A 129,216-nucleotide genomic window follows, 5' to 3' on the forward strand; every position below is an offset into this window, starting at 1 on the left:
GGGATGTCTGTATTCGATGTAGTGACCAAGTTGGTATCTAGGAGTTTGTTCACGAGTTGATATAGTTTCTTCGTGTCTTTGTAATCTGTCCCTATTTTAGTTTTATAGTATGATATTTTGGTCTGTTTTATTGTGTATATGTATTTTCTTTGTGATTGTTTCCATGTGTTGAGTGTGTGTTCATCTTTTGTTTTTTTCCATGCTCATTCGAGTTTCCTGGATTGTGTTTTTAGCTTTTTCAGTTCATCATTGAACCATGGTATTGAGCTATGCTTGCGTGAGATTCTTGTTCGTAAGGGTGCTATTTCATCTAGTATACATTTACATCTTTTATCCCATTCTAAAAGGTAGTAGTTGGAGTCTGTTTGTGCTGTCCATTCATTGTTGTATATCAGTTGCCAGAATGTTTTTGTGTCTACATGACCTCTTGTTCTGAATGATGTATGTTCTTAGATTTGGTGTACTCCCTTCTTCCGCCAGTGTAGGGATAGGTTGTTTGTAGTGATCAGTCCAGGGTGTTTCTGTCCATTTAATATCTGTTATTAAGTTCTGGTTTGTTGAAAGTTTGTGTGAGATGAGATAAAGTGTGTGCCCTTTGACGTGGGTTGCTTGCATTCGTGGCCATTTGAGATCCCATAGGTGGAGGAATTCCTTTCATTCTCGTGCATTGATGGAGTTTGAGTCTTCTAAGTGAAGGTTGATGTCTACTAGTACTAGTGCATTGGAGTTGGTTACACATGTGTTTGAAATGAAGTCCATAATTGCGTAGGGTTTTGTTGTGGATTCTGATTGAGGCAATTTCAAGCTGGGGTTTCATGGACTCAGCAGTAGTTTCTGTGGTAAAGTGGGACAATAGATTAGTGCTATACCTCCGCCTCTCTTTTCCTTTCTGGTCCAGTGTGTGATTTTGTATCATGGAGGGCACAGGTTTAGGATTATGGGGTCTTTTTGGTCGTGGATCCAGGTTTCATTGATAAAAGAGTAGGTCAAGGTCTTCTGCCATGATCCAGTCTGCTAGTATTGCTGTTTTGTTTACTGCAGATCTGGCATTGATGTAGCCCACTTGGATTGTTTGGAATGGGTCTTCTGCGTTTGGTGTTGGGTGGACTTTTATTAGTCGTCGTTTCTTTGTTGGGGTGAGTTTGTTTGGATCCTTCTTTGCATTCTGTAGTGGTTGTCCGCATGTTGGTGTTTTTCCTTTGTTTAGGTTGTTTTCAGTTTGATGAGGTGTGGAGTATCTGATCAATGTTTGATGATTGTGCAGTATGAGTATAATGTTACTGTCTGTGAGAGGTGGTAAGTGTAAAGTGGATCAGTGATAAGGAGTAGATTATTAGGCGAAGTTTGAGGGTATTCATTTTGGTTTCTATTCACTGTGGCTATTAATGACTGGATGCGTGGTAATATTTTTGTTCTTTGGAGTGAGTCTGATGTTCTGATCTTGTGTGTTATTTCAGCTTGCCTTTCTAGCTGTTGAGGTCAGTAATGGATCAGGTTTCAATGATAAGTTAATGAGCAGAGGAGATGGGAGGGAGAGGAGTCATTCAGAGTTAGGGTCCTCCTTTAATCTGTCTCTTAGCAGCTTTATGTTTCCCTCCCTCCTTGCCCAGAGAATCTTCAGGGCTCCTGAAGATTCTCTCCTGCTCAGAAACTGGCAATATTCTTCTGAGTTGTGCTGGTTCCACTTATAGATAGCTTCAATATTGAGCAGTTACAATTAGCTTTGCCTTTTTTTGAAAACTCACATATCTTTCTCCACTTTAAACCAGCCTGTCCAAAGAAAAAGGTATTTGTCTACTTCTGTTTCATAATTTTTTCTGGCCTTTTCTATAAGCTTGTATGTTTTTTTTTTTTTTTTTAATAGTAGACTGTCTATTCTCACCTATGCTCCCAGCATCATCTAGCTTAGCTTGAACATTGTGTTCTGTCTGCTCAATTACTTCACTTTCTGACACAATAGAATCTGCCATTGCTTGTACGGGTAAAAATCAACCTTTTTTGTTTTTCTTTGCTTTCTTACAACACGCTCTGTAGTGATTGTGAACCTTGACTCTGTGCTAGAATTGTTCCTTTTTTTTTGTTGCTTTGACCTGGTAGCACTCAGCTGTGACTGGGGGGAGCCAGGAATCCTTTATATGGTAATCTTTTTTTTTTCTGAATATCTTTTAAAGGCAGTGAGTGTGCCTTGTGTTTGTGATCAAATGGTCACTTTATAGCTAGAGCAAAGATGGGGGTTGTGCATTAGCTCCTTCCTCTGCTAGTATACAGTCCTTACTTAAGGGTCCTTTTATTAAGGTGTGATAATAATTAGCATGTGCCTAATAAGATGCTAATTATATTTCTATAGGCGTCTTATTTAGTGCATGCTAATTGTTAGCATCCACTAAATCTGTTAGTGCATCCTAGTAAAAGGAGCCATTAATCATTTATGTATGCAGCTTGAGCTACACACTCTGTACAGGAGCTGAACTTCTGATCCTGGAATAGCCAGGTACAGCTCTCAAGATTTCCTGCCTTGTAGGAGCTGTGGACAGCCCTGTACAACATTTGCTATTGCAGACTTCTGATTATACACAGTTCAGCCCTCACTCAACAATGTCTTAAGGCAATGCAATTGCTCCAAAACTATTCCCTGTAGTTCATTGTGATTTCTTTCACAACTGAGTTTTTCCTGAGGCAATAGAAATGCTTTTATTCTGCCTGAACTTAAACTGATGATAGCATTCCTCTGTGTCCACATATTTGATGCTCTGACTAAATGCATTGAGATTTTATTAAACTGAAATCTGTTAAAGAATCCCAAGATTTTCACCAAGACCCACAAAAATTTCACTGCAACTCAAGATTTTACTGTTCTGCCCTCACTGGATGTGATTTGGAATGTAGCTTAAACTACAGTATAGATCATCACTATGAGAAGACTCGGATCTCTTGAACCAAAATCTTTAATGCAGTAATCAAACAAGGGAAAATGACTTACAGTTCAGATGTGCTGGAAAAGAGTTTTTGCCTTGTAAACTGGGAGTCTGTTCTCCATCAGCTCTCTCTCTCTCACTCCATGTAAGAGAGATGCTAGGAGTGATTCAAAACACGCTGAGTAGAGATGTTGTTTATACTTTTACACAGATGAAATCTTGATAGCGTCACAGTAGCTTCAAGAGGGTCATACAGCCAAATACAGCATAAGCAGTTTCAGAGGAGAATGCTGCAGACTAACTCTTCAGACCTGATGGAGAGAGAAAGGGGGGGGGGGGGACTTCCCTAGCATGCACAGAGATCAAAGCAAGCCCATAGAAAGAGTCCCATAAGACACAGGGATCTGGGACATGTGCTCTGGAAGAGACTATTACAGAGAACTACAAGATTACAAGGATTTGTAGTTCAAGGGCACAGTAGCTAAATTAAAGGTAAAGGCAATATAATCTATTACAGACAATGCTTAACATATATTCATAAACAACGAACAGCCTGCCTCCATTCAACTAGGGGCAGAACAAAGAGTTTATTGTAGCTCTATATAACGTTATCTATTTACCTCATACAGAACTGTGCTCTATCTGTGTTATATGGAAGAGAAGGTATGTGGAGTTTATCATGTAGCCAGTTCTTGCGTTTCACCACTGCAGGTTCCCTTTAGCAAGTGAGATTTGAAGAGATCACTTTTTCAAACACTATTTACTCATAAACATTTATTCTTTTAGTTATTTTTACAGGAAATGGCACAGTAATCACAGGATTTTAGAGCTACTCGTCATTACAGTTCCATATTTAAAACACTTTAAACAACTTCCTAACACTTTGTACAGTACCTAGAAGCAGGAACACAATCCAACACAGCAAGTATTGGAAAAGAAAGGGGGGGAACATAAGGAAACGGGGGTAGGACGGCCAGAGCAGGACGAAAGGGTGTTCCATGAACTGCACAGCATCTGTGATGGAGGTTAGTGGCTGCATATGTGAATTTGTGCTGGAATTCTAGTCCTAAAATGGCTCAGAGCCAGACCACATGCATAAATGCTCTCTTTAGATTTAACATCTTGTCTTTAGTGCTTCCAGTAATATATGATTCAACATCCTCTGTTTCCTTCACTGAATCTGAGATTTTAGATAATGTATAATATAGAGTATTCTATACCCTTTTATATCTCAGTATCAAAAAGTTTCATCATGATATTAATTATTGTCCTATGCATCCCCTACTCCTGTTTTTATTTTTGTAAATTGTGTTGTTTTTGTTAAATCTGTTATTATATTTGATATGTAAATTGCTCTGATGTAGTGTTTGAAGGGTGGTATAACAACAACAGGCTTATTTTCGAAAGAGAAGGACGTCCATCTTCTGACCCAAATCGGGAGATGGCCGCCCTTCTCTCGCGGGCGCCCAAATCGGTATAATCGAAAGCCGATTTTGGGCGCCCCCAACTGCAGTCCGTCGCGGGGACAAACAAAGTTCCCGGGGGCGTGTCGGAAGGGTAGCGAAGGTGGGACAGGGGCGTGCCGGGGCGTGCTTAAGAGACGGGCGCCCTCGGCCGATAATGGAAAAAAGGGCGGCCCTAGCGAGAATTTGATCCGCTTTTTTTGGCGGGTGTTAAGGGACACGGCAGAAAAACAGAAGAACAGTAACCCTTGTAGACACACAAAGGCTGCCTTCAGGATTGCTTCATCTGTGTGTCTACAAGGGTTACTGTTCTTCTGTTTTTCTGCCGTGTCCCTTAACACCCGCCACTGGAAACAGATTGGCCTTCCTGTAGTTACCTCCCTCCCCCTTTCCAGTCCATTTCCGTGAAGCAGCTGAAGAAGACTGGCAGGAGACAGCTGTTAGGGCCTCCATGAGTTCCCCTAGAAGGTGATTTTATAACAGGCCATAACATTTGTGGCAAGTAATTATATCTGTTTTCAACGGGAAAGTGTGGACATACTTTTCCTTACAAAATTACCCCATGGAAGCTGTACCATACTTTGTAAGCCGCACTGAACCTGCTATTGAGCGGGAAAGAGCGGGGTATAAATGCCACAAATAAATAAATTTAAGATTCCCCTCTACTTACACTCCTGGGATTTAAGATTCCTCTCTACCTTCCATCCTGGGATTTAATATTCCTCTCTACCCTCTGTCCTGGGATTTAAGATTTCCCTCTATTCTCACTCCTGGGATTTAAGATTTACCTTGATTTCTTGTCCTGGGATTTAAGATGCCCCTCTACTCTCACTCCTGGGATTAAAGATGCCCTTGTAGTCACATGCCTGGTGTAATCCCCCATTATAATTGAGATTACTAGACCTGCTGAGAGACCCCTCCCTAGAGTCACTGAGGGGAGGGAACTGGTTGCAAAGGGAGAATAAGAAGCCCAGCCCCAAGGGAAGTGTTAATTGGAAATTGCTGAGGAAAATGTTCCTGGTTGTTGAATGAGAGTAGGAGAGAAGTTTGGAGTTAATAAAAGTTGTTGTGTAAAGCACTTGGTCTTTGGTTGCCTCTACCCCTGCCAGGACCCTTGTGTAGGGGGGGGGGGGGTGTCCTGGATGGATTTTAGGCTGAACTAAGTGGAGGTTTCTGCCAGTAACAGCATTAACTGTGAAGTGGAGGAGGGCTCCAGGTGGGGAGCAGGAACAGGGAAGGAGCCTGTTCGGAGCCAAAGGTAGTAGCTCTGAGAAGGAGCGTATGGACAGACAGGGAGGTCTGGTCCAGGGCTGTGCTTAGGGCCTCTGCCCCCCCCCCCCCCCGGACTTTTAAATTTACCTCCCTCCGACGTCTGCGCAGCATCAGTGAAAGCGCTGCCTGTCTGACATCTCTCCACCAGCCCAGCCTTCCCTTCGCTCGTTGGTTCCCTCTGTGTCCTGCCTTCTTCTGATGTCATTTCCTTGAGGGTGGGACATAGAGGGAACCAACGAGCGAAGGGAAAGCTGGGCTGGTGGAGAGATGTCAGACAGGCAGCGCTTTCACTGACGCTGCGCAGACGTCGGAGGAGGCGGAGCGAGGTAAATTTAAAGCGCCGGCGAATCGGGGATGGAGGAGAGCGGAGGAGTAAGGTTTTTTTAAAAAAAATACAAAGCGACGGCATGGCGCCCTTGAAGGCAGGCGCCCCCCTGCAGCGCTTACCGCGTAGTAGCTTACTGTGTTGGCACGGCCCTGGTCTGGTCCATAATGGAGATTGGTTGCTGCACCAGTGCTTCACTCAAAAAGGATGGGTATGAACTATAGTATGTACATACTTTAGGACTTGCAATGAACTGACACAAAGTCTTGAAACTGGCACTTAACCTCATTTCAAATAATACAAACTGATTTGTTGATACTAAAAAGAAGTGTTTGCCCTTGAAATACCTGAAGTCTGGATGACTGCTTGTTGCAGAGTCTGAGTAAAGTTTGTGTTTGGTTTATTAAAAACAAAACAAAACCTGAACTGGAGTTTTCTTTGCGCGAGTGTGAAGTTAATTTACTCCTGGACTCACAAAGAGAAAAAAAGTAAAGATTACAAAAGTCTGTCTCAACACTCTACGACCTGCGCCCAGCTGAGTAAAGAAAGGAGCTTAGAATTGCATGAGTTTGTTTTTGTGGCCTTGGTCTTGGGTGTGACCCGAGAAGAGCTAGCTGGTACCCGAACTGTGCAGGAGACCAGAGTGAATGACTCCCTTCCTCTCTGGATTGAAGATTCCCCTCTACTTTCCAGCCCCTGCTTTCTAGGTTTTATTACAGTGGAATATAGCAGAGGCTTGATACACTGCTTGATATAGCTCTTAAATAAACTGGAGGGGCTGAAGATAGGACCTGAAGTGGTGAACTGGATTAGGAACTGGTTGACGGACAGACGCCAGAGGGTGGTGGTGAATGGAATTCGCTCGGAGGAAGGAAAGGTGAGTAGTGGAGTGCCTCAGGGATCGGTGCTGGGGCCGATTCTGTTCAATATATTTGTGAGGGACATTGCCGAAGGTTTAGAAGGTAACGAAATTCAAACATGCGTGGGATAAGCATAAAGGAATCCTGTGCCGAAGGAATGGATCTTCAGGAGCTTAGTCAAGATCGGGAGACGGGGCTGGTGGTTGGGAGGTGGGGATAGTGCTGGGCAGACTTATACGGTCTGTGCCAGAGCCAGTGGTTGGGAGGAGGGGCAGGTGGTTGGGAGGTGGGGATGGTGCTGGGCAGACTTATACGGTCTGTGCCCTGAAGAGCACAGGTACAAATCAAAGTAGGGTATACACAAAAAGCAGCAAATATGAGTTATCTTGTTGGGCAGACTGGATGGACCGTGCAGGTCTTTTTCTGCCGTCATCTACTATGTTATGTTAATTGCACAATAATTACTGCTAGTGCTTTACACATTAAAAGAATAGAAAATTAGAAGCAGGAGCCAGGGAGAAAGAAGAGTTGAGATTCCCCCCCTCCCCCGGGCTTTTAGATTCCTCCTCTGTGGTTCCTTTCTCTCATTAATGTAATATTCTCTTCTTTCCGTCCGTCATACATGTCAGGTGAATGTACCTCTTCCTACTCTCTGTCCCTTTATTCCCTGTCTTTACAACGTGCCCTCCTCCCTACAGTTTCCTCTTCTCACGCTCCATGCTTGGATCACTCTGGGCCACGTTTCTCATTTTTGTAGACCTTGTGTTGCTTAAAAAGATTCTCAGGATGTTAGACACACCCTTGGTTTCAGTGAAGGTGCAGTGGAGAAACGGGAGATGGAGAAAAAGGAAGTGTATCATGTTTTGTTCTTTCACATAAATTGCAATGATAGATCCTATGAAGTTAGCTTGTAAGAGCAGGAAAAGTGTCTTCTAGCACTTTCTAAACGTGACTTCTTCTCGGTGTCTTGTGGCAAATTTTGCCCTCCTTACTAGGTTTTGCTACTGGCCTTCCTACCTGAGTGAGAATAGTTATACCACTTTTTGGTGGCTGTCCGATGTGTACAACTCACAAAACTACATATGTAAATGAAAAGTTATCTGCACACTATAACCCTCAATTATATTATGCACAAAATAGTTTAAAAATGAAATGTTCATTAAAAGTGGAGGGTAGGTCAGCCTGCTCCAGGAGTGCGACTCTGCCTCCTTCTGCACTGACCTGGAGTCCACACGACTGCAACCCTTTCCCCAGAGTTTCCTTCTGTTTAGTGAAGTTTCCCCGATGCCAGTGTGTTTGAAAATCAGAGGCAGAATGTAAGAACGGTGAGGTACCCAAACCTCCGCCTGGGGTGAGCACAGCGGTCTACAGGTGCAGGTCTTGTGTGGTCCTGAGGCCAGGAGGAGCCCCCACAGAACGGACTGGAACTCCTGCTCTAGTGGGTGGGATTCAAAGGCAGCAAAGAGCTGACAAGAAAAAAAAATAAACTACCACAATTATGAAAAAAAAAAAACCCCCAGTAAAAAGGCTACAGCCCAGAAGAGTTATAAAACCAGTTCTCCAGTCCTGGTGTGACATACAGATTTCTCTGGCAACTTGTCCAGCACATCACAAGTGCATTCTCTACTGTCAGTCGTGTCTTTCTACATGATTTCAGCATCTTGTGAAGAATTTGATTTCTCCGACTGTTCCTCCTCCACCTCCTCCTCCTCTTCTTCCTCCTCCTCCTCTTTCTGTGGCTTCCTCCTGAGCGTCTCGCTGCAAACAGTCCCCAGAACTTTGGCGCTGTGCTCCTGAGCCTTGGCCCTCAAGGAAGCAATGCTGTTTTCTCTCAATTCTTCCTTTGAGATAGGTGCCTTAGGATCTGACATCTGAACGCCTTGCTCTCCCTGGTCAGGCTTTGGCGTGGAGGGACGTTCAATGTCAGGCTTCTTCCCCGCCTCGGCTGCAGCTTCCAGAGATTTTTTATGCATCCCTAAAAAGAATTGTTGGTATTCTGGTTTAGAAAAGCGCCTGGTGATGGGAAAGCCATCTTGAACTGAAAACAGCAAAAATAAAGAGAGGCCAGAATTAAGGAAAAGTAGAGACCCTTCCTTCTAACAGCAGAATCTACACTTTAAAACACCTTTCAGATCACCTTCAAAGAGCTGTCAGGCCAAGACTTTCTTTCCAATTACCCTTAAATCGGCCAACATGCTTAAAGGATGGGCCAGTCTGAGGCATTTAATGAGCAGCTCCTGCCCCCCCCCCCCACCCCCTTCTGAAGCATTCAACAGAGTGAAACTTTCAGAAAGATCATGGCAATTAGACATGGAATTTGTGTTGTAAAATACCCGTGTAAATCTGCATTTAGGAGCTTAACTTTAGGTGCAACCACTTACTCCATGGCAGAGGCTGGTGTAAATGTGTAACTGCTGGACCCACCCACACCGGCAAGCAGATACCACCGAAAGTTATAGATTTACGACTATCTGCAAATTAGTGCCCATTTGCGCTGATTAACTCCAATTATAGCTGATTATTGGTGGTTACTTCCAATTAGTATGCAACTTATCAATTACGTTAAACAAGGTTATAGAATAACGGGAAAATATTTATGCCACTAAAAGGCCAGACAGAGGATAGGAAGTATGAGGAAGATTTTTAAAAGGTGGCGCTTACCTGTAATGCTCTTCGAAGACGGCAGGATCTAAATCCAAACTGATGTCACTAAACTGCCCCCCCACACACACACTCGAGCAGCCACCACCCCCTGCCCCCTGACCTTCCTGCATCTGCTCCTCCTTTGGTCTGTCATTCTCCTGCTCCTATGTGCCGGAACCTGGGTTATCACGTTAATGCAATCATCCGGGTACCAACACACAGGAGCAGGACAGAGACAGATCCTGACGCCAGGCCCCCTTTGGAGGCTGGACCTGGGGAATCTTGCCCCCCCCCCTCCCCTCTCAGTGGTTCTGCCAATAAGAGGGATCAAGAATTTTATTGAGTAAAGTTACTCAGATGTGTGTCTCCAACAACTCGATATTCTGTATTTCGGAAATGTGCCTATATCAGGGTCCAAAGGTTCTATCAAATATATAAAGAAATATATAAACAGGGATATTAGATATCAACAAATAAGGCCTCTTATCAAACTGCACTAGCTGTCCCCAATGTGGCCATGCTGACAAAGTCCCATTCACTTTGAACGGCCTTTGTCGGCATTGTGACAATATACATCCCTTTCAAACAAGACATTAACGAAATCTTCAACGAAATCAATCAAAGCCTACACATGATGAACACATAGGCAGATGCATTTTGTCTGAAATTAAATGCAGAAAAAACTCAATGCCTGATACTCACCTCCCAATACAACACAAAGGAATTCACCGCTATAAACACACCAAACCTAAACCTTCCAATATCAGAAACGCTCAAAATCCTTGGAGTCACTATCGACCGCCACCTAACGCTCGAAACTCATGCTAACAACACAACTAAAAAGATGTTTTACTGCATGTGGAAACTGAAAAGGATAAGAACATACTTCCCAAGATCCGTCTTTCGCAGCCTAGTGCAATCCCTCGTACTCAGCCATCTGGATTACTGCAACTCACTATACGCAGGCTGCAAAGAGCAAACACTGAGGAAACTTCAAACAGCTCAGAATATGGCAGCCAGACTCATCTTTGGAAAGCCAAAATATGAAAGTGCAAAACCATTACGAGAGAAACTGCACTGGCTTCCACTCAAGGAACGCGTCACTTTTAAAGTATGCACATTAGTCCACAAAATCATCCACGGCGAAGCCCCAGCCTACATGTCTGAGTTAATAGACTTACCAACCAGAAACTCCAAAAGATCATCCCGAACTTTCCTCAACCTCCACTTCCCCAACTGCAAGGGCTTGAAATACAAGACGCTACACGCGTCAACCTTTTCTCACATGAGCACGCAGTTTTGGAATACACTGCCGCGCAACTTAAGAACGATCCACGAGCAAGCTTCCTTTCGCAGATTATTGAAGACCCATCTTTTTGAAAAAACTTACGGAAAGAGCCAAAACACATAAAGTCCACACTTACTGTTCATTAATGCATCATACATCCACTTCTGAACTCTCATCCCCCGTAATCCCACTCACTCATACCTTTACTCACAAAAATATGTATACCATATGTCTTTATGCCTTAGTATTGCCCTTTAAGCTCCCATTGTCTCCTTCCAATGTTCAATGTTTGTGTTCCATTGTTGCACTCCTTAACGACACTTCAATTGTCTCGCATAATTCTGCACAATGTAATCCATAACCAATTTGTAACAAATTATACTTCCATCATTCATTTCTTATTGTAAGCCACACTGAACCCGCAAAAAGGTGGGAAAATGTGGGATACAAATGCAATAAATAATAATAATTGTCATGTGGCAACCGCTAGAGCGTCTTGATAATAGGTCCATAAACACATACATAATAAAAAAATTAAAACATATATCATAAATGCCAAAACAATCTGATTATCTACCACATAAAAAGGTTACGTCTATATACTTATGTCTATTTAAATATGAATCTCTCACATAGGAAAGATTAATAAAGACCAGAGTCAAGTACTGTGAACAATCTCTATATTTCTGCACACGGAGAAATAAACCCCCTCTAACAATGAAACTGAAAAAATTCTGACCAACGATGTTGCAAAGAAAAAAAAAAAAAAGATATTTGGAAATATGGTGCTGCTCAGGTATATAAAAGTGATTCCTCTCTCTGTTTTACATTCAGGATCCTGTTTACAAAGGAATGCTATCGTTTTTACCACATGTTAACCGTGTAGAAGCACATAATAGTCCAATTTATTTTTGTTACATTTGTACTCTGCGCTTTCCCACTCATGGCAGGCTCAATGTGGCTTACATGGGGCAATGGAGGGTTAAGTGACTTGCCCAGAGTCACAAGGAGCTGCCTGTGCCTGAAGTGGGAATTGAACTCAGTTCCTCAGGACCAAAGTCCACCACCCCAACCACTAGGCCACTCCTCCACTGTTGCTACTATTTGAGATTCTACATGGAATGTTGCTATTCCACTAGCAACATTCCATGTAGAAGTCGGCCCTTGCAGATCATCAATGTGGCCGCGCAGGCTTCTGCGAGTCTGGACGTCAGACTCACAGAAAGAGAAGCCTGCGCAGCCTTCTACATGGAATGTTGCTAGTGGAATAGCAACATTCCATGTAGAATCTCCAATAGTAGCAACATTCCATGTAGAATCTCCAACAGTAGCAACAGAATCTCCAATAGTAGCAACATTCCATGTAGAATCTCCAATAGTAGCAACATTCCATGTAGAATCTCCAATAGTATCTATTTTATTTTTGTTACATTTGTACCCTGCGCTTTCCCACTCATGGCAGGCTCAATGCGGCTTACATGGGGCAATGGAGGGTTAAGTGATTTGCCCAGAGTCACAAGGAGCTGCCTGTGCCTGAAGTGGGAATCAAACTCAGTTCCCCAGGACCAAAGTCCACCACCCTAACCACTAGGCCACTCCTCTACTCCTCTATTGGCGTCTACAAGGTTAGTGTGTGCTGATTTTTACCTCATGCTAAAACGTGCATATGTAAACAGGACCCTAAGTAACTGCAGGTTTTATACAGTTGTTATCAGCTTGAGTAACCAGCATTATCATCAGCAAATTTTTTCCACCGCCCAAGTATAAGACATTTTTAATATACATATTTTTGAGCATCACATTCAAGTATATTTTTTCAGTTTCACTGTTACTTGGATAAGGGGGGGGGGGGGGGGGGGGTTATTTCTACATTATCTGTTCACTTTTCTTTCTGTTTACTACTACCACTACTAATCATTTCTATAGCACTACTAGCTGTACACAGCACTGTACAGATTATATGCAGGTACTTTTCTCTGTCTTACAGGGCTCACAATCTAAGTTTCTGTGCCTGGGGCAATGGAGGGTTAAGTGACTTGCCCAAGGTCACAAGGAGCTGCAGTGGGAATTGAACCCAGGTCACCAGGATCAAAGCCTGCTGCATTAACCATTAGGCTACTCCTCTGTATGTGCACAGATGTAGGGATTACATAAGTATTGCCACACTGGGACAGATGAAAGGTCCATCAAGTCCAGTGTCCTGTTTCCAACAGTGGCCAATCTAGGCCACAAATACATTTTATGCTGCTTATCTCAGAAATAGCAGTGGATTTCCCCAAGTCATTTTAATAATTGTCTATGGCCTTTTCCTTTAGGAAGCCGTCCAGATATTTTTAAAACCCCGCTAAGCTAACTGCCTTTACTACATTCTCTGGCAATGAATTCCAGAGTTTAATTACACGTTGAGTGAAGAAACATTTTCGCCGATTCGTATTAAATTTACTACATTGTAGTTTCATTGCATGCCCCCTAGGCCTAGTATTTTTGGAAAGCGTAAACAGACCCTTCACATCTACGCGTTCCACTCCACTCATTATTTTATAGACGTCTATCATATCTGCCCTGAGCCACCTTTTCTGCAAGCTGAAGAGCCCTAGCCACTTTAGCCTTAGGAGTTGTCTCATAGTAACATAGTAAATTACGGCAGATAAAGTCCTGAACGGTGCTTATCCTAGAAATAAGCAGTGAATTTTCCCCAACTCCATTTTAATAATGGATTATGGACTTTTCTTTTAGGAAGCTATCCAAACCTTTGTTAAACTCTACTAAGCTAACTGCCTTTACTACATTCTCTGACAACGAATTCCAGAGTTTAATTACACGTTGAGTGAAGAAACATTTTCGCCGATTTGTATTAAATTTACTACTTTGTAGCTTCATTGTATGACCCCTAGTCCTAGTATTTTTGGAAAGAGTAAACAAACGATTCATATCTATCTGTTCCACTCCACAGGAGCCCTTACTGCCACGTCAGTGTGTGGCAGTAAAGGCTCCCTGTCGCATGGCCACTCGGTAAAAGTTATCCATGGGTGTCTGGGTGCATTTTACCCACTGCAGTAAAAAAGGTCCCCTGTGGCAGGGGCCCTTTTTCCCCACAGCTTTGTAAAAGGACCCCTTGACCCTTCATTGCCCCAGGTACAAAACTTAGATTGTGAGCCCTCTAGGGACAGAGAAAGTACCTGCATATAATCTGTACAGCGTTGACTACATCTAGTAGCAGTATAAAAAATGACCACGTTTGAAGATATATATTGGACAGACTACATGTCCCTTTACAACCCATAGGGGCAAGCAGAAAAGGCCACCAAGAGGGGGGCAAAATTCTTCTGGGCCCGGCCTCCAAGGGGGGCCCAATGCCGGGGTCTCTCTCTCCTGCTCCTGATGGGACCTGGGTGATCGCATCTCGACATGAGCAGTTGAGATAAAACTCTGGCCCCGGGCCCCCCCTTGGAGGATGGGGAGGAGCAGACACAGGGCTTCAGGCCGGGGCCTCTGGTTTGGCTGGTGGGGGTCTCCCGTCTTCTTCCAGCACTGTTTTTCACTCTGCCGCATTGCCTGCCAAATGGCTGCTTTTCCCTTCAGGTTTTGAAACTGAGCATGAGAAAAAAGTAGGCCGCAGGGCAGGCAATGCGGTGGAGTTAAGAACTGTGCTGAAGGAAGAGTTCTTCTGCTGGCGGGGCCTGGGGTTCCCCGCCAGTCAAGGCATTTGGAGTTGTGGCCGGGGAGGGAGGGGGGGGCAGCAGCGGTGATCATGGGGGGGGGGTGGCCATGTCTCAGGCCCAGCTCAGTCTCTGAGCAGCCCTGCACAAAAGCTGTTTAAAACAGAGTTGTATAAAGGAACCCATTGTTCAGCATTGCATTAATGAGCAACATGAATTTAATGATTTTAAACGTTTTGTGTTAGACTGTGTCCCTGACAATTTTCCTAATGCTGACAGGAAGTCTTTGCTTTTAAGATGTGAGCAGGAATGGATTTTCAATTTGACGACTGAGGAGCCAAGTGGTTTAAATGCAAAGATTGAATGGCAACACTTCTTTTGATTATTCCTTTTGTATGTGATTCAGTACAAGTAAATGTCATTGTAATTCTGTAATTTTGCGAGTACCCCATTTCTTTAGACCCGCCAAGATGATGATGTTAAAAGCGGAAATTCCGCTTCAGCCGCCATGTTTGTGGAGCAGATGTTTGCGAGCGTTCAGCCGCTGTAACAGTGAGTAGCTTTTGAATACTGCTCACGTTCTTGGGAACACATTGAACTTCACATTATGTTATTGCATTTAACCATGAAACGGCTTTCTAGCGAAACGCTGGCCACCGTTGGTGGGACCCTGTTCAATACCCTTTGCATTATAATGAATATGTTTAGGTTAATTTCATGAAGCAATTTGGACAGCTAACAAGCTTTAAGATCTGATTATTATTATACGAGGAAAAAAGGCCCGTTTCTGACACCAATGAAACGGGCGCTAGCAAGGTTTTCCTCAGAGTGTGTGTGTTTTACAGAGTGTGTGTGAGAGTGAGTGTGTGATAGAGAATGAATGTGTGAGTGTGTGTGACAGAGAGAGAGAGAGAGAGAGAGAGAGAGAGAGAGAGAGAGACTGTGTGCGAGTGTGTGTGAGAATGAGTGTGTGATAGAGAATGAATGTGTGAGTGTGTGTGACAGAGAGAGAGAGAGAGAGACTGTGTGCGAGTGTGTGTGAGAATGAATGTGTGAGTGTGTGTGACAGAGAGAGAGAGAGAGAGACTGTGTGCGAGTGTGTGTGAGAATGAGAGTGTGTGTCAGGGGCCCCCTCCCTCCCTGCCTCCCAGTTTCAGTGTCCGCCCACCCCCCCTTGCAAGATCCAAAGTCCGCCCCGCCTCCCACCCCCCCAATTCAGTTTCTGGGTCGTTGCCCCCCCGTCTCCCCTCCCTCCCAGTTTCATGGTCCGCCTGGCCCTCCTTCCAAGTTCCAGAGTCCGCCCCCCCTCCAAGTTCCAGAGTCCGCCCCCCCTCCCACCCACCCATCCAGTTCCTGGGTTGTTGCCCCCCCTCCCTCCCAGTTTCATGGTCTGCCTGGCCCCCCTTCCAAGTTCCAGGGTCCGCCCTCCCTCCCACCCACCCATCCAGTTCCTGGGTTGTTGCCCCCCCTCTCCCAGTTTCATGGTCCACCTGGCCCCCCTTCCAAGTTCCAGGTCCGCCCTCCCTCCTACCCACCCATCCAGTTCCTGTGTCATTGCCCACCCTCTCTTCCTCCCTCCCAGTTCCAGGGTAGTTGCCCCCCTGTTCCCCCCCCCTCCGTCCACCCTGCGATGTTTAATTGAAAAATTAGAGAGCTGTGATTGTGTGTGTGTGTGAGAATGAGAGTGTGTGCTAGGGTCCCCCCACCCAGTGCCAGGGTCCGCCTGGCCCCCCTCCAAGTTACAGTGTTGTGGCCCCGCCCCCACCCACCCAGTTCCAGGGTCGTTGCCCCCCCCTCTCTCCCTCCCTCCCAGTTCCAGGGTAGTTGCCCCTCCCTCTCCCCCCCCCCCTTCTATGCACCCTTTGATTTTTAATTTGTATATTTGTGAGCTGTGTAGTTTTAGAGAACGCACCTGCAACATTGTGAAGCTGACTCCGTGGCTTCATTGAAGTGAAGGGTTAGTAAGTTTCGTTACCGCCCGAAATCTGTAACTATCTCTCTCGGCCCTGCCCTCGCGCCTCTGATAGGTCTGCTGCCCTCGACGTCATAACGTGATGATGTTGCGAACGTCAAAATGAGTTGACGTTGAGGGTGGCGGACCTATCAGATTTGCGGGGGCGGGGCTGAGAGAGATGGTTACAGATTTACGGAGCTAACGAACCTTACGAACCCTTCACTTGAGTGAAGCCAAGGAGTCAGCTTCAGAACGTTGCAGGTGCTTTTTATTATAGTACAGCTCCAGCTTCCACCCTTCACATACAAAAAGATCCATTACTTACAGCCAAGCCACAAGATACCACCGTATCTGCTCGGACCCAGAGGATAGAGACAGACACCTTGAAACCCTGACTGCATCCTTCAAACAGAAAGGCTACAACCCCAAAATAATCTCCATTGCCTCCTCCCTCAAAACACCCAGGGAAAATCTGCTACAGTACAAAGGAAAAAAGAGCCACAGACAGAATTCCCCTTGTAGTGACATACAACCCAGAGCTGGAGAAACTGAGGAAAATCATAAGAGACCTACAGCTACCTCTGATCTCGGAAGCTAAGCAGGGTCAGGCCTAACCCGGAGGTAAAGAACTTCAAAAATTCATCAGGAAGATGAATTACTGAAAGAGATATTCCCATCCCCACCCAGTGCTGGCCTTCCGACAGCCACCAAATTTAAAACACAAGCTGATCAGAAGTAAACTTCCAACACAGACGGAAAAAGAAAAGGGCACGTTTCCGTGTAACACAGCCAGCTGCAAACTATGCCAAAACATTTCACAAGACCCCACAGTCATTCACAAAGGAAAAATATTCAACATAAAGGACTATTTTACATGCTCATCTTCCAATGTGGTATATATCATTCAGTGTAAGAAATGTAACGAAGGATGCTATATTGGAGAAACAGGCCAGATGCTTAAGACAAGATTCAATCTGCACAGACATCACATGAAAATAGCCGGTGCCAGTCAAGCCCCCACCCCTGTGGGCCAACACTTCACAAGACCAGAACACTGCACCAGTGATTTCACAGTAAGAATACTGAAAGGTAATTTTAAAACAATACAGGAACGTAAGACCTTTGAAATAAGAATGATTGAATATTTTGACACCCAACAAACAGGACTTAATAAGGATCTGGGTTTTCTAACTCATTATAAAACATAAAGCTGTATTTCTCTATTTATTTCTCTGTTTATTACCCTTCTCTCACCTACCAACACCCATTCTGTTAGAATATCAATGAAATGCTTTGATGTCCCTATGCATACCCCCACCCTCCCACTCTGTCAGACAGTCAAAGTAATGCTTTGATGTTTCTCTTATATATACTATCTGCTACCTCATTTGCTTATTTCCGATCTGAGGAAGAAGGCAACCTTCGAAAGCTAATCAAGAAATATATTAAGTTATGTCCAATAAAAAAGGTATCATATTTTCTTTTCCATGTTTTATTTTGTTTGATTTCTATTGATAACCTTTAAGAGTGGACTAACACGGCTACCACACCTCACCACCATATATAGAATCCAGGGGTTAATATACTTAGTTTTAAAAAGGTTTGGACAGATTCCTGAAGGAAAAGTCCATAAACCATTATTATGGTAGACCTGGGGAAAGCCACTGTTTGTCTCTGACGTTCGTAGCATGGAATTGCTACTTTTTGGGACTCTTCCAGGAATTTGTGATCTGGACTGGCCACTGTTGGAAACAGGATACTGGGCTAGATATACTCTTGGTCTGACCAGTAGGGCAACTCGTATGTTCCCCCAAAATGTCCCAGTGCGTTTCTATGGGAAAAGAAGTTCTAGTTTCTGTAGCACAGAAACTTACACACTGTTACGGTCAGCATAGTAGTTAGGGAATCTTTCCTTTCAAACTGCCCCTCCCTATTCTCTACTTTTCCAGTCAGAGACAAAAACACAGATATACCCACATACGACATGCAGATACATGCACAGATGTACACAGAAGGATACAAATGCACTCATGCTCACATACACACAGAAGACTTCCACGAGGATCCTCTCGTGCTTTCTGCAACCTGTCCAAACCCTGATTGGCAGACTCTTTGTGATTCGGATATGTGTATTAGTTTCTTTGTTGTAAATTCTACCGTGAAACCAACTGACTGAACCGTATAGCTTTCTTAATGTTTCTATGTGTATTGTTAATACCTGTTTCTGTAAGACAGTGGCACTCTGCCGTTAAATCCAACCTTTGATATCTGTTGATAGTGACACCTGAAGGTTTCATATTTTATCACACTTCCTTTCCTTTTATTATTCCTTCCAGACCAAAAGAGACAAGTGAATGGCACTGAAGGATGATTTCAACGGGGGTTTGAAACCTGACGTAACATTATGCAAGACACAGGGTATAATATTCTCAATGCAGTACAGACCTTGCAGGCACAAGTGGGATGTAGTAGCATACCAAGGGCGGAGCAGTCGGAGAGGTCCATCCCGGATGCAGGCAGCAAAGGGGTGCATGGAGCAGTCAGATAGCTGTCGGCTCTTCCACTCCCCTGCCCCTTCTGATGTTACTTCTTGTTCTGGGGCAGGGGTCCGGCAGAGCAGACAGCCATGTGACTGCTCCATGCACCCCTGTGCTAGGAGGAAGGTAGACTGACCACATGCAGTGCATCCCAGAATGCACCACCATTTTCCAAGATGGCATGATGGCGGCAGGAGTGAGTAGGCATTGCTCCTGCCTCGCCTTAAAACAGAGATTCTTATCCCAGTCCTTGGGACACACCTAGCCAGTCAGGTTTCCAGGATATCCACAATGAATATTAACAGTGGCGTAGGAAGGGGGGGCGGTGGGGCGGTCCGCCCTGGGTACACGCGCTGGGGGGGGGGGTGTCAGCTCGCTGGTTCCCTGCTCTTTCTGCCCCGGAACAGGTTACTTCCTGTTCCGGGGCAGAGAAAGCAGGGAAGCAGCAGAGCCGACGCAGCTCCCAGTGACGTGCACTGGGGGCGGATCGGCCCTCCCGCCTGCCCCCCGCTGAAAGGTAGGGTGCGTATCGGGGGGGGGGGGGGGGTGCGCAGCAGCGACCCGCCCCGGGTGTCAGGCACCCTCGCTACGGCACTGAATATTAATGAGATACATTTGCATGGATTACCTTCCTTGTATGCAAATCTGTCTCATGCATATTCATTGTGACTATCCTGAAAACCTGACTGGCTAGGTACGTCCCAAGGACTGGGTTGAGAACCCCTGTCTTAAAGGTACATTGGGGGGGGAGGAGGAGGAGTTCTAGAGGCCCTAGACACCAGCGCTTTTTGGATTTGGGATCTAGGGGGTCAGGAGGTGCCATCAGACACTAGGGCAATTTATTTATGGGGTTGGAGGGATCAGAGGTCATCTTGGAGTGTCGGGGGGATCAGATGATTGGAGAACTTTTGGGGAGGGGGGATTATTTATGGGAGTATGTGGAAGTGACCCTTTGTGCAGCAGCAGGGTTTTAAAAATCTCTCCTTTCCTGTCGGTGAATGAACCAATCACTGCTCACACACTGACAGGAAGGGGACATTGAACTGCACATTACTGCTGCAGTATGCACTGTATTTGTTTTCTGACAGTGCTCATTTTTTAATGCATTTTCATAGTAATTTCATGGTAGAAGTCGCTCACTCAGCTATCAGAGTCTGGCTTTACCACACTGCTTTCTGCATTGACCCCTCAGTGTGCAAAGTACTTGGGTGCTTTGTATCTTAACAGCTTTAGGTGCATTTTACAACACAAATTACCCAGGTGTCTTTGAAAATGACCTTTCATATGATCTATAAATACATTATTCTCTTAGTTTCCACTCCTAAGATTAAAAAAAGTGATAATTCCATAGGATTCAATCCCTTACCAAGTAGCCAGGGGGCGCATGACTCCATGATACCATCCTTGGCAGATTTCAGGATTGATTCTGGGAGTGGGATGGAATGCCGCACCATAGCACCATATAGTCCATATTCTGCCATGACACTGCTTCTGCCCCAGCATTTTTCTCGCTTCCTCCACTTGGCACGACGGTTCTGGAACCACACCTGAGAGAGTAAAAATAAAGAAGCTACTAGATCTGGACTCATATATCTGCATCCACACTCATGCCTCAGTAACATCAGTATTAACAGGAAGGTTGAAGCATCTTAACGGTGTCATTCAGCTGTGGTATAGCCTCTGCATATCATGCCCCTACAGACTGGTAACAACATTTCTCCTTCCAAAGGGAGTCCCCAGAATCATCCTCAAAATCCATTGCCCATAACTTGCTTACCTATCATTTACAAGCTCTTCAATGCAGATAGAACATATGATTACATAGGTTACAATAATTTATGGCAATACAAGTGGGGTATATGGACTCGAAGAGCAGTTGATGTTGAATAAAGTCATCATGAGCAGCTGTAACAAAAAAAAAAAAAAAAAACAGGGATTGACTTTTGATAGCATCCCCCATTCTTGGATAATAAATTGCCTTGAAATGTACTGAAGTAACTCTTCTTCTTGAACAAATATATCAAGTTCAGTATGAAAACATGAAACACTAAATGCCTCTGAATTATGAAGATGGCAAATTAGACATTCATATAACAAAAGAGAGGGAACAAAGTACAAACTAAAGTCCAAACAAAAAAAACAGCACCACGGGCCTTAAAAATGGAACACAGTTCTTTAATGAATGAGCCTTGACAAAAAGACCCGACACGGGCCGTGTTTCGGTGACTAGCACCTGCGTCAGGGGTCACAGTGATGACGTGGAAAACTTGGGGAATAACTCGAATATATTCCTCTACAATATATTATTCCTTACCCCACGCCTCATGTAGTAAAAGCTACAAAGCACCAAGGCCTTGGTGCTTTGTAGCTTTTACTACATGAGGCGTGGGGTAAGGAATAATATATTGTAGAGGAATATATTCGAGTTATTCCCCAAGTTTTCCACGTCATCACTGTGACCCCTGACGCAGGTGCTAGTCACCGAAACACGGCCCGTGTCGGGTCTTTTTGTCAAGGCTCATTCATTAAAGAACTGTGTTCCATTTTTAAAGGCCCGTGGTGCTGTTTTTTTTGTTTGGAAATTAGACATTCATAACATGAAAATCCAGTGAGGAATATTTCAGAAAGTTCCCTGTCACCACTTAAATTTTGTCTGGCACTACATCCACTGAGTACTCTTATTAACACACTGGATTATAGATTTAGCTTTAATCCCAGAGGCGTTCATTTCTTTGAAGGGGTGAACAAACATGTGGATAAAGGTGAGCTGGTTGATATTGGGTATCTGGATTTTCAGAAGGCGTTTGACAAAGTACCTCATGAAAGACTCCAGAGAAAATTGGAGAGTCATGAGATAGGAGGTAGTGTTCTATTGTGGATTAAAAACTGGTTAAAAGATAAAAAACAAGAGATTAGGGTTAAATGATCAGTATTCTCAATGGAGAAGGGTAGATAGTGGGGTTCCCCAGGGGTCTGTGCTGGGACCGCTGCTTTTTAAAATCGCAAGAGGATTGTGAAAAATTACAAGAGGACCCTACGAGACTGGGAAACTGGGCATCTAAATGGCAGATGTTGTTTAATGTAAGCAAGTGGAAAGTGATGCATATGGGAAAAAGGAAGCTGAACTATTGCTACATAATGCAAAGTTCCACACTAGGAGTCACCGACCAGGAAAGGGATCTAGGTGTCCGTTCTCTTGAGGCTAGAGTAGCAGGCTTGGTGGAGCTGAGGGAGACAGAGAGGTTCATTGAGGAGACCTACAGGGATGTTGTAGAGAAGTCCCACCTCCAGTCTGGTAGCCCCTGTGCTACCTTGGAGGAGGGAGGTCTCCTAGTAGGAGAGCATCACCATGGTGAAGTAGGAAGTACTCCTGTAGCCAGGACCTGTCCACCAGGGGATGTACTATTTTCTTGCACCGAGGATACGTCTCCAAGTGCTGCCCGGGAGGGAAAGGTTAGGACAGCTGTTGTAGTTGGTGATTCGATCATTAGGCATATAGATAGCTGGGTGGCTGGTGGACGTGAGGATCGCCTGGTGACTTGCCTGCCTGATGCGAAGGTGGCGGACCTCACGCGTCACCTAGATAGGATTTTAGATAGTGCTGGGGAGGAGTCGGCTGTCTTGGTACATGTGTGTACCAATGACATAGGAAAATGTGGGAGAGAGGTTCTGGAAGCCAAATTTAGGCTCTTAGGTAGAAAGCTCACATCCAGATCCTCTAGGGTAGCATTTTCTGAAATGCTACCCATTCCACGCACAGGGCCCAAGAGACAGGCAGAGCTCCGGAGTCTCAATGCATGGATGAGACGCTGGTGCAGGGAGGAGGGTTTTAGATTTGTTAGGAACTGGGCAACATTCTGGGGAAGGGAGAGCATATTCCGAAAGGATGGGCTCCACCTTAACCAGGGTGAGACCAGGCTGCTGGTATCGACATTTAAAAAGGAGATAGAGCAGCTTTTAAACTAGAAATGGGGGGGGGGATGGCCGACAGTCGATGAAAAGCGCATGGTTCGGGATAAGGTATCTTTCAAAGATATCAGCAAAACAGGGAAGATAGGGTATCCTGATAGTGAGGTTGCAAAAGAGACCATAGTAGATCAGACGTCCTTAAATAAAAATCAGACAAAAGACTGCAAATTAATACTGTCAAGTACTGAGCATGATGTAAATAGGAACAACAAACAGTTTGAAATGTCTATATGCGAATGCCAGGAGCCTAAGAAATAAGATGGGAGAGTTAGAATATATTACACTAAATGAAAAATTAGACATAATAGGCATCTCTGAGACCTGGTGGAAGGAGGATAACCAGTTGGACACTGTCATACCGGGGTACAAATTATATCGTAGTGATAGGGTGGATCGAATTGGTGGAGGGGTAGCATTGTATATTAACGAGAGCCTTGAATCAAATAGATTGAAAATTCTTTAGGAAACAAAACACTTCTTGGAATCACTGTGGATTGAAATTCCATGTGTAAAGGGGAAAAGGATAGTGATAGCAGTGTAGTACTGTCAGCCTGGCCAGGATGAACAGATGGATACAAAAATGTTAAAGGAAATTAGGGACACAAACAAACTGGGCAACACAATAATAATGGGTGATTTCAATTACTCCGATATTGACTGGGTAAATGTAACATCGGGACACGCTAGAGAGGTAAAATTCCTTGATGAAATCAAGGACAACTTTATGGAGCAGCTGGTACAGGAGCCAACGAGAGAAGGAAAAATTCTAGACCTAGTCCTTAGTGGAGCGCATGATCTGCTGCGAGAGGTAATGGTGCTGGGACCGCTTGATAACAGTGATCATAATATGATCGGATTTGATACTAGCTTTGGAGTACGTATACATAGGAAATCAAATACGTTAGTGTTTAACTTTAAAAAAGGAGACTATGATAAAATGATAACAGTGAAAAAAAAAAAAAAAAAAAAAACTTAGAGGAGCAGCTGCGAGGGTCAAAACTTTACATCAGGCGTGGATGCTGTTCAAAAACACCATCCTGGAAGCCCAGGCCAAATATATTCCACGTATTAAAAAAGGAGGACAGAAGACCAAACGACAGCCGGCGTGGTTAAAAAGTGAGGTGAAGTAAACTATTAGAGCTAAAAGAAAATCCTTCAGAAAATGGAAGAAGGAACCGACTGAAAATAATAAGAAACAGCATAAGGAATGTCAAGTCAAATGCAAAGCGCTGATAAGGAAGGATAAGAGGGACTTCTAAAAAAAAAAAGATTGCGTTGGAGGCAAAAACACATAGTAAACATTTTTTTTATGTATATTAAAAGCAGGAAGACGGCAAAAGAATTGGTTGGACCGCTAGATGACTGAGGAGTAAAAGGGGCGATCAGGGAAAACAAAGCTGTAGCGGAGAGATTAAATGAATTCTTTGCTTCGGTCTTCACCGAGGAAGATTTGGGTGGGACACTGGTGCCAGAAATGGTATTCGAAGCTGACGAGTCGGAGAAACTTAATGAATTCTATGTAAACCTGGAGGATGTAATAGGGCAGTTCTCCAACCTGAAGAGTGGAGGAGTGGCCTAGTGGTTAAGGTGGTGGACTTTGGTCCTGGGGAACTGAGGAACTGAGTTCAATTCCCACTTCAGGCACAGGCAGATCCTTGTGACTCTGGGCAAGTCACTTAACCCTCCATTGCCCCATGTAAGCTGCATTGAGCCTGCCATGAGTGGGAAAGCGCAGGGTACAAATGTAACAAAAAAAAAATCTCCTTGACCAGATTCATCCCAGAGTACTGATAGAACTGAAAAATGAGCTTGCAGGGTTATTGTTAGAAATATGTAATTTATCCTTAAAATCAAGCATGGTACCGGAAGATTGGAGGGTGGCCAATGTAACGCCAATTTTTAAAAAAGGTTCCAGAGGAGATCTGGGAAATTATAGACTGGTGAGTCTGACATCGGTGCCAGGCAACATGGTAGAGACTATTATAAAGAACAAAATTACACAGCATATTCAAAAGCATGGATTAATGAGTCAAAGTCAACACGGATTTAGTGAAGGGAAATCTTGCCTCACCAATCTACTACATTTCTTTGAAGGTGTGAACAAACATGTGGATAAATGATATTGTGTATCTGGATTTTCAGAAGGCATTTGACAAAGTACCTCATGAAAGACTCCAGAGGAAATTGGAGAATCAAGGGATAGGAGGTAGTGTTCTATTGTGGATTAAAAACTGGTTAAAAGATAGAAAACAGAGAGTAGGGTTAAATGATCAGTATTCTCAATGGAGAAGAGTAGTTAGTGGGGTTCCCCAGGGGTCTGTGCTGGGACCGCTGCTTTTTAACATATTTATAAATGACCTAGAGATGGGAGTAACTAGTGAGGTAATTAAATTTGCTGATGACACAAAATTATTCAAAATCATTAAATCGCGGGAGGATTGTGAAAAATTGCAAGAGGACCTTACGAGACTGGGCATCTAAATGGCAGTTGACATTTAATGTGAGCAAGTGCAAAGTGATGCATGTGGGAAAGGCTCCACGTTAGGAGTCACAGACCAAGAAAGGGATCTAGGTGTCGTCGTTGATATGTTGAAACCTTCTGCTCAGTGTGCTGCAGCGGCTAAGAAAGCAAATAGAATGTTAGATATTACGAAAGGAATGGAAAATAAAAATGAGGATGTTATAATGCCTTTGTATCTCTGCATGGTGCGACTGCACCTCGAACATGGTGTTCAATTCGCCGCATCTCAAAAAAGATATGGTGGAATTAGAAAAGGTGCAGAGAAGGGTGACGAAAATGATAAAGGGAATCGGACGACTTCCCTATTAGGAAAGGCTAAAGCGGCTAGGGCTCTTCAGCTTGGAGAAAAGGCGGCTGAGGGGAGATATGATAGAGTTCTATAAAATAATGAGTACAGTTGAATGGGTAGATGTGAAGCGTCTGTTTATGTTTTCCAAAATACTAGGACTAGGGGGCAGTTTGGATTTGCTGCCATTGCACCAAAGATCATCCTTGGGTGCCCTGAGTACCCGTTTGAGAGAACGAGAGAATGAGTGAAGAGTTGACTCCAGGCCTGTTGAGGATACTAAAAATAAAGCCCAACAATATCGTACAGCTTAACAGAGTACGTTCGGTCCTGACTGCGCCCAAGCTCATGTAGTTGAGAACTGACACCGTGAGAGTGATAAAGACAGAAAGAGAAACATTTGTGGCCTGGGTCTAGGTGGCGAGAATGAGCTGGTCAGTGGTAGACAGGGGTTACGCAATCTACTACTACTACTACTATTTAGCATTTCTATAGCGCTACAAGGATTACGCAGCGCTGCACAAACATAGAAGAAAGACAGTCCCTGCTCAAAGAGCTTACAATCTAATAGACAAAAAATAAAGTAAGCAAATCAAATCAATTAATGTGTACAGGAAGGAGGAGAGGAGGGTAGGTGGAGGCGAGTGGTTACGAGTCAAAAGCAATGTTAAATCTCTACCTTAGGAAGCAGTTGAAAGCCTAGCACTTCTCCTAAGCCTTTAATAGAAGAACATAAGTGTAGCCATACAGGGTTAGATCAACGGTCCATCAAGCCCAGTATCCCGTTTCCAAACAGTGGCCAAGCCAGAACACAAGTACCTGGCAGAAACCCAGTAGCAACATTCCATGCTACAAATCCCCAGGGCAAGCAGCTGCCTCCCCATGTCTGTCTCAACAGCAAACTATGGACTTTTCCTCCAGGAGTTTGTCAAAACCTTTTTTAAACCTACTACTACTATTTAGCATTTCTATAGCGCTACAAGGCGTACGCAGCGCTGCACAAACAGACACAAACAAACCCAGATACGATAACCACTGATACCACATCCTCTGGCAACGAGTTCCAGAGCTTAACTATTTGTTAAGTAAAAAAAAGTATTTCCTCCTATTTGTTTTAAAAGTATTTTCATGTAACTTCCTGGAGTGTCTCCTAGTCTTTGTACTACTACTACTACTACTTATTTCTATAGCGCTACTAGACGTACGCAGGTCTGTACACTTGAACATGAAGAGACAGTCTCTGCTTGACAGAGCTTACAATCTAATTAGGACAGACAAACAAGAGATAAGAGAATATTAAAGTGAGGATGATAAAATAAGGGTTCTGAACAAGTGAATAAGGGTTAGGAGTTAAAAGCAGCATCAAAAAGGTGGGCTTTTAGCTTAGATTTGAAGACGGCCAGAGATGGAGCATGACGTAGTGGCTCAGGAAGTCTATTCCAGGCATATGGTGCAGCAAGATAAAAGGAACGGAGTCTGGAGTTAGCAGTTGAGGAGAAGGGTGCAGATAAGAGAGATTTACCCAGTGAACGGAGTTCCCGGGGAGGAATGTAGGGAGAGATGAGAGTGGAGAGATACTGAGGAGCTGCAGAGTGAATGCACTTATAGGTCAATAGGAGGCATTTGAACTGTATGCGGAAACGGATAGGAAGCCAGTGAAGTGACTTGAGGAGAGGGCTAATATGAGCATAACGACACTGGTGGGATATTAGTCATGCAGCAGAATTTTGAACAGATTGAAGAGGAGAGAGATGGCTAAGTGGGAGACCTGTGAGAAGCAAGTTGCAATAGTCTAAGCAAGAGGTGATAAGAGTGTGGATGAGGGTTCTGGTAGTGTGCTCAGAAAGGGCGAATTTTGTTGATATAGAGAAAGAAACGACAGGTTTTAGCAGTCTGCTGAATATGTGCAGAGAAGGAGAGGGATGAGTCGATGATGACCCCAAGGTTACGAGCTGATGAGAAAGGAAGGATGAGAGTGTTATCCACAGAGATAGAGAATGGGGGAGGAGGAGAGGTTGGTTTAGGGGGAAAGATAAGAAGCTCAGTCTTGGTCATGTTTAGTTTCAGATGGCGCTGAGACATCCAGGCAGCAGTGGATTTCGGCTGCGATTTCTGGTGTGGAGAGGTAGATCTGGGAGTCATCAGCGTAAAGATGATACTGAAAACCATGGGATGAGATCAGAGTACCAAGGGAAGAAGTATAGATGAAGAAAAGAAGAGGTCCCAGGAAAGATCCCTGAGATACACCAACTGACAGTGGGACAGAAGTAGAGGAGGATCCACTAGAGAGTATACACTAAAGGTACGCTGGGAGAGATAAGAAGAAAACCAGGAAAGAACAGAGCCCTGAAATCCAAGTGAGGACACCGTATTAAGGAGTAGGCTGTGATCAACAGTATTAAAAGCAGCAGATAGATCGAGAAAGATAGAATAGAGACCTTTGGATCTGGCCAGGAACAGATCATTGGAGACTTTAGCAAGCGCTGTTTCAGTTGAATGAAGGGATCGAAAGCCAGACTGAAGTGGATCAAGAATAGCTTGTGATGAAAGAAAGTCAAGGCAACGGAGGTGAACAGCACGTTCAAGTATCTTGGATAGGAAAGGGAGGAGGGAGATGGGGCTATAGTTGGAAGGACAGGTAGGGTCCAATGAAGGTTTTTTAAGGTTGGTGTGACTACAGCATGTTTGAAGGCATTAGGAACAGTCGCAGTGGACAGTGAAAGATTGAGAATATGACAGATAAGGTGGGAATAGGGTCAGAGAACAGGTAGTTAGTTTCGAGGAGGAAATAAGATGTGTAGTTTCCTCTTCAGTGATTTCAGAAAAGGAAGAAAAGGAGGCAGGGGTTGGAGGGTTGAGAGAATAGACTAAGGGAAGGAGAGGTGGAGGTGACCTGGTTGAGAATTTAAGTTTAATCTTGTGAATCTTATCATGAAAGAACTCAGGCAGAGTCTGGGGGAAAGGTGAAGGGGGGGTTGAAGGTGAAGGCACTTTGAGGAGAGAGTTCAGTGTAGCAAAGTGACGTTGAGGATTTGAGCCAAGAGAATTTGTCAACTGGATGTAATAGTCCTGTTTGGCAAGTAAAAGAGCAGACTAGAAGGAGGTCAGCAAGAATTTGAAGTGTATGAAGTCAGCATGGGCATGTGATTTCAGCCAAAGGCGTTCGGCAGAGCGGGCACAGGAACATAGGTGGCGTATTCTAGAGGTCAGCCAAGGCTGGGGTTTGGTATGTTTTACAGAACGGGGAATGGGAGGAGCTAGAGTATCCAGAGCAGAGGAAAGAATAGTATTATAGGAAGAGACAGCCTCATTGACAGACTTGGATAACATAGCGGTAGAGAAGAGATTTTAAACACTGGAGGCCAGAGTAGAAGGGTCAATAGCCTGCAGATTCCTAAATGTATTGGTTCAGATTGGACGGGAATGGGGAGGAGGGTGTTTAAGTGTGAAATTTATCAGATGATGGTAGGAGAGGGGAAGAGTTGAGGCACAGAAACTGGAGAGCGAGCAGTTTGAGAAGAGGATAAGACCAAGACAGTAGCCATTCTGGTGAGTGGGGGCAGTGGAGCACAGTTGAAGATTGAAAGAGGATGTTAAAGCAAGAAACTGAGAAGCGTAAGAGTCAGAGGGATCATTAGCATGAATGTTAAAATCCCCAAGAACGAGGGAAGGAGATGAAGGTTCAAGAAAGAAGGAAAGCCAGGCATCAAAGTCAGTGAGAAAGGAAGAAAGGGAGTTATCAGGGGTTCGATAAATGACTGCTACTCAGAGAGGCAGAGGAGCAAATAGACGGATGGAGTGGACTTTGAAGGAAGGAAAACAGTGAGACTGAGGTGAAAGAAGAAGTTGAAATCTACAAGAGGGTGAAAGTAGTAGCCCGACACCACCTCCGCAGCCAACCGGGCAAGGAGTATGGGAGAAAAGATAACCTCCATGGCATAGAGCCACGACTGAAGCAGAGTCTTCAGGGTAAAGCGAAGTTTCAGTTAGGGCAAGCAGATGGAGAGTACGAGAGATAAAGAGGTCATGGATGTAGGAAAGTTTGTTACAGACAGAGCAGGCATTCCACAGAGCGCAAGAGAAAGGCAGGGAAGAAGGGGGGAGGAGAGGAACACAAATTAGATTGGAGATATCACGGCGTGACCTGCACAAATAGGATGAGAGCTGATGTGGAGGACCAGGATTGGGATTAATGTCCCCAGCGGAGAGCAGGAGAAGGAGCAAGAGAGTACGGAAAAGGGTAGGAGAGGTATGACGACAGCGACTAAGGCGAGATGTACTCAGATAGAAAGGAGATGGATGAATGGAAGAAAGGAAATGTTGATGGTTGAGAGCTGAGAAAAAGGAAGAGGAAAAAAAAGAGATGGTGAGATGATGAATACAGAGGGTGGCAAAAAAACAAAACAAAGGGCCTTTAAAAACAAAAGGGACACAATATTTATATTGAAAACCTTTTAATGATCAAATTTGATTGAAGGGAGACCCGACACGGGCCATGTTTCAGTGCTACTGCACCTGCGTCAGGGGTCACACCAATGACAGGGAGGCTTATACAGACAAATTCAGAACATCTGTTGACTTTCAAAGTTGTCTATAAATGTATTCTTCCATATGTCATAGAATATTGAGCTCACGCACACCTTAAGAGTGAATGTCAAATTGACAAAGAAGATTAAAGCATCCCTAAATAAACCTAAAGAATTAGTTCATACAGTGAATTACTTAATCGAGAGAAGGAAAGATGAGCCAACACAAAATGTTGATCCTCAGGATTATGCAATTTGGCTACATCAGAAACTACTAAAATATCAAACTCAGAATCTGATAATTTAGTTTTGCCCACATTGAGAGAAGAAGTAGTGGATCATGCTTGGAATTCAGTCTGCATGGTAAATGAAAACATTATAGAGAAATTGATGTGTGAAGAGCTTACCACCCACAAGAGCTCAGGTAGATCCCTTGTGCAAACAGGAAATGAGGGCGGGACCACAGCTAAGCGAGAGAAAAGGGCCGAGGCTGCACGCCTTTTACTGCTGCTGGCGGCCGCCATAACCCCAACAAGATAAGTCAAGGTGACTGTTAAACATTGGAGGGAGGACCCTGGAACTGGGAGGGAGGGCGGACGACGACCCTGCACACACTCTCAATCTCACACACACACACACACACACACACACACTCTCTCTCTGTCACACTGTCACAGCACACTGGGAAGAAGATTTCAGCATATTGTCTACAACATTACCTAGAACATTTTCTTGGGTGCTGACACCCAAGGTGGACCCTAGCATCAGGTAACTATGATTTGGATTATTCTTCCCAATGTGCATCACTTTGTATTTGTCCACATTAAATTTCATCTGCCATTTGGATGCCCAGTTTTCCAATTTCCTAAGGTCAAACTGCAATTTTTCACAGTCCGCATGTGTTTTAACAACGTTGACTATTTTTGTGACATTTGCAAATTTAATCACCTCACTTGTTCCCGATTTCCATATCATTATTAAATATGTTAAATAGCACCGGTCCCAGTACAGATTCCCATACCACTCCACTATTCATCTTCCTCCATTGAGAGAAATGGCCATTTAACCCTACCTTCTGTTTTCTGTCCAATAACCAATTTCTTATCCACATCAGAATATTGTCTCCTATGTAGATATAAATATCCTGAAATAAAACTGAATATCACTAAAACAGCTTCAAACATTACTGTAGCTGGTGGAAACAGCACTAATAAAGGCTGTATTTTGTGCTAATTTTTCTACACTGTTCTATACAATACAGTAATGCGTGGCCAAATTTCATTGAGGATATCCTCTTTACTGATGGCTTCATCTTTACTGTTGTTGTAATCTGAATTGGGAAGCCTGATGTTATAAAGATCAGAAGTAAAATTAAACTCTCCCTTCATTGGAGCACATGGAATCACATTTTCACCTCATCTATTTTGTACAAATGGATTATTTTGTTTTGAGCATGTTTCAGGGACAAGTGATTCTCATAAATCAAAATAAATATTTTTTCATCCAGATCTCTCATTTGTTTAAACGTAACTAAATGGGCTATAAGCCCCCACTGCAGTCCATTGGTTTTCTTATATTTTGTCCTTGTGATGACTTATATGGTGCTAAACACCTGCCTGCCACCGCTTCCAACACACTACAACCCCCCCCCCCACCGCCACAGTTGTCACCGCCGCCCCCTCCTGCATACAACCCCCCCACTACCACAGTTGCTGTCCCCCTCCCACACACTAAAGCCCTCCCCTGTCCTACCTTGAAGGGCCCTGCTGGTCTAGTGGCTTCCTTTGGGGCAGGAAGGAACCCCACTCTTTCCTACCCGCTGATGATACTGTACCCAGCACCGCTCGTGTTTTCAAAATGGCTGCCGAGACTCAGAAGCCTCAGCAGCCATTTTTAAAACACAGTAGTGGCACAGAAAAGCAGAGCAGAGACAGAGTAGCAGAAGCGGGCAGAAAAAGTGGGATTCTTTCCTGCCCCCACAGAGGCCACCACACCACCAGGGTCGGCCCTTCAAGGTAGGACTTGAGAGGACTGAAGTGTGCGGCGGCAGCGACCAGTGGAGCGCAATGGGTAAGCAAAGCATTGGCAGTTTCTGGCGTCCCTTGAATGTTGGCACACCCCCCCCTGCTGTGCATACCCTGCTTACCGCGTTCCGCCGGCCCTTTGGACACAAATCTCAGCTTTTGTTCCAGCTGGTATCAATTTGTGGAATACACTGTCTGGACAGCTTTGACAATGTAGTAGTAAAACACAATTTAGAAAGTTGTTGAAAACAACACAACTATTTGTATCTGTCTTTTTAAAACTTTTATGACAAATTGAACTAATTTGTAATTGATTATATGATGTATGTATGTAGTTTTGGGTGATTAATGTGAATGTTACCTTGTAAACTACCTAGTTCATAGGTGGTATAGAAATTTTTAAATAAATAAACAGTTGAGCTGAGGTTCCATAGTCAACGAGGAGTTCAAGAGTATTCGCAAAACTCTGGAAACTCTCCCAACATTCAGTTGAATCCCTTCTTTATTCAAAATAAACTGTAGGATGCTTGAGAAATTTAAAGTAAACCATAGTACTTTAGTTTTATCAGTGTTAAATTTAAGACTGACAAACTGACCATTCCTGAATCTTATCAATACAACTATTGAAAACAGAAGGGGTAAAATTAACTTCCGTACCAACAGCAGCATAAGACTTTCTGGGTATTTTGTTGCTAAATGACATTTTGAATTATTCTGATTCACTTTGACCTCGTTTGGATCATCACAGGTTGACAAGTTGAATTGTGGGGTCCTTTTACTAAGGTGTGCTGAAAAATGAGCTGCCCTAGTGTAGGTGCATGTTTTGGGTGCTCGCAGATCCATTTTTCAGCACGCCTGCAAAAGAGGCCTTTTTAAAATATTTGCCGAAAATGGCTGTGTGGCAAAATCAAAATTGGTGCGCGTCCATTTTGGGCCTGAGACCTTACCACCACCCATTGACTTAGCGGTAAGGTCTCACGTGTTAAGGGTGGTAATGGTCTATGTGCGTAGAATGATGATTACTGCCCGTTTTCCGCCATGCACCGGAAAATAAAAATTATTTTCTGGAGCGTGCAGCGGACACATGTAAAAAACAAAATTCCTGCCCGGGCCACACGGTAGTCTACTACTACTACTACTACTATTTAGCATTTCTATAGCGCTACAAGGCATACGCAGCGCTGCACAAACATAGAAGAAAGACAGTCCCTGCTCAAAGAGCTTACAATCTAATAGACAAAAAATAAATAAAGTAAGCAAATCAAATCAATTAATGTGAACGGGAAGGAAGAGAGGAGGGTAGGTGGAGGCGAGTGGTTACAAGTGGTTACTAGTCAAAAGCAATGTTAAAGAGGAGGGCTTTCAGTCTAGATTTAAAGGTGGCCAAGGATGGGGCAAGACGTAGGGGCTCAGGAAGTTTATTCCAGGCGTAGGGTGCAGCGAGACAGAAGGCGCGAAGTCTGGAGTTGGCAGTAGTGGAGAAGGGAACAGATAAGAAGGATTTATCCATGGAGCGGAGTGCACGGGAAGGGGTGTAGGGAAGGACGAGTGTGGAGAGATACTGGGGAGCAGCAGAGTGAATACATTTATAGGTTAGTAGAAGAAGTTTGAACAGGATGCGAAAACGGATAGGGAGCCAGTGAAGGGTCTTGAGGAGAGGGGTAGTATGAGTAAAGCGACCCTGGCGGAAGATGAGACGGGCAGCAGAGTTTTGAACCGACTGGAGAGGGGAGAGGTGACTAAGTGGGAGGCCAGCAAGAAGCAGATTGCAGTAGTCTAAACGAGAGGTGACAAGGGTGTGGATGAGGGTTTTGGTAGAGTGCTCGGGTTTTGGTAGAGTAGTCAGGTGGTAACTCAGAATTGACGTGTGTTGGATGCACATAGGCCTACGCGGCTTAGTAAAAGGGCCACTATATATCTTTCTTAAAACATCCTCCAGCCACACTTTTGTTATTAGGCAAACCAGAGGTAAAATTGATATGGAAAACTAAGGGCCCCGTTTACTAAGCCCCAATATAGGTGCACTATCGTTTTTAGTACACACTAAAAATTAGCATGCTAACACTAAAGACACCCAAAGTGCACCTTAGTAAACAGGACCCTAAAAGAGGTATGGAGTCCTAAATTGCAATGAGAAGATTCTTCACTTCCTGTTTTGTAAACAGAACCTTCAATCACTCCCATGGCATGGTCTCGAGATGACCTGGCTCCCTTCAGAAAAGAGTAAATTCGTTCTAAAGTTTAATTATTCTTGCGTGAGCATAAACAAGCCCTTCACAAGGCTGAGAGATGTTGGAGGAAAGTTTCCTCTATTTGTAACCTGGCTATCTACAAGGCATTTTTATAGATTCAAATGGCAATGAATCAACCCCAGTTCGATATCTATTCACAAAGGGGTAATTGCACAACTTGGTGCCTCCATTTAGGTACCCCAAGCATGCATGGTGAGAGCCTATTCTACAAAGGCTTACACCCTATGCTGTCTAGTCCGATATTTTAATGTGTATTTTATTGACGTTGTAGGTGACATACCGTTACTGTACCTTATCTGTCTATATGTTCCACCTTTGCTTACACCCTATGCCAGCCATTCAGGATACTGAAGTTGGGGGACCCAACCCTGAGCCAAAAGTGGGCAAGTTTCACTGAAGCCACTCAATCAATTCTAAGTATCTGAGGACCAAACCACAGATCTAATGGGGAAAATTAAAACTAGCCTGGAGTCTCTTAGCCAATAAAACAGTACATAAAACTCACTCTCTCACCCTCATATTCTCCGTTTGTTCCTTCTTCTGCCAAAATAAATCACCAAGTGTCCATTTGTTTTCTGAAAGAGAATCAACGTAGCCTTGTAGTTCTTTAGGATTTTCAAAAGTTTGATCTTATTCAGAGTATAAAGGAAAACAAAATATAAAAAATCCCAAAATAAAAACAAAAAACCCATAGTTCAAGTCAAATAATAAAATAAAATAAAAAAAGGTAAAAGGAACAAAAAGAATGATGGAGAAAATAAAATCAACTATATAAGCCTGACAGAAGACTTGAAAGTGGTCCTTCTGAGTTATCATGTACATCATTTGACAACATTGTAAAGAATTCATTAAGAGGCCCTTTTACAAAGCCGCGTTAGGGCTACTGTGGCAATGATGGGTGATAGTTCCAGTTTATGCCAAGTGCTGTTTCTGGTGCTTGAAAATTAATTTTTCTCTAGTGCCAGAGGCTTACCTGGTGGTATCAGCGCTGCCCGGTTACCTCTGGGTTAGTATGGGAGCCCCAGGAAATGTCCGCACGGCAAGTTGCATAGCCATTTCTGTTTTTAAAAAATCCTTTTACCTTCTGCAGTAAAAGGAGGCCTCAATGTACTGCAAACCCGTGCGCTGACGCCATCGCAGGGGTCCTTTTACTGCAGTTCAGTAAAAGGACCCCTTAATTTAATTTAGCTTGAACATTTATATCCCACTTTACCCAATCAGTTCATGGTGGATTACAGAAACATTACTTCACATTAATACAGTAGACCAAGCCTATTCCAATCACAAATTTAAAGTATGTAAGTAAAATATAAATCATTTTAAAAAATATAAATGAAACAGCCATACTTTAAAAACTTTTCTAAATTCTCTGTGGGAGGTTTTCTTCCTTCCTTATTTATTTATTTATTTCAGCTAACGTGATATACTGCTAGGCCTGCACGTAGGCATAAACCCCCAGATTTGCATATGCAATTTAATTAGTTAACAAGCCAATCAGTGCTGATAATTGTCAATTAAGAAGCAATTATTGAAATTTGCATTAATTAGAATTCATGCACAGGTCTAAGCATATTCTATCATGTGATGTGCATAAATTCTACATCACAAAGTTGAAAGAGGGTGTGGCCATGGGCATGGCATGGGTGTGTCTTGGGCATTTCTAAAATCTATGCGCGTCGTTATAGAATTCACCCGGTCCGCACCTAATTCAGGCATCAGTATTAATACCAAATTTTACCTGGTGTAACTGCCCACGACTAAATTTAGTCAAGCATATTCTATAAACCACACGGAAAGTTAGGTTTCTTCTATAAAGTATGTGCCTAGGTGTATTTTGTTTCGCACTCCTTTTCAGGTATGATATATAGAGTCTAGTCCAAAGTGGTTAACAATAAAAATGTAAAAAACCAAACTCCATCAAGCAATAGTAAGAAAATAGGGAAGTGAAGAGCTGGTAAAGAGTTTCACAGTGTTGGTCCACTTCCTAGTACAGTCCTTCCTTGACTTCTGTAATTTAATGAGTGGAAGAGTAGCTTAATGGTTAGAGTGACGGGCTAAGAACCAGGAAACATAGAAACATGACAGTAGATAAGGGCCAAATGGCCCATCCTCAGTAACCACCAACTCCTCCTTTTCCTAAGGGAGAACCTACTTCAAATCCCAGTGTGCCTCCTTTTGATGTTAGGCAAATCACTTAACTGCCCATTGGCTAAGGTGACCCCCCCCCCATTTAACAAAGCTTCGCTAGCGGCTGTTGCGTGGTAATGCCGACACAGCTCAATCACTTTAAATGGACTGTGTTGGCATTACCACACTGGCAGCCGCTAGTGTAACTTTATAAAGCGGGAGGAGGGGGGGGGTTAGATTGTGAGCCCTCCAGGGACAGCAAAATAACTAGTATTTCAGGTTTGCAGATGAGAAATAAGACGCACTAGGCAATGGTAAGCAAATAAGAAGAATAGGGAAGTATTGAATTAGTTGAGGAACTTTAGAAATTCTCTCAGGAAGGACAAATAAAAGATGTCCAGAAAATACAGTGGAGCAACTAGTGAGAAAATTAACAAAAAAGGTCATATATGTTTGACCTCTGTCTTCGAACCAACACAAAGGAATTGTGTCCTGATTTGGAAGGCTCTTGGTGCTTCTTTTTGTTTTTTTAGACCTCTGTCCTGCTATTTATCTTCTATCCTTCATAATAAGAGTAGCCATACTAGGTCAAGATCTATTTAGCCCAGTATCCCGTTTCCAACAGTGGTCAATCCAGGTCACAAGTACCTGGCAGAAACCCAAATCATGGCAACATTCCATGCTACAAATCCCAGGGCAAGAAGTTGCTTCCCCATGTCTATCTCAATAGTAGACTATGGATTTTTCCGCCAGGAACTTGTCCAAACCTTTTTTAAACCCAGATACACTAACTGCATCCTTCAGCAAAGAGTTCCAGAGCTTAACTATTTGTTAAGTAAAATAATATTTCCTCCTATTTGTTTTAAAATTATTTACAAGTAACTTCCTTGAGTGTCCCCCAGTCTTTGGAACGAGTAAAAAATTGATTTACTTCTACTCGTTCTACGCCACTCAGGATTTTCTACACCTCAATCATATCTTCCCTCATCTCTCTCTTTTCTTCTTATATGGGTTATTAATTTTGTTAATCAACTTTTATCAAATCTTCAAATGGGGCAAATTTTCTTGAGCCCATTATCGAAAGAACTTAAGTTAGGGTTCATCTCATACTCTAATTATTGACTGATTGTCAATTTACCAGTCCTCACTAGGCCTGTGGTGGCAATGCAACTTCAAAAGTTTCTTGAGCCAAACCAATCTGGGTTTTGACCCAGACATAGCACTGAAACATTATTGCTGGTCCTTTGAACTGGATTAAGAAGTAGCCTAGACAAAGGTAAATAAATTAAACCTATCTGCAGCATGAGATTATGATTTACAGATGAATCTGGAATTACAGACACAGTATTGGATTGGTTTACTGAATTTCTAAAAAACATAGAAAACTTCAGGTTTCTTGGGAAAGGAAACTCTTAAAGACTTGAAATATGTCTCAAGGGGTCCCGCAGGGTTCTTTCCTCTGTCCAGTCTTGTTCAATCTTTGTTTATTTTTAGCACATTGGAGAGAATTGCTGGAAATTTTTGGAATCTCCTCCTATTTTTATGTAGAACACAGTTTATTTGATATCTTTGCTTACATGAATCTAATCTTTGAGAAGATTCATCCATGGATGTTAGCAAATGGCTTGCAAATTAACCCTGATAAAACAAATTTGTTGTGGGTTGATGAGGACATGCTGAATCTGACTTTACAGTTAGCTGGAACAGAAATCTTGCTTTATTCAGACCTTAAAATCCCGGGAGTAGTAGTGGACTCTGGACTGACTAATAGAATTATTAAGAAAACTGATACCATTCTTGGACCTACCAGACTTGTAGTTAGTAATATAGGCTACAGTCATAATTCACTTGGATTACTGCAATATTGTATTGTTGGGTTTATAATCTATGTAGATAGCAAATTATACAAAATGCAGCTGCTGAATTGATTTTAGCAGGTTAAATCCACAAATCCTGCTGCCTCCCTATAAAAGCAAGAGTTGAATTTGAACACCTGACCATCGTTTTTACAATCGAGTATGAATTGGTTCCAGAATATCTCAGTACTTGAGAAATTTTATGTTTATCTCAGGAAATCCAATTGTTTGTTCCATCTAATTCTACTGGTTGGAAAACAACAACAAGAAATAAATCAATAGTGGGTAGAAGACCAGACACTTGGAACAAGTGTACAGCGCTGCGTAACCCTAGTAGCGCTCTAGAAATGTTAAGTAGTAGTAGTAGTAGTTAACATAAGCCTTGAGATCTGCAGATCTTTATCTTCTTTTTAGGCAACATTTGAAAACTAGGGCTGCAAGTTAATGGCAATTAACTCTGCAACTAGGACTAGATTCTAGATGCCGAAATTAAATTTGCCTAAGCGCATTCTATAAAGGATTACTTTATAGAATAAGCCTAAACTTACACACAGTTTATAGAACATGCTGAGCGCAAGTCTGTGTGACTAAATTTAGTCATGGGCATTAAGCTAAGTAAACCCTGCTGTAAATGCTGACGCCTAAATTAGGCAGGGACTGGGTACATTCTATAACAACGCACATAGATTTTAAAATAGCCCATGAGCCTCCCATTCCATATCCATGGCCACACCCCCCTCTTCAACTATGCGACTTAGAATTTATGCACAGCATGTTATAGAATATGCTTAGACTGTGCGTAAATTCTAATGCCAATTAGTGTCAATAATTGCTTGTTAATTGGCAATTATCAGCACTGATTAGCTTGTTAACCAGTTAGGTTATACACATTGTTATGAAAATCTCAGCACAATATATAGAATCCGGGAGATAATGCATTATTAATCCTGATTCATCTTGCTGCACCATATGCCTGGAATAGACTTCCTGAGCCAGTACGTCAAGTTCCATCTCTGGCCCTCTTCAAATCTAGGCTAAAATCCCACCTTTTTGATGATGCTTTTAACGCCTAACCCTTACTCACTTATTCAGTACCCATATTTTATCATTCCCACCTTAGTAATTCCCTTATCTCTTATTTGGCCTGTTTGTCTGTACTAATTAGATTGTAAGCTCTGTCGAGCAGGGACTGTCTCTTCATGTCCAGTGTACAGATCTGCATACATCTAGTAGCGCTATAGAAATGATAAGTAGTAGTAGATTAAAACAATGTAATCGTAATTTTAAAAATTAATCACGTTGCAGCATCTCTTATCTCCTCCAAAAATCTCTTCTGCTCTCTTCTATTCCCAACCCCTGTCCTTGGCATGATCCGGCATCTTTCCCCCCCACCTGCAATTCATCATCCCCACCCCCTTCTGAGGTTTGGCATCTGCACCCCCTCAATCCCTCCATGCCAGTCTACCTTAAAGGTGCATTGCACATAGGCTGCCTGCAGCCTGGTCCGAAGCTCTCCATCCTACCCATCCCACCCATGCAGAAACAGGAAGTGATGTCAGAGGAGGCAGGATAGGCCAAAGGGAAAGCCTCAAAGCAGGCTGCAGGCAGCATGTGTGTAACATTGCCGCTGCTGAAGACCAACAGAAGACCTCCTTTAAGGTAGACTGGTGTGGGGGGGGGGGGAATTGAGAGGTGGGCAGATGCTAAACCCTGGGAGTGGGAGGGGAGTGATCTGCAGACTGGATGAACCAATAGTGGAAGCTATGGCTGAAGCATTGAACTCCACCAGATTTGAGACACTGCTCATAGCGGTGGAGGAGAGGGGTGGAAGAGGAGCTGGACAATGGGGGAAAAGGGAAAGAGAGAGAGAGAGAGAGAGAGAGAGAGAGAGAGAGAGAGAGAGAGAGAGAGAGAGAGAGAGAGAGAGAGAGAGATTATAGACCTCAGGAAAGAAAGAGGAATAATGGACCTGGGGGAAGAGGAGAGGGAGAAAGGAAGGAGAGATCATCTTCCTCCCTCCCACCAACATCAGTCCTTCAGGGAAGGGAAGAGGGATGGGATTTGATATAACACCTTTCCGTGGTTACAATCAGGTTTGCGTATTATATACAGGTACTCATTTGTATCTAGAGGAATGGAAGGTTAAGTGACTTGTCCAAAGTCACAAGGATCTGCAGTGGGGAATAATTAAATAAATACCTTTAATTGTGCAATTAATCGTGATTATAATTTAATTGCACTATTATTAATCTTATGATGATCCCCCTAGCCAAAGCTCTATCCAGACATGGTCTTAACCCTTTCATTTATGCCGACGACGTCACCATATTTATTCCCTTCAAATCTAATCTAACAGAAATCTTCGACAAAATTTCCTTGGGCATGAACATCTTAACCTCCTGGGCCAATGCCTTTATGATGAAAATGAACAAAGAAAAAACACAATGCCTAATCCTCTCATCTCCACACTCCACGCCCCTCCCAACTAATCTTAACACATCTGACGTCACAATCCCCATATCTGACAACCTGAAAATCCTTGGGTGACACTAGACAACCATCTCTCACTTGAAATCACGCAAAATCCACTACAAAGAAAATGTTCAACATGATATGGATACTGAGACGCATAAGACCATATCTCCCCTTGAAAACTTTCCGGAACTTGGTACAATTCACGGTACTTACCCACGCCGACTACTGTAATAGTATCTTCTTAGGCTGCAAACCCATATCATGAAAAAAATGTAGACTGCCCAAAATACAACAGCAAGACTCATATTTGGCAAACCACGATTTGAATGCGCAACACCTCTTCGTAAAAAACTTCACTGTCTTCCTATCCGAGAACGTATCAACTTCTACTACTACTACTACTATTTAGCATTTCTTCAAGGTCCAAACGTTAATCCACAAGATTATCCACGGTGAATCCCCGGGCTATATGCTTAATCTGATTGACCTCCCTACCAGAAACATGTCTGAAACTTCGCGAACTTACCCCAACCTACATTACCCCAATTGCAAAGGAATCAAGTACAAAACATATTATGGATCCAACTTCTTCTTCTTAGGCAGCCAACTCTGGAATGCCCTCCCCAGACCCATCCATTCAATCAGTGAATATCTTCCCTTCCGGAAATCGCTAAAAACCCATCTGTTCAAACAAGCCTACCTAAACTAACCCTATGAACCCATCTACCAACACATATCCAAGAAACAACGATAATGACCATGATTATATCTCCCATCAATTCCCTATTCCTATCCCATACCCCATCCCCCCTCTCTTTCAGCATTCTAATATACTTATATATTCTCTCTAACAACATTATATAACCCTATTACTATGTAAGCCGCATTGAACCCGCTTTGAGTGGGAAAGCGTGGGGTACAAATGTAATAAATAAATAAACATCCAAATCTGTATACATTTCCTGAAGGTTATTCTCTATTGGAAATAGAAGAACTTTGCACAGAAATACTCTAAAAGTCCAACCAGCCCTATATTGAAAACCATTTCAGCAACCAGGAATAGCACCTGGCCAGTTAAACGGTACTTAGGTGGCTACTTCCCACTGAACATCATCGGTTAGCACCTAGCTAGTCATATCAACCGGTTATCCACCAATTTTCAGCACCAGTTTGGCTGCCATACCAGGAATATCTTTGGCCTGGTGAAGTTGGAACCAGCCAAAAACAAACGGTTGCCGGTTACAGGAAACGGCCTGGCATTGGATATCCAGGCTCAGTGCTGACCACAGGAGTTAGCCGGGCCGCGGTCTGAATATCGGGCCCCAAATGTTTAACATTCTTCCTAAAGGGTTCCGTTACAGACTGAATAAGACAGGGAAACCTTAGGCAATGATTGTTTTGCCACAATACCTGGACAGTTCTGTTCTTTAGAAAGCCTTTGAACCATGCAAGAACATCAAATCATGTACTACCAAACCAAAAACAGCTGAAAGATCTAGCTGCAGAACAAAAGGTTTTCCTCAATCTGCAATAAATCTCAATTCCGTTATCTACTTTTGTGCTGAATAAAGTTCAGAAGCCAGAATCAGATTTATCTAACAAGTCAAAGCCTAACGGACGTTGACGCAGTTGAACTGTTACTGTCCCTTCAATAACTTTGGTCAGAATTAGCAAACTGCCATCTATTATAATCATACACATGATTTTTATGTGGATGCAAATTACAAAAATCATTTAAAGGAAAAAAGTCCAACACAATGTAAGAAACCACAAAGGGAAAATGGAAAGTGAAACTAGATCAGTCCAATCCGAACCAATTTCATGAAAAATCAAAAGAGAATTTTATATACTGTACTGGTCCAAGGCATCCAGAACCTGCTATGGGGCACTTCAGGGAAATCTGTATCCTGGACTCGGACTCAAATTTTCAGCCTGCAAACAGTTTTCTAGCAAGTGAAGATACCACAGAACAATTTTTTTATTTGCATTTAGAATGTACAAAGAATAAACTGACATGAAAATCAGCAATGATATAAGAAAGCACCAACCTTTAACAGTTATCCAAGCAAAATGTACATATAGAGTCCACCAAAAGCAGGGGAAGCCAAGAACAGAAAGAAACCCACAGGAAGATGGAAATATAAGAAACAAACAATGAGAAAAGGAGTGGAGACCCCTGCTCAATTCTTCAAACAACCGGAGCATAGGCTTAATAATAAAGCAATTAAATCATAAGACAACTTCTCTCCACCCCACAATTGAGACGGCTTTCAGGAATGCAACAGGCTGTGCGTTTCTTAGTTGCTATCTTTCAATTGCAATTCCTTGTAAATGTATAATTTCATATCAAAATAATCATTACATATCTTTTGAACATCTCAAAACCACAGAACAATTCTAACGAAAATAAGGATTCATGTGATGGAAGTGAAATAAGACATTGAAAGGGAAAGAATGTTCCTTGCTGTAGGTATGATAGTGTTTTTAGTGTGCGCCAATGCTGGAGACACCAATATATTCCTTAGTAAATGGGCCCTTAGCTAGTGGATTCCAGTGCGATAATGCTGACAAAGCTCTGAATGGCCTCTGTCGGCTGCAAAGGAACAGCTAGCGCAGCTTGATAAAAGAGGTCCTCAGTGTCTTATGGATTATTTTTGGTTGATCAATTTCAATTCATAAATAAAGCCTAGAAAGCCCATATACAAAGATGAAAAGTTAGCTCATCATTCAAAAAACAACAGAGTGGTACAAACTAACACACACATTGTAAGATAACGGAAAGTCAAGCCGTTGAGATTAAGAAAAGAGAAAGAAGTAAAAAGGAAAAAAAATCTATGCCATTCAATCCAAGCTTTGAAGTTTATCCCTTTTGTTCTAAAATTGTAAAGTAATGTTAACAATTTAAATCTCTCATATCTAAATAAAGAGAAAGACATGAAAATTTTCATTACAGTGTAAAATGAAGCCGCTGCTCAACAATCAAAACATCCTATTTTTTATAGCAATTTAAATTTACAAGTAATAAAATAAAGAAAATTATTACAATCAGGTAATTCAGTTCACTCTTTCTTAGACCACAAATTGAAGAGGAGTGGGATAACAGAAGGAGATCATACTGAAAATTTTTTTTTTTTAAGAAAATGGCTTAAACCTGAATATAAGTACATAAGTATTGCCATACTGGGAAAGACTAAAGGTCCATCAAGCCCAGCATCCTGTTTCCAACAGTGGCCAATCCAGGTCACAAATACCTGGCAAGATCCCCACTAATTATTCATTTAAATCGTTAGTCCACATCGGTCCACTGGATAGGTTCTTCATATCCAAAAAGGTGCACAGTTGAATCGGTTCATAGAAAAGATATTTGTTGCCCAGGAAGTGTATCAAACCCTTGCAAGGATATGATAACAAAAAGGATTCACCTAGTTTCCTTCTATCTTGCGTAGCCTTAGTCACGTCTGGAAAAATCCATATTCTGTGACCACAAAAAGGTAATGAAGCGAACTTGAAGTATAATCTCATCACTGAGTTCAAGTCCTGCTCAAATACAAACGAAGCAATAAGCGTCCCTTGAATAGATACTTCTGACAATGAATCTTCCAGCAACGCAGACAAATCTTGATTCTCTGATCCAATTCCCATTGATTGAGGCAAATTCCCACCATTCACAGGTTCCACTGCCTTTTGAGCTGGAGTTATTAAATAATATATTTTAGTACATGGGGGAATAGCTGAAAAAGGAATTTTTAAATTTTCCGTTAAATATTTTTTGAAGAAATCAGTAGGTGTCATGCCTGAAGCTCTGGGAAAGTTCAGCAATCTTAAGGTTAAACGTCTATTATAATTCTCCATTTGTTTAAACATCCTATTGTTTTGATACATAGCCAAGTGCAACGTTCATTGATCCAGATTCTAAACTTTTGTTTTTTCCCCCCACAAAGAGAAGTTGTTGGGAGACATAAAAGAGTAAAAAAGGATGACTCGTAGTTGGTGAAATGAGAAAGAAAAGGTGTGTCGAAAAGACTAGCTGTGGGGGTGACCTTGGACTCGGACAGCCTGATATATCAGACTCACTAATCATTTGTCTGTTTTTCAGAATTTTGTTATTTTTTTTGCTCAAATAAGTGTCCTGCGGATCAACCTTTTTCATGATTTACTTTTTTGTCATCATTTGTTTTCCATAATATACAGAAAAAGAACAATAACAATTTTATTATCAGTAGTGAACAAGGGCTTTGAGATCATGTACCGTGGCTTTATCTTTCAGTGTGGTATGGTTAGAAGAGTTTTTATATTGCTGGACCAAAGCTCAGGAATTTCTTACTACTACTACTACTTGACATTTCTAAAGCGCTACTAGGGTTACGCAGCGCTGTACAATTTAACATAGGACAGTCCCTGCTCAAAGGAGCTTACAATCTAAAGGACGAAATGTCAAGTTGGGGCAGTCTAGATTTCCTGAAAGGTATAAAGGTTAGGTGCCGAAAGCAACATTGAAGAGGTGGGCTTTGAGCAAGGATTTGAAGATGGGTAGGGAGGGGTCTTGGCGTAAGGGCTCAGGAAGTTTATTCCAAGCATAGGGTGAGGCGAGGCAGAATGAGCGGACCCTGGAGTTGGCGGTGGTGCAATATGGAATTTGGAGAAGCTTAAGAAAAGAAAATTCTTTCAATAGGTTTGTAGGGCTTCTTTTACAAAGCCGCACTCGTTATTCCTGTGTGGCAAATGAGAGGAAGAGCAATTGAATGGGCTTCCTCTCAGTTGTTGCACCGAGAATCGGTAGCGTGGCTTTGAAAAAAAAAAAGAGAACCTTAGGGCCCCTTTCACTAAGCTGCGGGAAGCCCAATGTGGACTTACTGCTCACGAAACAGGAAGCAGCGCCAGACCTACTGCAGCAGCCCAACGATACTTCCCACCCCTAGTGGACTGCACATAAAAGCACCCAGATACACATCTTGTCACGTTTGTGGCCGTGACCACCCTCATACTTACCCTGTTTCTGGGAGTCAGTGGCTGTGCTGGCTTCTGCTTGTCTCTGTGTCTGTCTCTGTCTTAGTTTCTCTCTGGCTCTGTGTGCTGATTGCCCTACTGAACCTCACCTGTGTGGGCTATGCCTCTTCCAAGATGGCTGCCGCCTCTTCCTCCTTGCCAGTTTCCAAGATGGCTCCCGCTGTTCCTTCCTATGGAATGACTGCTTTGTGTGTCAAGCCTCTGTTTGGTTGCAAGGTGATTGCTGCAGCTGTGGCTCTGGTCTTGATGGGCTTTATTAGTCACCCGAAGACTACAGTCCTGGCCTTTGCATTGCCATTCCCTCCGCAGTGCTTTAGGTCCCGAGGTTAGTGTGCTGTTAGCACCGTTTGCTTTCCTTGTCTTTTGCTCTGTGGATTTTCAGCCCTTCTGTGTTTATTGTTCTGTGGGTCTCCTACCCTTCTGTGGGTTTTCAGCCCTTCTGTGTTTATCGCTTGTGGGTTTCCAGCCCTTCTGTGTTTTGCTCTGTAGGTTCCTACCCTTCTGTGGGTTTTCAGCCCTTCTGTATTTATTGCGCTGTGGGTTTTCAGCCCTTCTGTGTTTATCGCTTGTGGGTTTCCTGCCCTTCTGTGTTTCTTGCTCTGTAGGTTCCCTGCCCTTCGGTAGTTATTTGCTCTGTGGGTCTCCTACCCTTCTGTGGGTTTTCAGCCCTTCTGTATTTATTGCGCTGTGGGTTTTCAGCCCTTCTGTGTTTATCGCTTGTGGGTTTCCTGCCCTTCTGTGTTTCTTGCTCTGTAGGTTCCCTGCCCTTCGGTAGTTATTTGCTCTGTGGGTCTCCTACCCTTCTGTGGGTTTTCAGCCCTTCTGTGTTTATCGCTAGTGGGTTTCCAGCCCTTCTGTGTTTACTGCTCTGTAGGTTCCCTGCCCTTTTGTGTTTATTGCTCTGTGGGCTTCCTGCCCTTCTGTGACCATTGCTTTGAACCTACCTACTGCCAGAACCCGGACATTCCCTGTCTGTCTGCCTTGCCATCGCTTAGGTGCCAGGGGGCACCCCTGGATCTTCATTCCTGCTGCCCCTGTAAGTCCTACCGGCTGCCAGAACCTGAAGGCTCAACCCGAGGGGGTAGGCAGTCAAGTGTAGGTGAAGCCTAGGTCCAGTCCGGGTTCCAGTCCAGAGTGTTCCGGGCCGGTGTGTGTTCCAGTCTGGTGTGCTCCAGTCCAGTGTGTTCCGGTCCGGTGTGTGTTCCAGTCCGAGGGATTGCAGTCCAGTGTTCCAGTCCTGTGTCCTCCAGTCCGGGGGATTCCAGTCCAGGTGTTCCGGTTCGCTGGGCAGTGCCTGCAGTCCCTGCCGTTGTGCTTACCCAGTGTTGGTTGGTGGGTTTTGCCTGCTGCTGTCGCTCCTCGTCAGCAGCCCAAGGGCTCACGTTTGCTCCAGAGCCCGGTCCCGCGGGCTCAGAACCTGACAGAACCTGACACACCTCACCCTTACACCCTTCAAACCCCACCAAAAACTGCCCCTAATCTCTCCAGTGGTCATCTGGTCATGATTGAACTGGGCCTAGACCAAAACGTCTTAACTTTTAGCCCTGGACATTTTTGCTTTGTTCCATTACAGCAGAAAAATGTCCAAGTTCTGGGAATGCCCAAATCCCACCCCCAACATGCCCCCTTGTGATTGGGATGACCTGCATAGAAAAATGTCTTCAAATGGGTTTCAAAAATAGCAATTTGGATGTTTTGGTACAAAAGCCATCCATCTGCCACTTTGTGCTGCTTTTTGGACATTTCTCTGTTTCGAAAATTAACTCCAAATTATTTAAGTAAATAAGATTACTAATTAGAGGCCTGAAAAGGAGCAACACTGGGCCTTCAAGACTGAGACAACAGGAGTATTTTATTGATAAACTAGGAAAAAAACGGGCGCTAGCAAGGTTTTCCTCGGAGTGTGTGTGTTTTACAGAGTGTGTGTGAGAGAGAGTGTGTGACAGAGAGAGTGAGACTGGGTGCGCGAGTGTGTGTGTGAGAATGAGAGTGTGTGCCAGGGACCCCCCTCCCTCCCTCCAAGTTCCAAGGTCGTTGCCCCCCCCTCCCTCCCAGTTCCAGGGTCGTTGCCCCCCCTCTTTCCCCCCCTCCAAGTTCCAGGGTCCGCCCCCCCTTCCACCCAGTTCCAGGGTCATTGCCCCCTCCCCCTCCAGCCACCCTGCGATGTTTAACTGCAAAATTAGGGAGCTGTGTAGTGTAATAAAACGCACCTGCAACGTGGTGAAGCTGACTCCGTGGCTTCACTGAAGTGAAGGGTTGTTAAGGTTCGTCAGATTCGTCAGTCTGTCACCATCTTTCTCGGCCCCGCTCTTGCGCCTCCGATAGGTCCGCCGCCCTCGACGTCATCACGTTTTGATGCGAGAGCGGGGCCAAGAGAGATGGTGACAGACTGACGAATCTGATGAACCCTTCACTTCAGTGAAGCCAGGGAGTCAGTTTCACAACGTTGCAGGTGCGTTTTATTAGAGATGACCCGACACAAGCCGTGTTTCGTTGTTAAAGAACACCTGCCTCAGAGGTCTAGCAATAAAACATATAAAAACATATAAATTACCATAAAAAATAAACAAAATTTTAAAACATATTTTTGATCAACATTGTAATATTGTTAAAAACATTAATAAATTGGATTATAAAATATATTGAAAAATATAATAGGGAAACATCACTGAAAATTGCATATATACATGTCTATATAGTGTCGTATCTAAGCAATCCACAATAGACTGAACATTTTTGTATATAGAATTTAAAATTTAGATAATTAGAAATCATAAATTCTGTATAAAAAAGATACATATATATCAAAACATGTTCAATACTAAACATTCATATTGGATAATAATGATAATTGATAATAATGATGATAATAATGATATATGTGCTTTTAAAGCACTCACTATAAAATCAGAAGACATGTGCTTATGTATATATCTAGATTATAGATTTGTCATTTAGTGACCCTATCAAAATATTTTTTAACAATACACTGGATAGTAATTTCATGAAACTGTGACATGCGGCATATATTTGGCTGGTTATAATGTATCCGGCTAAGTCTGAATATCAACATATCTTCTAACCAACCAAACATAAACCAGGTATTCAGTGCCGGTCATTGAATATCTGGATTTAGTGGTGACCGCGGGAGTTACATGGCCTAACGCCACACTCTGAATATCAGCCCCTATGTCTTTAAGGGAGGGGGCTGCTTCCTGGAGAGTTGGGAATTATTAAGACTACATAAAACAGAGGAGTTCAATGAGTGGCTTGAAGCTTAGTGTCAAGAAGGTTTTAGATAGAGGATGGGGCAGTATGTGGAAAAATAACCGGCTGTACTGTAATGATGGGCAGGAGAAGGATCCTTGGAGATAAATTCAGACAGTATGTTTATAGATATTTAAACTAGAGGGTGGGGGTGAGAAAAGAAAGCAAAGGAATTCAGAAAGTCACCCCCAGGGAAAACATGATGGCAGTGGGGAAGGTAATGTTAATACAGAAAACCTTCTGAACTCACTTAACACATAGAAAGCAATGAGCACAAATGCTGATAGTTTAAGTAAAAAGGTTCAAGATTTGCAAACCCTGATGTTTGAGGAAGACTTGGGTATTGTTGCTATTACAGAGACATGGTTCAATGATTCCCATGAACGGGATGCGACCATACAGGGCTATAATCTTTTTAGGAAGGATAGGGAGGGCCAAAGAGGTGGAGGAGTGGCTGAACTGCAAGGAACCTGGGGAAAGGAAGAAACTATATGGTTCATCCTAGAAAGAGAAGATGGAACCTCTATCCATATGGGTGCTATCTACAGACCTCCGACACAAATGGAGAAGCTGGACAAAGATTTGATCAAAGATATCCATAAGCTTGGAATGAAAAGGGAAGCAGTGTTACTGGGAGATTTCAACTTGCCTGATGTGGCTTGGAATGTTCAATCGGCAGAATCGGAAAGAAGCAGAGAGATTGTGGATATCTGTCAAAATGCTTTGCTTAGACAAATGGTGATGGGGGAAGGGGCGATGCTGGACGTAGTGCTAACAAATGGGTTTCTGCCAGGTACTTGTGACCTGGCTTGGCCACTGTGGGTAATAGGATACTGGCCTAGCTGGACCATTGGTCTGACCCAATATGGCTACTCTTATATTGCTATCTGTTAAGTATTTCTTCTCCCTCCATGTCCACCATCATTCAGTGTCCCTATCCCTCCCCCATGTTCAGCATGTGCACTGTTTATTCCCATCACTCCTGTGTGTCCCTGTTCCTCCTCGCATCCAATTTCTCCCCCTCTCTTCCCTTTCTCCCAAGGCCAGCATCTCTCCCTCTCTCTCCCCTGCCCCCAAGTCCAGCATCTCTTTATCCCTCTCTCCATATTTAGGTCCAGAATCTCTCCCACTGTTCCCCTCTCCTATCCAGCCTCTTTCTTTTCTCTCTGCTTACACCTCACCAACAACTTGTACAAGAGCATTAATATCTCCCTTTTTCTACTGGTGATTCCTCTCTCTCTGCAGCCCAACATCCTTCTGGTTTCGGCCGCCACTTTGTCACATTGTTTTGCAGCCTTGAGATCCTCAGATACTTTCACCCCAAGGTTCTTCTTCTGGTCCATGCATAATAGCTTCTTGCCTCCCAACACATAGTTCTTTTGGAATTTTACTCTCCAAATACATCACTTTGCACTTCTTCACATTACATTTTAACTGCCCAATGTTAGACCAGTCTTCTAATGTTTGTAGATATCTTCTCATGGTTTATATTCCCTCTTGGGTGTCCACTCTGTTGTAGATCTTCATATCATCTGCAAAAAGACAATTTTCCCTCTAACCCTTCAGCAAGGTCACTTTTAAATATGGCCCCAATACGGATCCCTGAGGCACTCCACTACTCACCTTTCTTTCCTCTGAGCAAACGCCATTTGCTACCATCCTCTGTCATCTGTCAGTCAACCAACTTCTAAGGCACTTCACCACTTTGAGTCCTAACTTTAGTTTGCTAAGTTTATTGATGAGCATGAAATATTGCTACTATTTGGGATTCTGCCAGGTCACTCGGATTGGCCACTATTGGAAACAGGATACTGGGCTAGATGGACTATTGGCCTGACCAAGTATGGCTATTCTTATGTTCTTATGTCCTCTGTGGTAACATGAATGAGGGCAGGCCCTGGAACCAGAATAAACCAGAGCCCAGTGGCATTCCTAGGGTGGCTGACACCTGGGGCGGATCGCCGATGCGCCCCCCCCCCGGGTGCAGCGCAACCCCCCCACCCCCGGCGAAAGGATGGACACCTCCCCCTGGTGAAAGGATACCTCCCCCCAGGTGCATTTTTACCTGCTGGGGGGGGGGGTGCCGCACGTCTGTCGGCTTCGCTCGTTCCCTGCTCCCTCTGCCCCGAACAGGAAGTAACTTGTTCTGGGCAGAGGGAGCAGGGACCGAGCGGAGCCGACAGGCGCGCGGCACCCCCCCCAGCGGCGTGCACCAGGGGCGGACCGCCCCCACCGCCCCCCCTTGGTAAGCCACTGCCGGAGCCACACAACGGGTTTAATGTGAACAAAATAATATTTTATTGAAGGTGTCAGGTAGGGGTCCTGTTCAATTCACAGGTGGGGAAGAAGAGTGAACACAAAAACTAATCCTTTCATACAAGAGTATCCTTCTGTGGCCTGCTCCTGCAGTGGCACAGCGTGCAACATATACCACTGGGCTATGGTCTGGCTCCCCAGAATTACCAGTATAATCGTTAGCAGTTCATTGAGACTGAGGCCGACCAGCCAGGTCAAAGATACCAAATTGCAAGGTCCTGAGTCAAACGTAGCCTACCTGACTGTAGTAGTAGCAGTTCATGTTTATTAACATATTTGATATACCACAGTTTTCAGCAGGAGGACCAAAGTGGTTTACAATCAATAAAAACAACAATAAATAGAAAACGTGCCAGCATATTGATAGAAAAGTACACACAAAGAGATGGGTAGGGGGCCAAAAGCATGTTATGTTTAACTTATCTTTATTGCATTTCAACAGATAGTCGTCAGTACAAACATGGATGTCATCAAATATATAACCTCCCTATCCCCCTACCTAACACCCCCATTCCTTCCCTTCCCCCTCCTCCCAAACAGACCTACCTACTATCTCTACCCTCCCCCCTTGTCCACCCTTTCACCTACCCGCCCCCTCCTCTCCCCTTTAGGAGCATCACAGGTACTCAAGTCTTGTGATCACTTAAGTCCAATATTCACTTAATTTAGGATTCTGCTTCTTGCTGCTGGTTGCAGTGTATCCCAAAAATTCGCCCAGGTTTTTTCTAACAGTCTGCCCTCTCTGGATGAGAAATCTGCAACTCCACAGTGCTCTAGCCTCAGAAGTTCGATCATCTGTGTCCTCCATACTCCGACAGACGAAGCCGCTTTCTCACGCCAGCTCAACAATATGGTCTTTTTCCCCACAAGCATTGCCCTCTGCAAAAAAGATTAAAAGCCCGGGAGTTTTGGCTGTACGCATTTATAAACCCTGAAGAGCATTAATGGTTGTCTCTGAATTGTACGACCCCAGTATCTCTTGATTTCATCCAAAACAGGAGACCAGAAATGCACAACACGGGGGCATAGGCAGAACATGTGTCCAAGTACTGCGGGGGTCTGTCCACATCTAGGGCACCCTCCCGAGCAACCAAATCCCACCTTGTGGGCTCTTGCTGGAGAGATGTACAACCGCAGGGCAAACTTATATTGTAGTTCCCAATAGCGAGTGAAAATTGAGGAGCGTTGAGCGGAGGACAAAAAGCTACATAGTACCTCTTCTGACTGCTCCACCGCTAGCTCTTTTGCCCAGATCTGTGCCTTGCTGCGGAAGTCCAAATCCTCCGTGGAATCCTGTAGGAATCTGTGATGGTACCTCAGCGGCATTGGGTTCTGTGCCCCCAGCGTCAATGCTGTGTTCAGTGTATCCTGCACGTCTTCACTTAGATTGGTCCAGCCCAGTGCTGTCGTATAATGTTGGATTTGTAAATAAGCAAACTGGTCAGACCATGGCAAATTACATTCCTGTTTTACTTCCGAGAAGGGGCGTACCTTTCCCTCGTCGGTCAACAGTTGGCAGATGTAGTGAATCCCCTTCTCTCTCCAACGAATAAAAGGCTGCTGAGGAGGAACCTTCTGGCAACATATGAAACAGATAGTCAGGCATATTTTCAAAGCACTTTGGGAGGCTAAGTTCCATAGGTTTCTATGGAACTTTGGGAGGCTAAGTGCTTTGAAAATGAGCCTGACAGCCATCTGGGAACTACCCTCATGTTGAACAAACCGATTCATCCTGACAGAGAGAGAGAGGACAGGCACCCCAGAGCTGCAGCGTGCGCCTAGTCTCCGCCAACAAAGGAAGTACATTTTTCTCGTATAATAGCCCCATCTCAGAGGGAATGATTACCCCCAGGTAACGAACCTGATCTGCTGCCCACTGTACTGGGATTTACCCTCTCCAGTTATGTCGCAGCTGCTCCTCTAACGGCAACGCCAGCGATTTAGTTAGGTTCAGCTTAAAACCAGAGAGCCTACCATATCTGGCAATGGTGTGGAGGAGGTGCTCTAATCCAAAAGCATGTTAGAAAAAATTAGTTTTTAAGTAATGACTTACGAGTGGTCTCATAGCAGCTGCAACATAACTGGAGAGGGCAAATTCCAGTACAGTGGGCAGCAGATCAGGTTCGTTACCTGGGGGTAATCATTCCCTCTGAGATGGGCCTCTTATACGAGAAAAATGTACTTCCTTTGTTGGCGGAGACTAGGCGCATGCTGCAGCTCTGGGGTGCCTGTCCTCTCTCTCTGTCAGGATGGATTGGTTTGTTCAACATAATGGTAGTTCCCAGATGGCTGTATCTGTTTCAGAGGTTGCCATTGTATCTGACACGGAGGGAGGAACAGACCCTGAATAGAATGACACAGGTATTCCTGTGGAGGGGGAAAAGACCTAGGCTCTCACTACACATAATACAAAAGCCGAAAGCACACGGATGAATGGGCCTACTCAATATATGATACTTGACGGTAGCATGTTCGATGAGACACATTAGGGACTGGCTGACAGGGCATAAAGACTTCTTGATAACAAAAATAGAGATGGCAGTTTCTCCCACTGCACACTTGGGTTGGTGGCTGCATGCGTCGGGCAGGGGCATAGAGGCTAAACGGGGGGGGGGGGGGGGGGGAATCCTTTGATTATATCAGCAAGAGCGGCATGGAGATGGCTCTGCAAACTACACCATTTTGACTGGAAAGCAACTCCACTCTTGCCGTTGTATCATAATCCAGACTTCCCAGAAGGTTCCTCCTCAGCGGCCTTTTATTCGATGGAGAGAGAAGGGGATTCACTACATCTGCCAACTGTTGACCGACGAGGGAAAGGTACGCCCCTTCTCGGAACTAAAACAGGGCTCTGCTGAAGACATCACAGGAAGGTGTTCCCTGGAGACTCCTGCCACTGGACCTTCAAAAGAGGGGCTTTTGGCGCCCACGTGTGCTTAGGCACTCTTGCATAGGAGATTGGAAAGGCAGCCTGGCAGTGTCCCAATGCACCTGGAAACACCCCAAAGCCACTCAATCCCCGCAAGATGCTGGAGGCCCGCCAAGATGAACACTGCAGGACCCAACAAAGAGTCACAGCAGATCTGTGACAGTACCTCCTCCCCTCGGTCCGGGACAGAGTCTCATGGAAAACTGAAGAACCTACTCAGGAACACAGGAGTAGGACTAACAGACTTTCATGAAGTCTTTGAAACCGCAGGCCCATTTGGAATCAACAGTGTCCTAGACCACATCCCTAAGGTCTGGTTCTTCAGGCACAGTAAAAGAAACACAAGGTTGAAGACATCTGTTCCCAGGAACCTTGGCAATATAATCAGCCAAGGTTGAACGCAAGCAAGCTACTCTAAAGAAGCCTCCTTCCCAACATGAGATCTGAGGCATCCTTGTTTTTCCCAACAAGGAGAACACTTTTCTGCTTGATGGAACACCAGTTATGCAGATGGCTAAGTCCTGGGCAGAACTAGACAAAGCTGAGGCAAACCAAACTGGAGACAAGACGCTGAAGCAGGACTAAACAGTAAACAAGGTCAATGCAGGAACACCAATGCCAGGCAATTCGTCAAGCTCATAGCCTTCACAATTTCATGAACACAGGATGGTGAGCCCTTGGGCCACAGCCGGACCCTGATTGCAATAGACAAGTCCCCTGGGCTGGCACAAGGCAAGATGATCCCTGGCAAGAACCAAGGCAGGACTGGGCAAGGCAAGGCTAGAACTAGACTAGACAAGGCTAGGCAGGACTAGATAAGGCTAGAACTAGACAAGACTAGGCTAGGCAAGACAGGAACCGAATCCAGATGAGGCAAGGAAAAGGCAAAGCAGCTAGAACTGGAACCCAGACAAGACAAAGCAAGACATAGAACTGGGCTAAAACTGGGTCCAGACAGGCAAGATGAGAGCAAAGCAAGAGCTGGATCTAGACGGGACTGGACAAGACAAACGAGGAAGACAGACAAGACTAGGACTAGACGCAGAAGGCAAAGCAAAGCAAGAAGAAAAGCAAGGTCTAGGCAAGACAAAGCAGGAACAAGAGTCCAAGGCAAGGCAAGACTGGTCAGGTCCAAGACAATGCAAAGTCTGGAGGCAGGGCAAGAGCTTGGCAGAAATTTGGAGACAAGGCGATGCTGCCTACATTATTTATTGTTTAGGAAAAATTTGAAACCTTCCTTTTTTCACACAACAGGTGTTATGTTTCCTTTAATTTGATTTATGTGTATATACGGAATATGTTTTGATGCTTTTTCTGGCAATTTTATTTGGTGGTTGTAATTCCCAGACACTTTGGTTCTGGTTTCTTTTATTGTAACCCACCCTGAACTACATCGGTGAAGGCAGGCTATAAAATATGATATAACATAGTAACATAGTAGATGACGGCAGAAAAAGACCTGCACGGTCCATCCAGTCTGCCCAACAAGACAACTCATATGTGCTACTTTTTGTGTATACCCTACTTTGATTTGTACCTGTGCTCTTCAGGGCACAGACGTAATAAGTCTGTCCAGCACTATCCCTGCCTCCCAACCACCAGCCCCGCCTCCCAACCACTGGCTCTGGCACAGACCATATAAGTCTGCCCAGCACTATCCCCGCCTCCCAACCACCAGCCCCGCCTTACACCACCGGCTCTGGCACAGACCGTATAAGTCTGCCCAGCACTATCCCCGCCTCCCAACCACCAGCCCCGCCTCCCGATCTTGACTAAGCTCCTGAGGATCCATTCCTTCTGCACAGGATTCCTTTATGCTTATCCCACGCATTTTTGAATTCCGTTACCATTTTCATCTCCACCACCTCCCGCAGGAGGGCATTCCAAGCATCCACTACTCTCTCCATGAAAAAAATACTTCCTGACATTTTTCTTGAGTCTGCCCCCCTTCAATCTCATTTCATGTCCTCTCGTTCTACCGCCTTCGCATCTCTGGAAAAGGTTTGTTTGCGGATTAATACCTTTCAAATATTTGAACATAACATAAACTTTGTCAGAAGGCCCCTTTAGCAAAGTATTCATAGATTTTCCAGTTGATGGGGCCCAATAGATCCAAACTTGGAGGTCAAAGGGTGTAGTGAAGTAGCATTTCCTCCTGACTTCAGCAGGGTCCTGTTTCTGGGGAGGACACAGCAGAATGTTCTAGTCTTCTAGGTACTGTAATGACATGCCTGTCCATAAGCCCCAGAATCTGAGCAAAAGAAGTTTGAACATTGTGAACTTCGACCTTCCTTTTCCTCACAGTTATAAAGGAGTGATTTACGGTGACACTGCGGAGTTCCCGGCTGTAATTACCAAAACAGATGCTGTGCACCACACCAGATTCCTACAGTACTTTGTGGTGTCTGTGTGGCTCCCAAGGGGTGTATCCCTTAGGTCATGCACCATAACCACTAGGAAGGTCAATGATGTTCTGGGCCTCTGGAAGGATTATTGGCACAGATGCCAGCTTTCAAAGCTCCCTTCCAGACAGCAAGGTGTCCACATTTTTCAAGAACAAAAAGCCATAAATTCACACCTTCCTGGCAGGTAACTGTGTTGGTACATTTCAGGTGGGGGGGGGGGGGGGTAGGTGGTTTTATTATTGCATTGGATTTGGGGTAGATAGAAAGCATTAGAAAGCAGGGGGGTGTGATGATACATTAGAGAGGGGTCAGGTGGATGTATTGATGCACTGGGGAGAGGGCTTGTGGGTATATGTTGGTATACTGATGTGTAAGTGTATTGGAAAAGTATTGGATGGGTGTGTTGGTGTATTGGGGAGGTTTCATGAAGCTATGTTGATGCACTGAGGAGAAAGCTGAGGGTAGTATTGGTGTGTGGGTACATTGAGTAATGGATAGGTGGGTGTGTTGTCTGTGAGGACATTGGGTTGGATTCATGTGGGTATATGTACATTAGGGAAGTGTCAGGGATGTGTAGGTGGCTGGTAGGAGTGGTGATGGATTGGACAGAGATAAGAGGATGTGTCTGTATCAAGGGGGGGTGGGGTTGATGTACTTGTGTGCTGGTACATTGATGGGCATGGGCAAGCAGGTTTGCTGATGCTCTGGGGGGGGGGGGGGTGACAGATGAGTGTGTTGGTGGACTAAGGAAGAGCCAGCTAAGTGTGATAGATCAGAGTGGGACAGGTGTGTGTTGTGGTTTGCAGTATTGAAAGAAAAGAACAGGTGGGTGTAGTGTTGCCATAGGAGCCAACTTTTCAAAATGATTGGGGGTGCTGAATTTTTTTTTTTGTTACAGGTGGTGCATTCCCCCCTCCCCATCCCTCTCCCCTCCCCCTTCTCCCCCGCCATCCCCCGAGTTCCAGGCCCACCTCCCTCCCAGTTCCAGTCCCTCCCAGTTCCAGGCCCCCCTCCTTCCCTTCGAGGTCCAGGCCTCCCTCCCCTCCTTTCCCTCCCAGTTCCAGGGTCCCCCCTCCGAGTTCCACAGGGTCTCCTCCCTCCCCTCACCTCCGAGTTCCAGGGGCCCCCTGCCCTCCCCTCCCTCCCAGTTCCAGGCCCCCCTCCTTCCCTTCGAGTTCCAGGCCTCCCTCCCCTCCTAGTTCCAGGGTCCCCCCTCCGAGTTCCACAGGGTCTCCTCCCTCCCCTCACCTCCGAGTTCCAGGGGCCCCCTGCCCTCCCCTCCCTCCCAGTTCCAGGGGCCCCTCCCTCCATTCCACAGGGTCCCCCTGAGTTCCACAGGGTCCCTCCCAGTTCCAGGGTCTCCCATCGAGTTTCTCAAGGTCCCCCCTCCCTCCCCCATTCCACAGGGCCCCCCCCCCCTCCGAGTTCCACAGGGTCCCTCCCTCCCTTCGAGGTCCAAGTCCCCTCAATTTTAAAAGTCATCTTGACTTACCTCATCGGAGTTACTGCGGCCGGCAGCAGCGGTAAAAAGTGTGCTGGCTCGGCCCTTAGTTCAGTTTTCCCTTCTCTCTCTCTCAGCTCTGGTCCCACTCTTGCGGAAACAGGAAATGAGGACGGGACCAGAGCTGAGAGAGAGAGAGAAGGGAAAACTGAAGTAAGCGCCGAGCCTGCATGCTTTTTACTGCTGCTGCCGGCCGCCGTAACCCTGATGAGGTAAGTCAAGATGACTTTTAAAATTCGGAGGGAGGGGGCCTGGACCTCAAAGGGAGGGACGACACCCCTGGAACTTGGGGGGGGGGGGGGGAGGAGGACGACCCTGAACTCAGAGGGGGGGGGGGGGGAGGAAACAAACTTCCGGTGGATGAAATATTGGGGGTGCTCGAGCACCCACAGCACCCACGGAGTCGGCGCCTATGAGTGGTGCATTGATGATGGGATAAGTCAAAGTGTATTGTTTGCATGTGGTGGGAATGGGTGGGTATGTTTGTGTATTAAGTAGAGGGCAGGTAGATGTGTTGGTGTATAAGATACCCTGTGCCTTGTTGCACATTTGTTTTGATGTTTTTCTCCCCCCCCTCCCCCTCCCCCCAGCTTGTTACAATATTTTCTTAGAATATTAGTTTTGGTGCTCTTCAACTATTAGGTTACCTGTGTCCCTTACAATTGCTTGGGTAGGCAAAGTAGGCGTATGGGTTTTGAAAAGGAGTCAGGTAGATGTCTTGGTGTTCTGTGCATTGGAGAGGTGAGTGGGGCAGGTGGGTTTGGTTATGTATTGGGGGAGGCATAGGAAGGCGTGATGGTCCATTGAACATGAGGCGGATGAGCGTTTTGAAGGATGTGTTGGTGCACCAGGGTAGATCAGGTAAGTGTCTTCGTGTACTGGGACATTGGGGAGAATGTGTGTTGGCGCATTGATGTATCAGAGAGAGCAGATAGGATAGGTAGGTGTTGCCTGTGTGTTGGTGCATTGGGATAGGTGTGTTATGTCTGCTGAAGGCAGGAGGGTGTATTGGTTTGTTTGTGCATTGTGCTGGGGCACTAGGGTGTATTGGTGCATTTGGGATAGTGGGAGGTGAGTGTGTTGGTGTGCGATATATTGGGGTGGATGTACTGGTGGCTTAGGATGGGGCAGTTGGGTGTGTAGATGCATTGTGGAGGGAGAATGTAGAGGGGTTGGTGCATTGGAACAAGAATAGGTGAATGTGTTGGTGTATTGGGTTGAGGAACCGTGGATGTGTTTGATGCACTGGGTTAAGCCAGTTGGGTGTGTTGGTATATTGGTGCATTGGGGTAGTTTGTGTTGCTGCACTGGTGTTTTGGTTTCACAGTTTGTTGTGCAGTGAGGTTGTAGGTATGTTAATGCACTGGAAAGAGGCTGGTGGGTGTGATTTGGAAAGGGTCAAATTGGAGTATAGGTTAATTGAGGTGGGTATATTCATGTGTGGTTGCATTGGGATGGGGTAGGTGGGTGTGTGGGTGCATTGAGGTAGTTGTGTTGCCATATTGGGTGGGGGCACGTGTGTTAGTGCAATGGTATGGGTGTGTAGGTGCATTGGGTTGAGGGTAGGTGAGCATGTTAGTATAATGAGGAAGCAAGCTGGGGTGTTGGTGCAATGAGGTGAAGATAATTGAATATGCTGGTGCATTGGAGCATTGATAGATGGGTTGGTGTATTTGGTGAGGGCTATTTGGTATGTTTGTTGTAGTGGGGTGGAGCAAGTGGATGTGTTGTTAAGGCTTATTGTGCATACAGGTTGAAGGTGTGGTGATGCATTGGGGAATGTTTGGAGGGTATGATGGTAGATTTGGAAGAGAGAAGGGTGGTGATTTGTGGCATTGAGGTCAGGTAGGCAGGTGTGTTGTGCTGGAGCATTGAGGTGGGGGCAGTTAGGATGCGTTATCCATTGCTGCATTAAAGGGAAGGGTTAGATGGAATGTTGTTGCAATAAGGAGAGGGTAGTTGAGTGGCTTGGTGCATTGGGGTTAGAGCAGAAAAGATATGTTATGCATTGCTGTATTGATGTAGGGCGTTGGTCATTGGGAAGTGATGAGGTGGTTGTGCTGGTGCATGGAGGGGGGGGGGAGTGTCATGTGCACTGATTTAGGGGCAGGTCATTGTGTCGGTGCATTGGAGTGAGAGCAGGTAGGTGTGGTGTATGGTGCACATTGACGTCTTGTTATGTTGGTGAGAAAGTTCATTGGGCAGGGTAAGTTGTAAACATGGTGATAGTTGTTTTTTTTTTTGGAGCCTTGGGTTGGGGGTGGTAAATGTGTTGGTGTGTTTGTGTTGGGTAGGTAAATGTTGGTGTGTTAGTGGACTGGGAGGGGGGTGGGTGGGTAGGTGAGTATGTTGGTGTATTGAAGCCAGGAGCAGATGTGAGCAGCTGAATGTTTAGAGTTAGGCCAGTAGGGTGTTTGAGGTTAGTTGGATGCTCTGGCTGGAAGACCCTTGGGAGCAGATGAGTGTCTTGGTGCAGTGGGATGGGGAGAGGACACTGGGGTATTTTGGAGCAGGTGTGTGTATTGCCAGAACAGTTGGGTATTTCGTTGCATGGAGGTGACGACTGCTGGGTTTTGCTGTGGTGCAGTGGGTTGGGGCAGACGAGTGTGTTGGCATGAGGACACTTGTGGTGCATTAGCGATGGAATCGAGGCACCCGAACGGGGAGAGCTGCCGTCTCTCTCCTTCCTCATTCTTCACATCTGAAATGAGCTCATCTGTGCCGTGAACCGGCCCCAGGGGCAGCCGCGGCTGATTGAAAACGAAGTTAATTTGTCCCGGAATCGATGGGGCTCCGGCGCTGAACTGTCTCGGGAAATTAGGGTCGGCCGTCCTAATTACCGCCCCCGATTGCAGCCTCGGGTCACTGCAATCTTGATTAGGTCGTTAACACATTAAAATCCAATCGCTTCCCTTCTGGCGCTTTGCTCGCTGTGGACTCATTTATCTCTTTCGGCTGCTCCGAATTGGATTCTTGCTCTGCGCATCTGACACCTGTTCGGCTTAACCCATTGCTGTCCGGAAAGAACCTACACGATCAGAATATACAGGGGAGGGACTGAGCCCCCACCCCCCAGAGTCGGGAGACACACACACACACAGTGCTCCCTCCAAACCAAGGAGACCCCCCCCCTCTACACACACGAATACATTTCTCTCATCCCTACATCCGTCTTTACAGATCTGTAGAAACCTTTCAAGGGGGCAGAGCCCTACTTAGGTCTATGGAAAACAAGGAGATTCCTCTAAACATACGGTAACCAGGAGACCAAACCCCCCCCCCCCCCAATCCAGAGAATTCTTCCATACAAATACATTCAAAATAGCCAGAAGACCGACCCTCTTAACCCGAGACACTTCCACCTACATATACGCACACATAATAAAGAGAATTAGCCCCCCCCCTCCCCAATAACTGGAGTATTAAGTTCCTCATACATAAATGGCCACCACCCCATCAGATGTAATTAGATATTGACTGTACACACTGTACCCTACACAACCAGGGTGGAAAACATATGCCCCTCCCCCCACCCAGGACAAATCTTTGCTCACATAGCTAGGAATCAGAAATCTCCCACATCCACATATGTAGACAAGGGTGAAAACACTTTTGTCCCTCACAGAACAGGTGACAACCCTCTCACTAGTCAGAGATGAGAAACAGAGACCAAGTAAACAGACCATTGGACATCTCCCCCTCCCCCTCAGACAAATATAGAACTTAAGAACTGAGCACCAACCCTCCCCCTTTATAACAGGAGCCCAGATCCTCTGATTGCAATAAAACAAGGACCTCCCCACCCCCCACTCACACATAACCAGAAGAGATTACCACCTCACACAACTAGGAGATACACCCCTCCATAATCAAGAGAAAGTCTGTCTCCACCCTTCCTACCAACACAAAAGGACCTCCCCCCCCCCCCCCCCATAATCAAGAGAAAGTCTGTCTCCACCCTTCCTACCAACACACACATGATACCCCAAGAGAGGGGTCTGTTTCCTCCCAAGCCAGAGAGAGAATGAATAAGCGTGCTGTAACCCCTCTGTATGCAATAGAGATGGGGCTGACAGTAATGAAGATGGCACTGTGTCGTCATTGTCGTTCCCCCGTCCCCAGCCTTGTAGTTAAGGGGCTTTACCTCATTCACCACTTTTTCTTTTAGTGATGACAATAGTGGCAGCTGGGGAAGGTGGAGAGCAGCATTGGAAAGCACCTGACCCAGCTTGTGGCTTCCAGTGGCAACCACGGATGATAGAGGGTGGTGGTAAATGGAACCTGTTCGGAGGAAGGAAGGCGAGAGGTTAAGGGCCTCAGGGATCAGTACTGGTACCGGCTCTATTTAGTATATTTGTGAGCGACATTGCCAAAGGGGTAGAAGGAAAGGTTTACCTTTTTGTAGATGATACAAAGGTTACAAACAGGGTGGATATCCTGAGAAGAGATCTACAAAAATTAGAACAGTGGTCTAAGGACTGCAAGTTGAAATTGAATGTGAAGAATTGTAAAGTGATGCACTTGAGATGCAGAAATCGAAAGGAGATGGACCAGAGTGGAGATAATAGACTGATAAGCACAATCCAGGAGAGAAACCTTGGGGTGATAGCGTCTGAGGATTTCAAGGCAACGAAACAGTGTGACAAGGCAGTAGCCATGGCCAGAAGGATGAGAGGTATAACCAGCAGAAAAAGGAAGTGTTAATGCCCCTGTACGAGATTTTGGCAAGGCCCCACTTGGACTATTGTATTCAGCTTTGAAGAACATATCTCGCTAAGGATGTAAAAACTAATTAGTTCAAAGAAAAAGTGATAAAAACGAAATGAGATTTGGACCAAAAGACGAATGAGAAGAGACTCGTGGAACTCAATATGTATACCCTAGAGCAGTGGTCTTTAATTTTTAAGCTGGGGCCACTTTGGATTCTAATAAGCTGAAGGAGAGCTGCCAAATATCTTCTCACACGGGACCAACACCGCTGACCAGTGTGTCATTGACATTATCTCCACCAGCCCACCTTCAATTTCGTTGGTAGGTATCTCCAAGACTGTGAGCATTTTCAAATGCATTCTCTTCTGTCTATTGAGAAATACTTTGGGCTTCAATCGTGTGGCACTTTCCCCTTTCTGTCCCGATTTTGGGTAAAGAGGCAGAGTAGCAGAAAAGAACCAAAAACCCAAAACAAGATGACAATAGGTGCTTCCCCAGAGGTCTCCGGGGCCACCACTGGACCCTGGGCCTTGCATTGAAGAACACAGTCCTTTGCAAGGGGTTGTCCCAGAAAGTTACAGCAAAGCTGGCGCCAACGACGGCTTAGGGGGATTGTCCTTGAGACAGCTCGTCTATGGGCAAAACATGCGTGTCGGACGCTTAAACCCCTCAGTCTGACATATAAAAAGATGAGTACTTATCATTGAGTTATATATATATGTGTTATAAAAATCAGCTATAAATATAAATTGATACATGTTAATCGGGTGAGGGATGGACACATTGCTATCTATATGTATTAGCAATGAGCACCGCTGAGGTCACCAGAGAATCTCCTATGGGTATTTAAGTGGTTGTATAATATATGCGAGTATGAACTGTGGATCTCTATAAGCAGATTAATTGGGACCCAAGTATCATACATTCTCAAAAGTAACAGTAATCAGTAGCTTCTCTCAATAGAGGGGGCTCCTATATCTTCAAGTGAAAATGCCCAGCTCAAGACCAGTTACAAATTCATCTCACAAAATACACTTATGTCTAGTAGCAGTACTGAGCTATCAGATGCACATGACACCACCATTACAGCTCAATTTCTCAAGCCAATCATTGCTTAGAGTGGGCAAGTATTCGTCACTGATCCAACATTTTATTACTTTTTTTTATTTTTTCCTTATAATTGATCTTTTGTCAAAAAACGTATTTTTTCAAACTTCAAGTACTTAGTTTAGAAACTTCTTCTTTTTTTATTTTCACAATTCTCAGTTTTCCACATATGGATGGATCCACAGACTAAACAGGTCATTAAATCTCTTTTGATAGATTGAGCCATAGTGTAGTTGTCTATATTATAGGAGATGTGAAATGTGGGTACATGGAGACTGGAAGGGTCCCTCCTGCAACCTTGTGCCCTCCCATGTTGTTTCTCTCCCCACTCCTAGTCTTCTCTGTCCCTCGGTGTTACTTCTCTCCTTGGCTCCCCGCCCCACCTCTTTCGCAGGCACACTTCCACCATACCTAGTCATGGCCTGGGCTCCCATCATACCTTACTGGCCTAATCACCCCAACGGCTGTGTCATTCACTAGCATTGCATCTCTTTCCTACAGCACATGCCTTATGTGCTTCAAGCAAGGAGGGGGGCTGGTCTTGTTACCTGTCACGTCATTCAGCATCACTTATTACTACTACTATTCATTTCTGTAGCGCTACTAGACACATGCCGGTACTTTCTCTGTCCCTAGTGGGCTCGCAATCAAAGTTTTTGTACCTGGGGCAATGGAAGGTTAAGTGCCCAGGGCCACAAGGAGCTGTAGTGGGAATCAAACCCAGTTCCCTAGGATCTCAGTCTACTGACCTATCCATTAGGCTACTCCTCCACCACTCATGATTGACTCTTATGCCATTCAGTTCTACCACCAGGTTATCCCTTTTTATCATCGAAGCCTACTATCCCTGCTAGCCTCACTGCTCAATGCTGCATCTTTGTGGGCTGCCAGGCCTGGGCTCCCTGACGCTTTTGCTGCTCAGTGATGGATGGCAGAAAGCACATAGCATGTGCCATCTACCACATATGTGGACATGAGGCCAGTGAAAGAAGCAAACCTCACCCTTTTAGATAGAGTGGAACTAATAGCATAGCTAGATGGAAGATTTTTGGTGGGCATGAAATGTTCTGCTTGCCCCCGACACCCCTCCCCATATACAACTTTAAAATATATGTAATTACAATCTGCAGCAGCTGAAGACCTTCCCAAGGTGCCAGAACTCTGCTGCCCAGCTCGGCAGTCGGCGGGAGATGCCTGAGCTACTGATGCCAGAACCCACTCATGCTCCATTTTTGGCACATGAGCAGAAATTGAACACGCGTGATTGCTGGTGTTGGGACCTGTTGATGATTCCAGTTCTGGGTACCTTTGGCGAGGCTTGTGGATCCCCACCAGCTACGTCACTGTGGGACTAGTATGCAAAAGGAAGCAGCCAATCAATTGAGTTGTCTGCTCTGTTTTAAGACGTACATTACATCACAAGCCTTACAAGTTCAGAACATAGCCAACGTTTCAGTTTCCATATAAAACAAGAGTGACAATATCCATATGCTATAATGAAATGCTGCACATTACCTGTATCCTGTCCTCAGGCAACTCCGTCTTCATGGCCAGCATTTCCCTGGCATAAACATCTGGGTAATGGGCCTCATTGAATGCTTTCTCCAGCTCTTCCAGTTGGTAAGAGGTGAAGATGGTCCTGGGGGGTATGAAAAGTCATTGATATTACAGAACTTATAAATTAACAGAGCAACAGCACTGACCTCTTCCTTGATGTGGGCTACAGATGGGATGTTCTAGGACCCTGTCTTAGAAACTATTCTCCACAAATGAGCAGCACATCAAACGATTAAACAATGAAACTGATAAAATGGTAGCAGATAAAGACCATGTGGTCTATCCAGTCTGCCCATCCATACCATTGCTAACCTCTACTATCCCATCCTCTCACTTACAGATCCTGTATGCTTGTTCCACACTTTCTTGAATTCAGACACAGTCCTTATCTCCACCACCTCTGTCGTAAGATCATTCCACACATCCCCCATCTTTTCCATAGTTTCCTTAGATCACTCATATCCCCCTATGCCTTCCAAGGTATACATGCACAAGAAGCAGGTTTCTTTCTATTAAAAGCAAGTTCTGAAAACAGGGGTTGAAAGAAGTAATTTCTTTACAGAAAAACAGCCTCCCAGTAGATATGGTTTCTAAATCAAGAACAGAGGATCTCTGAGTGAGAGAAAGGGATTCGACAGCTTAGTAGTTGGGGATGGACAGATTGGATAGGCCATATGATCTTCTCTGTTTCACCAGATTCAGCTCTTTGATCACCACAAGAAATGCATCAGATTGACCCGGCATGGCCCAGCTCTGGTAAAACCATGCTACCTCAGATTCCAGAAAGTACACTCTTCTCTTTTAGCTGTGTTTCCATGAATCCTCTCACCATCAATTTCAGACTAAGACGTTGACAGTTCCCAACCTCCTTCTTACTTCCACTTCTGTAAGAGGAGCCACATCCACCTGGAACCAACTCCTGACTCTAAAGCATTGAAAAGTAGCCCCCAGAACTTCTCGAAGGTCTTTCTATACCCTTGGATGTTTCCTGACTGGCTTCATCACTTGGTTGACTTTTAGTTTAGCTACCTCCTCGCGTTCATACAGTCCTCTGAAAATTGTTCATGGTCTACCACACTTGCATTCTTATGTGTCCATTTTCTGTGGTCCTATTCCCAGTCCTTCCTCTCTGAACATTGAACAAAAATATTTGTTAAGCAAATCTGCTTTATCCTTGGTAGCTTCCATGTGTTCCTCCCCTTCCACTCTTGAGTCTCATGATGATTCTTTTGAAGGTTCATGTCATTCATATCGAAAAACATATTGTCCCCAACCCCCACCCCCATTAACCATATTAGCATCTTCGTTCTCCTAACTACACATTGCTTTCCTCTTCCTACAATCTATAAATACTTTTATCCTCTCCTGCAACCTATAAATCCTGACTTATCCCTCTTCCTACATTCTATAAATACTGATTTTATCCTCTTCCTGTAAATACCGACTTTTACCCTCTTCTGTAATCTATAAATACTGACTTTTTTTCTTCCTCCTGTATTTATAAATGCTAAGGGCTCAATATTCAGTTGCCACCCACCGGGTCCATATCCAGATTCTGCTACTGAAAATCTAGATGGATCATCTTGTCACTCAAGGTAGTGCCAAGGAATCTGGGGAGGGAGCCTGGGTGGCATTGCTATTTATCCGGCTGTCCTAAGTGGTACCGAGATAATTTACTGAAGAAAGTCAGAATCTCACCTGAGCCAGGTAAGTAGTAGAGGCAAGTTATACCCACATCGACTATCCAGCTATAAAAATCCCTCCGTGACTGAAGTTTTGAAACAAATTCTGATTGCTGCAGGCTGAGTACTTGGGTAGTCGGTGGTGGTGGGGGAGGGGGGTTACCTTTTTCCAGTCTTTTCCTCATACTTTTTATTTACTTTCCTGAAAAACAATTTTTTCCTGGTACAATATCTCCTTTTACTGGTCTCCACTGCTTTTCTACTCCCCTACATGTTCCCAAAAAGATAATGACTCTTGAAGTGCCTCCCTCATTTTAGTGAAATTAATTTTCTTGAAGTCTAGAATCCTAGACAGTGAATGAACTATCACCACCTGTGATGCAACACTGAACACCACCATCTGGTGATTGCAGGATCCTAAATGATTCCCCATTATGACATCAAAAAATATCTTTCCCATTCATGAGCACCAGGTCCATTATCATTCCTTCCTGTGTGGGTTTCCATTAACCAGATGAAAGAACACGCCTCCCAGCAGCAAGCACCTTGTAAATATTTTCACCCCCTTGTATAAGTTTCCCTGCAGCGAATGCCTGGTAAACATTTTCAAACCCTAGCGCACTCCCCCCCCTGCAGCCAGTGTCTGATAATAATTTTCACATCTATGTCCACCTCTCTGCAGTGAGTATCTTGTAAACCTTTTCACACCCTTGTACACTTCTCCTTGCAGCAGTATCTTGTAAATGTTTTTATACCCTTGTGCCTTGTAAACATTTTCAATCCCTTGCACACTTCCCCTGTAGCCAGTGTCTGATGATCGTTTTCACATTCATGACTTCTCCATGCAGCGAGCGCCTTGTAAATATTTCTACACCCTTGCACACTTCTCCCAGCAGCGAGCGCCTTGTAATCATTTTCACACCCTTGCACACTTCTCCCAGCAGCATTTTGTAAACATTTTTACACCCTTGTACACTTCTCCTTGCAGCAGGTATCTTGTAAACATTTCCAAATCCTTATCCACAACTCCCAGCAGCCAATGCCTTGTAAACATTTTTACACCCCTGTCCACTTCCCCCCTGCAGCCAGTGTCTTGTAAACATTTTCATACCCTTGAACACATCTCCCCTCAGTGAATGACTTGTAAACATTTACACATCCTTGTATGTCTCCCTGCAGTGAGTGTTTTGTAAACATTTTCAACCCCTTGCGCACTTTCCCCTGCAGCCAATGCCAGATAATCATTTTCACACCCATGTTCACTTCTGTCTGTAGTATCTTGTAAACATTCACACCCCTGACCACTTCCCCCTGCAGCCAGTGTCTTGTAAACATTTTCACACCCTTTTACACTTCTCTTTGCAACAATTATCTTGTAAAGATTTCACACACTTGTCCACTTCCCTCTGCTATATCTTGTAAACATTTCACTCTCTCATCCACTTCTCCCTACAGTGAGTATCTTGTAAACATTTTGACATGCATGTTCACTTCCCCCTGCAGCCAGTGCCTTGTAAACCTCTCCCTGCAGTGAGTGCCTTGTAAACATTTTCAACCCCTTGCACACTTTCCCCTGCAATCAGTGCTTGATAATCATTTTCACACCCATGTTCACTTCTCCCTGAGTATCTTGTAAACATTTCTACACCCTTGTACACTTCTCCTTGCAGCGAGTGCCTTGTAAACATTTTCACAACCTTGTACACTTCTCCTGCAGAGACTGCTTTGGTTTTGGGGTTTTTTTTTCCCATTTTCACAATCTGCTGCCCATTAAAAAAATATTGAATTGCATTAAAGTAGGAGTTTATTTCATTGGTCTACATAACATACTCTACCATTTTCAATGTGAAAGAACAAACCTAGAAATATTCAAAAAGTAATAAATTTTATTTATTTGTTGTATTATACCCCGCTCTTTCCCGCTCGGTAGCAGGCTCAGTGCGGCTTACATAGTACGGAATTACATAGTATCACAGAAAGAACACAGCTAGTAGAGGTATGATGTGGTTGTTAGGAAATAGGTTGAGATAGGTGAAATGGGCAGGGGATGTAGGGGTAGGAGTGGTGTAGAGTGGGTTCATAGGTTAAGTCTGGTCATTTGGGTAGGCTTGTTTGAAGAGGTAAGTTTTTAGCAACTTCCGGAAGGGTAGATGGTCGCTAACTGTTCGAATGGGTCTTGGTAAGGCATTCCAGAGTTGGCTGCCTATAACGGAGAAGTTGGATGCATAGTATGTTTTGTACTTGAGACCTTTGCAGTTGGGAAGGTATAGATTGAGATATGTTCGAGAGGATTTTGATCCATTTCTAGCTGGTAGGTCAGTCATGTAGCTTGGAGATTCTCCATAGATAATCTTGTGAATCAGTGATTGGACTTTGACGTTTAGTCGTTCATTGACAGGGGGCCAATGGAGTTTTTCACAAAGAGGTGTTGCGCTTTCAAATCGTGATTTACCAAAAATGAGTCTGACTGCCGTGTTCTGGGTGGTCTGGAGTTTTTTCAGGATTTGGGCCTTACAGCCAATGAAAATGCTGTTGCAGTAGCCAGCGTGGGTAAGTACAGTGGATTGTACCAAATTGCGGAAAGTTTTTAGGGTGAGATATGGTTTTACTCATTTCAGCACCCACATCATGTTGAACATAAAGACAAAAACTGTCATAGGAAACTCAGAATAGCTGTTTCCAAAAGTTGTCTTAACAAGGCCCATAAGCAGCTAAATTAAGCCAACCTGTGTTCAGTCACCATAGCTGAGCTCATTCAAACACTCCTGGGTCAAGGATCAAACTGTGGTATGAAGTAAACCTGATGCAAAGCTCTAACTATGCCAAACACGAACTGCCGAAAAACTTTGGATAAAATTATTGAAAGACACAGATTGGAGGATAAAAGCATTTCAGAACGTTGGAATAGCCATTGGGGCATGGTGAGGTTCATCACTGTAAAGTGGAAACAGTTGGCATCACCAAGACATTGACTTCATCCCTCCAAGGTCAGCAGCTGTGGATGAAGGAAAGTGCTGGGCAGTGGTGCAAGGTGACATTGCTGGGGATTCAGTAGATGTTGTCCGCAGCATAACGCCTCCTGTCCCTCAAAATCAAGAGAGGCTCAGTGACCCCAAGATGACCACCACCTTCTCCCACCCACTGAAAGGAGTTTGTTGGCCCCATTATAATGCCTTCTACCCCCAAACACAACAAAAGTAGTTCAGCAGCCCCAATATCACACCCCTGGGCCCCCCAAAAGTAACAATATACCACATCTTTCTCTTCTACAAGCATCTTCTCAATTCTCTTTGTCCTCTATATACTGTCCCAACTGTTCCTCCCTCACTCTCATCCCTTGCTCTGTGTCCCACCCCTTCAACCTGCACTCCCCTGTCTCTGATCCTCCTTTCTCTTCTCATCATACCCCAAACCCTTCTCTCGACCCCTACCTTCTTTCTTCCCCACATGTCCCCCATGCTCCCCTCTCTGTTTTCTCTTTTGTCCCCTCTGCTCTCTTTTTATGGCCCACATTGGCTTTACACAAAATCTTGGCCACTCAGTGACACTATAATATCATGTGGTTTAGGTTAAGTTTGTTGGTTGATGTCCATTTGCATGATACGAGCATTGTGAAGTGATGCTATCAAAGGCATTCTTATAATCGGTCCTTGCTATACTGAGATTTAGTGCTGGCCAGAATGGCTTTATTCAACATTAACTGATCCTTAGTCCTGGCTTTGTGGATACTGTGGAGACTGTTTTAAGGTTGTCGGAACTTATTTGGAAAGCAGAAAAGAAAATATCAGGTGAAAGGAAAGTGACCCTGCCCGGGTATCATATGAACATAAGAATAGCCATACTGGGTTGGACCAATGGTCCATCTAGCCCAGTATCCTGCTTCCAGCAATGGCCAATCCAGGTCACATGTACCTGTCAGAAACCCAATTAGTAGCAATATTCATGGTTACCAATCCCAGGGCAAGCAATGGCTTTCCCCATGCCCATCTCAACAACAGACTATATAGGTACTTGTGACCTGGATTGGCTACGGTTGGAAGCAGGATACTGGGCTAGATAAACCATTGGTCTGACCCAGTATGGCTATTATGTTCTTACAGGGTTGTGGTGGTGAGGATTAGCAGCTGGCTACAAGACATCACAAAATGTGGCAGACACAGGTTGTATGTAAAAATCAAGCACTTTATGTACACAAGGGAAATAATCAGCCCTGTTTCCTCACAGATTTGGTAAGTCTTATCAAGAACAGTCCCGGTTTCAGCAGCATGTCCCAGACATAGCTCCAGCAGCGAAGGGATAAATGGCCGGCCTACCTTGGTAATCGTCAGTTACCTCACATACAATCCCTGGGGGCATAGACTTGAGGCTTGTTATAATACGAGTTGCAAGCTTCTGAGCCAGGGCCACTCCCCTGAGGTATTGCAGCCAAGCCAGAAAACACAAGAGGATCCTCACTTGGACCTCCCCATGCTGTTCTGCCAGAGGGCTTTTAACATCTGCTCTCCGCTTGAGCCCCGCCCTCCTGACCAGACAGGCTAACCTACCTATTCCCTGCTATAAGGTAGCTCCATTCCAACCTCAGTGAGGGAGTATCCTTAAGGAAACCCTGCCTTGTTCCACCCACTCCCTCCCTCACAGGGACACAATCTTCAGATCTGAACAGAAATATAATAGCACATGGATACATTTTAAACCCAAAATAATTGTATTTTAAACTGTTGGTTTGTTTGAATTTTATTAAATAAAAATCATTATTAAGAGTCAAAATCTAAACTTTGTTTTCTGGATGGAGAATGGGTAGAGCACAGGGGCTGGAGAAGGGATCATAAAGTCCAGCAGCAGGCTGTGCCTTCCTCAGCTTTGCAGAGGCTTGGAACCCCCTGTTACCCCTCACCCCCAGCTCTGGTTAGAGCACAGTTCATGGAGAAATCTCTCTTATCTCTCAGAACTACGAGGCGTATATTTAAAATGATTTTATCAGTGAACTTTGGAATTAACTGCATAAATCATGAGGGCTGAAGTGCCAATGTATAACCTGATGCCAGACAAAAGGATCAGATGTGTTCCAGGGGTCATGCGGTTAAGTTTTTCCTGTTTAGACTAGTGATTAGAGCACCAGGCTGACAATCAGAGAAGCCCAGTTCAAATCCCACTGCTGCTCCTTGGGCAAGTCAATCAACCCTCCATTGCCTCAGGTACAAAATTAGATTGTGAACCCTCTAGGGACAGGGAAATACCTACTATATCTGAATGTAATTTGCCTTGAGCTACTACTGAAAAAAGCCCCTAAAATAATAAATGAAAATAAATAAGTAAATCCCCCAGTGGAGAGAGCATAGTAATATAGGAGATGACGGCAGATAAAGACCTGTACGGTCCATCCAGTCTGCCTGACAAAATACACTCATAGCATAAAGTATGATGTAATACTTGATTTCGGCCACGCTGAATATCAACCTCTCTGAAGTCAATTTTACATCCAGTGGCCACTGCACAGAGTTAAAGGGAAATCATAGCTATTTAACAGCGTGTGGAGTTTAAATCGTGCCACTGAAACTCCAAGGATAAAGGGAAACACAGATATTTAATATCTGCTTGGTTAATCTGTCCATTCAGCTTCTGAATATTGCTGGAGAAGATGGTCTTTGTCCAGTTACAGGAATGAGTGTTTTACACTCTGGCAGTCTGGGTTCAGGCAGTGTCATAGCATTGAAAGAGCATCCATGACTTTAAATGACACTTTTTCAGCTCCTTTACATCTTCTAATGATTTTGTCATTGTTCTTCCTTGACCTCAGTGTGGGATTTCACACATTAGATAATGTCACGTTATTGCATGGGTTAACTGCTATAGAGACAGGTTCAAGGCGCTGACCTAGATGGGATAATTTTTTGACAGATAGGGCCGAGTGTGTTATCATCCACTGGCTGATTTCCTTTCCCTTTCTTGTTCCACACTTAGGTAGAATCTATCATTACAAATTATTATAATGTCCGCTTTTCTCACTTGGGGAAATTGTCTTCCTGTTTGCAGCTATTAAAAAATGGACAACGAAGAGCACATTAATTTACAATTCTCATAAAACAGAAGTTTTGTGACTTTGTTGTGAAACCCCTTAGGCGGTTTGGGTCGATGCCTGGCTAGACACATTGAGTGTTCTTTCACAGAGATTTGACTTTTGAAACTCCTATTTCCAATGTTGTGAGGCTGCTTTTACCACCTCTTTAATTCAGCAAAATTCATCCATTTTTTTTAATGATCGGGATTTGAGCATTATTCTGGGCTGTTCACTGCCTTTAGAGCAAGATTCATTCATCCTGGCTTCTCTTCATTGCTTTCCAAAAGAAAACAGCTACTTACAGTCTTTAAGGCTTTCTGACAACTAGAGAGAAGAGACCTTCCCCCTAATTTGCGTGCGCAACTTCATTGAACAAGCTAATTATGCCAATTGGCTTTTTAGTGAGCAATTATTGGCACAAATTAGATTTTATTGGAACTTATGCACATAAATTTAGGTGCAGGGTCTGCGTCTATTTATGCATGAGGGAAAAAAGGGGTGCAAAAATGGGAGGGTCCTGGACGGAACGGGGCCGTTCCCAACACTTACATGCATCGTATGTGTTTTCACACGTTTCTAGTCCTTCCAGCAGGTGACCCTTGAGATTTGCAGAGCACAGGATCACGGTTGTCCTCATGATTGTGGATTAAGCTGCCAGATCATCTGTCAACTTCTAAAATCCTATTTATTCCACTCTGTGCAGGTTTTAAAAAAAAAGAGGACTTCTCAGTGGAAAGATCTTGCTGTCTTGTTAGTTTTGTAATGTAATCGCTGAATGTTGACCATGGATTTGTAGTGTCACGTGCTTGGCTTATTAGGATTTATTTACTGCCTCTTTGAAGGAATTCACTCAAGGTGGTGTACAGTAAACACAATCATTCTGTTTGTGCTGTATTTTATAATTGTGGGGGGGGGGGGGGGGGGATACAAAGGAGAAGGGGTTGAAGTGCAGATGTGGGGCAGCTTGAGCTGTAAGATCAGATGCTCCTTTAAAGGGAAGACAAGGACAGAAAGATCAGCTGCAGGTTGGGGGCAGGGAAAGCAGCAGAAGATGAGATGGAGACTGGGTTTAAAGGGAGAAGCTTAGATGATTACTATCGATTTGCTTCGATACCACAAGTTGAAGAATGCATTATGTTTGCAGAGGGTTTTTTGTGGCTCTTTGCCTCCCTCCTGCAAATTTATTTTGGTCATCATTTGGGGTCAAAGACGGAACTGTTGCTGTACACAACATGCCTTTATCTTGTTGGGCAGACTGGATGGACCGTACAAGTCTTCCTCTGCTGTCATCTACTCATGATTAGCCAGGAAGAGTCCAGGTGTTGGCTGTGGCATAATTTAGTCACGCTTTTTATACCTCTTTAATTGATGCTACTTTGGGAAGCTGCTCATTTTCACACCGCTTAATAGTTCCTCCTGTCCCCTTTTCCATAAACCAGAGATCCCCCCTCCCCCCCAAGGTTCCTAAAGGCAGGAGCCATACACCAGAACTCTCTGTCTGTGGGCTGTGGACTCTGCCTGTGTGGCTACCTCAGCTGAACTGGGTGCAGAAGTGCTCCAGCTGTAGCCACAAGGATAAGTTCAAAGTTTCAGCCCAGGCATCGGGAGACTTGCATAAAACCAGGAACATTGCATGGGAGAAGCAGGATTTGAAGCCTGGTTTCTGACTAGACCACATCAGCCCCCAACTAATCCATAGGACATAATTATACCCCCCCCCCCTCCTCCAGCACTTCCTCTAAATACTTGTCTAATTTATTTTTGAATTAATTTTGCCTTGTAGCTGGTCAAATGTTCCCTAATTGAGGTGATGAAATCTACTGCCCGGTGCTCTGAAAGGAGATCTCTTTGCATTGTCTGATCAGCACTTGTTTGATTAAGATGTAATTCAGGTTCTGGGCCAGGGTTCCTGAAAGCCAGAAGCAGAGGCGGTTCGGGACCAGCACCCTCATATCATCCCCTCTAGTGGAAGGGAAATAGGCCCAGTTTGCAAAATCTTTGCACCTAACCAGTCCCAGGTGGGAAACTTCTTACCACAGCTAAAGGTGAGGTAAGTTTCGTTTTTACCTCCCTTTCACGGGCTTCAAATTTAGAAACATTCCCAGTGCATAATAGGGCACCACAGAGCAAAAGTTGGAACTAGCAAAATTATTGTTTTGGTTTTTTTTAGCCTTTTTGCGCTGTATTTCCAAACCTAGACCCCCATTTTGGCAACGATATTACATAATTTTTTTTGGATACAGGAGGGGGTAAAATTCCCTGAGCAGAGCCGAGCTCTCAAATCCAGACAAAATATAGGGAAATTTTCTGCTCTGTCAGGTCACTTATTAAAACAAACAAACAGTGAAAATGTTACTCACATCACTGGATGGAGCAATTCAAGAAATCACCCAAGCGGTGCTGTTCCATTTTGGCCAGGATTATTAGTCGACCACATTCGGAATATTTAAGTGCTTGATAAACGACATTTCTCAGGACAGTAAATTATTTCTGAAAAGCAACACTGTATATTTCAGCCAAAAATGTCCTTCCCGACTTGCAAATTCGTCAAACGCATTTATTGATTAGAAAAAGCCAGTCACAGGAATATTCGTTAGCCCCTGATTTTTAACGTTCCTTGAACAAGTCTTCATCCCTTTTCAGATAATCAAAGCTTCTTTCCAAAACTATTAATTTTGAGGATTTTAAGAAATGTTTTCATAAAACGCAACTGAATTTTCTAACCCTGTCGAAACCTGAGTGCAAATACATTGAAAAGACCTAACACAGATCTCCCAAATTCAAAGCTGCGACGATTTATAAAACCTCCATTTCTAATCCCCAAAAACCAATATTCAGAAAAGATGCGGAATTATAAATAAAATTCGTATTTTTTTTTCAGAAAAGATAATGTTGCAAAATGAAATTGGACGGAAACAGCCCAGAGAAACTCCTAAGACTTTTTACTTTTATTATATACGAGATTAAACACCGGATTTTAGCACCCCCCCCCCATAAAAAAAAATTAAACAGCAATCAATTCCATGCAGCAGATATTATAATTGCAAAGAAAACCTCGGATCTGCAAGAGAAAAGAGTAAATCAAATCGGAGACTCCCGCCCCAGCTCAGGGCACCAGTTTCAACGATTTGAAGATTTACAAGGACTTTTCGTTTCATTAATCCCCACTGATGATATTTAAACGATGACGGAAGCAGTTCAGGTGGCGGGAGGGGAGATGAATCTGGGTTTAAATGGAACGAATAATTCGGGTTGGAAACGAGATGAAAGGGTTCAGGGTGGTGGAAAGAGCCGTTCGTTACCTGTGTCGCCTCTTCTTTCGTTTCTTGCTTTGACTTAAAGATTTGGATATTTTTCGGTCAATGGAAGAAACATCCTCGGAGTCTGGAAGAAGGGAAAGAGGTGGACGGTGAAAAAGAGGACAGATTCCCCTCCACAAGTTCACATTTAAGCCCCTCATTCTCCCCCTAGAACCCCAGGAATCGCATTTTCCCAAACAATATTTAATTGCTATTTTGCCATTTTCCTGCTTATAATTTATTTTGCTCCAAGGTCAAGGTAAGATCCTCAGTTTTTCTCTTCCCTGAATATTTATTTCATCTTTGCTTTGTAGCCACCTCTAGTTTATTTCCAGATTCCTTTAGTTACAATCTTACTATTAAATGGTAGCTTCAGCATTGTCTGGCTTTTGATATAAATTTTCTTGTTGTTTTCATGTTGTTTTTCGCATTTGGTTCTCTTCCTTATAATTTTTTAAACCATAAAATAAAGCTAATTTTTCAGAAAATGTCTCCAAGAATGTTGTCTTGCGTCATAATTTTTTTGTTCATATATTTAGGACATTTGACTGCAGATTTTAAAATAAAAGCCACAACCAATACAAGAACCTTTTCAAACTCTAACGAAAAAAACAAAAAAAAAAAATACTGAATTTTCTAAATCTGTATCGGGGAAAAAAACATAAAACAAATCGGGATTTCTTTACATCCCCCAAATCGGAAGATGAGGGGAAAAATCTAATTTTGGAGCAATTCTCCTGTTTCTTACTCAATTTTGAACAAACCCTCGCAGATTTGGGAAGAGAGGAATGGGTGCAGGGAAGGTTTCACTTCACATCCTACCCGAGCCAAAAAACCTTTTCACCCCCCGAAAAGAGAGTCTGCTTTTGAAGACCTAGTACAGTCAACATTTGAACGAACGACTAAAATAGGTTAAGCAGACTTTTCAGACGCCATATTCAAACGTATTCTTCGTTTGCGCCCGATTTTCTTTCCCTTTTACTGCCGCAGTTGGCTTCCTTTATTTACAAATCCAGATTGGGAACCGGTGAGTGATTTCTTAAAAGCTGGAGCTCAGTCAGCCTAAGCCCAGAACCCACTGGCCTTACCTGAGCTGGCCGTCTGGCTGCAGTCGGCTCGACCCAGGGGCTGCAGGTGCAGGGTGGGGGGCTCAGTCAGCACCTCCAGGAAGCCCGGCTGCCGGTAGAAGCCCGGGAGGAGCCCCATGCCCACCCCCGCGGGGCTGAGGAGCGCAGTGCCCGGGGGCAGGGGTTGCAGTCCTGCCCGGGGCTTGCAGGGCGGCTCCTTGTTCAAGCCCAGGATCTCTTGGATGCCGAAGCCGGTGCAGCGGGGTGGGTTGGGGGGGCTGCTCCTGGCAGGGTCTCCCGGGGCTCCCTCTCTGCCCGGCATTGTTGGGAAGACTGTAGCCGCCGGCACTCTCCAGAGCCCTTATATCCTGCAAGAGGGGTCAGAGCCGGCAGCCAATCAGAGGAGAAATGCCAAAAATCCAGGGGGGGGGGGGAAGGGGAGAGCCAAGAGGAAGTCGGGGGCTAGAAATCCGGAGCAAAGGGGAGCAGGGGCTATACCCCTAAAAAAAGAGGGAGAAAGCCAGGAGTGACTCCAGTGAGAAGGAGAGAAAATGATGCCCAGCTCAATGTCATTCTTCATTAGCCAATCCTGCAAAAATGTATCTGATATATCAACCCCAAGAGAGCAATTTCCAAAAGCCACTTACCTGGATCAATGGGCTATTTTGAGAAATTCCCACTCTCCCTGTTTCTAACAGACCTGATGTTGGTTCTTTACCCAAGTTAATGAGCTATTTTTAGAAACTCCCACTCTCCCTGTGTCTAAACTCTTTTGAATTTTGAGACACACATTGGAAGTAGACAGAACTAGATCCTAGGAAGGGCTAATATGACAAATTTCAGATATCTAATTAGATGCCAAGAAGTTAACAAATTAAATGCTCTTCTTTCCATAGGGTGACTGAGTGTAAACTGCAGGGTCCCTGTTTACTAAAGCTACGCTAAAGGTACCATATACTCCTATGGCTGGGTCTAGCTTTTAGCACACACTAAAAACACTAGCGCACCTTAAGAAACAGGGCTCATAATTCAGAACTGGATCGTGGAAAATCAGGCAGGCTTGGTGTTTATTACAGAAACCTGTTAACGAGTATGGATGATCCTATCATTAATGATTTTGGCCAGCAGGATACAAGACCCTGCATGTTTCTGGAAAAGAGCCTTGGCGTTGACATATAAAAGCTTTTGAGGTTTTTAAGTTATACTACAAGATGTGGTTACCACTTCTAATGTCTTATGAAGTGAGGGATGATTCACTTTCTGACATATTGAATTGAATTTTAATATAACACCCTCTGAGATCTTAGAAAGAAGCAAAACCTTTTCATTACACATTGGTACTCATTTTCAAAGCAGATGGATGACTTAAAATGACTACAAAACAACGAGAGGTCCATCTGTTAAAAACATCAAATCCTGATTTTTTAGGAAAATCAGAATTTGGTTCTTTCACACTGCAGTTCATCCAAATAGGAAGGGGGCCTATTATGGGTTTGTTTTGGGTGGGACTAAGGAGAGCCCAAGGTAGGACATCCAACAGGGCTTTTCAAATGTCTAGAAAGAAGAAGGTTTCTATCTGGACCTGTTTTTAAGTCACATCCAAGTTATAAAAAGTTGCATTGAGTAGCTGAGCACTGGAGGGATTAAAGCAGGACGCCTCCTTAATCCTTTTCACTCTCCCCTGAAAGTGAAACTGGAAAGGAAAAGCAGGCTGTATGGCAGGTGCAAGGTGTTATATCCTGTTCTGATGAAAGTATAAAGTACTGCCATGACACCTGCGAGCCGGGATGCTATTGCAGTGGTGGACATTCAGCTCCTGGAGGGATCACAGTTGTAGTTATAGTGGGGTTTGAAGCTGTGTCCCTTGCTTTACAGGCTCACTGCCCTAACCACTAGGCCATTCCTTTGTTCTGTAGGGACGGTAAGGCCATATTTTTTGAAAATGATGCCAGACAAACATTTGCGTCCCTGGTATTTTGTTGTTCAAAAGTTGGACTATTCATTTTGGAGGTTTTCAGTGCAAACACATCCATCTGACAGCCGTAACTGAACAGGGAATGTAGATGTTTTTCCTGGTTGATTATGGCTGTGGGATGACCGAGGTTTTCTGGACATTATGAGTAGGATGTTGGGGGGGGGGGGGGGGGTGGATATATATATTTTTTGAAAATGCCCCTCCACGTCAGGCTGTACAAACTGCTTAAGCTTAGGGGATATAAGTTTACATGTAGAAGACAGCCATGGTGTAAATGTAAGACTTTCAGGGTTTTTGTTTTAATACCTCTTGGTTTAACTTTTACACAATCACTATCAATTCTTGCCAAAGTCATCAGCTGGATCTACTGCTGTTTATAACTAATTTAGGGCCCCTTTTACTAGTGGATTTGGCACTAACGATTTGCACAATTAATACAATGGAGGTCTTAGTGTTTAACGCAGACTCATTTTTCCCATGTGCTAAATCCATTAACATACCTTAGTAAAAGGGGATCTTACAAAGGTGCCTAAGGACCTACGTGCATCCAGCTTGCACCAAATCAGTATTGCTGCCTGGCTACCACGTGCCCCGAGTGGTAATTCTGAATTTGATGTTCGCTGAAAAATGCGCGGTAGAAATATTTTCCATTTTCTACCACGTGGCACTTATTGCTAAGTCTCAGGCCGAAAACGGACATGCACTGGTTTTTATTTTGTTGCACATCCATTTTCCGGTCCCTAAAAAAGGCCCTTTTTCCAGGACATGGCAAAAAGTGGCATGTGGCAGTGCGAGTGTATCTTTTGGGCAAGCGCTGGGCCAGTTTTTGCCATGGCTTAGTAAAAGGGTCCCTTTGATAGTAAACAAATCCAGGACTCTAAATGGACAGAAATAATCTGGTCCGATCATTTTTTCTTGGAGTTTACAATTTACTGGAAGATCAATAACTGAACTAAACCCTTCCGAGGACAATGTACATTTTCAGGAAAAATTGATGTGACATCTTATTGGGTTCTAACCTAGATTTTAATTTGATTGACCCCATGCAAATGCTGAATAATTAGAATGCAATTCATCAACAAATTTTAGGTGATATACGTACCTTTAATAACCAAAGTAAAATCGAATCATAAAAGTATCCCATGATTTTCCGAAGATCCTTATGTACTAAAAAGAGAATGTAAATGATTGGACAAAACATGGAATAAAATCTGGAAAGATGCCATTTTAAAATACAAGATTCTGATAAGGAATTGTAAGAGAGACGATTGTTCCAAACTGGTAGGAAAGGTCAAAATAGATTTAAAAAAACTATTTCATGTGGTTAATACTATGGATAATTCATTTGAGAAAATAGTCTCTAATAGTCGTCCACCTAGTGCAAATGAAATGGGGAAATTCTTCAAGGAGAAAGTAGAGGTAACAAGGTGGTCGGGATAGCAAAACTGAATTAAATAATCCAGCATATGGACAATGGGATGATTTCATGAACATTCAGAAAGAGGAGGTTGTTAATTTGATAAAGAGATTTACCTCCACTCATTGTACTTTAGACATACAGTGGTGGAAATAAGTATTTGATCCCTTGCTGATTTTGTAAGTTTGCCCACTGACAAAGACATGAGCAGCCCATAATTGAAGGGTAGGTTATTGGTAACAGTGAGAGATAGCACATCACAAATTAAATCCGGAAAATCACATTGTGGAAAGTATATGAATTTATTTGCATTCTGCAGAGGGAAATAAGTATTTAATCCCTCTGGCAAACAAGACCTAATACTTGGTGGCAAAACCCTTGTTGGCAAGCACAGCGGTCAGACGTCTTCTGTAGTTGATGATGAGGTTTGCACACATGTCAGGAGGAATTTTGGTCCACTCCTCTTTGCAGATCATCTCTAAATCATTAAGAGTTCTGGGCTGTCGCTTGGCAACTCGCAGCTTCAGCTCCCTCCATAAGTTTTCAATGGGATTAAGGTCTGGTGACTGGCTAGGCCACTCCATGACCCTAATGTGCTTCTTCCTGAGCCACTCCTTTGTTGCCTTGGCTGTATGTTTTGGGTCATTGTCGTGCTGGAAGACCCAGCCACGACCCATTTTAAGGCCCTGGCGGAGGGAAGGAGGTTGTCACTCAGAATTGTACGGTACATGGCCCCATCCATTCTCCCATTGATGCGGTGAAGTAGTCCTGTGCCCTTAGCAGAGAAACACCCCCAAAACATAACATTTCCACCTCCATGCTTGACAGTGGGGACGGTGTTCTTTGGGTCATAGGCAGCATTTCTTTTCCTCCAAACATGGCGAGTTGAGTTCATGCCAAAGAGCTCAATTTTTGTCTCATCTGACCACAGCACCTTCTCCCAATCACTCTCGGCATCATCCAGGTGTTCACTGGCAAACTTCAGACGGGCCGTCACATGTGCCTTCCGGAGCAGGGGGACCTTGCGGGCACTGCAGGATTGCAATCCGTTATGTCGTAATGTGTTACCAATGGTTTTCGTGGTGACAGTGGTCCCAGCTGCCTTGAGATCATTGACAAGTTCCCCCCTTGTAGTTGTAGGCTGATTTCTAACCTTCCTCATGATCAAGGATACCCCACGAGGTGAGATTTTGCGTGGAGCCCCAGATCTTTGTCGATTGACAGTCATTTTGTACTTCTTCCATTTTCTTACTATGGCACCAACAGTTGTCTCCTTCTCGCCCAGCGTCTTACTGATGGTTTTGTAGCCCATTCCAGCCTTGTGCAGGTGTATGATCTTGTCCCTGACATCCTTAGACAGCTCCTTGCTCTTGGCCATTTTGTAGAGGTTAGAGTCTGACTGATTCACTGAGTCTGTGGACAGGTGTCTTTCATACAGGTGACCATTGCCGACAGCTGTCTGTCATGCAGGTAACGAGTTGATTTGGAGCATCTACCTGGTCTGTAGGGGCCAGATCTTTTACTGGTTGGTGGGGGATCAAATACTTATTTCCCTCTGCAGAATGCAAATAAATTCATATACTTTCCACAATGTGATTTTCCGGATTTAATTTGTGATGTGCTATCTCTCACTGTTACCAATAACCTACCCTTCAATTATGGGCTGCTCATGTCTTTGTCAGTGGGCAAACTTACAAAATCAGCAAGGGATCAAATACTTATTTCCACCACTGTATCTCCTACTTTTTTACTGAAACCACCCCCAATCACTAGAACTTTGGAGATGGAGAGCTTTCCTCCATTATTTCCTTCTTTCCTCCTCGAAATGCACCACTTGTTCCTCTGATCCCATCCCCACCAACTTACTTAACACCATCTCTCCTACTGTCACCCCCCCCATCTGTCATATCCTCAACCTCTCTCTCTCCACTGCAACTGTCCCTGACACCTTCAAGCATGCTGTAGTCACACCTCTCCTCAAAAAACCATCACTCGACCCTACCTGCCCCTCCAACTATCACCCCATCTCTCTCCTACCTTCCTCTCCAAAATACTTGAGCGCGTTCACAGCCGCTGTCTTGATTTTTCTCTCCTCTCATGCCATCCTCGACCCACTCCAATCCGGTTTTCGCCCTCTACACTCGACAGAAACAGCACTCTAAAGTCTGTAATGACCTGTTCCTTGCCAAATCCAGAGGCCACTACTCCATCCTCATCCTCCTCGATCTATCCGCCGCTTTTGACACTGTCAATCATGATTTACTTCTTGCCACACTATCCTCATTTGGGTTCCAGGGCTCTGTCCTCTCCTATCTCTCCCACCGCACCTTCAGAGTACATTCTCATGGATCTTCCTCCACCCCTATCCCACTATCTCCAGGGATCTGTTCTTGGACCCCTTCTCTTCTCTATCTACACCTCTTCCCTAGGCTCATTGATCTCATCTCATGGCTTCCAGTATCATCTTTACGCTGATGACACCCAGCTCTATCTCTCCACACCAGACATCACCGCAGAGACCCAGGCCAAAGTATCAGCCTGCTTATCTGACATTGCTGCCTGGATGTCCAACCGCCACCTGAAACTGAACATGGCCAAGACTGTGCTTATCGTCTTTCCACCAAATCCCACTTCTCTTCCTCCACTCTCTATCTCAGTTGATAACACCCTCATCCTGCCCGTAACCTCGGAGTCATCTTCGACTCCTCCCTCTCCTTCTCTGCGCATATCCAGCAGATAGCCAAGACCTGTCACTTCTTTCTCTTTAACATCAGCAAAATTCACCCTTTCCTCTCTGAGCACACCACCCGAACTCTCATCCACTCTCTCACTATCTCTCGCCTCGACTACTGCAACCTACTCCTCACTGGCCTCCCACTTAACCATCTATCCCCCCTTCAATCCATTCAGAACTCTGCTGTACGTCTTATATTCCGCCTGGACCGATATGCTCATATCACCCCTCTCCTCAGGTCACTTCACTGGCTCCTGATCAGATACCGCATTCAGTTCAAGCTTCTCCTTCTTACCTACAAATGCACTCAGTCTACAGCCCCTCATTACCTCTCTACCCTCATCTCCCCTTACGTTCCCACCCGAAACCTCCGCTCACAGGACAAATCCTTCCTCTCAGTACCCTTCTCCACCACCGCCAACTCCAGGCTCCGCCCTTTCTGCCTCACCTCACCCTATGCTTGGAATAAACTTCCTGAGCCCGTACGCCAAGCCCCCTACCCATCTTCAAATCTTTGCTCAAAGCCTACCTCTTCAATCTTGCTTTCGGCACCTAACCTTTATACCCATTCAAGAAATCTAGACTGCCCCAATTTGACTGACTGTACATTTGTCCTTTAGATTGTAAGCTCCTTGAGCAGGGACCGTCCTTCTATGTTAAACTGTACAGCGCTGCGTAACCCTAGTAGCGCTTTAGAAATGCTAAGTAGTAGTAGTAGTAGGGTTAGAAGCAGGAGGCAGTATGTACAAATCGCTACCGCTGCTGCTGAGTGCTGAGACGGAGGGAGGTAGATCCTGCTATCGTGGCAGCAGTAGGCAGCATCTGGGAAGCGCTGACGTGAGAGAGAGGGAGGCAGGTGCAGGAACAGAGCTCAGCCTGCTTCCACTGTAAATTTTTGGGGGGAGAAGAGGGCGGGCAGGTGGAATGGAATGGGAGGGAAGGATGGGGGCGAAGGAGAATCGCAGGACATGGATGGGAGCAGGAGGGGAGGGCAGGGGACAAAGGAGAATGGCTGCGTATGGATGGCTGGAGGGAGGGGACAGGGGAGAAAAGAGAATTGCTGGGTATGGATGGATACAGGGGGGCAGGAGCACGAACAGAATTGCTGGGTATGGATGGATAGGGGCAGGGGAGAGAAGAGAATTGCTGGGTATGGATGGATGGAGGGGGGCAGGGGAGAGAAGAGAATTGCTGGGTATGGATGGATAGAGGGGGGCAGGGGAGAGAAGAGAATTGCTGGGTATGGATGGATAGAGGGGGACAGGGAAGAGAAGAGAATTGCTGGGTATGGATGGATGGAGGGAGGCAGGGGAGAAAAGAGAATTGCTGGGTATGGATGGATAGAGGGTGAGCAGGGGAGAAAAGAGAATTGCTGGGTATGGATGGATAGAGGGGGGCAGGGGAGAGAAGAGAATTGCTGGGTATGGATGGGTAGAGGGGGGCAGGGGAGAGAAGAGAATTGCTGGGTATGGATGGATAGAGGGGGACAGGGAAGAGAAGAGAATTGCTTGGTATAGATGGAAGGGGCAGGGGAGAAAAGAGAATTGCTGGGTATGGATGGATAGAGGGGAAGCAGGGGAGAAAAGAGAATTGCTGGGTATGGATGGATAGAGGGGGAGCAGGGGAGAAAAGAGAATTGCTGGGTATGGATGGATAGAGGGGGAGCAGGGGAGAAAAGAGAATTGCTGGGTATGGATGGATAGAGGGGGGCAGGGGAGAGAAAAGAATTGCTGGGTGTGGATGGATAGAGGGGGCAGGGGAGAAGAGAATTGCTGGGTATGGATGGATGGAGGGGACAGGGGAGAGAAACGAATTGCTGGGTATGGATGGATAGAGGGGGGCAGGGGAGAGAAGAGAATTGCTGGGTATGGATGGAGGGGAGGGGAGAGGAGAGTTGCTGGACATGGGTAGATGGAGGGGAGGAAAGAGGAGAGGAGGGTTGCTGGACATGGATGGAGGAGAGGGAAGGGAGAGAGAAGAAATGCTGGACATGGATGAAGGAGATGGAAGAGTGAGGAAGGAGATGAGATGAGATGAGCCCCCTCCCTACCCGTCTTCAAATCCTTGCTTAAAGCTCACCTCTTCAATGCTGCATTCGGAACCTAACCTTTCGAACATATAGGTTGCCCCAATCTGTCTGACCTATCAGATTAACTGTACATTTGTCTTTTAGATTGTAAGCTCTTCGAGCAGGGACTGTCTTTCCATGTTAAGTTGTACAACGCTGCGTAACCCTAGTAGCGCTTTAGAAATGTTAAGTAGTAGTAGTAGTAAGTAGTAAAAGGAAGAGAGGAGAAAAACTGCACATGGATGACGAAAATAGGCAGAAGCTGGATCCACTGGACAGTCAAGTCTGCGAAGGACCCAGCTTTTATTTACGGATATAGAGCAAGAAATGAAGAAGAAAGGCAGAAAGTAAAGAAATAAATAGTAACATAGTAGATGACGGCAGAAAAAGACCTGAGGAAAGGGGGAGTAGGAGGAGTAGGCGACGTAGATAGGAACAATCTCTTTATTTAATTATACACTCGACTCAGGAGTCTTGTGATATATAAATATACGAATATTAAGCTCAAAGAGAATGAAAGCAAGGCTTCTGCTACAATTGTAATCCTGTTTAGCTGTAGCATCAGAAGTATAGATGTGGGGAATGATTGCATCAAGCAAATATCTTTCCTTCTCCAGCACTTCCACCAGCTTTGTCCCAAGCAGGCTGGTAGCACACCTCCCTCTACACAGTACAAACGCCTGTGGCAGAAAAAGACCTGCACGGTCCATCCAGTCTGCCCACCAAGATAACTCATATGTGCTATTTTTTGTGTATACCCTACTTTGATCTGTACTTGTCCTTTTCAAGGCACAGACCGTATAAGTCTGCCCAGCACTATCCCCGCCTCCCAACCACCAGCCTCGCCTCACACCACCGGCTCTGGCACAGACCGTATAAGTCTGCCCAGCACTATCCCTGCCTCCCAACCACCAGTCTCACTTCCCACCACCGGCTCTGGCACAGACCGTATAAGTCTGTACAGCACTATCCCCGCCTCCCAACCACCAGCCCCGCCTCCCGATCTTGACTAAGCTCCTGAGGATCCATTCCTTCTGCACAGGATTCCTTTATGCTTATCCCACGCATGTTTGAATTCCGTTACTGTTTTCATTTCCACCACCTCCCGCGGGAGAGCATATCAAGTATCCACCACTCTCTCCGTGAAAAAATACTTCCTGACAATTTTCTTGAGTCTGCCCCCCTTCAATCTCATTTCATGTCCTCTCGTTCTACTGCCTTCGCACCTCTGGAAAAGGTTAGTTTGCGGATTAATACTTTTCAAATATTTGAATGTCTGTATCATATCACCCCTGTTTCTCCTTTCTTCCAGAGTATACATGTTCAGGTCATCAAGTCTCTGCTCATACGTCTTGTAACGCAAATCCCTTACCATTCTCGTAGCTTTTCTTTGCACCACTTCAATTCTTTTTACATCCTTAGCAAGATACGGCCTCCAAAACTGAACACAATGGAGTATTGTGTTCAGTACTGGTCTCCGTATCTCAAAAAAGATATAGTAGAATTGGAAAAGGTACAGCGAAGGGCGACGAAAATGATAGTGGGGATGGGACGACTTTCCTACGAAGAGAGGCTGAGAAGGCTAGGGCTTTTCAGCTTGGAGAAGAGACGGCTGAGGGGAGATATGATAGAAGTGTATAAAATAATGAGTGGAATGGATCGGGTGGATGTGAAGCGACTGTTCACGCTATCCAAAAATACTAGGACTAGAGGGCATGAGTTGAAGCTACAGTGTGGTAAATTTAAAACGAATCGGAGAAAATTTTTCTTCACCCAACGTGTAATTAGACTCTGGAATTCGTTGCCGGAGAACGTGGTACGGGCGGTTAGCTTGACGGAGTTTAAAAAGGGGTTAGATAGATTCCTAAAGGACAAGTCCATAGACCGCTATTAAATGGACTTGGAAAAATTCCGTATTTTTAGGTATAACTTGTCTGGAATGTTTTTACGTTTGGGGAGCGTGCCAGGTGCCCTTGACCTGGATTGGCCACTGTCGGTGACAGGATGCTGGGCTAGATGGACCTTTGGTCTTTCCCAGTATGGCACTACTTATGTACTTATGTACTCCAGGTGGGGCCTCATCAACGACTTATACAGGGGCATCAACACCCCCTTTCTTCTGCTGGTCACACCTCCCTCTATACAGCCTAACAACCTTCTCGCTACGGCCACCGCCTTGTCACACTGTTTCGTTGCCTTCAAATCCTCAGATACTATCACCCCAAGATCCCTCTCTCCGTCTGTACCTATCAGACTCTCCCCGCCTAACACATACGTCTCCCGTAGATTTCTATTCCCTAAGTGCATCACTTTGCATTTCTTCACATTGAATTTTAATTGCTAAACCTTAGACCATTCTTCTAGCTTCCTCAGATCCTTTTTCATGTTTTCCACTCCCTCCCGGGTGTCCACTCTGTTACAGATCTTGGTATCATCCGCAAATAGGCAAACTTTACCTTCTAACTGTTTCGCAATGTCACTCACAAATATATTGAACAGAATCAGCCCCAGCACCGATCCCTGAGGCACTCCACTACTCACCTTTCCCTCCTCCGAGCAAATTCCATTCACCACCACCCTCTGGCATCTGTCCGTCAACCAGTTCCTAATCCAGTTCACCTCTTTGGGTCCTATCTTCAGCCCATCCAGTTTATTTAAGAGCCTCCTGTGGGGAACCGCTTCCATTACTTTTCCAATAACCGAAGTGAGGCTTACCGGCCTGTAGTTTCCAGCTTCTTCCCTATCACCACTTTTGTGAAGAGGGACCACCTCCGCCGTTCTCCAATCCCTCGGAACCTCTCCCGTCTGCAAGGATATATTAAAGAAATCTTTAAGAGGACCCGTCAAAACCTCTCTGAGCTCCCTCAATATCCTGGGGTGGATCCCATCCGGTCCCATGGCTTTGTCCACCTTTAGCTTTTCAAGTTGTTGATACACACTCTCTTCCATGAACGGTGCTCTATCCACTTCATTCTCATTTGTACTATTTCCAGTCCATCGCGGTCCTTCTCCAGGATTTTCTTCTGTGAAAACAGAACAAAAGTATCTATTTAGCAAATTTGCTTTTTCTTCATCATGGAAAGGAAGCCCTGGAAACGGAGATAAGAGGACAGATAGCAGCAGGATCAGATACTGGGCCAGCATGATCAGAAAAACAAAGTCACCAGACAACAAAGGTAGAAAAAAATCATTTTATTTTTATTATAGTGTTTGGAATATGTCCAGTTTGAGAATCAGGTGCTCAACATTAAAAGTTTATATTTATTTACTATTTATGGCATTTTATCCCACATTAAACATGAATTAGATTGGAACCTGGGATCATTTAATTTTTTTTTTTTCCTGGCGAGAGTAATGCATTGCCTCCTCCCCCCACCAGGCTCTCTCCCTGGCTATAGCCAGCTCTGCAATTTTGAGGGGAGGTGCACAGGTGGACCGGGGGGGGGGGGGGGGGGGTGACACAGAGGTGGACCGGGAAGAGAGCCTGTTGTTAAACATTTACCAGCACACCTCTGTCTACTGCCCACTCATCCAACCTGTTGGCCCACCCAAAAATTGACTTCTGGCTACGCCACTGCCTTGAAATGGGCCCTAAAATGACTGAGTGGGTTAGTAACCGGTTGAGTGGAAGGCGACAGAGGGTAGTGGTAAATGGAGCTCATTCTGAGGAAAAGGATGTTACCAGTGGTGTGCCACATGGTTTGATTCTTGTTAACATTTTTGTAAGCGATATTGCTGAAGGGCTGTCTCGAGGTTTGCCTCTTTGTAGATGATATTAAAATCTGCAACAGAGTAGACACCCTTGATGGTGTGGATAACATGAGGAAGGACTTCGCAAAGTGCCCTTATTCTATCATTATGCACATAACTAAAAGTCACGCCCCCTATCAACCCAAGGCCCTCCCATTTCTGACCCTCGCCTAAATTTACACACACAAATGTTAATTGAATCTAATTAGAAAAGCCAGTTATTGGAGATAATTACCTCATTCAATTAAAATTATTTAGCACTTTAGGGGGTTAGTGTGTAGTCATTCGTGGGTGTCCTTTGTACAGTACCATTAAGAACATAAGAATAGCCATCCAGCCCAGTATGTCAGTGTCAATTTATTGTTTACATACCACTGTACCCCCGAAAGGGCTCGCCATGGTTAACATTAAATCAGTAAGCACTTCCATTACAGTTACAGCAGCAAATAGACATGGGAGAGGAACTCTTTACAAGAGGTTGACAGTGAATTATTAAACAAATTCCTTTGAGATACATTACATCCGTGTACGTAGTCTGTGGAATTATGACCGTTATGCCATGCCGTCTATCATTGGCCATCACAAGGGTTTTAATACAAGTGCAGCAAAGCCTGCAAATAGGTGGGAAAATGTGGGATACAAATGAATAAAAGGAAAATAACACGCCAGCAGTGTTCACAAACGCAAAATCAATCCTAAGAGTTTTTGTACCTGGTTCTGTTCTACCAGGGGTTTCTGGTCCAACTTCAAATGTTCCGCACAAACTTCTTTGACGGTTGGCAGCTCCTTCAGCAGGCTTTCTACTCCAGCTCACCACCCTCTGCTTCACAGCCAAAGTTAGGGTTTTCTTTCTCCCTAAACTCCATAACCTCCGGCCGGGAGAGAGCGATACCTTCCTCTTCTCAGGTGTTTGCTTTCCTCTCTGCCCTTCTGGCTCAAATCTGCCTATTTTCAGCTGGGGATGGGAATGGCTCCTCTTACCCAGCTTCTCCTCCTGATGAGGCAGGCCTTGCTTTTTCCACCCAGGTGTTACGGCTGTGGCCATGCCTTTATGTCCAGACCTTCTAATTCTTTATATCTGGCTCTGTGACCCCTCCAGACTCTTTTTCTGCTGTTGATGTTCCTGCTAGCCAAGCCTCGCTTTGGTGTCTCTGAAGCCAAGCCTCACTTTAGTCTCTCTGCTTCCAAGCCTCATTGCCCAGTGTGACATCACCAGCCATCTCCTTTATAAGGACCCAGGAAACTTTCCTGGGTTGCCTTTGCAACAGGTCTATTTCCCTTTTCTTGTTGTTGTTGTGTTTGATTCTGAGGGAACTGGTCATCTTGTTAGCTGATTATTGCGCTTTCTTTACGAAACACAGTAGTTTCTAATCTGGAATTCTGTTTAATAACAGTAACATCTAGAAATGAAATGGTTTGAATATGAGTTTGCATGGTAAATCTCAAATGATGATCCAAGGAGTTAAATTAAATTGTACCAAAGTCTCTGATTTATGGGTCCAAATACAAAATATGTCATCAATGTATCAAACCCACATTTTGATGTGTGTGAACCATGTAGAAGAGTATAAAAATTGTTCCTCAAAAAATGACACATACAAATTTGCCACGCTAGGAGCCATGGCTGTGCCCATGGTCACGCCATGTTTCTGGAGATAAAACTGTCCATCAAACATGAAGCAATTTTTCTTCAGGACGATATCCTCTAGGGAAACCAAAAAATCTGGAGAGCCTCATTGCACAACCTCTGGTGTACATATAGAGGGGCATAATCGAACGCAAACGCCCATCTCCATGGGCATCTATGTCCGAAAACGGGTATGTGAAGAGGTGGGACAGACCATATTATCGAAAAAGATGGGCATCCATCTTTCGTTTCGAAAATATGGTTTGGACGGACCAAATGCCATGGATTTGGTCCCTTCTGAGATGGGTGTTTTTTTTTTTTTAGTGATAATGGAAACTAAAAACGCCCAGCTCAGAAACGTCCCAATCGAAGCCATTTGGTCGTGGGAGGGACAAATGTACAACACTTCCATAGCTCTTAGGGGTGAAGGGGGCAACTACATGTAGGTACAGTGGGTTTTAGAGGCCTCCCATTTACCACCACAAGTGTTACGGGTGGGGGGGATGGGCCTGGGTCTGCCTGCCTGAAGTGCACTGCAGTACCCACTAAAAGTGCTCCAGGGACAGGACTTGTTGCTGGTGTATAACCTTGGCACAGCAGTTGACACCTGAAGACTAATCTCGCTGAAAACGTCCTTTATTTGAATAAGCACCTTTACTCACAACTGCAGATCAGAGGTTGTGCCCCACTGGCAACGAGTCTCGCTGGTACTGAGATTAGCAGTAGGTCCGAGCTGACAGAATGGTGTACAATGCCCTCTTTCAGCAACATTCAAAGTAAGAACTAACGTTCTCTAACGTGGGTAACACATGAAAGGGATCTAAAAGTGTCTTACACAAATGGCCACTACATCATGGACTACCGGAAACAAAACAGGGCACACTCTGACCCAGTAAGCAGAGGGAAAAGCACCATGGGAGTAGAGCCTACCAACTACCAACATCATGAGCATTTAACACAAGCTAGTGGAATCACGGAGCCCAATACCCTACACCCACCATGATGCATTGTTGATGTGACTCTGCAGTGCCCTTAACAGAAAAGGTGTCACACTCACCTGAGACCCACATCAGAACCAGGGAAAGCCTGTCAGAGGTTAGAACACATTCTGCTGTCATGGAGGTGGGTACAGCATTTGAGGCTGGCATACAGGCTGGGAAAAAAAGTTTGTAAAGTGGGGGTTTTTTTGGTGGGAGGGGGTTAGTGACCACTGGGAGAGTCAGGGTAGGTCATCCCTGATTCACTCCGGTGGTCATCTGGTCAGTTAGGGCACGTTTTTGGGACTTGGTCCTGAAAAAAAAGGGTCCAAATAAAGCGGACCAAATTTTCGTCAAAAACGCCCTTCTTGTTTTGATTATCAGCTAAAGACGCCCATCTCTCCTCGGCCAATAACCACACCCCAGTCCCGCCTTTGCCATGCCTCCGACATGCCCCCATGATCTTTGTTTGTCTCTGTGACGGACTGCAGTTGAGGACGCCAAAAATCAGGTTTTGATTATACCGATTTGGGCGCCCATGGGAAACGGACACCCATCTCCGATTTGGGTCGAAATATGGGCGTCTTTCTCTTTCGAAAATAAGCTGGAAAGTTATCTGAACACAAGTTAAAGCATTGTCCTGTGGAATGTTGGAATATAAGTCCACCAAATCTAAGGTGACCAGAATGTCAGTAGCAGCAATGTCTGTAAGCTCAGGATTGGCATATAACACTCTCAAATATGCTCTCTTTAAGACGTGATCGGGATATCCTCTTCTCAAGATACATAATACTAGCTTGTTCTTTAAAAGCTGTCATAGTAGAACAGATGCAACATATTCTCAAAAATTGTCCAATAGGAAGAACTTCACATAGTCAATAAGGTGTCTGTACACAAGAAGGAAAATGCCAAAGTATAAATATATATGTTATTTATTATAGGGTAATAGTAATAACTAACAAATATGGCAAGCAAGCTTACAGAAATAAGTCCTTTTGATTAGGAAAGATTATGCAATATAGATATTCTGTTACAACACAACTAATGAGTGGAGGAGTGGCCTAGTGGTTAGGGTGGTGGACTTTGGTCCTGGGGAACTGAAGAACTGAGTTCGATTCCCACTTCAGGCACAGGCAGCACCTTGTGACTCTGGGCAAGTCACTTAACCCTCCATTGCCCCATGTAAGCCATATTGAGCCTGCCATGAGTGGGAAAGTGCGGGGTACAAATGTAATAAAAAAATAATGATTTCCTGAGAAGTAACTCCAGTATAGCAGCAAATATATTAGGTTTGCTGACCATGGACCTGAGAATCCAACTTGTCCTTTGCAAGCTAAGGACAGACTAATAACTATGCCCCATAACTATGCTGTTGGCAGAATCTTTGGACAGCTGCCGCTACGAGTCAAGCTAGACAGCTGGATAATTTCAGGGGTAACCCAGATAACATCCTCTGTTTCTAGTAGAAGCTGTCAATTCTTAGCTACTGAAAGTCTTCTCTGTAACTGGAAGCAATTTACAGAGGCCTCCATTTGCAGACCAGACATGATGTCTCGGGAGGTGTGCTGTTTGCCAGATGCCAAATTCAAGATGTTACAGAGAGCTTGCAGAGACTCATCAAGCCTAATGACTAGTATCCAATGCTGCTCATCCATGTTGGCACAAATGATACTGCTGAGTATCCCTCCGAATGTATCAAAAGCGACTTCATGGCTCTGTAAGAAAGGGTGAAAGAGACAGATGCACAGGTGGTCTTCTCATCGATTCTCCCTGTTGAGGGTAAAGTCCAAGGTAGAGAAGCTTGCATCCTGGAGATGAAAATGTGACTGTGCAGATGGTGTTGTGAAGAGCATTTTAGCTTCCTGGACCATGAGATGTTTTTCCATGGGCTGCCAGGCACAGATGTGTCCATTTATCAGAGAAGGGAAGAAGTGATTTCAGCAGCAGACTGGCTAACCTACTGAAGAGGTAGAGTGATCAAAGCCCCCAGGTAAGTAGAAGCCCTCATGAAAGTGAAGCATTAAATACCTCTACATAAATGGGAAAAAGGGGCAACATCTGGAAAGCAGTATATACTAATGCCCAAAGTATGGGAAATAAGATTTTAGATCTTGAGGCTGTGATGGAAGAAGCTGATTTGGATTTAATGACGATCACAGATTCATGTTTCACAGAGAACCATGACTGGGATATTGTTATACCGGGCTATAATCTGCTCAGGAAAGATAGATAGGAAGAAAGGGAGGTGGAGTGGCATTATATGTTAAAGATAATGTTCAAACCACACAACTGCTGGCCCTACAGGGTAGGAATAGCAAATGTATTTACATTGGTGTGATATACAGGTCTCCTTTACAGACAGAAGACGTGGACAGAGATTTAATTGAAGGCATTCCTAGAGGACTCCCAGGATATAATTGCTTCTCGTGCAATGTTATTAGTGACTTTTACAACTGAAAAAGAAAAATTGATATTGAGACTGTACTTCAAGGTAAAAAAGATTTGTTTTGTGGGCAGCACACACAAATATTTCCAGATGTGACGTGACCTACTCAAAAATGTAGGAAACGTTTTTTTGGCTTTGAAACCTAAGGTTATTGCCTTGGGGGGGGGGGGGGGGCAATATTTTTTCGTTTCCTATGTAGGTGCCTAGTGCACTATAATGGGAAGACCTTTTCAATACTTCTCTAGCGTTGGGAGTGGTCCCAGAGGACTAGAGAAGAGCAGATGTGGTCCTTCTCCACAAAAGCAAAGAATAGGTTGGGCACTACAGGCCGGGAAGTCTGACTTCTGTGGTAAGTAAATTAATGGAAACACTTTTAAAACAAAGAATGGTAAAGTTTTCGGAATCCAATGGGTTATAGGATCCAGGGCAATATGGTTTCACTAGAGGCAGGTCTTGTCAGAGAAATGTGATTAATTTCTTTGACTGGGTGACCAGAGAGTTGGATTGAGGGAGAGTGCTAGATATGGTGTATTTAGATTTTAGCAAAGCCTTTGACCCAGTTCTGCATAGACAACTAATAAACTGAATGCTCTCTGTATGGGCCCTAAAGTGACTGACTGGGTTAGGAACTGGTTGAGTGGAAAGCAACAGATAGAATTTGTAAATGGAGCTCATTCTGAGGAAAAGGATGTTACCAGTGGTGTGCTACAAGGTTTGGTTCTTGGACTTGTTCTTTTTAACATTTTTGTAATTTTGCTGAAGAGCTGTCTGATAAGGTTTGCCTATTTGAAAATACCAAAATCTATAATACAGTAGATATCTGTAATGGTGTGGATAACACGAGGAAGAACTTAGCGAAGCTAGAAGAATTGTCTGGAATTTGGCATCTTATGTTTAATGTTAAAGAATGCAGGGTCATGCATGTGGGCTGCAAAAACCCAAGAGAAAGGGTACAGTTTAGGGGGTAAAGAACTTCTGTGCATGAAAGAGGAGAGGGGCTTTGATGTAATCAAATGTAATGATTTTTAGGTGGCCAATCAGGTAGAAAAGGTGACAGGGAAAGCTAGAAGTCTGCTTGACTGCATAGGGATAGGAATGGACATTAGGAAAAAGGATGATGCCCCTGTACAAGATTCTAGTGAGACCACTTGCGGAGCTACTGTTAGAAATATGCAATCTGTCCCTAAAATCGAGTGTAATACCGGAAGACTGGAGGGTAGCCAATGTTACTCCGATTTTTAAGAAAGGTTCCAGAGGAGATCCGGGAAATTATAGACCGGTGAGTCTGACGTCGGTGCCGGGCAAGATGGTGGAGGCTATTATTAAGAATAAAATTGCAGAGCATATACAAAAACATGGACTGATGAGACAAAGTCAGCACGGATTTAGTGAAGGGAAGTCTTGCCTCACCAATCTAATGCATTTTTTTGAGGGGGTAAGCAAACATGTGGACAATGGGGAGCCGGTTGATATTGTATATCTGGATTTTCAGAAGGCGTTTGACAAAGTGCCGCACGAAAGACTCCTGAAGAAATTGCAGAGTCATGGAATCGGAGGTAGGGTATTATTATGGATTAAGAACTGGTTGAAAGATAGGAAGCAGAGAGTAGGATTGCGTGGCCAGTATTCTCAGTGGAGGAGGGTAGTTAGTGGGGTCCCGCAGGGGTCTGTGCTGGGTCCGTTGCTTTTTAATGTATTTATAAATGACCTAGAGATGGGAATAACTAGTGAGGTAATTAAATTCGCCGATGACACAAAATTATTCAGGGTCGTCAAGTCGCAGGAGGAATGTGAACAATTACAGGAGGACCTTGCGAGACTGGGAGAATGGGCGTGCAAGTGGCAGATGAAGTTCAATGTTGACAAGTGCAAAGTGATGCATGTGGGTAAGAGGAACCCGAATTATAGCTACGTCTTGCAAGGTTCCGCGTTAGGAGTTACGGATCAAGAAAGGGATCTGGGTGTCGTCGTCGATGATACGCTGAAACCTTCTGCTCAGTGTGCTGCTGTGGCTAGGAAAGCGAATAGAATGTTGGGTGTTATTAGGAAGGGTATGGAGTCCAGGTGTGCGGATGTTATAATGCCGTTGTATCGCTCCATGGTGCGACCGCACCTGGAGTATTGTGTTCAGTACTGGTCTCCGTATCTCAAAAAAGATATAGTAGAATTGGAAAAGGTACAGCGAAGGGCGACGAAAATGATAGTGGGGATGGGACGACTTTCCTATGAAGAGAGGCTGAGAAGGCTAGGGCTTTTCAGCTTGGAGAAGAGACGGCTGAGGGGAGATATGATAGAAGTGTATAAAATAATGAGTGGAATGGATCGGGTGGATGTGAAGCGACTGTTCACGCTATCCAAAAATACTAGGACTAGAGGGCATGAGTTGAAGCTACAGTGTGGTAAATTTAAAACGAATCGGAGAAAATTTTTCTTCACCCAATGTGTAATTAGACTCTGGAATTCATTGCCGGAGAACGTGGTACGGGCGGTTAGCTTGACGGAGTTTAAAAAGGGGTTAGATAGATTCCTAAAGGACAAGTCCATAGACCGCTATTAAATGGACTGGAAAAATTCCTCATTTTTAGGTATAACTTGTCTGGAATGTTTTACGTTTGGGGAGCGTGCCAGGTGCCCTTGACCTGGATTGGCCACTGTCGGTGACAGGATGCTGGGCTAGATGGACCTTTGGTCTTTCCCAGTATGGCACTACTTATGTACTTATGTACTTATGTACTAATATTGTGTACAATTCTGGAGGTTCGCACCTTCAAAAACATATAAACAGGATAGAGTCGGTCCAGAGGGCAGCTACTATAATGGGCAGAGATCTTTGTCATACAGAGTATGGGGACAGACTTAAAGATCTCAATAAGTATACTTTGGAAGAAAGGCAGGAGAGGGAAGATTTAAATACCTTATGTGACACAAATGCACAGGAAGTGAGTCTCTTTCAATTGGAAGGAAGGTCTGGAATGAGGAGGCATAAGATGATGGTGAAAGGGGATAGACTCAGGAGGGTGGCAAAATTGTGGAACAGCCTTCTGGTGGACGTGCTGGAGACGACAACAGTACCTGAGGTCAAGAGAGCTTGGGACAAGTACACTGAATCTCTAAGGGGGTGATAGGGAGAGTAGATGGCATGGATGAGCAGACTGGATAGGCCATATGGTCTTTATCTGCCTATATTTTTCTCTGTTTCTCTCCTTATAGAGTTGTGTTCACTATCAGATCTTATGAACTCTTTTTGGAACTACAGCTCTTAGCAAAACTCAGTCTCAGCTCTGCCCCTTTGGTCCCCAGTTGTCTTGTTTGGACAAATCAGATATTGTATGCACCTGTCCAGCAGATGATATACAACTTTGGGTAATGTGGTGCCCTGTGCCATACAGATGGCACTCGTCATGCTCATTGATGAGGTCGCCTACCTCATTTCTGTATCTTCTTTGTGAGCATCTTTCACTCAAACTTCTTACAGGCAGGACAGGAGAGCCAGCACCAGCCATTCCACAAAAACAGGATGTCCTTGGATGACACAGAGAAAAGCCACTGGGGTGGAGGAATGCTGAAATCCCATGAAGAACACAAAGAAACAAGAAGAGTGGGAAGTAGACCAGGCTCTCCAGGAACAAATCAGAGTGACTTCAAGTTCTTAATGACACACGTTTTATTGATAGAATACTCGGCACAGCACTGTGTGTTGGCTAAAGGCCTGCACTCAGGAGGCTGTAGGTGCAAAAAAGAAATTGATGATACCAAACTGCAGAGAAAACTGCTATGCATGAAAGAGCACATGCTCATCCAACATATAATCAAACGAATGTAGCTGCTGCCAGCAAAGGCACATCTTTACTTGGTGTAAATCCTTGCGTCTAAAGTTAGGTGCCGATCCTGGCACTAAATGTATAAACGGTGCCTTTCAGTGCCATTTTTAGAATAGCACTTAGCATGGGGGGGGGGGGGGGGGGGGTTCAGTGTCAATTTTTCAGCACTTTTTATGGAATGTGGTCCATTATATCTCTCTGTATAGTTCAACACTTTTAATTATTAAAAAAAATAGTTCTTAAATACTGTACTTATCAGGATGTAAGATGTCAGTGTGGCAAGCGTGCTTCCTCAATAACTTTCCACTGGATCAAAAAAACTTTCTCAATACAAAACAGAGTAAACAATCAACACTGACATATGTTCCACCATATTTTTCAAAGGCGGATTATATTGAAATACTGGCACATACTACAGACACATGAGATTTGTTCTGATCCACCAAGATTTGCATACAGGAGGGGTAACAACCTAGAGAAGCTTTTGACATCTTATTACAAAATCTGAATGTCCCTCAGGGATCCCAGTGTCTTGGACACCACAGACAGGTCATGTCATGCACCCAGTGACAGCAAGAGATTATAGGTTGACTCAAGGTAGAAACTGTATAAAATGACCCTATGGAAAATTAAAACCAGAATGGGCCCACCCTAGACTCAGCCAGACCACGCCCCCTACCAGAGAGATCTAGACACATATATCCCAGCTTTTCAAAATCATGATTGAGAGCTTTATGTACTTCTAAAACCCCACTAGCACTTTTTTCAATAAACACCTATGTTAGTAGAACTTCTTGTACAATATGTTGGGGATCTGGGAAAGATTTTTAAGAGCACAAAATGTACTGATGGTAAAATAAAGCTACTCTATGAATAAACTAGCTGACAAAGGTTCTTTCTTCACAAGTGGAGGAACCTTTTTCATGATTTAATGACAATGTAACCACTGGATAAAAAAAAAACAAAACCCAAAAACCCCACAAAGCCCCATTATATATATAGGTTAACTTGTTAGGAAATTGAGATGTCAAGGTTGGGATGTTAGTTCTCCTACTATTTTAGAAAGGTTCTGCAGAACATGGAGCATTTTGAAAAATAATAGTAACTGCAGGCTTCCATCCTGCATGTACCAACAGTAGTTCAATGTGGTTTACAAATAAATAAAAAAAAAAAATTTAATTTAGAAAAGCCCAGACATACCTGGGGAAGAAAATGAGTATAAGAACACCAGACAAACAAACACACAAACATACAGCGGAGCAGCAATTTTGGCAAGTTACACACTCAGACAAAGAGCAGCATCCCTCAGCATCTTCTATACCTATTCATTGAATTTTTATACCTCTGTGTATAACCATCAACAAGCCCCAAAAGGAAACTTTTTACTTTACAAAGGTCATAGAAATTACAAGAGGGCTAAGCATGGTTGCCTTCTAATTCCCAAGTTTCAAGTCCTGGCTGTAATGAGCATTTTGCTGAAACATATGCACACAGGGAAATAAATGTATAATTTGTAGACCCACTCAAATCATCCCCTCTTTTAAATCTGTGCATCCCAGGGCCTTCTGAAATTGTCATTTTCATGTGAATGCTGCTATTTTCATGTTTACATGTTGTGCAAGGCTTCTAAGATGACCTAGTAAACGTGGTGGCTTCTTAAAGATTAGAGACCCTTATATACAATTGTAGAGAGGGTAATGTTACAAAAGGGTGCTGTGAGGGGGTATACAGAACACTGCTCCTCACTCTTAAGAAGGATCCCTCACCTCCAGGGTTGCCAGGTGGAAAATTTTTTTCCAGCCCGATGGAGCCCAAAAAACAGCCCAAAACCCGCCCAAACACAAACCCCGCCCCTGACACCCCCACCCCCGCGTCATCAACCCCGCCCCCGCCGTCATCAACCCCGCCCCCGCCGTCACCGGCCCCGCCTCCCACGTCATCGCCCCCGCCTCCCACGTCATCGGCCCCGCCTCCACGTCATCGGCCCCGCCTCCCCGTCATCGGCCCCGCCTCCCACGTCATCGGCCCCGCCTCCCACGTCATCGGCCCCGCCTCCCACGTCACTAACCCCGCCCAAACGTCATTAACCCCACCCAAAAACGTCACTAACCCCGCCCCCCCGCGGCCGAAAAAACCGCCCTGAAGGCCATAAACAGCCCAAAAAACCGCAACCCGCCGCGGGCAAAAATTTCCCGCAGCGGGTCGCGGAAAACCGCCCAATTGGGCGGTAAAACCGCCCACCTGGCAACACTGCTCACCTCCTGCGAGCCACCTTAAAACCCTTAGCCCCACCCAGGGAGGAAGTGAGATAGGAAGGGTGGAGCCAAAATGAGGAACTATAAAAGGCAGGGCCAGAGTGGGGCTAGGAGGGCCCAGAGGGAAGGAGCAAAAGTGACTGAATACACTTTCACTGCATACCTATGAACCAGAACCACAACAGCCAGGTAGGCCAAGTTTAACATGGACCTTGTAGCTTTGCATGTTGGATCCAGCCTGAAGCAGGCTGATTGGTGAAATGTTAAGAACTGTACTGATAACTCTGTGAAGCCAGACAAGAATCAAGAGGAAGTATTGCTTTACCAAGAGACTGTAGTGCATTCAGTGGTCCCGCAGGAGCAGGCCACGGAGGACATTCTTCTGTTCAAAGACTAGTTTTGCACTGGACTTCTCCTTCCCCTGTGAACTCAACAGGACCCCTTCCCAGAAGCTTTAATAAATGTTAATTTCACTCACTCCAACCTGCTGCATGGTGTCACCTTATCCATGCCCTGAGCCCAATTTACTCACAGTATCGCAGGTGTCTAGGAGAATAAAGCAAGAAGGCAGCCATTTTTTACCTATTTAAGAGAATCACAAGGGCTAAATGTTAGCAAGTAAAGTACACATTGGTGCATGTTTGAAAAAGGTTTACTTAAATTGCAGCTCTGTCCCAACTCCTAAGATGACCGCTACCTAGAGACTACGAGCAATTAGCTCTGGTAACCTAGGTTCCAGGACGGGCCAAGGACGAGGATCGATTGGCCTGCACACAGCGGACCCACACCCCGAGGGTGAAGTGGGTCGCACAAGTGGGCCAGAACCTCTTGCGGGCACTCTGCCGAGAAGTAGTCACCATCAGGAGCTGATCGAGGTCTCCACCTTGCCTGGGGTCGCAGCCGCGGCCGATTGAGTGGCTGCCACCGCCCTGAGAGCCGACCAAAGCTCCACCTTACCCAGAGTCGTGACCCCCCCCTCCCGTGGCATCACCCAACTGACCGGAGTCGCCACCCAACCGAGGCGGTGGGCCAAGGAGAAGAGCGGGGAGCATCACTGTAGACCCAGAGCCAGAGAGGCGGGCAAGTGGAGATGAGACCGGAGAGGATGGCGACTGCAGGGCCGATCCGTGCGGTGCCAGGCAGCTCGGACCCGTTGCAGAAGGTACAACGGCAACGGAAGAAAACATGCACCAGATAACCCACAGGTTAGCTTGCTTTGATTTGAGTGTGTGGGAATGACGGCTGCGCGGGGGAGCAGAAATAGAGATCAGCCGGAGACTAGCTGGAACAAACAGGAATCACGATCTTAATAGACTGTACAGGCTCACCTCCACTCCAGTCCACTGAACCTCCTCGATAGCGATCTGAGTGAATGGAAATGATGACTGCGTGGGGCATGGAAACAGAAACTGACTAATAAATCGCCAGACAGGCTCACTCCCACTCCAATATATTAATTCTCCTTGCTAAGGAATTGATTGTATGACAATGACGATTGCGCGGGGGAGTGGAAACAGACATTAACCAAAAGTCTTGCAGCGGATTGGACAGCCTGAATCCCCCCCCCACCCCTCCCACCCAGTGCAATGGGAGGCAACCAAAACCACACCTGGGAACATAGGACCGTGCAATCCCGACCGTACGCCCGTAACTGTCAATTCCAACTCGTCCACCACCTCAGGAGGGCAGCAGGAGTGAGGTGTTGGTTCCAGCGAGACTGCATTGAGAAACGGATACAGGGAGGATGTGCGGGCGCTCCTGGGAGGCAGACGGAACCACCAGGAGCCACTGAATGCGGCCTTGAGAAACGGATACAGGGAGGACGCTCGGGCGTTCCTGGGAGGCAGACAGAACCACCAAGAGCCACTGAACACGGCCTAATAGGAGCCCAAACTGATCGGTCACCAAAATGAATACCTTCAAATTGCTCCTATTAATTTACTCCCTATCACTGCTTCACCTAACACTAACTACCCCATTCGTGGAAAACAACATCATCCCCATACCACTCAATCCACAAAGACTGACCAGGCACACCTCACCTCACCAAACCGATAACAATCAAAACAAAGGAAGAACATCAACAAGCGGACAACCGCATAAAAAGGGAAAGAACCCCCACAATAAACCCATAACAACAAAGAATCGACAACTAACAAAAATCCATACAACCTCGAACCTCACCGACCCCTACCAAATAATTCAAGTGGGATATATAAACGCCAGATCAGTAGTCAACAAAACAACAACAACAACAACAGACTGGATCACGGCAGATAACCTCGACCTGCTATTCATCAGTGAAACCTAGATCCATGATCATAAGGACCCCATAAGCTTAGATTTATGCCTAAGGATACAAAATTACTCACTGGACAAGAAAAGGCAAAAGAGGCGGAGGCATAGCACTAATCTATAGATCCCAATTCACCGTAATAACAACAGCCAAGTCCATAACACCCCAACTCAAAATTGCCTCAGTTAGCATCCACCATACAACCTTGCTTGTGACCACATAAACATCGTCCTGTTTTATAGACCACCAGGTAACTGGCATGAATGCCAACCACACTTCATGGATTTCATATCAAATACCTGTGTTTCCAACTCCAACCTACTTATAATAGGAGACATTAACTTACACCTAGAATACCCTAACTCAACCAATGCACGTGAATGCAAGGATTTCCTCCAACTGTAGGACCTCAACTGGCCAAATATGCAAGCAACCCATGTCAAAGGACACACACTCGATCTAATCACACACAAACTATCGTCAGACCTAAACATAATACTAATAGACACAAAATGGACAGACACACCTTGGTCAGACCACCACAAATTAAACCTATCCCTTAAATGGCGAAAAAAAGGTTCATACCACAAACAAGAACACACAACTTACACCACGAGAGGCCAAACTGACCCTGGAACATTCTGGCAACAGATCTACAAAAACGAATGGATAGCACAAACGGACTCGAAACACTGTCTCCTAGACTGGGACAATAGATGCAGTAGCACACTAGACAAAATAGCACCACTACAAACAAGAACCTCACAAAGACACAACTCGATACCATGGTTTAACGAAGAACTGAAAAAACTAAAAACACAAGTTAGGAGGCTTGAATGAGCATGGAACAAAATAAAAGATGAATACACACTTAACGCATGGAAACAAACGCAAATAAAATACAAATATGCAATAAGACAAACCAAAAGGTCATACTACAAAACCAAAATAGGGCCAGACTACAAAGACACGCATAAACTCTTCCAACTTGTGAACAAACTACTAGATACCACACCGGTTACCACAACCAATATAAACACCCCATCAGCAGACAACCTTGCTAAATACTTCAACAAAAAAATTATAAAGCTATGAAGCATGCTACCACTTAATATTACTGACCACGAAAAATTAATTGACTGTCTGGACCCAATCCACGATTAATACCCAGCAGACCGAATCTGGACTAACTTCGCTCTACTTACTGATGAAACCATTACCCAAGCGATCAAAAGGTTCGCCAAATCCCACTGCAAATTGGACACATGTCCCAACAACCTAATAAAATCCACCCCTCAACGCTTCATAGCAGACCTCACGTCATACCTAAACTACATGCTACAACATGGACTCTTCCCTAAGGATAAAGGAAACATACTACTCACCCCAAATTCCAGGAATAACATGTATAGAATGTCTGTACGTTTGGGAAGCTTGCCAGTTGCCCTTGGCCTGGATTGGCCGCTGTCGTGGACAGGATGCTGGGCTCGATGGACCCTTGGTCTTTTCCCAGTATGGCATTACTTATGTACTTAAAGACTCAAAGAAAAAAGCAAACGACATAACCAATTACCGCCCGGTAGCATCAATTCCTCTGGTAGTTAAAGTAATGGAAAGTATGGTAACCAAGCAGTTTACCGACTACTTAAACAATTTCTCAATATTACATGAATTGCAATCAGGATTTCGATCCAACCACAGCACTGAAACAGTACTAATCACTCTCCTAACCAAATTCAAACAAGAAATTGCAACTGGCATTATACTTCTACAATTCGACATGTCCAGCGTGTTTGACATGGTTAACCATAAAATACTACTGAACATCCTAGAATTCTTCGGGATTGGTGGACATGTACTTAGTTGGATAAAGGGCTTCCTAACCACAAGAACATACCAATTAATATCAAATTCAAACACATCATCACCATGGAAACCAGAATGTGGAGTACCCCAAGGCTCACCACTTTCACCGATCCTTTTCAACCTAATGATGACTCCTCTAGCCAAATCGCTATCCAACCAAGGCCTTAATCCTTACATCTATGCGGACAATGTCATGATCTATATCCTGTTCAAACATGATCTAACAGAAATCACAAATGAAATCGAACACAGCCTCCAAATCATGAATTCATGGGTGGATGCATTTCAATTAAAACTCAACGCATGTATAAACCTACCACTATAAACACCACAGACTACACCCTTCCTGTCTCAGATAGCCTGAAAATTCTTGGAGTCACAATCGACCAAAATCTCACACTAGAAAGCCATGCGAAAAATACTACAAAGAAAATGTTCCATTCAATGTGGAAACTCAAAAGAGTAAAACCTTTCTTCCCAAGGGAAATATTCCGCAGCCTGGTACAATCAATGGCACTAAGCCACCTAGATTACTGCAATGCAATCTATGCCGGATGCAAAGAACAAATCATCAAGAAACTCCAAACTGCTCAAAACACAGTGGCCTGACTCATATTTGGAAAAACAAAACAGGAAAGTGCCAAATCCCTAAGGGAAAACTACACTGGCTCCCACTTAAACAACGTATTGCGTTCAAAATTTGCACCTTGGTTCATAAAATTATTCACAGCGAGGCCCCGGCCTACATGTCAGATCTCCAACCAGGAACACAAAAAGATCAGCATGCACGTTCTTGAATCTCCACTACTCCAGCTGCAAAGGACTAAAATATAAATCAACATATGCATCCAGCTTCTCATACATAAGCAGCCAACTATGGAATACACTACCAAACGCAATAAAAACAATACACGACTTAACAAACTTCCGAAAATCACTAAAAACCAACCTGTACAAAAAGGCATACCACAATGACCTTACCTAAATACCAGACAACGAAACTACACCGGAACTGGACTAAACCGACTGCTTCACTTACTGCTTCACTTACTCTGACACCAAGGAACTTTAATGCAATTCCAGTTTATTTCTCATTCTGGAATTGAACACTTTATACTTGAATGCTTATTCTACTCTGTCACTTATGAACTCTAAAGCAATATCACGTTGTATTTCTCATCCCGGATATGGCGATCGCCATTACGGCATAATGTAAGCCACATTGAGCCTGCAAATAGGTGGGAAAATGTGGGATACAAATGCAACAAACAAACAAACAAATAAATAAAAACTCCTTCCCGAAGCCTGCCCACTATACAAATATGAGCTTCCTTGCACTATTCATTCATCAGTGTTTTATATGTGAAAAGGTTTGTAAAACTTCCTTCACAAGGATTTGGACACATGATCTGTCAGCATTGTTGAAACACCAGGATACATTTTTCATCTTAACTCAACTGATTTAAGAGGGCAGCTGGGGAATAGTACAGAGCAGGATGGGTGACTTTATAAACAATGAAAAGGAAGATATTGTTAACAAAAAGGCAGAGGGGATTTATTTATTAATCTTTTTATACCCTCTTCCTGGTGAATCCATTCAAGAAGGTTAATCAATAAAAACACAAAAAACAATGTCAAATACACACTCAATAAAAAAAAAAATGCAAATCAAAATCTCATGTATCTTGTCCTCTGGGGAACAGGTAGGATTTCTGTTTAAGTGAGTAGAAGAAAGAAGAGGATTGTTGTTTCTCTGTATAAATGTTAGAACTGTGTACCAGGCTGCATTGTTTTGAGTTTTCTGTTTCTACTACTACTATTTAGCATTTCTATAGCGCTACAAGGCATACGCAGCGCTGCACAAACATAGAAGAAAGACAGTCCCTGCTCAAAGAGCTTACAATCTAATAAAACATTAAAGTAAAAGTGAAGACAAGGAAGGGGGAGGGTGGGCTTTTTTTCCCTTCAATTGCTAGGCACTGACTTTGGATTAAAGGCAACTTTCTTTTTATGTAATTAATCTTTTTCTAATCAGTTATTATTAAATTAAATTTGTAATTCATTCACAGAACAGTTATGGCATAGTCTGGACATCTGGACAGATAATTACACTGAGGAGCATTTGGGTACAGAGGTGGGGGAAGGGACAGTCTATCCTCTCATAATGAACTGGGCACATGTTTAATTAGAAAGACTAACGTTTTCTTTATAAAGCAAAGCTTGCAGCTCGGGTTTCTTACAATAAGCGTGCGTTCCAAGAATGCCAGCATTCAGGCTGTAATAAAGGTCTCTCAATAAATGGGATGTTTCCTTGCTGGCTTTCTTACTATTAGATAAGAAGAGATGGTACAAGGAGGAAAGGTTGAAGGGTTTGTCCAATTATTCAATTTGATTAAAGCTCAGAACTGAGGCCATTGGTGACTCAGATATAATTGAGTTTACAGATACAGGAAGAAAGATTGCCATAGATCAGGAGTTCCCAAACTGTACCTTTGGGCTGTATCCAACCCACAACCATATCCTTTCTGGCTCAGTGGTGGCAGAAGGACCGGCCAGAGTGTGTTTGACACTGCCGACTGTTCTGACAGTAACTGTACTGGCACTAGAAGCATGTTCAAGACTTGCAGGCCTGCACGTTCTCATACATGAGATCAGCGAAAGGGAGAAGAAATGACCTGCACATTTTGAACTTACTGCCAGTGTGAGAAGAGTCACTATTGGATCAGTTGGCCTGGTGGCAAGGGGTCTGACCATTAGTGAGGGAGGTAAGGACACATTTGCTGAGGCAAAGAAGAAGCACAGCAGCTAAGAAATATTACTGACATTATCACAAATTTCACACTGGCAGCCAAAAGTCTAGGGCATGTCTCACCCCCCCCCCCCCAACCTTCAGTGATTTCATATATACTCTGTGTTCCCTCTCAGGAGATGTCTGGGGTCCCTTCCAACAGACCATTGGACATGAATAGGGATGAAACTGAGTGTTATCATTTAATGCTTTATATTAGGCCTTTATAAGGGAAAATCCAAAAGTCACAACCGTTACTACTGTATGCAACCCTGGTGTTACCACTCGGTCCATGCACCAACTAGGCCAAGACCAGGGCCACAAAGAAAACCCCCCCCCACTCACGGTCAATTCTTCTCTCTCTCACTCGAGCTCAGGCCAGGACCAGATAAAAATCCGGAAGGCTGTAGGGTTATGAGCTGGGGCTTTATTTCTCTGTACTCTCTGTTTTTTCCTTTGCCAGTTTGGGAGTAAATAAGTTTCACTCTCACTCAAAGAAAGACTCTAGTCCAGACAGTTATGCAAAATAACCAAACTTTTCTGAAGATTCTGCAACAGACAGTTCAAATAAGAATATGAAGCAGTGGATTTGTAATCCAACTTGATATCAGATGGAAACTATAAATCCAGAGCAAACTTAGGGATATGGGTGTATCTTCAATGAAATTTATAATCCTACAGTATGTACATACTTACAGCTCCTCCTGTCCATACCCATCCCTTCTGGGTGAAACCATCTAAGGCTGTAGCAGATCTTCCTCTCTGGATCAGACCTCACTGTGATCCATGCTCCTCTCCTCCAAAGGAGCACCTCTCCAGGCTACCACCTTTTGCTTCGATCAGCTCTTCCCTGTTCCTCCTCCCAGGCTGGGATCCCATATTTAATCACCTGGAGCACTCCTTCTTCTCACGGTTAATGCTGGAATTTGCAGAAACCACCTCTTTGGTCAGCCTTAGTTTCTTGAACCCATCCAGGACAGCCCCCTCTTCTCATGGGGCCTGGCGGAAGTAGAGGTAACCAAAGATCTCATGTAAACCCCAAGAACAATTATTAACTCCTAACTCCTCCCCTACTGTCATTCAATAACCAGAAACATTTTCCTCTGTAACTTACCCAGGAACCCACCCCCTTGGGCTGGATCCTTTAATCCCCACAACCTCAGTAACTCTTGTATGATCTTTAGTAATCCCCACTATAATGGGGGATTAAGGGGAAATGGAATGGGACTTGATATATCGCCTTTCTGTGGTTACAATCAAAGTGGTTTACATAGTATATACAACTACTTATTTGTACCTGGGGCAATGGAGGGTTAAGTGACTTGCCCAGAGTCACAAGCAGCTGCAGTGGGAACTGAAGCCAGTTCACCAGGATCAAAGGCTACCCCTCCGCTTGTACATATATTACATGTACATAGATTTAAACAAGTTCAGATAGAACAACAAATGGGTATTTGCTGGTCTTATATGTATTTTACAAAAGGCTCCCTTGTTCAGCAGAGCCTTTTGTAATATACTTGGGGAACATCATGACATGGACATCTCATTTCCCATATAGAGCCCCTCTGAATTCCAAATCCCTTCCTCCCTCCTACCCCCCCCCCAGAACAAGATGCAGCCCTCTCTACGATCCTCCCTCCATCAGTCCCCCCTCCCCCCCAATGAGCAAGATCCCCCTCCCAGCGCTCTCCCCTTCAGGTTTATATTCTTCCTCCCTGGGCCTACTTGAAGTCCCTGCCACAAGAAAATGGAAGCCCTTCTTGAAAAGAATGTGTTGCTCGCCCACGTGGCCCTGATTTTACCTCTCACTGTTGATTGCTTTTCAAGATGCTATCTCTCTGTTCATCTTGCTCAGTTCGCCCACATGACCCCGTAAAACTTCCATTTCTGGGCTTCCTGTTCTCTGTACTATTTTAAGAGCACAGACTTCTCTCTGTCTCACTCAGCTGGTTATCATCACCAATATTCTGGGGTGCCCATCCCTGTGTTTTGGGGGCATCATTTGCCCTCTACTTGGGTTAAAAAACGCATCTCTTCTTCGGTGTTGCCACTAAACCACCATACATTTGATGAGGTTCTGCAGCCTATCCCACTATCTGTGAACGTTTCCATTGGTCTTTTAAACTGCAGATCCCCATATGGTCTAAATCATTTCTCATCCATGATCAGATAACTAGTACAAACTGCTCCTTTTTTTTGTTTTACAGCGACTTGGATTAAAACTGGTGAAGAGTCCCATCTCTGCGCTTGCCTCCCCCCAAACTATGACATCCATTTTGCTTCTCAGGCCTCCAAATCTGGCGGTGGTCTGGTTCCTTCTCCTTTTTCCTATCCGGAATTGCTAATTGTCAGAATTGACAATGCCTCACCATTATTTGTTCTTCTCTTTTACTGACCCCCCCCCCCCCCCCCCTCTATCTGCAGCAGGTTGGGAATCCTGTCAATCTGCTATATTGGAAGCTACTTTGCGCTTCCCTAATCTGCTTATTTTGGGTGATTTTAACATCCATATAGGCGCTTCTACAAATCCCAGGACTAAAGCCTTCCTTGAATTCTTGTCCGATATAGCTCTGTACAATGGGTCTCCCTTCCAACCTAAGCTGCTGGTCACACTCTAGATCTAGTATTAATCTTGCCGGAATCCCGTGTAACCCTATCAGCTGTATCTTCCTCTCCTCTCTCATGGTCTGACCACTATCTCATTCTCTTCCACATTTCTCTACCACCACCCCTTCCAACACCACCGATAACCATTTGCTACTGGTCTAGGACACTTTCCAAGATTGATGTGACCTCAGTTTCTCCCTCTCATTTTCTGTTGCTGCCTGACTTCTCTGCTAAATCACGTAATGATCAGACTGAGTCTTGGCATACCATTCTGGCACAAGGCCTTGACACAATTGCCCAAAAGACTTTTATTCAATGTAACACTCCTAAGAGGCATAACTGGTATACCCCTGCACTTTGCTTGCTCAAGCGCCAGTACCGCCAGGCTGAAAGGCACTGGAAAAAATCCCAAACCCCTGAGACTCTCCTTGGATGCTGTCAACTCCACCGAGAGATTTCGATTATCGACTAAAAAAAAAGAGAAAAGGGAATTTATTACTACGGAACTTCTAACCTGCTAATCCCTCCAAGGATTTCTGGCTAAAGATGCCAGAGCTAAATCTGCTACCAATGCTATTATCTGTGATGAGCCAAAGCTTATCATTAGGACAAATCTCTGATCTATGGAAACATGCTATACTTCAGCCTACTCTAAAAAAAAAAAAAAAACAACCCACCCTCGATCTATCTATACTTGCTTCTGGGAAGGATTATCTGTACGCCTGCATCCTGCCTCTTCAGCCAGGAATAGGGCTGCTGGTTTCCTGACTTCTTGAGACATGCTTGAGCATAGTGGCCATGCTTTTTAACATATTTATAAATGACCTAGAGATGGGAGTAACTAGTGAGGTAATTAAATTTGCTGATGACACAAAGTTATTCAAAGTCGTTAAATCGCGGGAGGATTGTGAAAAATTACAAGAGGACCTTATGAGACTGGGAGACTGGGCGTCTAAATGGCAGATGACGTTTAATGTGAGCAAGTGCAAAGTGATTGTTATGATTATGTTGTGACTTGGGCAGTCAGCTCTTGTGCCCCGACTGAGCACGGTGTGTAGAGTTGTGCCGCGCTCGGTCAGGCAGCCGGACAACCCCTAGCTTCACCTGGGAAGCGACCACCGTTCCCCAGGGGTTGAGCCCCCAGGTGCAGGTGGCCACCAGGACTTTGGGAACCGGACGGGGTTGGGCCGCCCAGACCAGGCTAGCAGCAAGGCGAGCGAAAACTCATAGAGAGAGCCGGTATAGTCCAGGGATCAGGGCAGGCAGCAAGCAACAAGTACCAGGTTCAGTCCAAGGGTCAGGGCAGGCAGCAAGCAACAAATACCGGGTTCAGTCCAAGGGTCAAGGCAGGCAGCAAGCAACAAGTATCAAGTCCAGTCCAAGGGTCAGGTAACGATAGTCAAGTCAAACAATGGAGCGCACGAGATGAGCACCAAACCTCTATAAGCATAGAAGCCGAAGCAAGGTGTGCAGGGAACTGCTGGCCTCAAGTAGTTCCCGCATCAGCAGTAACCACAAGCAGCTGTAGGGAACGCTCCAGATTGGTGCTTGTAAGGGAAAAGGTGGAATCTCGGGAAAAGCGCCCAAACCCATGCGACCAAACCATGCGAGCTACCTGCGCTGGAAACCAGCGTGGCTTCCGGGACGCCGCTAGACCGCATGGCCGGCCAAATCAATTAACTGGACCCGTGCCCACGGCCAGAACAACATAGCCGGCCATCGGAATCGGACTCCACTACACTACCGCTGACAGTCCGCATGGCCAGCTATCACCACTGGGATGCGGCTCGGCGGCGAATCGGCCGCATGGACCGCAATTCAGGTGAGGGATGTAACAGTATCCCCCCCGGAAGCCTCCCCCTTCGCCCCGGCTAAGGTTTGGTAGGATGAAGAGAATGGAACTCACGGACCAGGTCTGGAGCATGCACGTTAGTCGCTGGCTCCCAAGAGTTGTCCTCCGGACCAAAATTCTTCCAAGCTAGGAGATAGAACAGAACAGCCTTCCTCCGCGTAGCTTGGAGTCCAGGATTCGATCCACCTCATACTCCGGGTCGGGATCACTCTCTGGTACGGCCACTCTTCTAGGTTCTGGATGCCATTTGGACCTGCGGAAAGGCTTAAGGAGAGACATGTGAAACGCGTTATGCACGCAGAGCTGACTGGGTAGATGTAGTCGATAAGTCACCATCCCAATCCTGCAGCATACCGGGAAGGGTCCAATAAATCGTGGCGCGAACTTCAGGGACGGGAGCCGGAGTCTCAGGAACCGTGTTCTCAGCCACACCTTCTCCCCTGGCGGGAATGTAGGAGCTGTTTGTCTCATGCGGTCAAAAGTCTCCTTGGCTTTGGCCGCTCCTGGACCTTCCTCCAGGCCCCTTGAAGAGAACTGACAGTCGATTGGACCTGAGGCGGAATCTCAGCTGGTGGAATAGGGGGAGGTAGACGAGGATGCCGTCCACAGATGGTGTAGAAAGGCGATGTCTGTGAAGCAGAATGCAGACTGTTGTTTATGCAAACTCAGCCCATGGTAATAGGGTGGTCCAGTCGTCCTGGGGTTGGTTGGTATATGCCCGTAGAAAGGCCTTCAAGGTCTGGTTTACCTGCTCCACCATGCCATTGGTCTGATGAGAACAGTGTGGTAACCCCAAAGGCAGCACAGAGCTCTCAAAATGTGAGAGGTAAACTGCGAGCCCTGGTAGCTGATGATCCTCTGGGGCAGTCCATGAAGCCGGAAGATGTGTGTGATGAAGTTGGCCGCAAGGGTGGCCGCAGTGGGCAAAGACATCATAGGGACGAAATGGGCCATTCTGGAGAACCGGTCAATTACCACCCCCATATGACCGTATTGCCCTGAGAAGGAGGCAGGTCTGTGATGAAGTCCATGGACAAGTCCAGCCAGGGTTGCTGAGGTACGGGCATGGGCTGCATCAATCCCCACGGCTTGTGATGTGAAGTCTTGCTGCGGGCGCACACCGGACAAGTGGAGACGTACTGAAGAACATCCTGCGTCATCCGGGGCCACCAATAGGACCGAGAGATGAGGTGTAGGGTCTTATGGAACCCAAAGTGGCCAGCAAACTCAGAAGCGTGTCCCCAACGCAGCACCTTCCTTCGGAGACGGACAGGAACGGCCCTTTTACAGGACGCACTGGCCCCAGGAATGGAGGGAATACAGGCCGGATTCAACAGCGGACAGGGTTCCTCCTGATCCTCGGGAGCCTCAAAACTTTGGAACAAAGCATCCGCCTGGATATTCTTCTCTGCTGGCCTGAAGACCAAGCGGAAGTCAAACCGGGCAAAAAACAGAGACCACCGGGCCTGGCGAGGGTTCAGTCTGGTGGCGTTTTGTAGGTAGAGGAGGTTCTTGTGATCTGTTTTCACAGTGACTGGGTCCGCTGCTCCCTTCAATAAGTAGTGCCACTCCTGGAAAGCCAGCTTAGGAGCCAAGAGTTCCCAGTCCCCCACAGTGTAGTTCTACTCCGCCGGGGTGAACTTGCAGGAGAAAAAGAAACAGGGATGTCTCTTACCGGACATAAGAGTCTGAGAGACTACTGCCCCGGCTCCCAGAGAGGAGGCGTCCACTTCCACCAGGAAAGGCTTGGTTGGGTCCAGGCTGCGGAGTACCGGGGCAGAGAGAAAAGCGTCCTTCAAAGTGGAGAAAGCGGCGAAGGCCTTCACGGTCCAGTTTTTCACATCAGCCCCCATCCTAGTGAGGGCCGTCAGGGGAGCCGTGATCAGGGAGTAGTCATGGATACACTGCCTGTAGTAATTGGCAAACCCCAGGAATCTCTGTAAAGCCCGAAGACCCTGGGGCACCGGACAGTTGCAGATGGCTTTCAGCTTATCTGGGTCCATCTGCAGCCCGGTGGAAGAGAAAATGTATCCCAGGAAAGGAAGCCTCTGCTGGTGGAAAGAGCACTTCTCTAACTTGGCGTACAGACGGTGCTCCCTGAGTCGCTGTAGCACAGTGCGGACATGGGTGATGTGTTGTTACAGAGAGGGCGAGAAAACCAGGATGTCATCCAGGTACACGAAGACGGAAAGGTATAGTAGGTCCTGGAAGATGTAATTCACAGAATTCTGGAACACAGCAGGGGCATTGCAGAGGCTGAATGGCATCACCAAGTATTCAAAATGCCCCTCGTGTGTATTAAACGCCGTCTTCCACTCGTCACCCTCTCTGATCCACACCAGGTTATAGGTTCCTCGCATGTCCAACTTGGTGAAAATCTTGGCCCCTTGTAACCGGTCAAACAACTCCGGGATGAGTAGGAGCGGGTACCGGTTCTTAATGGTGATCTTATTAAGGCCCCGGTAGACAATGCAGGGGCGAAAAGACCCATCCTTCTTGGACACAAAGAAGAACCCGGCCCCTGCTGGTGAGGTAGAGGGCCGAATAAACCCCTTAAACAGGTTCTCGTTGACGTAGGTTCGCATGGCCCGAGATTCCTCCCGGGACAAGGAGTAAAGACGTCCCCTGGGCGGATTGGCTCCTGGAAGCAGGTCAATCGCACAGTCGAAAGTCCGATGGGGAGGAAGCGTGTCTGTTGCCTGTGCGCTGAATACGTCCCGGAAGTCTTGGTATTCCTTCAGGCAACCTGGGCGATCTCCCCTGCGGAGTCTGGAGCTGGGCAGAGCAGACAGGAATGGGTGGCTTGACCTTTTGAAGACAGTGCTGGAAGCAACGGGAATCCCATTGTCTGATCTCCCTGGTAGACCAATCAATAACTGGGGCGTGGAGACGAAGCCAGGGTAGACCAAGGATCACCGGGTGAATGGCTCGGGAAAGAACCAGAAACTGGATGTCTTCTTGGAGCAATGCCCCCACCTGCATGTGCAGGGGCGAAGTGACCCGCGTGATAGACCGGGGAAGCTTGTCCCCCTGGATGGAGGTGACCCGAAGAACTGGTTGGCAAGGCACCGTGCAGCCTCCTAACCGGGACAGGAAATCAGCATCTATGAAATTTCCTCTGGCCCCGGAGTCCAGCAGGGCCATCGTCTAGGCCTGGAATCCCTCTCCATGAAGAAGTACGGGAACCGACAGCAAGTTGTCAGGAAGGGAAGATAACCGGCCCAGAACCACTCCCTTCACAGGGCTTGGGCCGGAGCATTTCCTGACTTCTTTGGCTTGTTTGGGCAGGTATCAGTGAAATGGCCCGGCTGCCCACAATACAGGCATAGATGATTCCTACGGCAATGGGCCCTCTCCTCTCTGGAAAGTCAATGTCGTCCCATTACCATGGGTTCCTCCTCGCCTCCTGACGTGCCTTCCTCAAGGACCTTGGGCGCCTCGGGTCGGCGGGGTTGACCTGAAGACCTCGGATCCGCCCGTTGGGCGGTTCTCTCCCGGGCTCATTCCTGGAATCTGATGTCAATCCGAGTGCAAATTGAGATGAGGGCATCCAGGTTGGTAGGAATCTCCCTTCCGGCTAACTCATCCTTGACTCAGCTGTTCAGTCCCTGCTAGAAGACGGCGGTCAGGGCCTCCTGGTTCCACCGAAGCTCGGGCGTGAGGGTGCGGAACCACACTGCGTAGGCCCCGACGGACCCAGCCCCCTGCTGAATTCGTAACAGTTCTCCAGCAGCTGATGAGGGCCGGCCAGGTACGTCGAATACCAGACGAAACTGCCGCAGAACTTCTCCAAATTTGATAACACCGGATCTCGCTGCTCCCACAGGGGAGAAGCCCAGGTCAGGGCGGGACCAGTGAGCAGCGATATAATATACGTGACCTTCACCCTTTCCGATGAGAAGGCCTCGGGTTGAAGCTCAAAAAGAATTTGGCATTGGTTTAAGAACCCCCGACATGCCGACGGGGTTCCGTCAAAACGGGGTGGCTGTGGAAGCTGCAGATGCGCCACGGGAGCCTCCGCCCTCAAGCCTGAGGAGAAGGTAGCAAGTTGTTGCCGAATCATGGGCAACTGGCTGTAGACATCCTGAAGGACGCCAGACAAATGGCTCAGTTGAGCCTGCTGTTGCTGTAAAACCTGAGCCAGGTCAGGGAGCTCGGTCTTGTCCGGCGAGCTCATGGCTTCGGCTTTCTGTTATGATTCTGTTGTGACTTGGGCAGTCAGCTCTTGTGCCCCGACTGAGCACGGTGTGTAGAGTTGCACCGTGCTCGGTCAGGCAGCCGGACAACCCCTAGCTTCACCTGGGAAGCGACCACTGTTCCCCAGGGGTTGAGCCCCCAGGTGCAGGTGGCCACCAGGACTTCAGGAACCGAACAGGGTTGGGCTGCCCAGACCAGGCTAGCAGCAAGGCGGGCGAAAACTCACAGAGAGAGCCGGTATAGTCCAGGGATCAGGGCAGGCAGCAAGCAACAAGTACCAGGTTCAGTCCAAGGGTCAAGGCAGGCAGCAAGCAACAAGTACCGGGTTCAGTCCAAGGGTCAAGGCAGGCAGCAAGCAAGAAGTATCAGGTCCAGTCGAAGGGTCAGGTAACGATAGTCAAGTCAAACAATGGAGCGCACGAGATGAGCACCAAACCTCTATAAGCATAGAAGCCGAAGCAAGGTGTGCAGGGAACTGCCAGCCTTAAGTAGTCCCCGCATCAGCAGTAACCACGAGCAGCTGTAGGGAATGCTCCAGATTGGTGCCTGTACGGGAAAAGGTGGAACCTCAGAAAAAGCGCCCAATCCCGTGCGAGCTACCCGCGCCAGAAAACGGTGTGGTTTCTGGGACGCTGCTAGACCGCATGGCCGGCCAAATCAATTAACTGGACCCGTGCCCACGGCCGGAATGACATAGCTGGCCATCGGAATTGGACTCCACTAGACTACTGCTGACAGTCCGCATGGCTGGCTATCGCCGCCGGGATGCGGCTTGGCGGCGAATCGGCCACGCGGACCGCAATTCAGGTGAGGGAAGTAACAGTGATGCATGTGGGAAAGAGGAACCCGAATTATAGCTACGTCATGCAAGGTTCCACGTTAGGAGTCACGGACCAAGAAAGGGATCTAGGTGTCGTCGTTGATGATACGTTGAAACCTTCTGCTCAGTGTGCTGCTGCGGCTAAGAAAGCAAATAGAATGTTAGGTATTATTAGGAAAGGAATGGAAAACAAAAATGAGGATGTTATAATGCCTTTGTATCGCTCCATGGTGCGACCGCACCTCGAATATTGTGTTCAATTCTGGTCGCCGTATCTCAAAAAAGATATAGTGGAATTAGAAAAGGTGCAGAGAAGGGCAACAAAAATGATAAAGGGGATGGGACGACTTCCCTATGAGGAAAGGCTAAAGCGGCTAGGGCTCTTCAGCTTGGAGAAAAGGCGGCTGAGGAAAGATATCCAACCAAGGCCTTAATCCTTACATCTATGCGGACAATGTCATGATCTATATCCTGTTCAAACATGATCTAACAGAAATCACAAATGAAATCGAACACAGCCTCCAAATCATGAATTCATGGGTGGATGCATTTCAATTAAAACTCAACGCAGAAAAAACACACTGTCTCATCCTCTCATCCCAATACAACACGAACAAACCCACCAATATAAACACCACAGACTACACCCTTCCTGTCTCAGATAGCCTGAAAATTCTCGGAGTTACAATCGACCGACACCTCACACTAGAAAGCCAAGCGAAAACTACAACAAAGAAAATGTTCCACTCAATGTGGAAACTCAAACGAGTAAAACCTGTAGCCTAGTGGTTAGTGCAGTGGACTTTGATCCTGGGGAACTGAGTTCAATTCCCACTGCAGCTCCTTGTGACTCTGGGCAAGTCACTTAACCCTCCATTGCCCCTGGTACAAAATAAGTACCTGAATATATGTAAACCGCTTTGAATGTAGTTGCAAAAAAAACCAAACACCTCAGAAAGGCGGTATATCAAGTCCCATTTCCATTTCCCTTCCCAAGGGAAATATTCCGCAACTAGGCACAATCAATGGCACTAAGCCACCTAGTCTACTGCAATGGAATCTACGCGGGATGCAAAGAACATATCATAAAGAAACTCCAAACTGCTCAAAACACCGTAGCAAGACTTATATTTGGAAAAACAAAGATTCGAAAGTGCCAAACCCCTATGAGAAAAACTGCACTGGCTCCCAATCAAAGAACGTATTGCGTTCAAAATCTGCACCCTGGTTCATAAAATTATCTACGGAGAGGCCCTGGGATACATGACAGACCTCATAGACCTACCAACCAGAAACACAAAAAGATCAACACGCACATACCTAAATCTCCACTACCCAAGCTGCAAAGGACTCAAATACATATCAACCTATGCAGCCAGCTTCTCCTATATAAGCACGCAACTATGGAATGCATTACCAAATGCCGTGAAAACAATGCATGACCCATCAAACTTCTGGAAATCATTAAAAACTAACTTGTTCAAAAAGGCATACCTTAGTGATCCAACGTAAATGCCTGAACCCTGCAACACAACAAAATTATACTCAACTGGACATAACTTAACTCTTCCTCCTTGATTCCCTAATCTGTCTGTCACTCATGAACTTTACCATAATATCACTCTATATTTGTCATACCAAAATTGGTGATCACCATCACGGTACTATGTAAGCCACAATGAGCCTGCAAATAGGTGGGAAAATGTGGAATACAAATGCAACAAATAAATACTTCCGGTGGGCTGGAAGTATCAGGATGTGAGTAAATGCATCCTTTAAGTCCACACAGCATAGCTAATCAGGAGAAGGGTGCCCATGAAAACCATCCTGAACTACTCTCGGACTAGGAATTTGTTCAGGACGCTTAGGTCTAGGATGGGACGTATGCCTCTTGTCTTCTTTTGCACAAGGAAGTACCTGGAATAGAATCCCTGCCCTTCCTACCTTAGTGGAACGGACTCGATTGCATGGGCCTTCATGAGGGCTGACAGTTCCTCTGCAAGTACCTGCCTCTGCTGAGAGCTGAAGAAATGAGATCTCGGTGGGCAATTTGGAGGTTTTAGATACCAATTGAGTGCATATCTGAGATGGACTATTTGAAGAACCCACCGGTCAGAGGTTATAAGGGGACATCTTTCGTGAAAAACTTCAGCCTCCCCCCGATTGGCAAGCCGTCCATGATGGACACTTTTACTATGGCTATGCTCTGCTGGAGCCAGTCAAAAGCTCGTCCCTTGCTTTGCCTAGTGAGCAGTAGGGGTCTTTGGCACACGCTGTTGACGTAAACGAGCATGCTGGGGTTTAGCCTCAACAGCCTTGTGAGCCAAGGGGGTGTACCTATGCCTCTGATAGTAAAAGGCACTCCTCCTCGGTTTGCCAAAAGTAGCTGAGGAGGCAGATACAGAAGGCGCCCGGCAGGAGAGAGAAGAGATGGTATCGGTATGTTTTTTGATTTGGTCGACCTCCTCAAACCTTCTCTCCATAATAGTTATCCCCCCGGCAAGGTGCATCCGCCAACCTCTGATGCATAGAATGTTCCAAGTCAGAAACACGCAGCCATGAGAGCCTGTACATTGCTATACTCAGAGCAGAGATCTTGGTTGCCACATCAAAAGTGTTGGAAAGAACTGGCAAAGAACTTTAGATAGGCCTTCAGCTGCTTGACCAATGGTGAAGTGACACTGCTTGCTCCACAGGGAGCGTCTCAGCCAGGTCCGACAACTTGCCCACTAAGTTTCGCAAGTGGATACTCGTGAAAAGCTGGTATGACTGTATTCGGGAGATGAGCACTGAAGCCTGGTACATCTTCCTCCCAAAAGAATCCAGTGTTCTGGTTTTTCTACACAGGGGCTCTGAGGCATAGTCCCTGGAACTCCTGGTTCTTTTGAGAGCAGATTCCACTACCGTGGAATTGTGAGGCAACTGAAGCTTATCAAAACAGGTGCACTGTGGATACGAGAATGGGTGTTGATCTTCTTGAGCATGAAGGGGGCCAACAGAGGGGACTCCCAGTTCCTAACGAGGACTTCCTGGAGTACATCGTGGAGAGGGACAGTCACAGCCTCCCCAGGAGGAGACATGTAGTCCAGAATCTCGAGCATCTTGGCCCAGGACTCGTCCTCCACGTCCAAAGAAAATGGAATGGCATCAGCCATTTCCTTAACAAAAGAAGGAAATGAAAGACTCTCCTGAGAACATAGTAACATATATAGTAGATGATGGCAGAAAAAGACCTGCACGGTCCACCCAGTCTGCCAAACAAGATAAACTCACGTGTTATTTTTTGTGTATACCTTACCTTAATTTGTACCTGTCTTTTTCAGGGCACTGACCGTATAAGTCTGCCCAGCGCTATCCCCACCTCCCAACCACCTGCCCCGCCTCCCACCACCGGCTCTGGCCCAGACTGTATAAGTCTGCCCAGCACTAACCCCACCTCCCACCGCCGGCTAAGCTTCTGGGGATCCCTTCCTTCTGAGAAGGATTCCTTTATGCTTATCCCACGCATGTTTGAATTCCGTTACCGTTTTCATTTCCACCACCTCCCGCGGGAGGGCATTCCAAGCATCCACTACTCTCTCCGTGAAAAAATACTTCCTGACATTTTTCTTGAGTCTGCCCCCCTTCAATCTCATTTCATGTCCTCTCGTTCTACCACCTTCCCATCTCCGGAAAAGGTTTGTTTGCGGATTAATATCTTTCAAATATTTGAACGTCTGTATCATATCACCCCTGTTTCTCCTTTCCTCCAGGGTATACATGTTCAGGTCCTCATACGTCTTGTAACGCAAATCCCATACCATTCTCGTAGCTTTTCTTTGCACCGCTTCAATTCTTTTTACATCCTTAACAAGATACGGCCTCCAAAACTGAACACAATACTCCAGGTGGGGCCTCACCAACGACTTATACAGGGGCATCAGCACCCCCTTTCTTTTGCTGGTCACACCTCTCTCTATACAGCCTAACAACCTTCTAGCTACGGCCACTGCCTTGTCACACTGTTTCGTCGCCTTCAAATCCTCAGATACTATCACCCCAAGATCCCTCTCTCCGCCCGTACCTATCAGACTCTCCCCGCCTAACACATACGTCTCCCGTGGATTTCTATTCCCTAAGTGCATCACTTTGCATTTCTTCACATTGAATTTTAATTGCCAAACCTTAGACCATTCTTCTAGCTTCCTCAGATCCTTTTTCATGTTTTCCACTCCCTCCGGGGAATGGATCCTCAGGAGCTTAGTCAAGATCGGGAGGCGGGGCTGGTGGTTGGGAGGCGGGGATAGTGCTGGGCAGACTTATACGGTCTGTGCCAGAGCCGGTGGTGGGCAGCGGGACTGGTGGTTGGGAGGTGGGGATAGTGCTGGACAGACTTGTACGGTCTGTGCCAGAGGCGGTGGTTGGGAGGTGAGGATAGTGCTGGGCAGACTTATACGGTCTGTGCCAGAGCCGGTGGTTGGGAAGAGGGGCAGGTGGTTGGGGGGCGGGGATAGTGCTGGGCAGACTTATACGGTCTGTGCCCTGAAGAGCACAGGTACAAATCAAAGTAGGGTATACACAAAAAGCAGCAAATATGAGTTATCTTGTTGGGCAGACTGGATGGACCTTGCAGGTCTTTTTCTGCCATCATCTACTACGTTACTATGTTACTTAAACATCAGCACCAGGCCTCCTCTTCCCCCTCTCCGGATCATCTTCCATAGGTATTTGAGACTAACCTTCCTGGGAGGCTTAAAAAGAATTCAGCATCAGTCTGCGGGCTGTATGAGGTAATGACTGGAGATAGCTATCCCAAGTGGCCAAAAACATTTGTTTCCTTCTATAAGAAGAGCGTGCATATTGTTGTTCTAAGAGCATCGTGAAACGTATTTCTCCAATTCCAATAAGGAGGAGATTGGTCGCCGATCCACACTCCCAATATAATCCCTTTACTTATCATCCCCGCTTTGCAAATCATCAGCTTGGAAAAACGATCATTTGACCCCAGGTTCTCATATCTGTCTAGGAGTAAGCTCGCCGGTGTTGCCCTAATTCTTCCCCCACATAATTTCTCTAAATATTGTAGCACTTTCCTCCAAAAGGACTATATATCCTTGCACTTCCAAATTGCACGAATAAAGGAATTAATGTCTTGATGACACTTCTCACATATCAGGGACTCCATCCCCCCTGCTTTATAGAGTCTTTCCTGGGTGAAATAGGCCCTGTGTAGTATCCGAAATTGACACTCATGCAATTCGGCATTAATCAATATGTTAGGAATTCGTCGAATCAACTTAAGCAAGTTTAATGACTCCGGATTTATCCCCAGGTCTCTGCCCCACCTGGCTCTAAGTTCTCTCCTATCTGGGGCTGGTAACAGCGCCCCCAAAGCTTTGTGTAGGCCAGAAACCAACAGACCGCCATCTTGAAATGGCCCCAAAAATTCTAATAGACGATGTCTTAACCTGAACCCAGGGTCCGCAAAGTCCAAACTGTTTATATAATGGCTCATTTGTCTATATGCGAACAAATCTCGAGGCTCCACCCATCCTGTTTCCAATTACATGTTCCAAGAAAGCAATCTTCCGTCATTCCCTAATAGATGATATAAATAAGTAAGTCCTTTAACTGCCCAACGCTGGAAGCTAGCATTCTCTTTTCCAGGTTGAAACTGAATATTACCTAGAACTGGTAATTGATCAGAAATCTGAGGATTCCCTCCCACCTTTGTAATCAAATATTTCCACGTTGCCCTCAGCGATTTCAATAACATACCACTCCGAAGACCTCCCGGTATTTATCTGGCCGGACAGTGTACTAGCGAAAAGAAGTGCAATGGGTGGTAAGAAGCCATTTCATAGGTCTTGGGTGTGAAATTTTGTTCCTCTAATATCCAATCCCCTATATACCTAAGCAAGCAAGCCATATTATATTTCTGCATGTCTGGAAGCCCAAAACCCCTAACCCTGCCAGGAGCCACGCATATACTTGAACGGAATCTTTGGCTTTTTCCCTGACCAACAGAAATTCAACAGTATTTTACGAAGAGATAGTAGATCCAGGTTTGTCAATCTGATGGGCAATTGTAAAGTGTAGAGCCATCGGGGGAAGAGAACCATACGAAACAGTTGGAGCCTCCCATATACTGAGACAGGAAGAGACATCCATTTTGTGAAACGGTCCTTGGAAAATTCTAAAAGAGATATCAGATTCAAATCGTGGATCAGAAAAGATTTATATGGAAGTCTGATACCTAAATATGAAAAGAACCTAGATGTCCATTTCAGAGGAAATCCCCCTTCCCAATTACGCCTCACCGAAGGTTGTGTCGGTAACGCTAGCGATTTATCAAAATTCCATTTAAAACCTGAAAAGTCCCCATATTCAGCAAAACTATCCATCAGGGCATTCAGGGATGTTTCTGGATTAACCAAATGTACTAATATATCGTCTGCCAAGGCCGATAATTTAAACTCCTGAACACCATTGCGTACTCCTTGAATATTTTATTTATTTGTTACATTTGTATCCCACATTTTCCCACTGACTGAATAGATAGGGATGGGCTGGAGTGTAAATTTTAAGGGGCTTCGATATTAGCTTCAGAACTTAATACAAGAACAGTGCTGGGCAGACTTCTACGGTCTGTGCCCTGAGAATGGCAAGGACAAATCAAACTCGGGTATAAAGTATCACATACTATGTAAAATGAGTTTATCTTGTTGGGAAGACTGGATAGACCGTAAGGTCTTTATCTGCCGTCATTTACTATGTTACTATGTTACAGATAAAGTATCACATACCATGTAAAATGAGTTTATCTTGTTGGGCAGACTGGATGGACCGTACAGGTCTTTATCTGCCGTCATTTACTATGTTACTATTTGTAGGCTCAATGTGGCTTACATAGTACTGGACAGGCCTTTGCAGGCTCTGGTGTGAATATCTGGGTTATTTAAGATCTCCCGAATATGTGGATCAAGAGTTAGAACGAAAAGAAGGGGCGACAAAGGACAGCCCTGATGGGTCCCCCTCTGAATCTTAAAAGGTTCTGAAACCATCCCCTGTATCCATAAGGCCGCCCTAGGTTCATTATACAACGTCCGTATAGCCTCTAGAAAGAATCCCTCAAACCCATAGGCCTCTAATATTGCATATAAGAACTCCCACCTTACTCTGTCGAATGCCTTCTTTGTATCAAAACTTATGAGCAGGGAAGGCACCTTTGTCCGTTCTACACATTCCATTGATGCTACTATTTTGCGTATATTCTTCGTGCTTGTGCGTCCTTGCACAAAGCCAACCTGACTCTCATCTATCAATGATGGTAAGATGGAGGCTAACCTATTTGCCAAAAGGTTCGCCAGGATTTTAGCCTCCACGTTCAATAAAGATATAGGTCTGTAGGAAGTTGGCAATTCTGGGTTCCGTCCTGGCTTCAGCAGCACTACTATCTGCGCCAAACACAATGAAATCAGACAATTGCCTTGTCTCTACAAATGTAGTGAATAAATTCTGCAAAGTTGGTACTATCACTGGATTCAAGATTTTATAAAATTCAAAACGAAATCCATCTGGTTCCGGTGCTTTATAAAGAGACCCTTGTTGTAAGGCCCTGCTAACTTCTTCCTCAGAAATCTGCGCGTTTAGTTTAGATCTGTCTTGCGTTATCAAAACCGGCAAGGAACTACTCTCCAGATAGGTTCGACCTTCCAATCCCTCCTCCTGAGGCTTGGCATAGAGATGTTGATAATATGAACGAAACACTTCCAGAATTTCCTTATCTGTGCGCACTTTTGTCCCATCTCCTCTGTCTATCTGCACAATCCTTTGCGAACCCGACTTCTGCCTAACCAAGTTAGCCAACAATTTCCCTTGCTTATTGCCATATGCAAAAAGTTTGTATTTATAATACTGCAAGGACTTAACTGTGCGTGCATGAAGTAGTGTATTAAGCGCAGCTTGTGTTGCCATCAATTGCGCTTTTTGCAGAGGCGTGGGGACCATTCCCACTTGCCATCTTGCTTCTTGTACCTGACGTTCCAGACACAAAATCTGACTATCTCTAACTTTCTTCTTATAACTAGTATATGATATTATTGTTCCTCTAAGTACTGCCTTAGCCGTTTCCCAAAAACGTATCAGGTTACCACAATGCTCTCCTGATATCCTGCCCACTTTTTAGCTAGATACCCTTAAATTCGGTGTCCCAGTACAAATGGGCAGGAAAGCGCCACTGTGGTGACAGATTTCCACTAGGTCCCACATCCACCAAACCAAAGCATGATCGGAGACTCCGTAAGGGCCTATCCCTGCATCTCGGACCTTAGAAAAGACCAATTTAGATATCAACCAGTAATCGATTCTAGATTGCGAAGAATGGGCCCTAGACAAGTGGGTGATATCCCTTTCCTCTGGGTGTAGTACGTGCCATACATCTAGCAATTCTAATGCCGAACACACTGATGAAATCCCCCGAGGCGTGGGTCCATCCCTTCCTCCCCTACCAGTACTTCTATCTAATACCGGGTCATGAACTATGTTAAAGTCTCCCCCATAACCACCGGAATGTCTTGATGTTGAGCTACAGTGTGGATCAGCGACCTAAAGAACCCCCCATCATAAACATTTGGGGCAAATACATTACACAAAAGCATAGGTTGCTTATCATTACCTTGGCCAGGAGGTATCTACCAGAACCTGCTGTCCAGCACCCCTGAGTCTGGACATCCAGAGTCTTCCGGAAAATGATCATTACCCCTGCTTTACGGCCCACTGCTGGAGCTTCTAATATGTTTCCCACCCACCACTTCTTAAATTTTGCATGTTCCGATGTCAACAAGTGGGTCTCCTTCAAAAAGGCCACATCCACTCTGTGACGATTTAGGAACCGTAGCATTTTTTGTCTCTTAATAGGAGAAGTAACCAAATTTAAGTGGCATCTAGCACCATCCTTTTAATGGTAAATACACAAGCCCAAGATCTTATCTTTAAGGGTGAGAGTCGACCCAGCCTACCACCCTCCCCTATACCAAGTGTGAAAAAAAAATGGTCCCATGAGGCCCGATGTCTCATTTGGCGCCATCCCCCCCCATCAACCAAGTAGAAGGAGCAAAGTCGAGAAGATCTCCTAAACATCCCATTCAATAATGACCCCACACATAACAGAAAAAGATAAACCCCAGATTTCTGTAGTTCCCTGTTACCCCCCCTCTCCTCCCCCATATCCACCCAAATATGCAGCCAGTCTTCCTGCAAAGCTGGACGTAGTTCTGCCCTCTATCCCTGGCATGAACTATCAAGTAGTCACTATAAGAGGAGTCCTCCCACTCCTTTCCTCCCCTTCCCACCAACCCATTATAGAATACATACTCTATCTCGCCTCCTTATTCTTCCCCCCCCCCACCCTACATATTACACATATTTCGGCATGTATTTATTTGAAACCTTCACCAGACTATAACCATTCCTACCCTAGCTGAAATAATACCCTTAATCACCTCTCTGACCTCCTGTGCAACTTTCTTTAAATTAATCCCCTTATTTTCTAACTTACTCTCTTACATATCTATATGTTCCCTCTTATACCCTACACTGTCAATTAAAATGTTTTATTACATATTGTGTTGTAAGTAGTATACTTTGTATTGTTATTTGAATATTTTTACTGCTGTAATTTACTACTGCTTATGTTTGATTTATTCTTACTGTACACCACTTTGAGTGAATGCCTTCAAAAAGGCAGTAAATAAATCCTAACATAAGAACATAAATATTGCCATACTGGGACAGACTGAAGGTCCATCAAAGCCCAGCATCCTGTTTCCAAAAGTAGCCAATCCAGGTTGCAAATACCTGGCAAGATCCTAAGACAGTACAATATATTTTATGCTGCTTATCCTACAAATAAGAAGTGGATTTTCCCCAAGTGCATCTTAATAATGGCTTATGGACTTTTCTTTTAGGAAGCTATCCAAACCTTTTTTAAACCCTGTTAAGCTAACTGCTTTTACCACATTCTTTGGCAATGAATTCCAGTGTTTAATAACACATTGAGTGAAACAATATTTTCTCTGATTGGTTTTAAATTTACTACTTTGTAGCTTTGTTGCGTGCCCTCTAGTCTTAGTATTTTTGGAAAGAGTGAACAAGCGATTCACGTCTACCTGTTTTGCTGCACTCATTATTTTATAGATGTCTACAAAATTTCCCCTCAGCCATCTTTTCTCCAAGCTGAAGAGCCCTAATTTTAGCCTTTCCTCATAGGGAAGTTGTCCCATCTCCTTTATCATTTTCATCGCCCTTCTCTGTACCTTTTCTAATTCCACTATATCTTTTTTGAGATGCGGTGACCAGAATTAGACACAATATTCGAGGTGTGGTCGCACCATGGAGCAATATAAAGGCACTATAACATCCTCATTTTTGTTTTTCTTTCCTAACAATACCTAAAATTATATTTGCTTTCTTAGCTGCCTCCACCACCGCACACTGAGAACAGGGTTTCAACATATCATCAATGATGACACCTAGATCCCTTTCCTGGTCTGTCACTCCTAATGTGGAACCTTGCAATACACAGTTATAGTTTGAGTTCCTCTTTCCCACATGCATCACTTTGCACTTGCTCACATTAAATGTCATCTGCCATTTAGATGCCCAGTCTCATAATGTCCTCTTGAAATATTTCACAATCCTCTTGCAATTTAACAGCTTTGAATAACTTTGTGTCGTCAGCAAATGTAATTACCTCACTAGTTACTCTCATCTCTAGATCATTTATAAATATGTTAAAAAGCACCGATCACAGCACAGACCCGTGGGGAACTCCCACTATCTACCCTTCTCCATTCAGAATACTGACCATTTAACCCTATTCTCCGTTTTCTATCTTTTAACCAGTTTTTAATCCACCATAGAACACTACCTCCTATCCCATGACTCTCTAATTTCCTCTGGAGTCTTTCATGAGGTACTTTGTCAAATGCCTTTTGAAAATCCAGATACACAATATCGACTAGCTCGCCTTTATCCACGTTTGTTCACCCCTTCAAAGAAATGTAATAGATTGGTTAGGCAAGATTTCCCTTCACAAAATCCATGTTGGCTTTGTCTCATTAATCCATGCTTTTGAATATGCTCTGTAGTTTTGTTCTTTATAATAGTCTCTACCATTTTGCCTGGCACCGACATCAGGCTCACCAGCCTATAATTTCCCCGATCACCTCTGGAACTTTGGTACCGTGCTTGATTTTAAATATAAATTACATATTATTAACAATAATTCTGCAAGTTCACTTTTCAATTCTATGAGTACTCTGGGATGAATACAATCCGGTCTTCAATTTGTCAAATTGCGCCATTACAGCCTTCAGGTTTATAGAGATTTCATTCAGTTTCTCTGACTCATCAGCTCTGAATACCATTTCTGGCATCGGTATCTCTTACGAATCACCCATTCTCTATCTCTGTGGATAACACTCTCATCCTCCCTGTCTCATTAGTTCATAACCTTGGGGTCATCTTCGACTCTTCTCTCTCCTTCTCTGCACATATTCAACAGACTGCTAAAACCTGTCATTTCTTTCTCTATAATATCACCAAAATTTGGCCTTTTCTTTCTGAGCACACTACCAGAACCCTTATCCACACACTCATCACCTCTCACTTAGACTATTGCAACATGCTTTTCGCAGGTCTCCCACTAAGCCATCTCTCTCCCATTCAATCTGTTCAAAATTCTGCTGCACAACATGTATTCCACCAGTGTTGCTATGCTCATATTAGCCCTCTCCTCAAGTCGCTTTATTGGCTCCCTATCCGTTTCCACATACTGTTCAAACTCCTCTTATTGACTTGCAAGTGCATTCAGTTCACAAGA

The 129,216-nt window shown here is 44.9% G+C and overlaps 1 protein-coding gene across 1 annotated transcript; it reads right to left on the minus strand.

The window, feature by feature from the left end:
• Window positions 1–8,478: 8,478 nt before the first annotated feature.
• On the minus strand, window positions 8,479–78,179 carry VSX2 (visual system homeobox 2). The gene is made up of 5 exons (XM_030213734.1): window positions 77,879–78,179; window positions 76,794–76,875; window positions 65,710–65,833; window positions 20,283–20,463; window positions 8,479–8,873 (listed from the first exon to the last, which is right to left on the minus strand). Exons 1-5 carry the CDS (start codon window positions 78,177–78,179, stop codon window positions 8,479–8,481), a joined length of 1,083 nt encoding a protein of 360 aa, XP_030069594.1.
• Window positions 78,180–129,216: the final 51,037 nt, after the last annotated feature.

The sequence above is a fragment of the Microcaecilia unicolor genome, chromosome 9, assembly GCF_901765095.1.
Source record: "Microcaecilia unicolor chromosome 9, aMicUni1.1, whole genome shotgun sequence".
Taxonomy (NCBI): Eukaryota; Metazoa; Chordata; class Amphibia; order Gymnophiona; family Siphonopidae; genus Microcaecilia; species Microcaecilia unicolor.

Coding starts and splice junctions, on each gene's coding strand:
- VSX2 (XM_030213734.1), bottom strand. CDS start 78,179: ATGCCGGGCAGAGAGGGAGCCCCGGGAGACCCTGCCAGGAGCAGCCCC. Junction 65,834..76,793: donor CGAAAGAAGAGGCGACACAG/GTAACGAACGGC, acceptor CATACCCCCCAG/GACCATCTTCACCTCTTACC. Junction 8,874..20,282: donor ATGCGCCCCCTGGCTACTTG/GTAAGGGATTGA, acceptor TGCTGTTTTCAG/TTCAAGATGGCTTTCCCATC.